Below are 144,179 nucleotides of genomic sequence, written 5' to 3' on the forward strand. Positions count from 1 at the left end.
ATAATTCACTGAAAGAGAGAATTGAGTTCAAGGAAATGAATGACTATGAGTTAAACCAAGAAGTTAGTAAACAAAACCAAAAATTTGAAAAAATAGAAGATAATGTTAAACAACTCATTGGAAAAACAACTGACCTGGAAAATAGATCCAGGAGAAATACTTTAAAAATTATAGGACTACCTGAAAGCCATGATCAAAAAAAGAGCCTAGGCATTATCTTCCACGAAATTATCAAGGAAAACTACCCTGATGTACTAGAATCAGAGGGCAAAATAAATATTGAAAGAATTCACTGATCACCTCAGGAAAAAGACCAGAAGAGAAAAAACTCCTAGGAATATTGTGGCCAAATTTCAGAGTTCCCAGATCAAAGAGAAAATACTGCAGTCAACTAGAAAGAAACAGTTTGAGAATTGTGGAAATACAATCAGGACAACACAGGATCTGGGAGCTTCAACGTTAAGGGATTGAAGGGCTTGGAATGGGATATTTCAGAGGTCAAAGGAACTGGGATTGAAACCAAGAATCACCTACCCAGCAAATCTGAGTATAATACTTCAAGGAAATAAATAGTCATTCAATGACATCATATTTCAATATGATTTCAATCATTCATATTGAGGAAAAGACTAGATTTGTACAGAAAATTTGACTTCCCAAGACAAGAATCAAGAGAAGCATGAAAAGGTAAACAGGAAAGAAAAATCATAAAAGACTCTCTAAAGCTGAACTATTTACATTACTCCATGGAAAGAAAATATTTATAACTCCTGAATCTTTTCTCAGTATTTGGGTAGATGGAGAGATTTTACACACACACACACACACACACACACACACACACACACACACACGCACACACACACATACACACACACGCACACACATATTTAGATAGAGAGTACAGGGTGTATTGAATCAGAAGAGATGATATCCACACAAAAAATAAAATAAAATAAAAATTAAGGGGTGAGGGAGGAAAATACTGGGAAGAAAAAGAGAGAAATGGAAAAGGGCAGGCTATAACTCATAAAAGAGATAAGAAAAATCTTGTTCAACAGAGAAGAAAGGGAGAAGGGGAGAGGGGAAAAATGAAGCTACTCTCTCCACATGTGGCTGAAGGAGGGAATAACACCCTCACTAAATTTGATATGAAAATTTATATCACATCACAGGAAAGTAGGGGAGGAGGTGACAAGTGAGGTGAAGGGAATGATAGAAGGGAGGGCAAATGGGAGAAGGGAGTTACTAGAAATAAACACTTTTGAGAAGGGACAAGGTCAATTGTGGGGAGAAAAATAAAGGGGGATAGAGTAGGACAGAGGGCAATATAATTAGTATTACACAACATGATTATTATGGAAGTCTTTTGCAAAATGACACATTTATTCTGTATTGAATTGCTTGCCTTTTCAGTGGGGTTGGGGAGGGAGTGGGGAGGGAGAGAAGTTGGAATTCAAAGTATTATCAATGAATGTTGAGAATTTTTATTGTATATAATCGGGAAATAAGAAATACAGGGAACAGGGTGTAGAAATTTATCTTGCCCTAAAAGAAAAGAGAGGAGATGGGGATAAGGGAAGGGTGGGGTGTGATAGAAGGGAGGGTACATTGAGGGAAGGAGTAATCCGAATGCAAGGTATTAGGAAGTGGGGAGAGGGGAGTGATGGGGAGAAAAATTGGACATGTTACAAAATGAGGTAAAAGCAATTAGTACTAAAACAATTGACTGAATTAATTACTGAGAATAAATCAATGATATCTTTAGTTTGGGAAAAAGAATTTTACTCTAAATTTCCTAGAGGAAGGTAACCTCAGGTAAAATTTGGCATTAATGGAAAAATTAAGGTTTTAATGGTAAATTTGATTTTATGTTTGCTATTTAATCAGGAACTAGAACACATATAGAAAGGCATGTAAGCTACTTAAGACTTGCCTCAAAAGATGTTCCTTAGCCAAAGTGAAATTAAAATCATATTTGAAACCTGGTTATTGGAACTTTCCATTTTTAAATGCTATGGGACTATTAAGTGACTGTTCTTCTGAGTCTAACTCCAGGTATGGGTAGCAAGAAAGGCGATCTGAGCCTCCACTTCATGATGCTAGTAAACAGGTGAGATGCTGGTATGAACTGCAAAAGGTGATCTCATGGGAAGGATGGGAGAGTGGCTGTTCAGCCTGGGCTGAGGTAGGATTCTCCTGATTCAGTTTCCCCACTGACACCTGGCAGAATTTAAGTCTGACTGAATACAAGTTGACAATCTAATCCTGCCTGGAACTGACATGAAGTTGGGGAGATATTGTATCCCTGCAATGTCCCTATTCTTGGTGGCAATTTCCTATAGTCAAAAGATTTGTAAGCTTAATACCAGATCTATTCAATTATAGATTATTGGTAGGGGAACATCCGAGATTAAGTCTAAATTTAAGCTATTAGGCTTAGGACTTTAGACCAACAAGAATAAGTTAGGGTCCTTTAATTCTTAGTAATACTGTGGAGACAAGGTCAAGAGGTCAATAGCTTATGAAGTTAGCAACATAAATATTATTTGTCTCAGTTGGTTAACGTTTAAAAAAAAGTTCTTTTGTGGTCCATATTGTAAATGGTTTAAAAAGAAGTATCACCTGACTAAAAGTTTGAATTGTTTTATGTCATAAACTGTATTAAAAATGAAAAACTAAAATAAAAAAATTAAAAAAAGAATGCAGATATCACCTGAAACAACCAATTTTTGAACAAGAATTCTATCTGCAATATGCTTAACAAATAGTTATCAACTTTTGCTTAAAGATTTTCAGTGATGAGCGAGTCCCAGCTACAGCCTCATCTTCTCTGAGACACCTTTTCTAACATTAGTGCCTTCCCTCTAGTTACTATGTCTAATTTAACATATGTGTATGTATATGTATGTGTGTGATATTTGTACATGTTTTCATGTTGTCTCACCATTAGAATGTGAGCTCCTTAAGACTCCTTAAGAGCAGACTCTCTTCTCCTTTTTATCAACAGTACTTAGCACAGGGCTTTCAATGTGCCTATAAAAATGTTTCAATAATGCTTTTATGTCCCCTACACACCACACACACACACACACACACACACACACACACACACACACACACACACAGAGTTATTCCCACTATACATAAAATGAGGAATTCTATTTCAACAGTTCTAATTATCAAAAAGTTTTTCCCTATGCCAAGCCTAAATTTATATCTTTGCAACTTCCATCAGTTGCTATTAACACTTCCTTGGTCCATGTAGAATAAATCTGTTCCTTCTCCCACCTTACAACCCTTCAACTACTTGAGTACATCTACAAGCTAAATAAGCAAAATTCCTTTGACCAGTTTTCATGTCACTTGATGTTGATCCCCTTTATCATTCTTCTTGCCCTCCTTGGGATTTCGACTTTTATCAAGATGCTGTCCTGTGAGAGCATAGTTGTGCCAGAACCTTCCTTATCCTGAACATTATGTTCCTCAAATGTAGACAGATTACATTACCTTTCTTGGCTGCTAACTGGAACTTATTGTAACTAAAATTGTCAGATCATTTTCAAATAAATTGATGTCCAGCTATAGTTTACCCCTCTTGTACTTCTGAATTTGATTTTTTAACTCAAATGTAAATTATATTTATTTCTTTTAATTAATATATTGAATTTTTAGATTCTAGTTAGTCAAGATCTTTTGGGATTTTGATACTAAAATGTGTCCCTGTCTGTCTTTCTCTTTCTCTCTCATTCTCTCCTTAACCTGGGAAATTTATATAGAATTAAGTTTAAAATAATGACAATGATACTACCTAATCTAGGGGTGAGGAACCTATAACCTCAAGGCTACAGGTGGTCTTCTAGGTCCTCAAGTGTGGCCTTTTGACTGAATCCAGAATGTTCTGTTGAATTCAAAGGGTGGCACTTGAGGACCTAGAGGACCACATGTGGCCTCAAGGCTACTCATTCCCCACTCCTAACTAATCCATTGAAAGAGGTAAGAAAGGAGGAACATTTTCAAATAAACAAAAACACTATGGGATGTTTTTCTTTTAAATTTTCAATAAATTGTGTTGGTTGTGTTCAGTTACCACCCAAATGAAATTAAAGCCTTTAATATTGTAGAAAAGTTTTAATTTGAATGAGGGAAGATACTTGTATTTTTTCCTCTTTGTTCATTGTACCCCCAGGGTCTAACATAAGATACCACTATGGGATTGAGTCTTAAACAAGAGTAGCTCCCACCACTTCACCCTCTTCCTTCTTTTATTCTCCCTCTGCCTCCTTGTCCTCCTCCTTTTCCTTTTCCTCTTCCTCTTCTAAAGTAACATGGTGCCTGGAACATATAGGTGCTTAAAGAGTGCTAATTGATTGATGAGGGAACTGAGGTTTAGATAAATTAAATGACGTTCCCAGATTCACATAAAGTTAATAAGTATCTGAGGTGAAATTGAACTCAGATCTTTCTGATTGTAAGTCTAGTGCTCTAATCCTCATAACATACTGTTTTTATCTTATGTAAAAACAGCAGAATTACTTTGATTTAATTCCCTGAAAGGAATTAAAGATGAGCCTCAGGATAAAAACAAAGCTGGAGGTAGCAATCATTTAGGATAATATTTAAATGGGAGCTTTAGATATCAGAATAGAGAGGATGGGATCCATTCTCAAGATATGATCAAGGAAGAAATGACACTATTTGGCAAGTACTACTCTCTTGGGGGTGGAAAAGATGAGATGAATAAAAGATAATGCCATGACTGCTTGGTCCATGTCTGCTTTCAATTATACTGATTATGTCTATAGGATCATTCACAGAATTTAAGTACCTAAATCTGTCTAGTTTTCTTCATCGTCAAAGTACATGATCTTTTGCCAGCTCCTGTTTTCCATTTCTGAAGGAATGAAAATACATTTGGCCTTTATTTATACAGGTCACCCAGATGTAGCTCGAGTCTATGAATCATGTAATTGCTAAGCATATGGCAAAGATAGACTGAGAACATGCACAAATCAATGGAGTTATCCTCATATAGAAGAGTAGGGAAGTCAGGAAGGAAAATTTGGAAGTTAGTATTTTATGTTTGGACCTTAAAGACAGCACAGAATTGCTAACAACAACAAGAAATAATCTGAATATGTGAAGTATTTTTAAAGTGATTAAGACCTAAGTAGTACTGCTCTTAATATGTGTTTTTGGGGACTCTAAAAGGGACCATAACATATTTGGAAAATTTCCCAAGAAAAGCCTGTACAATATTAATTAAACAGAGTCGATCAGCTATGGCAGCTCTAAGAGATTAATGCATCCTCACCAAAAAAGAAGGAAGAGGATTGATAGGCATGGTAATTCTTAGAGGATATGATAATAGGGTCACAAACCTGTAGAAATATTTTTGGAAAAAGTACATATCACTTCATGAAGTAATGTTAAAGACTGATAATAGTTAGATGCCATTGGATTTGATAAATAGAACAAGTGGTTCATCTCTTGATAAAGTCTTGAAATGGCTACAATCCAAAATGAAATCAACAGGCCTTCCTTGAGTGACTTTCACATGAACTTAACCAACAATGTGTCAACAAAGAAATATTGAAAAAATGATTTAGGCATGTGCATTTGTTTGTGGAAATAGAGGAGTTTATAGGAACTATTCAGAACCAAGTCATCATCATCAAAAATTATCCTTAAGGAGCTCAGACGTTAGTGATCAGTGTAGATTATGTATGGAAATGATAAGAGTTTTTTTGTAACACATAACTGTAAGCTATAAAAATTTAGCACTTATCAAATGCTTAGCAAAATATGACTTGCTGGCTAGAATTATGCATCAGAAGCTGAAAATGTAGCCAAGACAGCCAAAAGACAAATCCCCTTACTATAAATACAGACCTCAAAATATCCTGGAAAGCTCAATCAATAAACTGAACTTGAAACACTTCATTATCAAGGAATCAATTGCTTTCTACAATTTCCTATGTATAACATTGACACATAAAACTTAATATCCACATTTTTATTAGATGTTGCCATACAAAATTCTCATCATCTCCAAGCTACATGGGAAAAGAAAGTTTTCAAAATATAGAAAACTAGCTAAAGAGAGTAAGATCCTGCTGTTCTTTTTGTATTGGAGTTGTCCTGAGCATGCTTACTGTGAACCAATAGTCCATTATGAGTCACACTCCATTTGAGGTTTCTTTGGCAGAGATGCTGAAGTGGTTTGTCATTTACACCTCCATCTTATTTTACATGTGAGGAAACTGAGGCAAACGGGTAAATGATTTATCCAAGGCCACACAGCTAGTAAATACATGGGGACAGATTTGAACTCAGGGAGATCTTTCTGACTGTAGACCTGTCACATTATCTACTATTTCACCTACCTCTCAGAGGATGAACATAAACCCCAAAATTTTTATTCAGCCACAAAAAGGAGTTATTTAGCCTACTTGTGCCATCATAAATAGAACATTAAGTAAAAAAGAATTAATAACAGCATAAAAAGTCACCCTAGGCCTGTTTCTGTCTGATCTTCATCAAAAAAAAGGAGATGAATACTAGAATAGCAATGATAAAAATAATCATGGTGATAATGGTGACGCTGAAAATAGTAATAACACTCAAACAATTTCATTAATGTGGACCCTTCCTTCCATCTATGAAGATTGTCACTCTTAATAGATGGCCACAGTGGCTAGCCTTCTGCTGATGAGCTTCTCAGAATCTGTCTAAACTGGTTCTTTGATAGAAAATAGAGACCTGGTCAGTTTAAACTCAAAGTCTTTACAGTTTGTTACATCATTTCAGGGCCCATGCTACCCTAGCTTCACCTTTGAAATACAGTGCCCATAACACAAGAATGTTTATTAGGGTAGACCTTGAGTAGAGGAATAGTGACAGCTGCCAGCATTTGTTATCTCCTGTGCTGCGGAACACCTTAAAGACCATATAATCTAGGACTTCTTGGACTTTATCATGTCAAGGACCTCTTTGTCAGTTTGATGAATACTATGGATCCCCTCTCAGAATAATGTTTGTAAAAGCCAAAAAAAAAAAATATATATATATATATATATATATATATGAAAAATTTCAGGTTAGGAACATAGAACTTGGTCAAAATACCTTAGTTTACAGATAGGGAACCTGAGGTTCGGAAAAGTAGCGTGATTAGCCTGAGGACACACGGGTAGCGTAAACAGAACTTTTTGATTCACAAAGAAACTCTCCATATAGGACTGATATGGAAAAAACTAGAAACCTGAATTTTCCTACTTAATGTGACATTGGCCTGAGGCTATAATCCTGTCAACTGCCCTTTCATTATCACTCTGCCCAACTCTCTGTTACCCTTATTAACCCAGGCCAACCCTTCACAATTGGTTACCTCTGGATTGCCTCCAGCTGCTTCCCACCCTTGATTCTATCTAAACTCCATTTTCCTTGTCCAGGCCTTTGACCTCCATTCCTTCTAGCCTACTGGCTACTCTCATCAAGATCCTCCCTAGGTCCCTCTTCTAGTAACCTCAACTACTTGGCCTAGATCCCTCCTACAGTCTTTCTGTATATAAGATCCATGTTGTTTCCATGAAAGTGTTCCGATTCAATCTAGCCTGCTTGCATTATTTATACAAATATTCAAACTCTTTAAGAGTCTGGCCACCATGATGGATCTTTAATAGACCTTGTTTTTCTTTGGCTGAAAGAAAGCTTGGGTCAAATTCATTCAGGCAGGGCCCATGTATCACTATTTTGAGGTCCCAGAAACCATAAACCTCAACATTTTGGTTCCCCATCCCTAAACTTCCACAGAAATATTTTTTTGCATGACTTCACATGTATAATCATATCATATTACTTGCCTTCTCAAGGGGTAGGAAAGGAGCAGAAAGGAGAGAATTTAGAAATTAAGTTAAAAAATGAATATTAAAAACTTTATACATAATTAGGAAATTTTTAATGAAATAAAATATATTTTAAAAATAAGTGCATTTGAAGAAAAAAAAACCCTATGTATATTCATCAGTTGATCTTTTAAACAACTCTTTGTATTGGTGGTACAATTTTTATCACCCATGTTATGGATGAAGAAACTGAATCTTGTCAGGATGGAACAGTAATCTAAGTTTCTTATTCTAAATACTGTGATGCCATGCCACAATTATGTCTCTCTACCTGATCTATTTCTCTAGAAATGCCAATGAATTGTCTATAACTCTTTTATTTAAATAATGAAATTTGAGTCAACAAAACCTATATAAGGTATACAGTAACAACTTGTGCCCAGCTTATCTGGACGAGTTTGTGCCTTCATTGAAGTACCAGTCCTCTTGAAAAACCAACTAAGAAAGCAAGAATAAGATAAAAACACCAAAGTTTTGTTTTCACCAGAGTAACTTATAACTCAAGAATCATATTCTGTTGTAATTAGAAGAGATTTAGAGATCACCTAATAAAAATAAGAAGTTTCAGTGGCTGGCTATTTTTGTTTAGTTGTTTTTCTTTGTTACTAGGAGGACTCAGGTGTTTATGGTTCATAGTTGGTCAGGGATGATAATAAATCCAGAAAGTATTGTAATTTTTTTAAAGAAACCATTGAAACTTATTATTTAAAAAAGTAACAAGCTACAAAGTTCCATACAAATATAATATCTGGTGGGACAAATAATAATTACTTCCAGTAATAATAGGAGGACAGTTTTCTCATGAGTTCAGCCTTTGTCTTCTCAATTTATCACTTCCATTTTTTTCTCTATTATCAGATACAGATGAAACCAGGAAAAGAGCCAAAATTGTTGGATATTTTTTGTAGTTGTTTTATTGTAGTTTTTAATGCATTGTGTAGTCAGAACAAAATTTGGCCAAGCAGATCAACTCTCTGATATTGAACATCTGATTTCTGTGTGGTCTAAAAACTTTCTATTATTCTTAAATATTCATAAATTTTGGTTTTTAAGAAGATGACAAAAAAACTTTTTTGGTACAATACTTTCATGTTGAAAATAAAACCAACTTGAGTGACCTCAAATTCATATTTTCTCTTTCTTCTCACTTAAATGGTATATTATTACTGAACTAAGGGATAAGAATGAGCAGTCCTAGGAAATAAGGCTTTGCTTAATAGCCTCAGATTTTTGTAAGTCTAGTCCTAGATAGATAGATAGATAGATAGATAGATAGATAGATAGATAGATTCCTCTTTTTCTAATTAACAGACAATAAACATGGCTTACTAATATATTACTAAATTATTTTAATGAATGTATTTTAAAGTAATGGTTATGAGCATCTATAAAGGGAAACATGGCCAAAAAAAAAAACAAAAACAAAAACAACAATGTGGCTTTTTCAAGAGGGTAGCAATAGGGAATGGATTGAATTTGGACTTGGAATAAAAGATATTAGAATTAGAAAACAGTTTCAAGCTCTTGCAAGTTGTGTGACCCTAGGCAAGTCATTTATTCTCTCTTGGGGTCAGTTCCCTCATTTCAAATATAGAGAAAATAGCAGCTATCTTACAAAATTGTTTTGAGAAGCAAAAGAAATAATATATAAGAAGTGTTTTGCAAACTTGAAAATGTCAGTAATTATGAAGAATACATATGAGTAGTTTCCTATTTTGTAAGCCAATTAGACTGTTATATCAATGGAATGGAGTGAATTTCATTTAGATTTTAGCAAAGCATTTACAAAGTCACTTGCATATTCTTTTAGAGGAGATGGTAAATGCAAATATTCCACTTAGGTTAAAAAAATAAGTACATAAATTCATAATGGAAAGGGCAAGGCTAGAATGCAATTTTAGTGGAATTTAAGGCCAAGGTGAATAAGTAATGTTGTTTGGCAGCAAAAAAAAAAATAAAAAAAAAAGATAATGAGATCTTAAGCTCCACTGAGAAGCAGAGTGACTGGAACTACAGAAATCCTAATTCCACTGTACTCTGCCCTTTTCAGATAACATCTAGAGTGCTAGTCCAAGCTCTCAGTAAGCTCACAGCTTAGCAAAAATATTGACTAGCTAGAGCAGAGGTGGGGACCCTGTAGCCTCGAGGCTTTTCAAGGCACAGAGTCAGGAATATTCAATGGCAATACTTTTCAGAATCTTTTGCCATTGTGCTTCATACTATCTTACAAGTGAATTTAACCTCAAAACCATTATTTACCTATGACTTCTACATCTCTGACTGGGAAAGAAGTAAGTCTTTTTGAGGCACAGAGTCAGGAATATTCAACAGGTTTGTGAAGAATGTATTACCCTGGGCAAGTTATTTACCCTTTCTAGGTATCAATGTCCTTATCTTTGAAATAAGAGGGTTGGAACTGTTATATAGTCATTCAAGACATGTCTGATTTTTGTTATTCCAAATATTTTAATAAGAGTTCTCGGCTAGGCATTTAAAACACCAGTTTGTGAGGATAAACTCCATTGGAGAGAGAGAATACAGAACGCAGATAGCCACGGAGCTGAGGAATTTTCTTGATTTTGGGCAGGATCTGTGAGTCCACTGTTTTCTGATCAGCCTTGCGCTGCTCTGTAATCTCGTATTTCTCTTTTTCTGTATCAAAAATCTCTCCTTCTTGGTGTCTGGGTTTACGGAGCCTCTTCTTCTTAAAGTAAGCATCAGTAAGATGATTTGGAATTTTTACACCTGAAAGGTTAACCCTGGTAGATGTGGCAATGACAAATTTCTGATGGGTTCTTCTCAGAGGAACACGGTTGATGGTCAGGGGTCCAGTCACCAGTAGCAAGCCACTAGCCAGCTGCTTCAGGAAAACCACTCGCTTGCCCCTGTGGCGGCCAGTGAGCATGATCAGAACAGTGCCTGGGGTGATGCTAGCTCGAAGTCTCCTCACATGCTGGCTGAAGGGCTTTTTGCCATGACTTAGCAGCTTTCTAGGCACATCCTCAGTAGGGTAATACCTAGGCATTTTGCGAATCTTTACCACACGGGTTCCTCCATTCTTATCGCCACCAACTGGCTTTGAGATAGTAGCAGGTACCTTCTCTTTCTTTTTCCTTTCAATTCGGGTTTTTGGTGCAGCATATTTCCGCTTGTACATGCCTCTCCGGGAATACATTGCAGACCTGGAGTACCTACCAATCCCTCGGGCCAAGACTGGGTTGCGACTACAATGCTTTCGAGGCTTTTTCACCACCTTTTCAGCCACATCTTCCTTTTTGCTCTCCTTTTTTTCCTTTTTGCTCTCCTTTTTTTCCTTTTTAACCTTCTTTTCCTTTGGTTCCTTTGGGGGCTTTTTGTTCGCCATCTTGAGAGACGGGAAAGAGGACATGTCTGATTTTTGCTGACCCCATTTGGAGTTTTCTGTGCAAAGACACTGGAATAGCTTATTTCCTTCTCCAGCTCATTTTACAGATAAAGAACTGAGGACAACAGGGATAAGTGAGATGTCTGAGATCACACAGCTAGTAATTAAGTGTCTGAGGCTGGATTTGAGCTCATGAAGATGAGTCTTACTCTAGGCCCAACAATTTATCTGCTTTACCACCTAGCTGCCCAGAGTTAGAACTAGGTAAGCTCTAAGTTCACCTTGATCTCTAATTCTATGATTCTCTTATCCTCATTCAGTTTGTTTAGAATGAAGTGGGCAGAGAGTTTATATGTGGGAGTAGTGTTTGAGAAGTTTGAAAAGGTGAGTGGAAAACAGGCTAAGAGTCATGGGTCAACAGAGGGAGTCCTCTTACACAGCAAGAATAGATTTGGGACATTAAGTTATAACAATAGAGAACCAATAAGATTTTGACCAAGTCTCAGGGTCTTAGGTTTGAAACTGAAAAGGATCCTATAGGTCATTAAGTCCAACTCCTCCAAATTTTACTAGTGAGAAAATTAAACTGAAACATTTTCAGAGAAGGTATGATTTGTCCAAAGTTACACACTTAATAATTAAGAAATCAACATACTTTTCTCAAATTCTTACTTTGTTCAAGATACTATGCCAAGCACTTGGAAAAAAAATAGACTAAGTAAAAAAAAAATTGCCACTCTCAAGCAAGTTATATTCTAATGGAGACAATCCTGAGAAAGATAAATATATGCACATGGAAGATAAATGCTTAGAGAATAAATAGAAAGTAGTCAGTGGCAGAGATGAGATTTTCAAACCAAAGATTCTGAATCTAAGATGTGTATTCTTTCCATATTCACCGTATATGTGGTAGGATTTTTTTGTATTTTCAAATGGAAGAGAGTTAAGGATGAGGAGAGTTATGAACAATTCCAAGAGTAAGAAACACCACATGTAAGTGACTAAAGACAGAAGAGTAAGCTGGGCATTTGAGAAAGAATGTGTATTTGTGCAACTGAAAGTAAAACAATGAGAAGTAAAAGGGGGAAAGGAGAACTAATGAAAGATGTTGGATTTCTAAACTTTTTCAAAATTGATAATTGCGCAATTGAAAGGTTCATTTTCTGGATTTTCAACTTATCATCAACAAAATAATGTTGATGAAGGTTGATGATTTCTATCAGAAACTATATACTCTCTCAAATTTGACATCATGGTCCAGGGGGAAAAAATGTAGAGTAAGGCAGTTGGGGTGTTATGGAGCACTCTATGGCAAAGATTGCTCCAAATGCCTTCTATATCAGCTATATAATAATTCAATGGTTATAGTCCCACAAGCCTAAAAATAGAAAGGGGACACCCATGAAAAGAAAGAAAATAACTTCTGGGATCACAAATTCTAACTATTCACTTGAGGAAAATATTCAGCTTCATTAATAATTAAAGAAATTCAAATCAAGAGAATTTTGAATTGTAAGTTTATACCCATCAGTTTGGCTAAGTCTTCTGTAGTAGTACCAAAACTAATCACAAACTTTCATTCTGTTATTCCATTATGGGGAATATGGGCAGATTTAGGGCTGCAAACAACTTTATTAAAAATCTAATGTGTCCATTTCATTTTCTATGAAAGGAAAATAGACTCAGAAGAGAATTGACTTGCCCAATGTCAACTAATTGAGTCTAAGATCAGTACCATTTTCATTTCCATCGTCTAGCTCTCAGAATATTTGCAAAACAAAACTCTACAAAAACAAACCAAACAAAAGTAGAGATTCAAAATTTCATAATAAATATTTGTTCATGAATCTTTTTTTTATTCTACAGTTACATAAATACCACCTAAGGAAACAAAAAAAAATATCATGTAATTGGGTAACTAGATCTTGGTACAGGTATGAGTATAATAGAATATGTTAGTGTGATTAAAATTGGTAACTATGATCATAAACAGAAATCAGGAAAGACTTATATGAGACAATACAAAAATAAAAAACCCAGAAGATCAGAGTGCATATTGACCATGGCTGTGTAAAGAGAAAATGTGTGTGTGAATGTGCACAAAATTTAGGAGGATAAAGAGGGAGCTACTGATAATTTGTTAAGTCTGCTTTAGTTGCTGAAATTAATGGATTCAAAAGTAAATAGCTGTAAAATGTATTTATTGGTTTTGTGTAATAAAGTTGTTTATAATCAGTCATTTTTAAAAAGAAAGAAGTGAACATTCTTTCCAAATAGTATGTAAAGGACACCCAAGTAGCTTGACTGAAGAATTTAGTTTATAAAACCATAGATCTAGAACTGACAAGGACCTTTGAAGTCATCTACTTGAGCCCAGTCATTTTACAGATCAGAGATCAGCAAAGTTCAGTGACTTGTTCAATGTAATATAAAATGTTGAAAAGCTGGAATTTGAACTCGTATTCTCTGACTTCAAATCAGTAAACTTTCCACTAAATCCTGTTACTTCATTGAGGAACTAATTTCATTTTAACTTACTGATGTTAATTCAAAGTAGAAAGCAAGGCCAGCCTGTGACTTAGCCATATGGTCCCCTTTATCCCTTTTCAAGTATTTACTACAGAATGTGACATCTCTACAAGAAACATCTTTAAAATTCATATTCCTCCCTTATGGAACTGAGAAATCAGCTGTAATCCATAGAGTTTACAGCAAGTGAGCAAACAGAAATTAATGTTTTCAGTTCTACACAACATAGAGAAATGTTGTACAAATAACACTAATATCATGTCTCTCTTGATTTTTTTTTAAATTTACTATTTTATTTTTATCTAGTTATATGTAAAAAACAATTTTTAACATTCATTTTTACAACTTTGAGTTCCACATTCTCTCCCTTCTTCCCTCCACTGTCCCCATTAAGAAAGTAAGCAATTCAGTATAGGTCATACTTGTGTAGTTATGCAAAACATATCCAGAAGTCATGTTGTGAAAGAAAACAGACAAAAAACCTTCAAGAAAAAAAATAAGCAAAAAAATTCTTCAATCTATATTCAAACATCATCAATTCTTTCTCTGGGGATGGATATCATTTTTCATCATAAGTCCTTATATTGTTATATTGCTAAGAATAGTTAAATCATTCATAGCTGATCATATTACAATATTGCTGTTACTTTGTACACAGTATGTTTTTCACTTTGTATCAGCCAGAGCATCCAGCTCATCATTTCTTATAGTGTAATACTATTCCATCATAATGATCACATACCACAATTTGTTCAGCCATTCCACAGTTGATGGACATCCCCTAAATTTCTAATTATTTGTCACCAGAAAAGAGCTGCAATAAATATTTTTGTGCTTCTAGGTCCTTTTCCTTTTTGTTTTTATCTCTTTTGGGATACATATCTAGTAGTGGCATCGCTCAATGGTTATGCATGGTTTTATAGCCCTTCGGTCATAGTTCCAGATTGTTCCACATGATGATTGGATCAGTTCACAACTCCACCAGTAGGGCTTTAATTTCTCTTTTTTCACACATCCACACCAACATTTGTCATCTACCTTTTCTTTTCCATTAACCAATGTAATAGGTATAAGGTAATATGAGGTATGAGGTAATATGAAGATAGCATTTCTTCAATCAATAGTGAGTTAGAGTATTTTTTTCATATGGATATAGATAGCTTTGATTACTTCATATGAGAGCTGATCCTATATTTTGATCATTCATCAATTGGAGAATGGCTCTTATTTTTATAAATTTTATACATTTCTCTGTATGTTTGAGAAATGAGACCTTAATCAGAGAAACTTGCTTCAATTTTTTTCATAATTACCACTGCTAACTGTATTTTCCTCCATTCTATGCCCCAATTTATTCTATTCTGTTTCTCCTTTCACCCTGTCCCACCTCAAAAGTGCTTTGCTTCTGACCATGCCTTCGCCCAATCTGTCCTCCCCCCATCTGCCCTCCTGTCTATCACCATCCTTTCCCTCCTACTTTCCTGTAGGGTGAGATAGACTTCTCTACCCAGTTGAGTGTGTATGTTATTCCCTTTTTGAGCCAATTCTGATGAGAGTAAGGTTCACTCACTCCCCTACTCTCATTTCCTCTCTCATCCCCTCCACTATAAAAGCTTTTTCTTGCCTCTTTTATGTGAGATAATTTACCCCATTCTACCTCTCCCTTTCTTTTTTTCTCAGCATATTCCATTCTCAACCTTAATTTTACTTTGTTAGATATCATCCCTTCATATTCAATTCACACCTATGACCTCTATCTGTATATACTTCTTCTAATTACCCTAATAATTAGAAAGTATCATCTTCCCATGTAGGAATATAGACAACTTAAACTTATTTAGTCCCTTATGATTTCCCTTTCCTGTCAACCTGTTTTATGTTTCTCTTGAGTCTTATATTTGGAAGTCAAATTTTCTTTTAAATTCTGAGCTTTTCATTAAGAATTTTTGAAAGGCCTTTATCTCATTGAATATCCATTTTCCCTCCTGAAACATTACACTCAGTTTCATTGGGCAAGTGATTCTTGGTTGTAATTCTAGCTCCTTTGCTCTCCAGAATATCTTATTCCAAACCCTTGGATGCTTTAATGTAGAAACCACTCAATCTTGTGTTTTTTTGACTGTGGCTTCACAGTATTTGAATTGTTTCTTTCTGGTTACTGATAATATTTTCTCCTTAACCTGGCAACTCTGGAATTTGACTATAATATTCTTGGCAGTTTTCATTGTGGAATCTCTTTCAGGAGGTGATCAATGAATTCTTTCAATTTCTATTTTACCCTCTGGTTCTAGAATATCAGGGCAGTTGTCCTTGATAATTTCTTGAAAGATAATATCTAGGTTCTTTTTTATTATGGTTTTCAGGTAGTCCAAAAATTTTTAAATGATCTCTCCTGGATCTATTTTCCAGGTCAGTTATTTTTCCAATGAGATATTTCATATAGTCTTCTATTTGTTGGTTCTTCTGTTTTAGTCTGTTTCTTGATTTGCCGTATAGTCATTTGCTGCCATTTGCTACATTCTAATTTTTAAGGAATTATTTTCTTCAGTGAGCTTTTGGACCTCCTTTTCCATTTGGCCAATTCTGCTTTATAAGGCATTCTTCTTCTCAATGGTTTTTTGAATCTTTTTTTTTTTTTTTTTTTTTACCATTTGACCTAATTTGTTTTTTAAAATGTTATTTTCCTCAGTATTTTTTGTGTCCCCTTTAGCAAGCAATTGAGTCATTTTTCATGATTTTCTTTCATTACTCTCATTTCTCTTTCCAATTTTTGCTCTAGTTCACTTATTTGATTTTCACAATCCTTTTTGAGGTCTTTCATGGCCTGAGGCCAATTCATATTTTTCTTTTAGACTTTTGGTGTAGGAGCTTTGACTTTGTTGTCTTCTTCTGAATGTGTGTTTTGATCTTCCTTGTCACCATAGTAACTTTCTACAGTCAGTTTTTTTTTTCCCCCATTGCTTGCTCTTTTCCCCAGCCTATTAGTTGACCTTTAACTCTGTTTTTAAAGTATTTTTTTTTTGTGTGTAGCTATTTTCAGAGACACTTCTGGTAACTTGTAAGTTTTCAGTTCTCCCAGGTGGTATGATCTAAGGAGAGGTTTTTACTACTTTCCGGGACTGTGTTCTGATCTGTGAATGACCACAAACATTCTTTTCTTCCTTGGAACTGTGAAGAGGATCCCCCTCTACTATGGCTATAAGCTCTTCTGTACTAGGGGTCCTCCTCACCCTGTGACTTCCACCTAGAACTGTGACCAGAACTCAAGTATGGGCAAAGTAACAGAGTCCTGCCTCAGTGCTAGCAAAAAGGCCTCTATAATCTTCTGTTCTTAACAGTTGTTCCACCCCTTTAGCACCTATGGTCTTATACTCCCAGAAGCAACAGCCACTAATTCAATCTCTCCCAAGACCTGCTCCTGGTTTGCTGGGGCCAGGGTTGTGCTGGTTTGACCTGCACTGGACTGAGCTCCACTCTCACCCAAGTTAGCCATGCCTTTTCTGCTGACCTTCTAAGTTGTCTTTGGTTTCTGTGGTCTGAGAGGTCTGGAAACTTTCACTGTTGTCAGTGATTCAGTCACCCCATAGCTTAGTCTGTGTTTGCTGTGGGCCAGTCTGTGCTGGAGAGGTCTGCACAGAGGACTTCACTCCTCTCTCACTCTGGTGCAACAGACCTTTTCTGCCAACTTCCAAGTTGTCTTGGGCTGGAAATTTGTTTTACCTCGTCTTTTTGTGAGGTCTGCTGCTCTAGAATTTGTCTAGAGTCATTTTTAAAGGTATGTGCAGGGGTTTTTGAAAGAGCTCAAGTGATACCCTGTGTTTCCCTCACATTTTCTTATCTACCACTTTCCATTTTGCTACCTAGGTTCCCCATTACCTCTTTTTCCATTGTCATTTAAAGGCATAGTCAAGCAGTTCCATTTGAACCACAAGAGACTTTTTCAAAGTCTGTTTTTTTTTTAGACCCATATTAAAAAGAAATCATAAATGAAAATTGTGCAAAACAAATAGTTAATTGCTCCAGCTTTTGGGAAAGACAGACAAAATAAATAGAGGATTTTTAAAAATCTGGCCACCCAACCCCAAAACATCTCATAAAATATAAATGACCAAAAATTATGTTCCTTTGGACAGAGTACCCACATGTAAGAGTATGACTCCCCAAGTGGGCAAAAAGATCACGTTTAATAAAGAAAAAAAGAATAAAAAGAAGGAGGAAGAGGAGGAGGAGGAGCAGGAAGAGTGTGGAAAGGGAAAGGAAAAAGGAAGAGGAAGGGAAAATGGAAGAGGATGAGAAGGATGAAAGAAAAAAGAAAAGAAATAGCAGTATTGGCCAACTTGAAATGGCAGGTTGGGTCCCCAGAGGACAGTTACTACTACTCACAGGCTGTCATTCATCTGAAAAGAGCAAGAGTATGAAACCCTGTCCTGAGGACAAAGATAGTATCTATCAGGGACAATAGCTACAGCAGCAGAAGCAGCTGGGTTCCTTTTCCTGGAGCAGTTGGGAGCAATGATGAGAAGAGAATGTGTGTCAGTGTTCAAGATGGCAACTTCCTGTTCATCTCTGGCACCCAGGGAGAAAATAGAGATAGAATTAATGGTGGGCCTTCCCCTTTATTATCTCCAATTTATCCTTTATATATCGTTTGTACATAATTGTCCCCACCATGAGATTTTAAGCTTCTTGAGAGCAGATAGAGAGGTATAACATAGTAGGTGCTTAATAGAAGAGGGAAGGGGAATGTAGTGATGCCTGAAGAGCCAGGAAATAACTAGGGTCATCTAATATTAATTAGAGTCAAAGATCTTTCCTGCCCATTAATAGGTGTCAGCTGAAGCCCATTAAGGGAAGCTTGATTAGGGGAGGCTTGTTTTGTAGGAAAGTCCACACCTTTTGCTAATTAATGAGACCCAGGTCATGAGAGTCATTCTCTCTGACTCTGAAAAATGTATATATACTCTGAGGTGAGGTTTGGCTTTGGGGGCTTACCCTTTCGGAAGAATGTTCCTGTGATATGACCAGATGAGATTCTGGGTAGCCATTAAGTAGCCCCCTACCCCCATCCCAACTTTGAGAATCCAGATGTTGGTGCTTCTGTCTCTGGTAACTATGTATGTATAGTCAGACAGTTGGATCTGTCTATCAATCTGTGATGTATGTATTGGTTATGGTCAGACAGTTAGAAGCCCTGTCTGTTGGTCTTTATTTCTCTACTTATATTTTCTCTCTTGGTATATGTGATTAAAAAAGATTGTTGACCTCTCAAAATTTGCTTTCCTTTTAGAAAAGAAGATCTAAGAACTTGTGCTAGCAGACCATCCTGGATGCTAGCACAGGTTCTTGGATCTGAGTGCTTGCTGTTACAGGCTATCAGGACTATGGATTAAAGACAGAGATATGGTCATCATAACAGTCAGCATCAGCCTTCTATTTTGTAACAAGAAATGCTATTGTGTTTATTGAGAAGAAAACATCCTTCTGGGAAAAGTGAAGAGACTCCACAAAAGGTTATCTCTCCAATCTCCCCTCTCCTTCTAATTGTTTGTCATTTAACAGTTGTCCTTTATTACTTGTTCTATACTGTGCCTTAACGGTTTTAATATTCTGATACTGTTTTAATCTAAACATCTGCAGTTTGTTGAGACATGCACATTTCCTTGGTGTATTCTAGTCGGTGAAAGAATACCATGAGAGAAGAGAGGGGAGAACATTGATTGTTTAACTACATATAAGCAAACTGACTAGAAGTTTCCTTCCTAGTTTAGGGCAAATATACCCATAGGTGACCTTTGATTAGAGGTCTTTCTAATCAGTCTCCCTCTCTTCTAACATGGGAATGAATGAAATATGTTATTTTACTTATAACTGCATGAACTCAAAGAGAAAAAACATCTAGGGTCATTGCCTCTGGTCATAAATGAGTCTATCATCCTTTGGGATTAAGTGTGGCTGAGTAAATCTCCTTCTGAGATGCCAGAGGAAAAAGTAGAAAGAAAACACTGTGTAAGGCCTAAGACAACAAGCTTCTTCCTCTAACCTGAAGGGAGGTGGGGAAAATCAGAGGAAAGTTCAAGTTCAGCTGACATCTACTGAACAGAGATAGGCATGGTCCAACTGAATTTTCTTTCCTTCTTCCTGGTTGGGAGGAGATATAAGGCATGGATTGCCACTCACGCAACTTTAATCTCCGTAGCAAAACTACTTTTCTAGTTTACTGTTAGGCTTCAAGATTGCTCTGTGGGTAGAACTCTGGATGGGTCTAGAGCTCAAACAGCTTCAGATACTGTACTAGATCTGTGATCATAGGCAAATCACTTACCTTATGTCTGTCTCAGTATCCTTAACTGTGAAACAAGGATAATAATAGTGCCTACTTCATAAGGTTTTTGTAAGGATCAAATGAGATAATATTTGTAAAGCAGCATAGCTCTTGATGTATAGCATGTACTTAATATTGTCTCTTTCCTTCTTGCCTGCCTCTTTATCTTTCTAATGATTGGTTAGAACAAATGTCAAAATCAGTACAATCTTCTACAAGAAAAGAAGATGAGAATTGTCCATGCCCAACCATAGGAGCTCCAAACTGACCCATTAAAATACTCTGTAAACCAGCAATATCCCTTCTAGGGCTGTATCCCAAAGAGATCATAAAAATGGGAAAACAAAACCATATGCAGCTCTCTTTTGTGGTAGCCAAGATTTGGAAATTGAAGCGATGGCCATTAATGGGGGAATGACTGATTTAGGTTCAAGTTCAAGTTCAAATTTTGCCATTCAGTAACTTCTTAACCTTGGATAAGTCCCTTTACCTATTAGCCTCAGTATATTCATTTTCAGAATGAAGAGGTCAGCCAAGATGACCTATAAATTGCCCTTTGGCTTGAAGTGTATGAGGCCATAATCTCATGGTTACATAATTTCATCAATTAGGAAAACTCTTGGTATTGGAATTTCTTTTTTCCACTACAAATTGACAATATCTCCAATTTAATGTCAAAGAGTTGACTGGGGCACAAATAGTTGGAGTGATCTGTTTAGTATGTAAAAGGCAGGATTTAGACCTAGGTCTTTATTTGTCTCTTTATGTTATGCCATGTCCCCCATTATTATAATATCACTTTATTAAGTTTTGAAACCAAAATGGATTAGCCTCTGGCCACACTACTACAATAAATTGCATTGCTTGTACTAATGAGTTCAAGAATTTCTTATCCCTTTTGAGATCCTCTTTCTTTGTGGGAAATCAGAATCTAAAATTTCCAAATTCCTCTGAGCTCAATGATTAATAGAGTCAAAAAATTAAAAGTATTCAGAAGGGGCAGATTGAGTCATAACTGCCTTATATAAAGATGAAAATGGAAAGAATATGCTCAAAAAGTAAACAATTAAGCATGTGCCATAACTTTCTCCTGACTTGGAGTACCATTTTTGGTCTTGCTGTATAATAATATGCCAGTTTTGTAAATATCTGCCTGCCTTCAAAAACATATAATAGTTCTTTGTAACTCACCAGACATTCATAAGATTACACATTGAGATCCTTTAACAAAATTAATCAGGAAAATATCATTTCCATGTAATCTGAGATAATAGCACAACTCAGCAGAAACTTCCTCTATAAAACTCCTCAAATGTGAAACTCTCTGCTTCTGAGGCACCATTTTTTTTCTTTACAATGAGTATAAATCTAAATTTACCTACCCAATTTTCGCCCATGGCAGCTTATTTTGTGAGACAAAGTATAACAATTCTTCATGTCCTCAGGTTCATCTCTATATTCTCTTCTCTGGATTGATTCTATCAATTGCTGTAACTGGTTCCCATATGGCATCATCTGGAGTTGTTTCAAACTTCCTGAGTGATGTCTTTTGGACACCTTCCAAGTCACTAAGATCCTTCCTAAAATTTAGCTCACAGAGCTGAATGGACCTTTCCAGATGTGTTGTGACCAGGACAAAATGCAATGGGGCAATCAACTCTATAAATCTGAATACTAATACTTTCATTAATTAAACCTGAATCCGTAATGTTTTTTGGGTTTTTTTTGGTTGTCGCATCATCCCATTGGCTCAAATTGGACTTGTAACTGACTTTCTTTGGTATTTCCCAGTATAGTATAATTAGCAGAGGGGAATAAATGAGAATTCACAGAAAGTGTTAGTGAGACATTCTGGGAGGTCTAGTCATGCTGTTATGAATCATGGGGATATTAATAGTTTATATAATATGTTAAGGAAGAAGACCAAAGAATAAAACACACAGGACTGGAACTATGATGTTAAAGAAAAGAATATCAAGTCCATATTATATACAGAGAAAAGAACGTCAAAAGAAATCATGAAAACAGTTATAATACTCTCTGGAAGTGTTCTATTTATTATGTACATGCCAGTATGATTGAGGTTACCAATCATTTTTAAAAGGAAAGTTTATAGCTACATTTATAATCATTTAATATACTTTTATCTTTGTTTCATTCTCTTTGGCTTTTTGTAACTCTAATTTTTTCCCTTATATTCATTAGCTCTTTCAATTCCAGTACTGATTGATGTAATTTTTTTTTTTAAATCTTACATATTAAAATTATAGAAAAAAGAGAAGGGAGGGGAAAGATGATCTCGTGGAAAAAAGAAACAACTCCATCATACCTTTTTAAAAACACAACTATTTCTATTACTTAATTTACTTGATAATCCCATTTCAAATATATTTTCATTTAACAATTTTTTTAATCCCCTTCCTTCCATGCCTGTTGTTGAATTTTGGTATGAAAGAAAAATTAGTCAATGTAGGAATACAGGACTAGACACGATCTTGTTGGATTAGACCAATTGTTCTCAAAGTGTCTAAATTTCCATCTCTATAATCCTTATCTGTTCCTACAAGTTCTTCCTGATGGAGTAGGCAAAACAGACTAAATCCTTCTTCCATAGAATGGATCTTCAGATACTTGGAGGTAATTCTGGGTCTTCTTGAATGTTCTCTTTTTCTGGCTAAATGTTTCAAATTACTCCATATCCTCTTGGAAAGGCATAGTCCCCAGAAAATTTCTTGATGAGAGAGATTTTCTTTTTGTCTTTAGTGTCCAGCATGTAACACAATGCTTGGTACACAGTGGATGCTGAATGGATAGATGTTCCTTGATCTTACCTCTTTTTTTTTCTTTTTCTTTTCCCTGTTAAGCCTATAATGTACTATTAAATCTATTTTTGTGGTTGTTATTGACAGTTATTTTTCTATAAAATGTAACATTGCTGGATGTCAGTGTGGAGTATAGTGATAACCTTCTGATATTCTGTTCTTTTTGCTTCCCTTCTCCTTGTGGATACCTAAGTTTTTCTTTGCTCCTGCTGGGAATGTATCTTAGGGTATGATCATTTCTCCAGGCTAGGGTTTCTCTAATTTGATAAATAGTCTCCTCTCAACCTTCTTTCTTACTAGAGCTATAATCAGTCACTCCTTATTACAAAGCAATGTGGTTCCTTTATAGCACAAGGGCAATTAAATTGCCTTCAGGTACATTTGAGGATTCAAAAGAACTTATTACCACCAGTCAATCAAATATTATCAATCACTTACAATGTACTAAGTGCTGGAGATACAAACAAAAAACAAGAGCAATTCCTGTCAATGGTTTTGACTCGCAGTTCATTCTTATACAGTGATGTGAGATGGAGAATGGATAGCTACTGAATCTTTAAGGGCTAGAAAAAAGTAAAAGGAACCACTTCTATGAAAACTTCACAAAGAACCAATGATTTACAGTTGGAAGAACCTTCAGAAACCACTTCACTACAATAAATATCTCCAACAAGTGGTCATGCAGCCTTCACTTGAAGACTTCCATTGATGGGAAACTCACGGTCTTTCAAGGTAGTCCATGCCATTTGGGGATGCCATTAGTTAGAATTTTTTTCTTATATCAAGCTACAATCTGTGCCTCTGAAACTCCTACCATAGTTCCTATGTCTGCCTATCTGTTCTGTGAAGGAGAAAATTTCAAATTTCTCTTCTATACAATAGCTTTTCAAATACTTGTTAAATATATTGTCATCCCCAATCGCTAGCCCTTCCTTTTGTATATTTATTTGTATTTTTCAATATTCATTTCTATAAAATTTTGAGTTCCAAATTTCCCCCCATCTCTCCCCTCCCACCCCACCACAAGATGGCATGCATTGTGGTAACTCCTTCCTTGAATTTGCCCTCCCTTTTATCATCCCTCCCTTTTCCCCTTCCCCTTTACTTTCTTGTAGGGAAAGATAGATTGCTATACCCCAGTGCTTGTGTATCTTATTTCCTAGTTGCATGTAAAAACAATTTTTAACATTTGTTTTTAACACATTGAGTTCCAAATTCTCTCCTTTATTCCTTCCCCATACACTTTTATTAAGAATGCAAGCAATTCAATATAGGTTATACATGTGTAGTTATACAAGACACTTCCATAATAGTCATGTTGTGAAAGAATAACTGTGTTTCCTTCCATCCTATTCTCCTTTGACCCTGTCCTTTTGTACAAGTATTTGCTTCTGACTACCTTCCCCCAATCTGCCCCCCTTCTATCATGACCCCCCCTTATTCTCTTCCATCTTACTTTCTTGAGTGTGTATGTTATTCTCTCCTTAAGCCAAATCCAATGAGATTAAGGTTCACTCGTTCCCTCTCACCTCCCCTCTCTTCCCCAACATTGTGAAACTTTTTTCTTGCATCTTTTCTTGCATGAAGTATTTTACTCCATTTTATCTTTTCCTTTCTCCTCCCAATATATTCATGTCTCACTTTTTAATTTTATTGTTTTAGATATCATCCCTTCATATTCAACTCACCCTGTGCCATCTATCTATCTATCTATCTATCTATCTATCTATCTATCTATCTATCTATCTATCTATCTAGCCTTCCTCCAACTACTGTAATACTGAGAAAGGTCTCATGAGTTACAAATATCACTGTTCCATGTAGCAGTGTAAACAGTTCAACTTTCATAAGTTCTTTACGATTTCTCCTTCCTGTTTATCTTTTTGTGCTTCTCTTGATGCTTGTGTTTGAAAGTCAAGTTTTCAGTTCTGGTTTTTTCAGCAAAAATGCTTGGAAGTCCTCTATTTCATTGAATATCAATTTTTTCCCCTGAAGGATTATACTCAGTTTTGCAAGGCAGGTGACTCTTGGGTTTAATCCTAGCTGCTCTGATCTCTGGAATATCATATTTCAAGCTCTTTAATCCCTTAATGTAGAAGCTGCTAGATTTTGTGTTATCCTGATTGTGTTTCTATAATACTCAAATTCCTTTTTGTCTGCTTGCAATATTTTCTCCTTGACCTGGGACCTCTGTAATTTGGAAACAATATTCCTAGGAGTTTTTCTTTTTGGATCTCTTTTTGGGGGTGATTAGTGGATTTTTTTCCATTTCTATTTTACCCTTTGGTTCTAGATTATCAGGGCAGTTTTCCTTAACAATTTCCTTAATAATTTCCTGAAAGATGGTGTCTAGGTTTTGTTTTTTTTTTTTTAATCAGGGTTTTCAGGTAGCCCAATAATTTTAAAATGATTTCTCCTGGATCTGTTTTCCAGGTCAGTTGTTTTTCCAGTGAGATATTTCACATTGTCTTCTACTTTTCCATTCTTTAGATTTTGTTTTGAACTTTTTAAATTTCTGATAAAATCACTAGCTTCTGTTTTCTCCACTTTAATTTTTAAGAAATTATTTTCTTCAGTGAGCTTTTGGACCTTCTTTTCCATTTGGTCCATTCTGCTTTTAAGGCATTCTTCTCCTCATTGGTTTTTTGGACCTCTTTTGCCATTTGGATTAATCTATTTTTAAGGTGTTATTTTCTTCAGTATTTTTTGGGGATCTCCTTTAGCAAGCTGTTGACTTGTTTTTCATGATTTTCTTGCATCACTTTCATTTCTCTTCCCATTTTTCTTCTTCTTCTCTGACTTGATTTTCAAAATCCTTTTTGAGCTTTTCCATGGCCTGCAATAATTCATATTTGTCTTGGAGGCTTTTGATGTAGGAACTTTGACTTAGTTGTCTTTCTCTGTTGTATGTTTTCATCTTCTTTGTCACCAAAGTAAAATTCTATAGTTTTGAGTTTTTAATGCTGTTGGCTCATGTTCTGAGACAAATACTTGACTTTCTAACTTTCTGTCAAGGTAGGACTCTGCTTCCAGTGGGGGTGGGGGTGAGGGGGTGGATGTACTCTCCCAAGCTTCAGGGGTTTTGTATCAGCTGTTTAACCCCCCACCATCTGTGGTCCCAGAATTTCAGAAGCAGCCACCGTCATTTCTATTACTGCTGCCACCTCCACCTCCATCATCCTGGAGCTGGGTCTGACATAGTTTTCCCACTGACTTTCTATACTGTCTTTGGTGTTTGTGGATTGAGAAGTCTAGAAACTGCCACAGCTGCCAGTGATTCAGTTCCATGAGTCTGGTTCCAGCCCCAGCTGTGCTGGAACAGTCCATGATGAATTGCACTCTGCTCCTAACCACATGCTATTTACCTTTATTATCAGCCTTCCAGATTGGCTTGAGCTGGAGATTTGTTTCACTCTGTCATTTTGTGGATTCTGTATCTCTAGAATTTGTTTATAGTTATTTTTTACAGGTATTTGGAGGACTTTGTGGGAAAACTCAGAGAAGTTCCTGCTTATATTTTATTCCACCCTCTTGGCTCTACTCCTCCAGCTCTTGTTCTTCAGGTTAGATATCCCTGCTAATTCAAAAAATTTTTTGTCATTTTTAATCACATTTCTCTTGAGGTGCTCTCTTTTTTTAAAACCAATGTTATCCCCCAAAATATGGTGCCCAGGATTTAACATTATATTCCAGATTGTCCAAACATGACATAGTATAATGAAACTATTACCTCTACAATGCTGAACGTAGTTTATCTTGCATTTGGACCAAGGCTAGCATTAGCTTTTTCAACCGTTAGAACACACTACTGACTTAATTCATTTTACCCATAGCTCATAGGACTTCTTGTTTAAAAAATGTTCTAATGTCCTAATGAAAAAAACATTTGAATGTTCATTAAAAATCAGTCAAAGTACTACACAAGGAATTAAAATCAAACAATAAATCCAACATTCCAGAAGTCTACATTATAATGAGGAAGATAAACAAACAAACTTTGGCCAAGAGAACTGTTTTGATCACAGAAGTCACTGGAATGATGAGTGAAGTACTGAAGCAGCGAGGGATGATTTTAGGGCTGTAGCATGGGGGGATGATCGAAGGAAAGCAACAGCATAGGGTGTGGTGGAGGCTAGAAATAGCCATGTCTCATCAATCAAAAAACTAGGAACTCCAGGTGGAAATCCGTAGTGTTATGCTGAAGCTACAGACTAGCATGCTAGAGCATAGCATAAAGTTTGATATTTTGCATTTCATATTATCAGCATTATAGATCTGAGAGAGGGAAGGGTCATAAAGCATTCTCAATTTCTAAAAGAGGAAACAGATCCTTGCAAGAGGGAAAAGAACATGAATAGGTAAAAAATTCCCATCAGTTCTTAGTGCTTTCTCTTTTGAAGTTAAATGACATCATATTAATATTCAAATGCTTTGAATTTACTCATTTGTGTATATGCTTGGTTCTCAAGTACAATATGAGCTCCTTAAAAGGCAGGAACTATTTTATGTTTGTCTGTAAAACCACCAGAGCCCAGCTCTATAGCTTCTGCAAGAAACCTTTCCTTACCTTTGCAATTTCTGGTGCCTTTCCTTCCAACTTCCTCTGTATCTAACTACTTAGCATATACATTTGCACTTATTAATTTGATATGTATCCTGCATATGTTTACATATGTACTTGATTCTCCTCTATTGGGCTCCCTGGAAGAAAAGATTATTTCATTCTTTATGTTTGTATCCTCAATGCACATACATATACACACACATGCACATACACATGTGAGTATATGTGCATACAGATATTTATGCATGTGCACATATATGTATATGTGTATTGCATATGTATGTGTACACACACACGGGTATGCATATATGTGTGTGCATGTGTGTGTATAAAATATCAGCAAACATATATAGGACATATTTACATAGTTGTTTGTGTGCTACATGCAAGAGTTATCTTTATTTGAATCATTGAAAAGTTTGAGCATGAAGATTTATTCAGAGTTTCTCTGTGGTTTCTATTCAGATGCCTCCTGCCGCACTGCCAGAACTATAAGGGCTCTCGGCTAGTTTTTGCTGATGACTTCAGCAACTAAAGATGATATTATCCTGGTTGACAAGTCAGGTGACATAGCTAGTCAAAACCAGGTTGCATTATTGGCGAAGGTCCAAAAGAGTGTACTCTGATCTCCCTCTACCCCAAAAAATAACTATACTTCATTGTTTTTGGCAAATAAAGCATTTCACTTTGCCAACACAGGGATCCAAAAGGGTAGGAATCAAAAGGGCTTTTCTCTGTCTCATGTAAATGCTCACGTTTTAGTTGTTGGATTTTCCAGAAATACACGATAGAATTGCTTATGAACTCAATGTAAACATTTTAGAGGGAACATGCTCTTAGATAAAATCACAGAGGTCTTACAGTGGAGAATTTACTAATTAGCATTATAAAGAAAACAAGAAAGACAAAGGGAAAGAGTCTGGGTTTTATTTTAAGCATCTGTACCAAGGAGAATAGAGGAGAGTGGGGTGAGGGGCAGGGGAAGAAAGTGTGTGCCAAAGACAGGTTCCAAAGTATGCTGGATAAACATTTTATTTACTTTTTATTTTCTTTTTTTCAGCTTGCTTATATATATTTTTTCCTTGGCTTTAGAGGGACTAGAATTGGATAGAATCCATAGTGCAAGAGGGTAGACAAGAGAATTCCAATGATATAATTCCATTGCCAAAAAGATGTATTTTAAAATACAATCTTTGGCATAATCTAAGCTATATACTATCATTCTTTTAATATGCTGTTAATATAAGTTTCAAAACATTCTTTGTGAGAGAACTTTTAAAAGATTATGTGGCACCCTACATAACATTCAACCATAGGGAATAATCTAAATGTATCATGAGATATTCATGGTTACGTTTCTCTGGAGTCACCATGACAATTATTAGTAACACAAGGAGTCCCTTGAGTACTCTATACCCTGGAGAGTCTATCATAATTGAATACTGCTCATTTATCTGCCTTCTGAAACCCTTCTTTCCCTTAAAGTCTAGCTCAAATGCCCATTTACAAAATGAATCTTCTCCTGATTCCCAGTCTTTCACCTCTATTCAACTATTCAACCTCAACTAACATTTACTCCATTCTAACTGGACTTACAGTGAGTTGCATGTGTGTCTTTTAAGATCCAATGACCTTCTTGTTAGAAGGTAAGCTCGTTGAGGATAGCGATGGCATTTATTCCATCTTTGTATCTCAATCACCTAGCATGAATGAATGTAAATTAAAATGAGAGGGGAAAAGTCCTCCACTCTTAAATTCCAGTCTGAGCTAAAAAATTATCAGATCTAGCAGAGTTCAGGTAAATACTTAATAACTGTCTCTCTGGGGAAAAAAAATGTACCCACAACACACTTTTAAGTTTATTCTGTATCATTAACATTTTCTCCATCACTTTCTGAAGTCTAGCCAATCAATAAAATATTAAATCAAGTCTTAATTTGTAGTATTTCTGAGGTATAAATTCTCAACAGAAAATTTAACAACTGAGTCTAGCTATTATGAGCTGACCAGTGTGCTCTACTTCTAACCCATTAATACAAGTGCAGAGGAACATTATGGTGTCAAGCAAACCTGAATTCAAGTTCTCCCTTTAACTCCCTGTGACATATATTGACTGTGTGCTCTTGGACAAGTCAATTGACCTGTCAGTAATCTGAGTAATTATTTAAGACTACAGATAGCTGAACTAAGTTGGTAGGAGTTTCAATACCAGTGTTCTGGGGTGGAGGAGGATAATACTAAGGCAGCTACAGCACAGAATTGATGCTCTTTGTGTGATGATCACCACCAAACTGGTAACTCCTAAAAAAGAGATTAGTAGAAAATAAAATTAATTTTATCATTAATAATTTAGTAATCATTAATATAACATAATACCCCAGCTTAGAGATTTACCTAACAGACACTTCAATGTAGTGATACACTGATATTAATTTACTTTAGTTAGCAAAGTTAGCTGTGGTTTTCATCAAAATCAGAACAAGGCATTTGGCTTCCTTGGGTATTACCTTTCAATTATTATCCTATGGACACTTCAATTGCCCTAGTCACTGGTGCCTATCCCATCCCTAGCTCCTCATTACCAAAGAAGACTATCTTGTATTGATTTGTATCCGTAAGCTTGGAGTGAGTTATATCCTTTGAGAAATGGTCTCCTGGGGAGGACAATAATGACAGAAGTTCTTCAATCCCAGGCCACTATGGATGGCCAGATCTAAGGAACTAAGGAACATGAATGGATAATGGCTCCGCATCTCCCATCCTTTCAATCTTCCCTCTCTTTTCCATCCCATTCTCCACCCTCCTACTCTAGCAAGGTCAGTGGCAACAGTATCACTCCCAGGAGATTGCAAAATGCTCTTAGGCAATAATAATAATAACCTAGAGAATTCTCATTTTATTCTCCTCTAAAAACTAACTTGCTACCTAAAACATTTTACCACACCAAGTTTAAAAAGTCTGTCTAAGAGATATGATACAATCACATATTTATTATTCACTTTGGAAGAAATTTGTTTTTTAGTGTAAACTCTCCTTGTCTCTGGCTTATTTATGCCTCAGTTCATGCTGAAGAAAATGTCTCTTGTCCCTTTGAGGCTCCTGTTCCCCTTTGTCAATTCATTCCTCACATCTCTTTGCAAGCAAATTTATGGTAAATCAAAATCTAATTTTTATAACAATTTCAAAATAGCATGAGGCAAAAAGAATTAATTAAAGAAATATACTTCCAGATTCTTGCTGCATTGACTGGAATAGAAAAAGGAATTTAAGTCAATGACTTTCTTCCCTCCCCTACCTCTACTCCATCTAGATCAGAGATAGGAATAGGAGGTGAATGGTGGAGAGATAAGAGGAGTGGCTCCTTCTTTCAAGGATGGAAGAGATTTCAGAGGACCTGTAATTATTTTCTAGTGATCTTACCAATATCTCTTTGACATCTGCCTTTATCTATTGTCTATTAATTGGTTGCTAGGAAATTGTGTGGTGAAAAGAAGTGCTGTGGAAAGAATGCCAGATTTGGAGTCAGAAGACCTGAATTCTAATCTGCCTTTTATTATTTGTGTTTTGAGGAAGTCACTCAGTCTATTTGGGCTTCAGTTTCCATGTCTGTAAAATGAAGAGAGAAGAACAGATGACCTCGAGTTCCTTTCTATCTTTAAATCTATGTCTTATGGCATAGAGAAATTTTATGGAGAACAGGAAAATATTCTCTAAATTAATTTAACGTATACACTGATACTTAGTGACTTCGATGTGAAGATGTGCATAGAAGAAAATAGCACAAAAATATTCAAAAATATTTTTATTTTGAGTAGTTTCAGTCATGGGTGAAAATGTGTTGAATGAACTATGGATGGTTTATGATCTGCACAGATGGAGAAAGCACACACAGAGATGAGGTCAGTGATTATGGACTTGAAGTAAATGCCTTAAGTCTTACTTTACTTTGAATCAGTTCTTGAGATAACTGAATCAAAGGCAAAATTGTGAAATGGGTGAATCCCAAGAGGTGGTAATTTACAAAAGCACATCAACTGCACATACACACACACACATACACAAGTACATATGTATATACATATGTATATGTGTATGTATATACATATATGTATATACATATATATGTCTAGCTATATACCTATATACATACATGCCTCTTAAAAACTATACATAAGAGAATTTCACAATTTCTTATTTTTTCATCTTTCTGTACTGAAATATTTGTGTTGATGATTGTTAGATTACATATATATACACACATACACATATACATATATGTATATGCATGTGTGTCCATATATATGTCTAAAAAAATTTCCCAATTACATTTTCACCTACTTTCTGAGGCATTCAGAGTATCATAGGTCTCAGGCTGTCCACAGAGAGCATGTTTCACATCTCTGTCCTAGTGGATAGGGCACTGGACTTAGAGTCAGAAAGATGTGGGTTCTAATAGTGCCTTAAACTTTTATAAGCTTTATGATGCTAAGGCAATCCACTGTCTTTCTGAAATTCAGTTTCTTTTTTCTGTAAAATGAGAATATTAATATCTGTAGCATAAGGTTACAAAAAAGATTAAAAAGACACAAAACATAGAAAAGTCTTATAAATGTTAAATTATAACATAAATGTCAGTGTCATTATTATTAACATTACCTTTTTTCTATCAATGAGAAGGACCAAAAACTTTGGAAGAAGTTACCACTTTAAGAATACATGCATGAGTTAGTAAAATTAAATAGGAAAAATTCCATTATTCAAGAAAAAAAAACAGTAAACAAAAATTCCCATTATCTTGAAAATGACATTTCACTCCACTAGTAAACTTGTAGAATTTTACCAATCATAAAAATTAAGGTAGACCAATACGTTGAGGATTATAAGGAAACTGAGCCATCTGGAAAAAGGGATCAAGTTTTTAGAAATAAATCGTTTTGCTCAAAAACACTAGAAGTATGATTATAGGACTGTTTCCAGCTACAGAGTGGAGGTCAAGGTGTCAAAAAAAAAAGATTAAATAACATTGAAAAAACATTCATATTTCATATTAACGGTTACCCCCATAACCCATTTACTATCCTACAAGCATGTTCTTCCATTTCTGAAGAGTACAGATCAAATCTATTTGCTTCTATACATATTTAATACATATAGACCACTATTTTGGTTGCTAAAATGCCAAAGCATCACAAAAAACACGGTCCCTGCCAACTTGTGGATTGCTCATTATCAGAGGGAATAGAAATAGTTAACATCAATTCAATTTAACATATTTATTAAATGTCTTCTCTGTCTAATATGCTCTGTTGGGTACTTTGGATACAAAGAAAAAAAATGAGTCATTGTCCTCAGATAGCTTAAGTTTGTGGAGGAGAAGGTTTACATGTTGGACTGAAGATTTTTGGAAATTAGAGGGTATTTTCATCAGTTGTTGCCCACTGAAGACAAATGATCAAACAAATTAAAGCAGATTTGGAAAGTATGTCACTGGGGATTTTTTGTTTCTTTTTTTAAATTTATTAATTTTTAGTTTTCAACATTCAATTCCATAAGATTTTGAGTTGCAAATTTTCTCTCCATCTCTCCCCTCCATGCACCCCAATACAGTATGCATTCTGATTATCCCTTCCCCCAATCTGCCCTCCCTTCTATCACCCACTCCCCTTCACTTATCCCCTTCTCTTTTATTTTCCTACAGAGCAAAATAGATTTCTATACCCCATTGCCTACATATCTTATTTCCCAGTTGCATGTAAAAGCAATTTCTAACATTTGTTTTTAAAACTTAGAGTTCCACATTCTCTCCCTCCCTCTCACCCCACCCACCCTTATTGAGAAGGCAAGCAATGTGATATAGGTAATACATGTGTAGTCATGAAAAGCACTTCAATAGCAGTCATGTTGTGAAAGGCTATATTTCCCTCCATCCTATCCTATTTGCTCTCTTCTCTCTATTGACCCTGTCCCTCCTCAAAAGTTTTTGCTTCTGATTACTCCCTACCCCAATCTGCCCTCTCTTCTATCATCTACCACCTCTCTTGTCCCCTCCCCACCTACTTTTCTGTAGGATAAGATAGATTTTCATACACAATTGAGTGTGTATGTTATTCCCTCCATAGGCCAATTCCAATAAGACTAAAGTTTACTCATTCCCTCTTACTCCCCCCCTCTTCCACTCCATTGCAGAAGCTTTTTCTTATTTCTTTTATATGAGATAATTTACCCCATTCCACCTCTCCCTTTTTCCTACTCCAAGTACATTCCTCTCTCACCCCTTACTTTTATTTTTAGATAATATCCCTTCATATTCAACTCACCGTGTGTGTGTGTGTGTGTGTGTATGTGTGTGTGAGTGGGTGTGTCTCATGGGTTACCAAAATCCTCTTTCCATGTAGGAATGAAAACAGTTCAACTTTAACACAATCATAAGTCCCTTATGATTTCTCTTTCCTGTTTATCTTTTCATGCTTCTCATGACTCTTGTGTTGGAAAGTCACATTTTCTATTCAGCTCTTGTTTTTTCATCAAGAATACTTGAAAGTCCTCTATTTTATTGAACAATCATTCCCCTCCCCCTACTCCCTTGAAGAATTATACTCAGTTTTGTTGGGTAGGTGATTCTTGGTTTTAATCCTAGCTCATTTGACCTCTGGAATATCATATTCCAAGCCCTCTGAATCCTTAATGTAGAAGCTACTAGGTCTTGTGCTATCCTGACTGTGTTTCCACAATACTTGAACTATTTCTTTCTGACTGCTTGCAATATTTTCTCCTTGACCTGGGAGCCCTGGAATTTGACTACAATATTCCTAGGAGTTTTCCTTTTGTGATTAGTGGATGTTTTCAATATCTATTTTGCCCTTTTGTTCTAGAATATCAGGGCAGTCTTCCTTGATAATCTCTTGAAACATGATATCTGGGTTCTCTCTCTTTTTTGTTTTTTATCATGGCTTTCAGGTGGCCCAATAATTTTAAAATTACCTCTCCTGGATCTATTTTTTAAGTCAGTTGTTTTTTCCAATGAGATATTTCACATTGTCTTCTCTTTTTTTTCATTATTTTGTATTTATTTTGTAACTTCTTGATTTCTCCTAAAGTCAATAGCTTCCTTTTGCTCCATTCTAATTTTTAAGGAATTATTTTCTTCAGTGAGCTTTTAGACCTCCTTTTCCATTTGTCCAGTTCTGCTTTTTAAAGTGTACTTCTCCTCGGTGACATTTTTGGACCTCTTTTGCCATTTAATTTTGTCAATTTTTTCAGGTGTTATTTTCTTCAACACTTTTTTTTTTTTTGAGGCAGGAATCTCCTTTAACAAGCTGCTGAATCATCTTCATGTTTTTTATTGCATCACTCTCATTTCTCTTTCCAATATTTTCTCTATTTCTCTTGATTTTCAAAATCCTTTTTGAATTCTTCCCTGGCCTGAGACCAATTCATATTTTTCTTGGAGGCTTTGTATGTATAATCTTTGACTTTGTTGTCTTCTAGTTATATGTTTTGATCTTCCTTGTCATCAAAATAAGTTTCTATGATCTGAGTTTCTCACCCCCACCCCCTGCTGTTTGCTCAGTTTCCCCAGTCAATTACTTGACTTTTTAACTCTTTGTTAAAGTAAGACTCTGCTTCCAGTGTAGAAGGTGTACTGTCCCAAGTTCCAGGGGTTTTGTGCAGGTGTTTTCAAATATATTTCTAAGGAACTGTAAATTTTCAGTTCTTCCAAGATTGTATGATGAAAGATGTTTACTGCTCTCCTGGTCTGTGCTGTGGTCTATGAGTTACCACAAGCACTCTTATTTCTTGGAACTGTGAGGAGGAGTCTCTCTCTACAGCTGCCACAAGCTCCACCACTTCAATGTTCCTTCTTGCCACAAAACCGTCACCCAAGATTGTGACCCAGATCTAGACACAGGCAAAGCAAGAGAATTCTGCCTTAGTGCCAGCAAAGAGATGCAGTCCCCCTCTGGTCAGCCTATCAATCCCCCATTGTCTGTGCCCTGAGAGCTCCAGAAAGAGCTGCTGCTGCTCCCACCACTGCTCTGCAGCCCTGGGCTGGGGCCAGACTATGCTGTCCCTTCTCACCCAGCTCCAACAGACTTTTCCTACTGACTTTCTAAATTTTCTTTGGCATTTATGGGTTGAGAAGTCTGGAAATCAAAACAGCTGCCAGTGATTCAGTCCCCTGAGACCTGCTCCAGGTTTGCTAGGGCCCAGTCTGTACCATTGGAACCTATGCCAGACTACATTCCTTTATCTGAGTGAAGAAACAAACTTTTCCTTTCAACTTTCTAGGTTGTCTTGGGCTAAAAATTTCTTTCGTTCTGTCATTTTGTGGGTTTTGCTGCTCTAGAATTTGTTTAGAGTTATTTTACAGCTATTTAAAGGGGTTTAGGGGAGAGTTCAAGCAAGTCCATACTTTTTACTCTGCCATCTTGGTTCTGCCCCCCAAGTGTAGTGTATCACTGTTTGGGAAGATACCATGCAAGAATTAGATCTGAATTCCTTGTTCATTTCCTGAAATACAGGAATGGCAGAATACTGACTAGGGATGGAGTGCACATAATAAGAGCTGGTAAGAATGAATTTGAACATCTGTTCAAAGGCTAAAAAAGGAAGGAGAAAGGAGAAAATTGCTAATGTATATTCACCAAGCTAGATAATATAAAGAGAAACTACAGTGTAGGAAGAAAAAAAGATAACGACTCACACAAATACACAGGGACAAAAATCCAAGAAAGAAATCTATACAAAAACCCATCTTAGATATTTAAACATAAAAACAGAGAATAGAAAATAAGCAAGAGGACCTAGAAATGTCAGTGAAAGGAGACAAATTTGGCTTCACAGATCACATAAAGACTTGATATAATTAAATTCATGAAGGGAATATTATTCTACAAAAGTATAACACATTTAAAAAATAGTTTAAAAAAACATGGCTGGAGGATTTTTTTGAAAGTACACACTCATTTGAGGAAATCCACTGGTCAGAGAGGAAAAGGTATGATAAAGAATATTTATTTAATCAAAATAAATGGAGGCAGAAACAGAAATTATATTGTTTTCAGAGGAGACTAGGTAAAAGGGCATGATATTTTAGTGTTGAGGAATACCCAGTATCAAAACATCTACTGAAGTTTTGCCCAAAGCAGATTTTCTAATAATTTCTTGACTTGCCTTAATGTTAATTTCACCTTTCAGAATGTGAAGGACTCAAAAAAAGGGAAAATCTATTGTGGATAAGAGTCTTACCAATATTAATCTCATCAATAAAAAAGTGTTGCCATGTTTCAAATGGTAGAAACCCTGGAAATTTAGAATTTTTGTCAGATAAGAACAGAAAAGATAGTAATAATATGATGGGCCCCAATTTTTCAAGGAGAAGATTTAAAATGTTTCGAAGGAAAGGATAGGTAGCATCCATGAATTAAAATTTGACAGGTGATGTTAGTCCAAAAGGTATAGGAAAAGAAATACTCAGGAATTAAATTCTCTAGAAGCAAAGAGAAACAATTCAATGGGTGACAAAACTGAGGAACTGTCAAAAAAAAAAGACATAATTATACATGGAACTAAAAATGGATAACAAGAAAGATTAATGACAAACCAACTAAAAATTTCAAATTATGTGCACAAAAATTTAAAGCAAGGGCAAATGATAAGGGGATGAATACAAAAGTATGGCATGATATTATTGTAAAGGGTATAAAATTGTAAAGGGTATAATTTTAAAGGGTATAAAAAGATGTACAGTTTGTGACAAATTAGCTCAAGATGCGGGGAATAAATAATTTTTAAAAGGACTTTTAAACTGCAAAGGGAAACAAAGAGAAACAAATGGGACAGTGATCACTGATGACGATGGGACAGTAGATCTGCTCAGCTTTTTGTTTGTGTTATTCCCACTAAAGAGAGACCTTTGAACTGGAAATACAGAAAGAAAATGACTAATATTTGTGTTCTGGTTAAGAAGAACATTGATAAACTGGAGAAAATCCCTAAAAGAGCAGCTTTGTGGTCACAGAAAATAAGGATCAGTTGAAGGAATTGAGAGTAGGCTTGGAGAAAAGAAAACTTCCTGGGAATATGCTATTGGCCTTAAGCCTGTTGTGAGGAAGGATAATTAAAATTGCTCTTGTTAGCCTCACGGGACAGAGATAGGAAAATAAGTGAAAGTTACAAAGGGATCATTTTAGATTTATCCTAAAGAAAGAACTGACTAGTAATTAAAGCTATCCAAAAGTGAAATGGACTTCTTCATGAGGTGGTAGGTCTTCAAGGTTAGGCTGATTGGGTATATTGCAAGGAGGTTTCTTTTGGGGTTTGAGTCATGTGACCACTAATTGAAATTCTTTGATTCTGTATTTGATATAGATATTTAAGTAATTTGAAGAAGGAGAGAGCACTGATACTTTAGGGTGATTTACAGAGTTTATGTTTTAAAAATAATATTTTGTTTTTTTCCCAATTACATGTTAAAACAATTTGTTTTTAGCATTTTGCAAAGTTTTGAATTTCAAATTCTATCTTTCCTTCTGTTTCTTCCTTCCCCTTCTCCCCATTCCCTGAGATAGTAAGCAATCTGATATACATTACACATATACAACCATGTAATACATTTTCATATTAGTCATTTGTTCATGAAGACTCAAACAAAAAAAGAATAATACCAAGATAAAGTCAAAATGAGTATATGATTTGCACATAAGCGGTTATATCATAAACAAATTAGGAGAGCATGGAATAGTTTACCTGTTAGATCTATGGATAAGGGAAGACTTTAGGACTATACAAAATATAAACAGCAATACAAAATATAAAAATAGATACTTTTGGTTATATAAAACTAAAACTTCTTGCAAAAATAAAAAAAAAGTATCCCCAATTGATAAATAACCAAAGGATATGAACAGGCAATTTTCAGAGGAAGAAATTAAAGACATTTATAAGCATATGAAAAAATGCTCTAAATCACTTTTGATTAGAGAGATGCTAATAGAAACAACTCTGAGGTACCACATCACACCTATCAGAATGGCAAACGTGATAGAATAGGAAGATGATAAATATGTTGGAGAGGATGTGGGAGAGTTGGAACACTAATACATTGTTGGTGGAGCTGTGAACTGATTCAACAATTCTGAAGAGCAATTTGGAACTATGTTCAAAGGGCTGCAAAAATATGCATATCCTTTGACCCAGCAATATTGTATCCCCAAGAGATCATAAAAATGGGAAAGGGTCCCACATGTACAAAAATACTTATAGCAACACTCTTTGTGGTGGCTAAAAACTGGAAATCAAGGGGATGCCCATCCATTGGGGGATGGCTCTATAATTATGGTATATGAATGTAATGGAGTACTATTGTGCCATAAGAAATGATGAACAAGAAGACTTCAGAGAGGCCTGGAAGGACCCATGTGAACTGATGCTGAGTGAAAGGAGCAGAACTAGGAGAACTTTGTGCACAGCAACAACCACAGTGTGTGAGAGATCTTTCTGGTAGACTTGGAAATTCATTGCAATGCAAGGACTTGAAAAAAAATTCCCAATGGTCTTCTAAGGCAAAATACCTTCCACATCCAGAGAAAGAACTATGGAATTCAACAGCAGAATGTAGCAGACCATTTTTTGTGTGTGTGTATTATGTTTTGATTTGTTATATGATTTCTCCCATTCAATTTAATTCTTCTACACAGCATGACTATAGTGAAAATGTATTTAATAAGAATGTTTGAGTAGAACCTATATAAAATTGTATGCCATCTTTGGGAGAGAGGGAAAAATAATAATCTAAATTACATGGTAGTGATTGTAGAATGCTGAAAATAATAAAATTAATTAATAAAAAATGTTAAAAGCTAGCCAAAAGTAGAAGGAAAGCAGAAAACTGGGTGAAAAAAATTTGCAATAAGTATCTCAGATAAATGACTCATTTCTCAGACACATAGAAAACCGAGTCAAATTTATATGAATACAAGTCATTACCCAATTAATAAATTGAGTATTAAGATATGAACAACTAGTTTTCAGACAAAGAAATAAAAGCTACCTATAATCATGGGGGGGGGGGGGGAAGCTCAAAATCGCTACCAACTAGAAAAATCAAATTAAAACAGCTCTGAGGTACCAACTCACATCTAGCAGATGATTTATATGACAAAAAAGGAAACTGATAAATGTTGGGGGTATGTGGGAAAATTGGATCACTAATGCATTATTGGTGTAATTGTGAACTGATCCAGCCATTCTGGAGAGTAATTTGGAACTATACACAAAGGACTATAAAACTATGCACACCCTTTGATGCAGCAATACTATACTATAGCAAAGAATAAAAAAAAAAATATATACCAAAAGAAAAAAAAAATATATATGTAATCTCTTTGGTATATACATATCAAAGAGTTAAATAAAAGGAGGGGGGACCAATTTGTAAATACGTGTGTGTATGTATGTGTGTGTATGTCTGTGTATACACACATCTATCTATATATCTGTATCTGTCTATATCTATCTATCTATATCTGTATATATTAGAGTAGCTCTTTTTGTGGTGGTTAAGAATTCAAAACTGAGGAAATGCCCATCAACTGGGGAAATGGATGAACAATCTGTGATTTATGATCATGATGGAATGCTGTGGTGCTATAAGAAATGACAAGCAGGATGATTTCAGAAAAATCTGTGAAGATTTAAGTGAACTGATTCAAAGTGAAATGAGCAAAATCAGGAAAAGGTTGCACATAGTAACAGCAATGTTGTATGATCAAGAGCTGTGAATGACTTAGCAATTCTAAGCACTCCAATGACACAAGACAACCCCAAAGGACTCATGATGAAACATGCTATCTGCTTCCATAGAAAGAACTGATATTGTCTGAATACAGACTGAGGCATGCTATCTTTCCTTCCTTCTTTATCTTCCTTCCTTCCTTCCTTCCTTCCTTCCTTCCTTCCTTCCTTCCTTCCTTCCTTCCTTCCTTCCTCCCTTCCTTCCTTCCTTCCTTCCTTCCTTCCTTCCTTCCTTCCTTCCTTCCTTCCTTCCTTCCTTCCTTCCTTCCTTCCTTTGCCTCTGAGTATTAAAGGAATCAAAGATTCAGTGAGGGAGAGGTGAATTAGGAGAACATGTCAGGCTTTAAGGGCAGCTGTAGTAAGACTTAGAGTTGGGTGATGAGATGTTTATTTCAAATAATAGCATTTTTTTTCTAATTTAGCAGAAATATAGAGTTCATAAATGGGGATTACTATAAATTGTCTAGAAAGGCAGGTGGGAGCTAGGTTGAGGTTTTTCTATTTTATTATTGAAACTGAAAGAAGCCACTTAAGATTTGTGAGCAAAATATGATTAGATATGTGTGTTATGAAGATTATTTTAAAAGTTGCTAAGAGAATATATTAATGAAAGGAAAAAGTGGAAGTTGGAAACCAATAAGGAGGTTGCTGCAAACATCCAGGTAACATGAAGGCTGAAGAATAAGAAAAGGATCATTCTTGGGTTGAGAACATGTATTACTCATGTAAGTTACATGTAAAACTTGTAAGTTTAGTATATCTTGAATGTAAATAAAGAATTTAGAGAATGGAGATGAGGAAAGTGAATCTTGTTTTAGACTTGTTGACTTTGAAATGTTGACAAGACATTCATGGAGATTATGAGCAAAATGTTGGCAATGTGGGGATATATGGAAGGAGAAATAATAGCATGGGATACATAGATTTGGGAATCATCTGCATAAAGATAGCAAATTCACTTGTGGGATCAAATTGAGAACCTAAAAACAGATTAGAGAGAGAGAGAAGAAAGCCCAGGAGAGGGTAATGAGAAGCATAGTGAGACAGCTAGGAGAAAAGCAAGGAGAGAACAGTGTGAGAGTATACAAAGAAGAATAGTATATACCATGTGTTGCAGAGTGGTCAAGTGAAATGAGGTAAAATGTAAAAATGTTTTTAAAAGAGTAAAATGGAGGCATTAGTGACATTTCATATAAAAAGATGGCAGGTGTTCAAAGTAACATTTGAAGGATAGGTAGGAATGAAACTGTTGGTGTAGAGAACAGAAATGATAAGTGGAGAGAAAGTGTAAATGAAAGTCTAGAGGCAGTAAAAAATGGGTCTCTTGAAGAAAATATTTACTAGTGCAATATGGTTGAGAGTAATATAAGACAAGACTGAAAAGATAGAGCATTGGCAGATTGTGAATGCCTTTGAATATGAGAGAAAAATGTCTGAGCTTTCCTCTGAGGACAATAGGGTCTCATTAAAGGTTTTGAGTAGAGGAGTGGTAAGCTAGACTTATGGATAGAACAAATCAGTATGAGGTAATTTTGGGAAGGATGTAGAGAAGGTGAAGAAACTGAGTGAAAAGATTTCAAGTGGCAAGCCAAGATGGTAGAACAAAAGCAGGGGTTCACTTGAGCTCTCCCAAATTTCCCTCCAAGCAACTTTAAAATAATGCCTTAAAACAAATTCTGGAGAGGCAGAACCACCAAGGGAGAGAATGAAACAATTTTCCAGAAAAGACAGTTTAGAAGGTCTACAGGGAAGGTCTATCTCACTGGGCTGAGAGTGGAGCACAGTCCTGGGCAGGTGGCACACTGATTAGCCAGTAGCATGTTGGACCCTGGAAAACCAGCGCAGGCCTGGGATTGATTGAATTAGTGGGTGTAACTTCTAGAACTCTGAACTCACAGAAGGTAGGAAAGTGGGACAATGGGTAAGAAGGAGATTGCTGGGGACGCAGGTTGCAAGAATCTATTGTATTACCCATATGAGAATTTAGTAGGCAGGTTCCTTCAAGTTCTAGGGCAAGGAGGAATACTAGCATACTAGAGGTTAGAACCATAAGGAAGTGAAGAATCTGTTTACAGTCCTGGGGTGTAAAAGAGTGCTTGTGGTTTCTCACAGAGTAAAGTACAGGCCACATAGCAGTGACCAGATATCTCCTTGGATAACGCCATTTTCAAAGAATTGAAAACTTACAGGTCTCCAGTATTAGCTATGAAAAGAAAAGCAGCACCAAAAAAAATCAAAACGTGAAGCTTTGGACAATGTTCCCTCAACCCTAGGAGCACAGTCCAACATTAATATAAAGTCAAGAAATTGTCTAGGAAAATGAACAAACAACAACAACAGCAACAAAAGTAACAAAATAACCTGACCATAGACAGTTAAAATGGTAATGAAAGTTCAGAACACAAACTCAAAAGAAGACAACAGTGTCAAAAAAAAACTGCATCCAAAACCTCAAAACAAATTGTGAATTATTCTCCAACTCAGAAGAACCCCTGAAAGAGCTCAAAAAGGATTTTAAAAATCAAATAAGAGAGGTTCAAGAAAGATTTGGGAAAGAAATGAGAGTAACAAAGATAATCAGAAGAAAAAGAGTCGATAACTTGGCAATAAAAAAAACACCAAAAAATGGAAAAAAAATATGCACAAAAATTCATGAAGAAAACAACTCCTTATAAAGTAAAATTGGCCAAATGGAAAAGAAAGTACAAAAGCTCACTGAAGAAAGTCATTTTCTAAATCAGGAAACAATAAAACCAAATGAAATAAATGAAAAAAAAAAGGAGAAAATATCAAATATCTCATTGAAAAACAACTGACCTGAAAAATAGACATAGGAGAGATAATTTAGATAATTTAATAATTATTGAACTACCTGACAGCCATGATAGAAGAAAAAGAGTCAAGACATCACATCTCAAGGAATTATTAAGGAAAGCTGTCCTGATATACTACAAAGAGGGTAAAAATAGAAATTAAAAAAATTCACCAATCATCTCCCAAAAGTGATCTGCAAATGAAAAATCCCAGGAATATTATAGTCGAAGTTCAGAGCTCTCAAGTGAAGGAGAAAATATTGCAAACAGCAGAAAGAAACAATTCAAAAATCATCTAGCCATGGATGGATAACACAGGATTTAAAAGTTTCTACACAAAATGTTCGGAGAAGTCAAAGAGAAAGGATTGCAACCAAGAATAACCTGTACAGTAAAATATAGTAAAGTCCTTTGGGGGAAAACATGGATATTTCAGGACTTTCAAATATCCCTGATGTAAAGACCAGAGCTGAACAAAAAGTTTGATTTTCAAGCATAACCATTCTGCAGAGCTGTAAAGCTTTGTATAACTTTTGATCCAGAAATAATGTTACTTGGTCTGTATCTCAAAAGATAAAACAAAAAGAAAAGAGACCCATAAGTACAAAAATATTTATAGTTTTGTGGTAGCAAAAAGATGGAAATTGAAGGAATGCTTATCTACTGGGTAACAGCTAAACAAGTTGTGATATATAATTATAATGAATTTCTATTGTGCTACAAGAAATGATGAGCAGAATGCTTTCAGAAAACCCTGGAAAGACTTACAGGAGCTGATGCAAAGTGAAGTAAGAGAAGATTGTACACAACATGTTGTTTTTCCTTCATTTTTGAAAAGTACCAATTAATAATACCACCAAATGATGTCTTGACTTGTGCCTGAATTAGATTCAAGTTGCACAAAGTCATTAGCCTCCTTCTCTCAGTGATCCAAGTCCAGTGTCAAGGCAAAAGTCAGAAGGACTAATGAAGGCCCAAGATACATTAGATGAGTTCGGCATCTTTGATGTGTGATCAAGTTCTAGGTGCTCCACGATGCCTGCTTAGTCACCATCATGGACATCAATTATTTTCATCAACCCATTCTACTGGAAAGAAGTCTTCATACGCTCAGGGTAGACATACCCCTTACTCCCTGATGGGTTTTAGGCCTGTCAGTTACCCTTAACCTGACTTAGTTATCTGCCAAAATAGCTTAACTGATGTGTGGGTGCTGTGCATACTACAGTTTCTTGGAGCCATAGGTAAGAGTTGTTTCCAGTTGGGCACCAAAAAGGGCTTTGCATGCAGTGGATAGAGCACTGGGCCTTAACTTACTAAAACATCTTTCTGAGTTCAAAATTGGCCTCAGACACTTACTGGCTGTGTCATCATAGGCAAGTCACTTAATACTGTTTTCCTCAGTTTCCTCATACACAGCAACAGTAGTCTTGTATGATGATCAACTATGAATGACCTAGCTCTTCTCAGCAGTGCAATGATACAAGACAAGAGGGGAATATGATAAAAAATGCTCTTCACCTCTAGAGAAAAAGCTGATGGAGTGCCATGCAGATTGAAGGACACTATTTTTTTTTTTACTTTCTTTAGTTTTTTCATGTTTTTTATCTGTTTTCTTTCACAACAGGACTACTATGGAAATATGCACATACATAATATCAAATTGCTTGCTGTCTCAATGAAGGGGGAGGAGAGGGAAGGAGGGTAAAAATTTAGAACTCAAAGTTTTAAAAAAATGTTAAAAATTGCTTTTATGTGTAATTAGGAAAATAAAATATTATAAAAGGAAGATTTTTTAGGACATTATTGCAATAATTCTGATAAATACTACCTAAAGTGGTGACCTTGTTTTGAAATATTGTTTTATAAGTGACTGTTGATGCTTCATCTAGATTTTCATCCTGGATTTGAAGTCAGGAAAACCTACGTTTGACTTTTTCTTCATCCACTTAGTAGTTTATGAGATATTAGGTAAATCATTTAACCTTTTTCTCAGTATCTGCATCTATAACAGGGGAATACTAGTATTATCTTCCTCCCAAGATTGTGGTGAGAGTAAAATGATATAATACACATAAGACAATTCACAAACCTTAAAATTCTCTATAATGTTAGGTGTTACTATTGATGATGGTGATGAGAATAGTAGTTAATTTCTTGGTGAAAGGGGAAAATCTAAAATAAAATGTGCATTTATTTCCATAATTCTTAAGCAACTGCAGAGTTAAAAGACCTAGATTAAGCCAGTAATACCTTTTAGTGACTAAACTAAATGCTTCTTCAAATTTAAATGTTGTAAAATTCTTTGTTGTAATAAATACTTTCTACACTCTCTCCCTCTCCCTCTCTCTCTCTCTCTCTCTCTCTCTCTCTCTCTCTCTCTCTCTCTCTCTCTCTCTCTCACACACACACACACACACACGAATTTCTTTCCTGGAGACAGGAACCAAAGTCGTCAATCAAGTGATATTTATTCAATGAAGACCTACTATGTGCCCAGTATTTTACAAATGATGAAATTATTTCACTTCTCTGAGTCTCATCTGTAAAATGGAGATAATAATATTCAAACTAACAACCTTCCAGAGTTGTGAGGAAGGCATTTTGTATAATGCACACTACCACAGAAGAGTGAGACATTATGATAATTATCATTATTACGGCTATTACAGCAGTCTGTATAGAATGGCATTGCAGATCTGTCTGGAGAAAGGGAAGTAAACCAGATGAACCATGAAGGTCAATGCAGCTTGAGGCAAATAAAAGTAATTCCTAAGAAATGAGGAGTATTATGAGGAAAACCACTCACAGCAGAATAGTCAAGGTTTCTTTGAAACCAGCAAGCTGCATGAGTTGTTAGAAACCATTACAGCAGAGTCATGTTATTCTTTAGGTACTTAGACATATTAGCAGCAAAAATGTCATTGATTTACAGGATAGGACGTGGTAAGCCAGTAAACAAGAAGATATCACAGGACTCCGGTCATTTTTACATCACCCGAAAGTCAGTAGTCACCTTTGACACCTTCTACTTCTCCTGTGAATTCTCCTAACAATAAAAGTAAGGTGGTTGCAGATAATTGGCTGACTTTGGCACTATCACAAAGGAAATTAATTTCCTTCAGACTCATTCACTTCTGGACTTTGGGAATCTATCAAACGATACTGATTACTGAGCACCTACTATGTCAAGGTATTATACTGTCAAAGATACACCGTGAAAAGAGATCTGAATTTAGGACTCAGAAGCCCTAAATTCAAATCTCTCCTCAGACAGTTACTAACTAGGTGGCAAGAGCAAATTACAGCCCTTCAACATCCATTTCATCATCTGTCAAATAGTGTAAATAGTATTTACATTACCTATCACTTAGGGTTGCTGGGCAAAAAAGTATTTTGTAAACCTTCAAAAATTACATAATTATGTCATCACCAAAAACATCATCGTTCTTCACAAAGGAAGCATAATTTTTTTTTATTCAAAAGAACTCAAAATCTCCTTGAGAATATGAGGAATAAACCCTTAAAAAAAATCAACAAGAAAGCTAGGGTAACACAATTTAAATATCACAAGGAATGGAGTTAGAACTGACTTCTAGGCCTGACTATGATGCTCATGAACTGTGGGACCTTGATCAAGCCATATCTTCACCCATGGTCTCTGTTTTCTTAGTCCAGTAAAAGGAGGGGTTTGTACCCTGGATAAGTCCTCCTCTCAGGCCTCATCATTCTAGGGTAATGTCTGTGATTTCTTTGAAAGAATTTGCCTGTGTGATGCAAGCTGTAACTAACTCTACCACAATGGAAAGGTTTTGACAGTCATGGAATTAGACTGTCTTTAATGAGGGGATGAAGTGAAAAAAAAATAGGCCAAAGCACTTGGTGAACCTTAAAGTGATACGTGTTACTTATTACTAAAATTATTGTTATTAGCTAACACATTATATCATAATTAATAAGTATAGCTGACACACATAATAGTTAACATACACCATATCATTGTTGTTTAGTTTAGCTAGCTACAAAGAGGCGCAGTTCCAATAGGTTGGCCAATAGGTGATTAGTTCTTTAGTCATAAAAACTCATGAGACAGAAAAGAAAAAAATTTAAAGGTCCTCAATCTTGGCATGTTATACACACACATACCACATACATATATATATATATAACATATATACATATTTATATTTCTATACCTAAATATATGTATATATTTCAGTGATAGTGTCAGTGTCACAGGGAGAGAGAAAGAGAACTTGCACTTGTCCTGGGGAAGCAGACTCCCCAGTTGCCAGGATTATTTTCAAGGCCTCTTTTGCATTTTAGAATCTGCCAGAGCTCGAACTTCTCTTGCACTCCATTTGTGAATCCCAGTTTCTTCCATACCATAATGGAGCAGCAGTGAAGGACGTGAGGAGTAGTAATTCAGTATGGTATTCTAATTAATCACAAATAACCTAATAAGTGACAACATAAAATAGTTGGAAAAGAACTGACCTCAAAGAGAGGAAGAATTTAGTTCAGATTGTGCCTCTGATACATACTGGCTATGTGAACACTAAGAATTTAGTGCTTGGGTCAAACTTCTAGGTCTACAAGTGGAAAAGAATGAGAAAATCATCATTGGTAGGATACTTATAACATTTTCATATATCATAAGTAAAGAATTTAACCTTTATTAGATCCTTATAAATAGTCTTTTACAATCTTTTTACATTTCTTCTAGATCTTTTCCACTAAATTTTACATTGAGTTCTGGTCTTTTTGTTTCAAATACTTGAATGTCTTTCAGTTTATCAAATGTCCACTTTTTTTTCATTCAACATTATACTCAACTAGAAAGTTTCCTCACATGGTAGTTCTCTCTATCAATGCAGTCTCAAATCAAGACTCTATCCCACCTATGATAAGCAGATTGCTGATTTTAATATAGTTTAACACTTCAAGAACACATGATTTTGTAAGCTTCAGTACTCGCTCCACTGGTAAAGAATAGGACCATTTCCATGTCTTATTTTAAGATTCTTTTAAAAGTTTCTGTGCCCTTTCCTACTTCCCCAAAAAGCCACCACTTTGTGGCCATTCTTCTAATAATGAGAAAACAACAACTTTGACCACTATAATCTACACCATCAACCTCCTCATTCTACTCCTTAGGACCTAAGTTCAAATCCTGTCTCATACATTTACTAGATGCATGACTCTGGGCAAAACATTTAACTTGTATTTGCTTTCATTCACTTGTCTATAAAATAGGAATGAGAATAATACCATCTACCTCTCAGGGTTTTTGTGAGCATAAAATGAGACAATAATTATAGAGTATTTTGCAGATCATAAAGCACTATATAGATTCTTGTCGTCATCGTAAACCTGTTCCTCCTCCTCCTCTTTATGGTCATCCTCAGCCGTCCAAAACTTCTATTCTACAGCTTTCTCAAATCTCTTTTAGGGAAAGTCTCCACAAACTTCACTGGATAATGTCTATTTTCACTTAGGACTCTTGAATAACTGCAAAACATGGGAATTCTGTAGAAGCATATCCATTCAAAGATCAAGAAATATAGTTTAGGATGAAGTACAAGGGTGTTTGGGCAGCTGGGAGTAATTAATATTAAAACACAAGACCAATGTAATAGATCAGATGTAAGCAATTGGAATGTCTTTCAGTGGGAAGTCTGGGTGTCATGGGGAAAAGTGGATGTATTATCTGAAGGCATAAGAAATGAGGAATGCATGGAGAAATGTTTTTGGAGTGAAAGGAGGAATCAGCACCTGGTGATAAGATACAGTGTAACCTGAAGTCTAGGCTACACTGTATTTTCACTTTTCTAAGATCCCCACAGCTTCCCTTAACCTTATTCCCCCTCTTCCTTAATATCCTCCTCTAACCCAACCACAAACTTTCTCAATGTATTGCAAATGCTTTTATGACTAACAAACCTCACCAAGGTATTCTTTCCATATAGCAGTTTAACAGTTGCTTATTAGGTCAGGGGTAATATAACTTATAATTGTTTAGAAGCCTCCCATTTCTGTAGGGAGGACAAATCAGACCCTGCCAATAACCCAACATGCAAATAGAGATCACCTTTTTTTTTTTTTTTCTTTTAGCAAGCTACAATATAAAGTTCTGTGTCACTGGAAATTACACGTGGCAAATATTCTCAGCACAATATATTGTTGCTGCAATCAATCTGCTGCCTGATGTATGGAAACAGATCTGATTCGTTGTATTTACTTCTACTTTAGAGTTGTAATTGTTTGGCTTCCTTATTCTTGGCATTTGTGGTGTTAGGGATGTATATTATTTCATGCACATGTCCAAATGTTTCTAAATGTTCGGTCTGATGTTGTTTTGAAGGCTGGAAAAGGACAAAGGGAAAAGGAATGGGCCTGAGATAAATATCTACACAGATGTTACTCTTTTCTGAACAAACGTTCATAAACCACTGCTAACTACTGAAAAACAGATTTGAAAAATCTTGAGATACCAACACGATAATTTAAAGAAACAACGAATAGTTGTCTTTTCAAGTATAAGAGAGGCAATATGATATTTGATAATTACCAACTGCAAAAAAGGAAAAAGAAAGCAAACTGAAGTAGCTAGGTGGTACAATGAATAGAAACCCAAATCTTGGGTCAAAAATATTAGAGTTCAAATCCTGTCTTAGATACTTCCTAGCTGTGTGTGATGCTGAGCAAGTCACTCAATCTCCGATAAGCTCAGTTATCTCGCCTATTAAAATGGCGATAATAATAATAGTACCTACCTCCCAGGGTTGTTGTGAGGAACCTGTTAGATCATATTTCTACAGTGCTTTGTAAACCTTAACATGTATATAAGTGCTATTATTGCTATTAAAAATTTTAAATTAAAGTGAAGATCTATTTTGCCCTATAGGTTTTCATACTGTAGCATGAAATTAAACCTCCTCCAATGATTATATACACATATACACACATATGCACACACATATATTCATAAATTTACAAAATACATGTTTGTGAATCTAAAAAGGCAATCAAGAGCTTTTTCTTGCAGAAAACTATATGCACATGTGTTCATACATATATATACACGTAAAACAAATCTATAAATAATTGTATGTGTGTGCACATGTATATATGTATCTAAACATATACATATGTAATTATTGGAACATAACATTTTATGAGAAAGCATAGAAACATATTGGGCCTTTGCCCTATATTGAGCCATTACACTCACTTTTAAATTATATTCTCACATATATTTAGATATTTTCCATATATATATGTATGTGTGTTTACATATATATATATATTTAATTTTACCTCTGTTTATGTAGCCTTCCAAAGATCTGAGATTTCATTGTTTTCCAGACTGATACAAATGTCAAATTTCATAGACAGGTTACTGAGGACAATCATTTTGTGGCCAATACTCCAGACAGAGAATAGAACCTCTGAACTTCACTGTGCTGGTCCTCAGACAAGCATGCTGTTAGCTTCCCTGTAACAGTCCTTTCTAAAATGATAGGACAGGTCAGAGTCTAAGCTCCTGTGACTCTTTGCTCTTTGAGATGTCAAGACAATGGAAGAAGCCTTCAGTGGAGGAAAAAATGTGTAAAAATGTGTGTGTGTATAATGTTTTTATTTATGTTCATCCTATCTCATTCCAATGAAATGAAGCTATAAATGATGTTGCCTCTGTAACACAAACAAAACAATATCATGTCTTTTATCTATATGTATATTTTTAAAGGTAAGATTCAAAGGGAATTGAAAGTGGAACAAAATCTATGATTATCTAGCATTCAAAATTCCATGTAAACTCAAATGAAAACATTGTCCTTCCCTACTCTGCCTTGACTTATTAATAGTTTAAATCTCTGGTCTCCAGTGTTTTTGATTTTGTACCTAATCAGTAAAAAAATTGAGTACACACCTCCAAAATATGTGTATTTACTCATTTTTGAAGGAAATGCAAAGAATTTTATATTAGTATGTAATATACGTTATAAAATATAAACAAGGTTAGTAAAAAGGATGAGATATGAAATATTTTATTTATAAATATTTATTAATTATATGAATTTTTTTGCTCATGAAAATAATGTGATTAAAGACATTTTATTAATCTTGAAAATAACTCTATGTATTTCCTTAGGAATAGGTTCCACTTGTAAATATCAGTCACTAGTCATAAAATCTGTGATGTTTCATAAGTTTTCTAATCTTCTAGACCCTTATGGACCTTGGGGGTCCAAGATAGCATTCTGCCAGGGCACAGTATCACAAACAGTGTATTTTATCTCCTTTTTAGGAATATATTTCTATTTTAAAGAAATAGAAATTCTGGATAGTAAAGTGACCTACCCATATATAGTACCACAGCCAATTAAGTTTCAGAGTCATGATTTAAACTCAGCTCTTTTGATTCTAAGCCTTTTGGTCTTTCAAATACACTAAGTCAGGTATTGATAAGCCCTGAACAAAATCCCATCATCATGTACATGGAAGATCATTAAAAATACAAGGAAATATCTAAAAAAAAATCCCAATAGTGAATTGTGATCCAAATAAATCATAAAGATACTTGTAGATGCTTTTGACTGGAAAGAGTAGCAAAGGCATAGTTCATTGCTTCTCTTTAGCAAAATTCTCAAGAGTTAGTTGACTAGGCAAGAAGCATAGGAGTTCCTTTAGTTCCTAATTCTAGTGCATTTTTATTTGCCATAAAATCTTATTTTATAGTACTTTTCATGTCTTTGCTGCTTATTAACTGTGTGATATTATCAAATTTAATTTCTTGGGCCTCAGGTTTGTTATCTGCATAAAATATGGTTTAGACTAGATGATCTTTGAGGTCCCTTCCAATTCTAGATCTAAGTTTCTAGATTTTAGTACTCCCTCAGATAGCATAATAATAACAGCACATGTATTATTATCACAATTTTATAGATGAGTAAACAGCCATCAACTATGAAAAGATCAACACATAATCACATAGCTAGCAAGTGTCAGAGACAGAATTTGAAAACAGATTGTGTCATGCTCAGTTTAATGCTTTTCCCATTTAATTATTTATTGGGTTAATATATCTGATTTAAAGTACCTCATTTGTTGAATATTCCAATTCTTCTTCTGCCAGTTTCTCTCCCCACTTCTCTATCCTTTTAAGAGCAAGAGGAACAAAGGGTAAAAGGAAAGCTTTTAAATGAATTCCTGCAAGGTCTTGAGACAGGCCCTGGTTCTTCTGCCAATGGAACTATATCCTTCCTAGTGACAAATAGAAAAAATTCTGTAGTGGAGATATATTATTATGTCAGGGATGGAGCCTGTGGGGCTGTAGGGTTTAACTGAGTGGTTCAATAACATGTGGAGAAAGCCGGGAGCTATGCCAGGGTGAGCTAAGGTTTTGACCTTAAAATCACCAGTGGAAAGTACTGAAAATTATTGACAAAATAATTGAAACAGAAATTCTTTATCTAATAAGCAATATACAAAGGAGAGGGAGATGAAAAGTGCCTGCAAGTTAGCTCTTTCCTTAACTTTTAAATGGTATAGATGACAGAAACTGTACATATTCAATTCACACTGCTTTCAGTCATATGAGTGGGGTGATCATTATAATTATAAAGAACTGTACTTATAAGGTAATGTCTTTTTAAGGTACTGCCCTTTCATACAGAACAGTTTCTTGTGGAGTTAATTTCAGTCTGCTCTGCTAAAAGTCTCTTTTGGTTTAGACCTGGTCTCTAAATCTTACCCAGCCTAGAAACAAAGAGATCACTTATGGCTCAATCTCAATATTCTTCAGGACAGCAACTATGCTATATTTAGCATATTAACACTGCTATGTTTTTCCAAGAAGGGTCAGTTCATTTTTCCTTAGGCAGTCTGGTGGCCCTCTAATCCCAGAGGCTCACCAATCAACTTTAGCTTTACTTCAGCTCAGAACTCCTGAACTCGATCAATACACAAACCCAAGTTTCTTTTAGTAGTTGGGATTATAGCCATGTGACCTTACATCCAGACCTTTTTTTCTCAGAGTACAAAGAGAAACAGTTCTGCTTTGTCTCAGCATTCTGAGACAGTTGTTGCTTTTTTAATGTGTATAGTAAAGAGATGTGGACATCAGACCTGTTATATTTATGTGGTACTTATGGGACAAATATATTTCATCTGATTATAGCCATAAGATAAAACTTGGTTACCAATCATAAGCTAAGGTGAAGAAAGAATCCAGTGTGTGAATCCAGAAAGATAAAAGAAGAGACAGGGAGGAAATGACAGGTTTCGGAACAGTATCAGCAAAGTTTGCATCTTGAAGTGTTGGATTTCACACTTATTGTTAAAGTAAAAAGTCAAACTTAGCAGAGTAAAAGTTTATAAGCCAGAATGAAAGAAATCACCTAGCAGATAAATTAATTTGACTGAGGTGTTGAGCCCGTTTCATCAAGATCAGCATGGAGCGGCTGCTCAGACATTTGTTTAACATAGAAACTATTATCTAGGAACTTGTATGGACAATTACTGAGACAAAACAAGGATACCAAAGTTCCAGGGTTGTGAGCTGCCCTAAACAAATATATTTTCCTCATTCACAAACCTTATTAAACTTCCTTGTGTGCTCACTCTCTGCCACAAGTAGTGACTGAGTATATTGGTGGGAGAGCATGACCAAGATTTATGTGTGGATTGTGATGTATTTGTAGGCAGAAAATGACAAAAATGGGATGTGAACCCAGATCCTCTGATTCCAAATCCATCTCTCTTTTGGTTGCATGATATTGAGGAATGTATGGTGATCTTAATAACATCAGTAACAGACATTGTAAGAAATTATTGTAGAAGATACCTTTGCCAAAAATTGTTACCCTCAAACTAGCTACCATTTCCATATGGTATTCTTAGTCATAGATGGTGAGGACAGCAAATGCTACCTTGTACCTAGCCACTTGTGAAGAGGACTTTCAAATTAATTTGACTCCTAGAAATTTTTAGTATTTTAGGATTTTTTTAGTGGAAACTCATGATTATATAATGCCAGAAAACGTTCATCTGCTTTGATGCTCCTTAGCTCCATTCTGATGGATCCTGAATGGTATATTCTCTCAAATTAGTCCATCTTTGGGAGGCTGCACTCTGGTACACAGGATCATAAATTTAGAGCCCAAAGGGACCGTAGCAACTTGCCTAAGTGACTTTTCATACAGGTATTGAAAAGGCAAGATATTAACGCAGGTCCTTTGACTCCAAAGTATTTTCACTCTATCACAAAGATTCTCCTGCCTTGATGTTAATATTAGAGCAACACCATACTTCCTAACTGTAGTCTGAAAAGGCATGGGTATGTTTAAAATTGCCTGAAATTTTTCATGGAGTAAATGTTACTTCAGTTAGGAGGACTTTATTGGTAAACACTTTTTTTGTATGTGTTATATATGTAGAAGTTAGGTTAGAGTTTTCTACTTTAACTTTCATTATATATAGGGATGCAGTCTCACTAGCTATAGCTTTGTCTCTAGAACTTATTAAATGTTAAATTTAGATCATCCAGGATGTGTTATAGAAGGGCTTCACTATGAAGAAACTCCATGTACCAGATAGTCATGTAGAAATTCATCTAAGAAAGCCCTGTAATTACCATGATGGAAAAAATGGAACATCTGTGCAACATAATGTTAATAGCCTAAGTTGTTTGATCTCAGTAGTTAGCACACCATCGTCGCGAAATAAAGGCTCCTTCAGCGTTAGAATAATAAAATTTAATTCCCAGAAAATAACCAATGTTCCTTATGAAAGGCGAGCTTGCAATAATATCATGACTTTATGAATGTTAGTAGAAGTGGGAGGAATATCAGATTTTTTTTAAGGATACTTGGAGGGCAAAAGAAGTCAACATGATACAATTGCAAAAAATAGTAACATGCTTTGAGGATGCTTTAATTTAGTTATTCTATGAAGAATAAGGAAAATTATAGGTCCTATTTTATTCTTTTCTAGTCAGACCACATGTATAGAATAATTCACTCTATTCTAATCAATACATTTTATGGAGAGAGGTTGTATGCAGACATGTATTTAGAAGACAATAATGAAGATAGAAAGTGAGGGTACTACAGACCATAACATACAAGGTTCAGTTGGAGGAATTTAATTTAAGTAGTCTGGAAAAGAGAATATTGTTCAGAGATATGATGGCTGTCTTTAAGCATGGGAGGATATCTTCTTTGGAAGAGAGATTATATTTATTCCAATTAATCTCAGAGGACAGAATTAGGAACAATGGATGAAATCATCAAAAAGAAAGATTTCAGCAAAATATGAGAAAATGTATTAATAATTAAATGCAATCCAAAAGGAGATGAGGATGCCCTGACATTAGGATATGAGTAGTTGTTTTGAGGGCTGGTATCCCAGTTTTGGAGCTGAAGCCCAAGTCTTTTGAATCCTGGCCTAGTTTCATTTCATAAACCGTGACTTGATGAGCGATTCACCAATTGATAGGCATTTCCCTCCATATGCAATTCTCTAACCCCAGAAAAAAAGCTGCTATAAATATTTTTGTTCATATAGATCACCTCCCTTTCTGTTTTTTGTTTTTTTTTTTTTTTTTTTTTTTTATTTCTTTTAGGAAACAGACCTAATAGTGGTACTGATAGGTCAAAAGGTACACATACTTTTACAGCCCTTTGGGCATAGTTCCAAATTGTTCTACAGAATGATTGAATCACTTCAAGACTCCACTGGCAGTGCATTAATTACTCTTTTTTCCCATACTCCCTCCAATATTTGTCATTTACCTTTTCTATCCCATTAGCTAATCGAATAAGTATGAGGAAGTACCTCAGATCAGATTTGTCAAATCAATAGTTAGTGGGGTTTTTTTCATATGGCTATAGATAGTTTTAATTATTTCATCTAAAAACTGATCATATCTTTTGATCATTTATCAGTTGGGGAGTGGGCTTTACTTCATAAATTTGACTCAGCTCTCTATATGTTTGAGAAATGAGGTCTTAGAGAAAAATTCAAAAATTTTACTATTGCGAAGTGTGTTTCCCTCCATTTTATTCCCTCCCATTGTTTATTCTACTCTCTCTCCTTTCACCCTGTTCCTCCTCAAAAGTGTTTTGCTTCTGACAGCCCCTTCCTCCATCTGCTCTCCTTTCTATCATCCCCACTTTCTCTTACCCCCTCCCCCTCCTCCTTTCCTGTAAGGTAAGATAGATTTCTATACAGAATTGAGTGTGTGTGTTATTTCCTCTTTGAGTTAATTCTGATAAGAATAAGGTTCACTGACTGCCCTCAACTGTCTTCTCTCCCCTTCACTGTAAAAACTTTGTCTTGCTTTTTTATGTGAGATAATTTAGCCCATTCTACTTCTCCCTTTCTCTTTCTCCCATACATTCCTCTGTCATCCCTTAATTTTATTTTTTATATCATCCCTTCATATTTAGCTTGCACCTGTGTCCTCTGTCTATATATCTATATCCCTATATAAGTATCTGTGTATGGATATCTATATAGGGATATAGATATATAGCTATCTATAGATATAGATATATTCCTTCTAACTACCCTAATAAAGAGAAAGGTCTTATAAGTTATAAATATCATTTTCCTATGTAGAAATGTAAACAGTTTAAACTTATTAAGTCCCTTATAATTTCCTTTTCCTTTTTACCATTTTATTCTTCTCTTGAGTGTTGTATTTGAAAGTCATATTTTCTATTCAGCTTTGGTCTTTTTTTAAAAATGCTTGAAAGTTCTCTATCTCACTGAAAACTTATTTTTGCTCCCTGAAGAATTACACTCAGTTTTACTCAGTAGGTAACTTTTGGTTATAATCCTAGCTCCTTTGCCCTCCAGAATATCATATTCCAAGTTCTCCAATCCTGCTAAATCTAGTGTTATCCTAACCGTGGATCCACCATACTTGAATTATTTCTTTCTACCTGCTTGCAATATTTTCTCCTTGCTCTGGGAACTCTGGAATTTGGTCATAATATTCCTGGCAAGTTTTCATTTTGAGATTTCTTTCAAGGGGTTATGGGTGGAGTCTATCAATGCCTATTTTGCCCTCTGGTGCTAGAATATCAGGGCAGTTTTCCTTGATAATTTCTTGAAAGATGGTGTCTAGGCTCTTTTTTTTTTTTTACCATGGTTTTCAGATAGTCCCATCATTTTTAAATAATTTAAAATAAATCCTGGATTTATTTTCCATGTTAGTTGTTTTTCCAATGAGATATTTCTCATTATCCTCCATTTTTTTTCATTGTTTTGGCTTTGTTTTATTTTTCGTGATTTCTCATAAAGTTCTTAGCTTCTAATTCTAATTTTTGAGTGATTATTATCTTCAGTGAGCTTTTATCCCTCCTTTTCCAGTGGGCCAATTCTGCTTTTTAATGCATTCTTCTCTTTGTTGGCTTTTTTGAACTTATTTCTCCTACTAATTTTTTCCTCTACCTCTTCTTCGTGATTTTTCAAAATCCTTTTTGAGGTCTTCTGTGCCCTGAAACCAATACATATTTTTCTAGGATGCTTTGGGTGTAGCAACTTCAATTTTATTGTCTTCTTCTGAGTATGTATCCTAATCTTCGTTATCATCATAGTGACTTTTTATAGTCAGAGTTTTGTTGTTATTGTTGTTGTTTGCTCATTTTTCCTGTCTATTTATTGACTTTTAACTCTTTGTTAAAGTAGGACTCAGTTTCCAGGGTAGAGGCACACTGTGCTAGCTTTCATAGAGTTTGTGTAGCTCTTTTCCTAGATGCTTCTAGAGACATATATGTTTTAAATTCTTCCATGGTGGCATAATCTAAGGAGAGGTATTTATTACTCTCCTGGACTGTGCTGTGGTCTATGAGTGACTACAAGTACTCTTTCTGCTCTGGAACTGTGAGGAGAGGTCCCCTTCACTGCTGCTATGAGATCTGCCATGTTAGTGTTCCTCCTCACCCTGGGCTGCCACCCAGGATTATGAGCAGGACCCATATCTGGGCAAAACAATAGAGTCCTGCCTCAGTACTAGCAAAAAGACCCCATAATCTCCTTCTGACTAGTTAGTTGCTTTATCCCCTCATTTTCTGTGGGCTGAGTTCTTGGGAAGCCACTGCTGCTGTTTCTCTGTTGCCACTGCTGATTTAGTGGCTCCCAAGGCCTGCTACTGATTTGTTTAGGCTGGGTTGCTCTGGCATGGCCTGCATGGGCCTGTGTACGTCTCTCACCCTGATGCAACAGACCTTTCCGGACATCCTTCCAAGTAGTCTTGGACTGGAAATTTGTTTTGCTCCATCTCTTTATGTGTTTTGTTGCTTTGAAATTTGTTTTGAGTCATTTTTTAAAGTTATGTTGAGATGTTTGGGGAGAGTTCAGGTGAGACCCTACCTTTACTTTTCCATTTTTACTCTTCCTCCTCAATTGACATTTCTACCATTGATAGTGATAGAAACTCAACAAAGAGTCATGAACAAGAACTATTAGCCAATTTAGCTTAGGACATATGAGGCCCGAGAGGGCCAGTTCATAAATCCAAGACATAGCAGGGCTCATACCTGCTAATTTGCCAAGTTTCAAGTCCAAGGGTCTAGTACCATGATGCCTTTCCAGGTTACAAAATAAGAAATTGGGGATATATGGAAAAATAAAAGGCACCACATTATAGGGGGCCCTAAAGTACTGGCCAATAATTCTTATTTTATAGTACAGTGAACGAGTAGTCATTATTTTTTTTAGAAAAATATTAAAGAAAAATTGAAGATCTTTTACTTCAGAACTAAACCAGCTCTGCTTTTAATCACCATAGCACACAAACTACAGTAATCCAAAAAGAAAAGAGCTAATCCTTCTCTTCAACCCAGCAGACAGTGCTCCTGAGCATAAATAATAACTATTTCCTCACTCTGCAGACGGTGACTCAAGCTGGGTACAAGAGCCTTTCTTAATCTCCCATAGCAATCTACTATGTTTCAATTAGCTTTTTCATCAAATTGTTATATGGCAAAAAGCTTATTGTACTTTCTAAGTTCATTTGATTCTTTTCCAAAATAAGGTCCTTGCTACAGAAATTATCATAGAAAAAAATTATGTCTGAGAAAAAGTGAACTCATGTTCCCTTTTGCTTAGATGTTTTGACTTTAATAACTCTTGTCTTCCCCTTGGGTATGTAGAGAGAACCTTCTCCTGGGAAAAACTGAGTCACATGAAGCATCCCAGAAATCCTGTACGCAATGTCATACCATCACCAATATTAACTGTGACAACTGTTGAAAAAGAAGATGACCCCATAGTCCAGGGGCAGGAAACTCTCATGTGGATTTTAAATTTACAAATTGTAAATTTCTATGCTGAGGGGTGTTTCATTTTCAGTGACCACCTGTATAAATAACTGACTTTCTTTACATGTAGAAAACACATAAGAATTAGGGTTAATGAGAATTGGTAGAGTAAAATTATTAACCTACAAGCTATGAGAAAGCAATTTATTGTGGAAGAAAATAACTCTCAAAGTTAGTATGATTTGGGGTGATGATGCCTAAACGTGTTAGTTACAATATCTCCTCCAACCTCATTTCCCTGAACTAATTTAGAAACATGAATTTGTAAGATACACTTATTTTGAAAAAAATTTGAAGGGAAAGAGAATGAAGAAAAGATTAGCCAGAGAATTAGATAGAGAATATTTGCCTGGTTTTAGTGGATCAGAAGATAGAATTATACTTACAATTACACTTGAGGAAAAAATTTTCAAAAACACTGTAATTTAAAACTTTATATTAAATTTTATAACCATATGGATTATTTGAATATTTGTGTACACACACACACACACACACACACACACACACATACACACACACAGGTACTCAGCATAATGAATACAGTGCTGGACCTGGAATTAGGAGAATTCATCTTCATGAACTCAAATTTGACCTCAGACAGGTATTAGCTGTGTGACCCTGAGCAAAACATTTAATCTTGTTTGTCTCCATTTCCTCATTTGTAAAAGGAACTAGAGAAGGAAATGGCAAACCACTCCAGCATCTTTGCAAGAAAAGCCCAAATGAGGTCATAAAGAGTCAAGCACAATTGAAAAACAACCAAATAAATATATCTAGGTACATATATATACATTTACATATATACATATGCACATTTATACATATATTTTCTGGTTAATTGATAATTTGACATTCTTTCAAGAAAGATCAGGTCTTTACATATTTAGAAAATGAAAAATTTCAAGTTCTCATAAGATAAAAAAGCAATTTTGAATGAAAATACTAAAAGGAAAAAAGTTGAGAATTTTTGGTTTTAGAGGATGAATTATAGAATTGGCAAGTCAGGAGATGTTTTACATTTTAACTCAAATGATAACATCTTGAAAAGTAAGCAAAAAGTTAAGCAAATGATGAAACTTTGTTCTACCTCTCAGACATTCAGTCAACAAATATTTAAATATATGCGTGCCAAAAATATTATTTTCTGGATAACAGGACAAGCACTCACATGGTGGTCAGAAGAAGTGATACAAGGGCACTCTCAAGATTTCTCTTAAGAACTTTGGAATTGATTGTGTGACACGAGAGACACTGGCACAGCACTTCTCAGCATGGTGTGCCCTCATCAGGGAGGTGCTATGTTCTAAGAGCAAAGCAGAATTGAAATAGCTCAAAAGAAATGGGAGATGCACAAATTTAGAGTATCTACCCCAAATGTACACATTGTTTATTTGTACCTAAACTGTGGTAGAACATTCTGAGCTCATCATATTGGTCTGATTAGCCACATTTGGACACACTGTAATTTGACTCTAGTGTAGTGATGTCATTTTGGTCCTTTTGGAGACTGAAGGATAACAACTAACCAACAAAGTGCTTACCATGTGCCAGGCACTGTGCTAAATGCTTTGGATATAAATAAGAAAAAGAAGGATGATCCTTGGTCTCCAGGAGCTTACAGTCTAATGGTGAAGAAAAGCAACACACAAAGGGAAACAAAAGAGAGGAGAGAAAGGGGGGGAAAAACCAGTATCTAATTTTTTAGACACAAGGGGGTCCAGTTTAAGGAGTATAGCCAATGGAACATGAAGAGTTGGTTGTCCTTTGATCTTTCTTTAAATGGAAGCTTTTGGACAAGCAAAGAACTGCAGGATTACAGATACAGAATGTATCTGTCAGACATTATATCTATGTATTTTGCCATGCTTAAATGTATTTTATCATTACAAGAGAGTATTCAATATTTTGTGGAGATTGGGGAAAGAGAATGACATATTTTGGGAAATGACTAGATCTAAAGATCCAAAAAAACCTCATACTATCTAATCAATAACCTTTTGTTGAATTGATTTGAAACTAATTTAAAAGTTAAGAAATTTATTCCATGTATCAACTCAAATCCTAATAAGATAATGTACTTTAGGAAAGCACAATCCCTCAGATTTTAAAGATGTCAGAACTGACAACCAAAAAAAGGTTACCCAAAATAACTATAGGAAATCAAGGATTTGAAATCAGGTCCTCTAATTCAAATCCAAAACTCATTCTCCTACATAACATACTCCAGTGATATTTTTAGATACATAAGTCATTTATTCTATTATAAAACTTTCTAAAACATCTCATCTTGGAAAGAAATTAAGATATAATTTTGAAAAGGTTCAATATTCATGAAAATATTTGTAACAGCACTTTTTTTTGTAGTAGTTAAGAACTGGAAATAAAGTAAATATTCATTAACTAAAGAATAGCTAATCAAATATTCATATGTGATTGAAAATGGAAAACTAAAAGAGGATGAAAATGAAGAAGGCAGAGAAGAAAGAGAAGACTTACATGAACTGACTCAAGGTGAAGAAAACAATGAAGGAACAATAATTTACACAATGACTACAAATATAAGTAGTTAAAAGAGTAACAAGAACATAGATGAGATGAAATGTACCCTCTCTCTTTTTTTTACAAAGACTGAATAAACTATCAGATTTGGTTCAAATTTTGGTTAATTTTGCTGACTGATGTTTTTCTTTTCTCAAAAAAATCAAGGAATGGCTTTCTTGGTATGAGAAGGAAAAGAATACTTTCAGAAATGAATATTTTTATAAAAACAAAAGGATGGCAATTTTTTTTCCAATTTATATTGGCAGATATTCTTTTTATCCCAGTTAAGAACAGTAATTTCTTGTAACAATGGGTTGATTAATTAATAACAGACTGAACATAATCTCCTAAAGTATATCTAGGGAGAAGAGATGAAGAATAAATTAGAGAGGCCAGTATATTTCTTACCTGTATTTATTCAGTTTGCAACAATGTATACCAGGCTTTTTATCAGTTTGTAGTGATAACATCAGACCTCATCTATACTACAAGGAAGAGAGTGCCACAAAATATATTTTCTTGTGCAAGTCTTGGGGGAATAACAGTAAGGAGTTGGAAAAAATGGCTTTCCATAATACCTAGAAAACATCACTGTTGATTTATGTACTTATTTCTTAATCAAAAATTGTAAATGAACCAAAATCAATGGAAATGGATCATTGTGGAAGAAAACTTTGTAACACATTGTTATTAATTACTAGCATGCAAGAATTGATGTAAAAGATAAAAATCACAAAAGACATATATGTCTAGAAAATGAAGAGTCAGTCATATGTTAAGAGATAACACACTCTTGCTCCTGCCTTCTTTTTTAGGCTTATTTCCTATTATTGCCCTTTACAAACTCCCTATTCTAAAGGAACTCTTTAAAACTATAACCAATATACAATATTTCACCTTATCATTCCATCCATTTACTTAAGTGGTCTCTAATGTGTGGAATGCACTCACTCCTTGTTTCTACCTTTTATAAGCCCTTAGGTTGATTCAAAGCACAGCTCAGGTACCATTTTCTCCAGGAGGCATTTCTCTGTCTCCTTCTGGTTTCCAGAACTCTTTACATCTAGAAATTATTTTGCTTTACTTTCAATATATTTTGTAACCATTTGGTTGATTGTGTGTCATATCATATAAGTGGAATGTTTGTTCTCTAGGTTCAAGGATTTTTTGTTTTGCACATTTTGTCTTTTCTTTGTGACCCTAATACGATGTATGTAACAGGTACTTATAAATTTTAGCTAAATTAAATGAAACAGGAGAAACATATGGAATGTTCAGGTGTCTCACTATGGAATGCTAGAAGCAAAAAAAAAAATATCTGAAGTGTTCTGGACATACATTTTATAGAAGATGCATGGAAATACAAGGAAAAGGATCACACAGAGTAAGTAGGCTTAGTTTGGCTGTAATCTATAATATTATGTTTGTATTCTATGTGTGTGTTCATCCTTCATTGCTGAAAAAGACCAGGCCATCAGAGAAATAATGACATGACTTGCACTTGACTTTGTTTTGAGTGAGGGAGGGCTATGCAGCTCACCAGCCTCACTTCTCCTCCAGAGCCATCTGAATCCAGTGACCAGATATTCATCAGGATGACTGGAGATGACCCAGGATGAGGCAATTGGGGTTAAGTGACTTGCCCAAGGTCACACAGCTAGTGAGTGTCAAGTGTCTGAGGTGAGATTTGACCTCAGGTCCTCTTAATTCCTGTCCTGGTGCTCTATCCCCTGCACCACCTAGCTGCCCCTTGTATTCTATAATCATAAAGTATAAATACCAAAATTAATAGAATAACTGCTATTTATATGAGTTTAAAACTTACAAAGCATTTTACGTGTCATCTGGTTTGAGTTACAATCATGTGAAATAAACACTGTAGTTGCTCTTTTACAGAAGATATTGAGAATAAGAGAGGTTAAGTTACTCATCCATAGTCACACAGCTGGCTAGTTATGGAATCAAGATTTCAATGTGAGTGTCCCTAATTCCCAATCAAGCAATCTATCCGTTGTGTCATCTTGTCTCAGGAGGCCAAAGAAATGTGAGAAACATTGTACTGAGCAGTAGCATCATTGTAAGCAAGTTGTGTAGAAACAAAGTAATTATCCTCCTGTAGAGGTTTAATTCTCTTTCAGAAGTATGTTGGAGATATGGGCAGTTAGGTGGTACAGTGGATAGAGTACCACGCCTGAAATTAGGAAGATCTGAGTACAAATCCAGCATCAGACATTTGCTAGCTATGTGACTCTGAAAATCATATAATACTTTTTACCTCAGTTTCCTTCTCTATAAAATGAGTTAGAGAAGGAAATGACAAACTACTCCACTTTCCTTGCCAAGAAAACCCCAAATGGGCATCACAAAAAATCAAACACTATTTAAATGAATGAACCATAGCAACCACAAAGTTATTGACCCAAAAAAAGGTCAGCTTTAAAAGTCCAGTTCGGATGAGGCATGATTAAGTAGAAGTTTGAAAAATACTGGGAGTTCTTCATCTGAAAATGGACCTCAAGATCAACTTGTCATCAGTGTGATTCAGTGGTCCAGAAATGCTAACGTGATCTTATTGTATTAAAAGAGGCTAGGAATAAGAAGGTGAGAGCTATCCTCTTGCTTTCCATGGTCAAATAGCATCTGGAATACGATGATCCATTCCTGGGTACCTCTTTTTTAGAAGCATATTGGTAAACTAAAGGAAATTTCATCAGGCTGTTGAAGGACTTGAGTTCATTTAACAACAGAAGAAACTAGAAGTGTTTAAAATGGGGCATAAAAATTCACAGGGAATATGACATCTTTCTCTAAATAAGTGGAAGGTTACCATGCAAGTCAAGCTCTAATGATGTCATCAGTGCTCTTGGAGAAATGATGAGCAACACCAAGAATAACAATGTGTAAGAAGGACCAATGTTGTTCAGTTTGGACCCAAAGGACTGGACTGAAGCAGTGAAGAAATTATAGAAATGCAAATTTAAGCTTTGATATCTAGGGAAAAACAAAAATAAACACCACAATAAAACTCTTAACAAAACAAAAAAGAGGTTGCACTGAGGTATGATGAGTTCCTTGTCTTTGGAGGACTCCAGGCAAATGCTAGATTTGCACACATTGACTGTATTATAGCAGGGATTCATATGGTAAAGACTAGATGATACAGAGGTCCCTTGAAAATCTCAAATTCTGAGATTTGCTGTTCTGTGATCAATGGCTGCCAAAATAAAAATCAAATATGGCTTACCATTACGGCATTGGTATTTACCCAAAGGGAAAATATTTTAATTAATTGTCTCATCCTCTAATAGATCACATTTGTAGGACCCTTTTTAGTCTACAAAATTCTTTCATTGCAACAATCTTGTAAAGACTATCAAATGAGTATGATTATCCTCATTTTACTAATGAGGAAAAAAGAGATTCAGAGTGTAAAGGATCTTGTGTAATCTCACAGCCAACAAGTAGAAGATTCAAGACTAGATCACAAATGTGTTTGAATACAGTTGTTTTCCTTACTTTTGAACAATAACAGCAGAAATATGCAAGGAGATGATCTAAGTAAAGAAATATGGAGCCATATTCCTTTCTGAGCCTTGTCTGAGACAAAACATCATCTGTTGAATAAAGAGTAGCATACTCTGGATTCTATGAACCTGTACCAAAAATGTGCTTTATGAGCACAAAACATGATAGAAGAGATTTAAAACAAGAAACTTAGATAGGCCTATAACTGAATTTGGTATTTATAATTTCCTCCAAAACTATCCAATACTTCAAGCTAGGCATAAAATAATACATTTTTCTAATATTTTCAAGGAAAATTTCCTTTCATTTGCGGGTTCATTGTATTTTCCAAGATAATTTGACAATATGTCTCTATTTCCTCATGCCAGAACAGAGAATGCCTTGAATCAAAATTGCTCTGTTCAGACATTTTGCACTGAATTTCTATTACTTTTATGTTAACTTCCTCCTTGTAGTTTCCTAGTCTTGTCTTTACTGTTTACATTTTTAATGGAGTCTGTGTAATGACAGTCTCACAGCATCTTAGAAAGGAAGACTGGACTAGTAATCAGAAGTTCTAGCCTGGGTTCTAGGCCAAGAACTACCACTTACTGGCATAGCAGTTTAGAGCCAGGTAGACTTGGAACCAGGAAAACCTAGACTTAATTTCTGCCTGTTATATTGACTAGGTATGATCCTGGACCAGTTAATTCATCTCTCCAAGTCTTAGTTTTCCCATCTTCAAAATGGGAAAAGTAACACCTACCCCACAGGGTTCTTGTGAAGACCAAATCAAGAGAGAGCATGTATAAGGCTTTGCAAGCTTTGAAACACCTTATAAATATGAATTGTAATTATCATATGACCTTGAACAAATAATTTCATATCTTTGAACAAAGTTCCCTCTTTGCTGTAATGTTTAATTTTCCATGAATTTAAGATGCTCAAAGTTTCAATAGCTACCATTCTAAAGAAACAGAGGAGACTCTACTTGGGAAATATATAAGCAACATCAACAACATAATGTTATAAAGAATGGATGGTTACCTGTCCCATGGATCTGAGATGCCAAAAAACCAAGAAATGCCATAAAACCTGTTTTCCTTCAAATGTACTCCCTGCTTAAAACATATGGTCCTACTATTTGAGATATTTAAAGCAAAAGGATTCAATACAGACTACCAATACTGAAGTACCAACTGTGGTAAGACACTCTATGATTAGAGCCACAGTAACCATAGTAGTGTGTCTGATTTAAATTAAATAAAATGGAGAAATTTTCTTCCAATTAAAAATAATATGTATATATATATATATGTACATATGCAAACACACACATGTATGTATATGTATATTCATCCTGTTTGTTTGAAGGTAGTTAAAAGCTACTTAATTGGAAAACACTCTTCATTCTACTCTTAGAAATGAGATTTAAAATGCAGAATCCTAAAAGAGGGAACCATAGTGATATACTTATATTGTGCATCCAAGAAAAGTGAAGAAACAGGAAAAAGAGTTGGGATTTTCCTGGTACAAAGAACTCATATCCATAGTTGTGTTAAGATCATCATGATTACTTTGGCATATATTAGACAGTTAATCTACTATATTAAGTCTACTTAATTTGGCAATATGTCCCTGGGAATCTAAGTAATGAGAAGAAGGATAGGATATATGCATAGTCAGGTCAATCAAAAATCATTTATTAAGCACTTATCATGGGCCAGGCACTGTTCTAAGTGCTGGGGATGCAAAAAAACAAAACAAAACAAAACAAAACCCAAAAGATAGGAAACACATACAAACACACACACACATACACACACACACACACACACACATAATTATTCTCATTAGATTAGTGTTTCTTTAATCTTTCTACATCATATAACCCATTAAAGGTTTAATGAAACCTAGAGATCCATTCTCTCAATTATGTCTGTTGCCTACATTAACAATCAAAGAAAATGTTAAATTTTATTTAGAGATCAGTGAAAATCAAGTTGTCCTTTTTTCCCATATAGGTTCATGAATTCTCTGATATCTATCCTTGAATCTCTTGGGGATCTACAGACCCCAGAATTCCTGTAATAGATTGTGCTGCTGAATGAGGTATTGATGAGGATTAGTTAGGCATTATGCAATCGGAAGGGGAAAATCATTAATGAAGTTATTCTATAACCATTCCCCAGAGTTAGGTAGATATTGCAGCTGAAATTTTTATTACAAAATTTTCATGAGCATTGCTGGATCATCTGCAGAATTTTGGCAGTAAAGATAGAATCTTACTAAACTTACAATCACTTTATAGATCTGTAGAACAAAGTGATAGGGAAGCATCTGGAAATGATGGTCAATTCTTTGTAATTTGGTAATTGAGCAGATGACTTAGAATTTCTCTGCTTTATGAGTCATGCAACTTTCATTCATTTGAAATGATACATATTCTTGCTTTGGAAGATGTTTCATTTCCTGCTTGCTTTTTTGTTTCAAATATATGGCAATATCTATATTTATATGTGGGTGTGTGTGTATATATATATGTATATATATATTTGTGTATACACACACATACATATCAAATATGAATTGGATTATAATCCATATATAAACATGTATGTATCTATGTGAATATATGTACATATGTACATGTATTATATATATGTATATATAGAGAGAGAGCAAGAGAGACATAGATATATAATATAGATGTTCACTAAATAATATATGCAGATTACATCAAGGCTCATGGCAAGAACTTTTTTTTTGGAGTAAAAGAAAATGAAAACTGTAAATTTTAGAAAGTCTACTTTTATACATGACTATTTTTGTGCAATAAGCTTACCATTCACCAAAATCATTCTCTGATACCTCATTATTGTTGGAGGTAGTGCTCTTGAGAATTATGCTAGTGATATATGTCTGACAGGTCCTACAAAACTGGAAACCTTGTGAGTACAGATTTATCAATAAAGAGTATATCAACATACCATGGACTGCCCTTCTTTAATTTGGAGATACTTATTTCTAGAGATGGTTAGCTACCAGGTTCTGCTAATTTTTAGTCAAGCCATTAATTATTATTTATTAAAATTGTTTATATTATCTAAAATTAAAATTACCAATTAAAATGAAAAAAAAATTGTAATGAGAATTGGTGGAGGGAAAACCCATATGTATGAAGTCACCAATCTTTGAAATTTTGATATAAAAATAACAATACTTAAAATATATGTAACTATTATTCATTACTTTATGCTTTACAAATATCACTATATTAACCAAAAATGCAAGTATTTCAATTTTTTTTAACATTACCATTACGTAGATGAAGAAAGTGAGACCTTCTGGGCCTTAAATGGCTTGCCTTAGATCACAGAGGTGCTAGTTGATGACAAGAAAAGATATTAAACGGTATATATGGTCAAAAATGTTGGCTGAGAATGGATTGAATCCTTATATCCAAATTATTAAAAAAAAACCTTATGAGACAGAGATGATAATTATTGATTGTTTTATTTTTAATAGTATTTTATTTTTTCCCAATTATATATCAAAGCAATTTTTAGCATTAATTTTTACAAGATTTTGAGTTGCAAATTTTTCTCCCTCTCTCTCTTCCTTCCCCTCTTCCAAAAATGGTAGGAAATTTGGTACAGGTTATGCATGTGCTATCATGTAAAATATATTTCCATATTAGTTACAATTATGAAGGAAGAAATAGATCAAAGGGAAAAACACACAAAAGAATAAAGTAAATGAAAATAATATTCTTTTGATCCATATTCCGAGTCCATCTATTCTTTATCTAGGTGTGGATAGCATTCCCTTCCTAAGTCATTTGTACTACTTGTATCATTTTTTGCTGAGAAAAGCTGAATCATTTATAGTTGATCATTACACAGTGTTGCTGATACTGTGTAGAATGCTTTCCTGGTTCTATGCATTTCACTTTACATCAGTTCCTCTAAGTTTTGCAAGTTTTCTTCTGAAAGCTGCCAGTTCATCATTTTGATTTGCACAATAGTATTCCATTATATTCATATACTAGAGCTTATGCAGCCATTCCCCAATTGATGGGCATCCCTTCAGTTTCCAACATTTTGCCACAATGAAAATGGCTGCTATATATATTTTATGATCTCTTTGGGAAACAGACGTAGTAGCAGTATAGCTGGATCAAAGAGTATGTACAGTTGGATAGCTCTTGGGGCATGGCACCGAATTGTTCTCCATTGGAGACTGGATTAGTTCACAACTCCGCCAATAGTGCATTAGTATATCAATTTTCACATATCCTCTCTAAAATTTATCATTTTCCTTTTTTATCAAATTAGCCAATTTTATAGGTGTGAAGTGGTACTTCAGAGTTGTTTTTATTGGCATTCTTCTAACTAAAAGTGATTTAGAGCATTTTTTTCGTATTGTAGTGCCAGTACAATATTCACAGTGCATACCTCAGCCATGAATATTCCTGTGAATTCTGAATCACGAAATACCACAGACACTCCACATGGAAGGCAGAACCAAAACATTTATTTAAATACTAGAAAGCTAAATCCATCTCAGTAACAAAAATCTATATACAATAACAATGCAGAGGACACCATCCTCAAGCCTTCCTGTGCTAGACTTTCCACAAACCAGTTCCATTGAACAACTCACAAGTAGACTCTCTTAAACAAAATCACAGTCTCTTTCTCTCACACTAGCCAGCTGCTTGCTCACCTGCATCCATCCTAGCTCTGACTGTTCTCAAGACTAAGTTCATCTCAGCTCTACTCTAGCTCCTCCTCTTCCTGTTCCATTCATTCAGCAAACTCATCCCACCCCAGGCTACATGTGATGGAGACTCATGTAACTCAGGCTTCCATATGACCCAGGAAAGTTACATAGGCCTATTAATAAGTAAGAAATATTTTCCATTTAAATTGTTATTACATATTTGCTTACAAATATCTTTGATTTCTTTATCTGAACACTGTCTGTTCATATCTTTTGGCCATGTATCAATTGGCTTGCATTCTTGTACATTTGACTCAGTTCTATGTATATTTGAGAAATAAGGCTTTTATCAGAGACACTTGCTATAAAGATTGTTTTCCAGCTTTCTGCTTTCCTTCTAATGTTGATTGTATTGGTTTTGTTTGTGCAAAAGTTTTTAAATTTAATATAATAAAAATTATCTATTTTACATTCCATAATGCTCTTATCTTTTGTTTGGTCATGTATCCGTAACTCACTTAATTTCTCCTTTGAGAATTTTGATGCCATACTACTTGGTACATATATGTTTAGTATTGACATTATTACTTCATTGAGTATGGTACCTTTTAGCAAGATGCAGTTTCCTTCTCTTTTAATTCGGTCTATTTTAGCTTTGCTTTGAGGTCAAGATTGCTCTCCTTACTTTGTTTTTTTTTTTTTTTTACTTCAGCTGAAGCATAATAAGTTCTGTCCCAGTCCCTTACCTTTACTCTGTGTGTGTCTCTTTGCTTCAAGTGTATTTCTTGTAAACAACATTTTGTAGGATTCTGATTTTTGGTCTACTCTGCTATCTCCTTCTGTTTTATGGGAAAGTTCATCTCATTCCTTTTCACAGCTATGATTACTGTGTGTTTTCCTCTGTCCTATTTTCCCCTGCTTATACCTTTCTCTCTTTTCACCCTCTCCTTCCTTGACAGTGTTAGGTTTCTGTCTACCATCTCCCCCAATCTGTCTTCTTCTCTGTCAGTCCCTCCCATTTCCTTAATCACCTCCCCTCTTAATTTCCTGTCAGGTAAGATGGATTTCTATATTCAACTGATTGTGTATGTTATTTTATTTGTGATCCAATACTGATGAGAGCAGAGTTCAGGTGATGCCCATAACCCCAACTCCCGATTTTCCCCTTCATTGTAACAGTGTTTTTGTTTGCCTCCTGTTGTGAATAATTTACTCCATTCTACCTCTCCCTTTCTTCCACAGCTAGCATACTCCTCTTTATCATGTGTTAATTTTTAGGTATCCTTTGTTTATTTCTATTCCATCTAGCTCTACTATTAGTGGTACAATTTTTAAGAATTACAAGTATCATCTTTCCATACAGGGGTGCAAACATTTCAGCTCCATTCAATTCCTTTTGTTTTCTTTTTCCCTTTCTAGGCTTCTCTTGGGTCTTGATTTTGGAAATCAATTTTTTATTCAATTATTGTCTTTTATGAAAGTTTGAAATCCTTCCATTTCATTGAATGACCATTTTTTCCCTTGAAGTGTTAGGCTTAATTTCAATGGACAGATGATTCTTGTTTACAGTCCTAGCTTCTTGTCTTTCAGAATATCATTTTCCATAACTTCTAATCCTTTAATTTTGTAGGTGCTAAGTCCCATGTAATCCTGATTGTGATTCTCTGATATTTGAATGGTTTCTTTCTGGTCATTTGTATTTTTTCGTTGACCTGATAGTTCTGAAATTTGGCTATAATGTTCCTTGGAGTTTTTATTTTTGGGATCTCTTGCCAGAGGTGTTGGTGGATTCTTTCATTGTCCTTTTTTCCCTCTGGTTCCAGGATATCAGTGCAGTTTTCCTTGATAATTTCTTGAAAGATGCTTTATTTAGATAACATTTTCTTAAGCACATATTGAGCACCACATACTGTTCAGTTTACTGGGAGAAATACAAATTTAAATGGGAAGCAATCACTGCCTCCATTAAGTTTGTAGTTTATAAGCAGACTTAAACATAAACACAGATGATTGCAATATATTATATTAAATGACACATTCAAAGATTCAAGGTAGAAAGCTGGGAGGAACTTGAGAGTTTATCTAGTCTAATCCCCCTAATTTATAGTTGAGTTAACTAAGGTCCAGAAAAGTTAAATGACTTTTCCAAAGTAATGCCTAAGCAAAATATATTAAAATGTTTCATGGTAGTAAGCATTACTTGGACCTGAGGTTTTCATGTTATGTGGGCTGACATTCAAGGAATATAGATCATGTCAAAAAAGAATTAAAAAAGAAGAAAATACAGGATGTGTATGTGAGTCAGAGAAAAGTCCTGCTTTTCTGAAGTATGGCATATGAAGAAGGAAGTAATATGAGATTAGTCTAGAAAAACAAGGTGATGCCAGGTTTGGCATGGACTTTGAATGCTAGGCAAAGGAATTGAACTTTGATCAACAGAAAAGAAAGTGTAACTAAATGTTCTTGAGCAAAGAAATGACATGTAAGAAAGATAATGTAGAGTTGTTTTTGTTTATAAAATAAATTCTAGCAATACAGAAAGAAAATGTCATCATATACCTAAAGAGAAATTATTCAATAAATGTGTAGCTTGTGCATTCAACTACCAGAATCAAATATTCAAAATGATAGGTGAAGCAATGAGCAACTGGGGTTGTCATAATTGTGTTACTAATTTATTCTGAAAATATCTTATTCCATGTTTTAGTTTCTCTGTCTGTATAATGAAGATAGGCACACTTGTTATCTTTCAAAGTGATGACAATATTTAACAGTAAAAGTTTTAAAATATATTCTAAATGTTCTGAAGCAACATATGGTGTCCATGTTTGTTAAAAAAAAAAGACTCAAAAAGTTGTTTTCTTTCTATTGAATCTCAGGCAAAATAATGCTTTTGGAAGACAGAGTGTGATTAAAAATATTATCAAATGTCAAAGTTTGTAATGGTAATACTTGGAAAGAAGCCTCACAGTAATCAAAGGACAACCAAGGTAAAGTCAGTCCTTTCATATCTCATAGGGAAAGAAAATCTCTAAGTCATTTGACAGCAAATTATTATTTTTTCTTTGAGATATTCAGTACAAATAAAAATGATTACACTGAGGCAAATTCAGTCATACTTGATTTACATTAATGTGTTCCTAACAAGCAGTGTGTAAACAATATTTTAAAAAGTAAAATCATGTGTTAAATGTAATACTGAAAAATCTATATCCTTGAAATGAATTAACCAAGGGGGCAGAGCCAAGATGGTGCAGTAAAAGGACAGACGTGCTCTAGCTCTACCTCCATAGCCTATGAAATACCTGTAAAAAATGACTCTAAACAAATTCTAGAGCAGCAGAAGCCACAAAATGACAGAGTAAAAGAGATTTCCAGTCAAAGACAGTCTGAAAGGCCAACAGGAAAGGTCTATTGCACTGGGCTCAAGCAGAGCCCAGCCCAGCCTTGGCCACACTACACAGCACAGACAGGACTGGAATATGCTTCAGGGAGCAAAATCTTGGGTGGCAGCTGTGGTTCCTAGATTTCTCAATCCACAAATGCCAAAGACAGTTTCTGAGGTCAGTAAGAAAGCTCTTTAACCTGGGAGAAAGGGATCAGGGTCTGGCCCTAACCCCAGACCCAAGACGGTAGCAGGCAGAGTGACAGCAGCATCCATTTATGGAGCCCTCCTCCTAAAGATCCTGGGGGAATTGAGGTGCTGACATGAATCTCAATTCTGAGTGGTGGTCCTGGGGTGAGGAGTAGCACTAACATGGTGGAGCTGGTGGAGGCTCTGGAGAGGGAATCCTACTCAAAGATCCTGAGCAGAAAAAGCTTGTGGTTGCTCCCATATCAGAGTGCAGGCCAGGAGAGGAGTGAACTCCTTTTCCTTTATTGTGTCTCTTTGGAGAAACTGGGAACTTACAGGTCCCTAGAGTATACCTTCCACTTGACAAAGGGCTCAAAAGTCAAATGACAAAATCTTCCAAAAAGGGGAAAAAATAAGACTGTAGAGGGTTATTTTCTTGGCTAAAAGGTATTTTCTTGCATCCTTTCAGATAAGGAAGAACAAAGCATCCCATCAGAAGACATAAAAGTCAAGGCTTCCACATCTACAATTTCCAAAATAAATATACAATGCTCTCAGGCCATGGAAGAGCTCAAAAAGGATTTTGAAAATCAAATAAGAAAGGTGAAGGAAAAATGGGGAAGAGAAATGAGAGCAACACAAGAAAATCATGAAAAGTGAGTCAACAGCTTGCTAAAGGTGATCCCCAAAAATGCTGAAGAAAATAACACCTTTAAAAATGTGCTAACCCAAATGGCAAAAGAGGTCCAAAAAGCCAATGAGGAGAAATATATCTTAAAAAGCAGGATTAGCCTAATGGAAAAAGAGGTTTAAAAACTCACTGAAGAAGATAGTTCTTTAAAAATTAAAATGGAGCAGATGGAAGCTAAGGACTTTACAAACAAAACCAAAAGAATGAAAAAAGTTGAAGACAATGTGAAATATCTCATTGGAAGAACAACTGACCTTGAAAATAGATGCAGATCATGGGACTACCTAAGAGTAATGTTGAAACAAAAGAACCTAGATATCATCTTTCATGAACTTATCAAAGAAAATTGCTGATATTCTAGAATCAGAGGGTAAAATAAATACTGAAAGAAACCACTGATCACCTCCTGAAAGATATCTGAAAAGAAAAACTGCTAGGAATATTGTAGCCAAATTCCAGAGTCCCCAAGTCAAGGAGAAAATATTGCAAACAGCCAGAAAGAAACAATTCAAACATTGTGGAAATACAATCAGGATAACACAAGATCCAGCAACTTCTACATCAAGAGATTGAAGGGCTTGGAATATGATATTCCAGAAGTCAAAGGAGCTAGGATTAAAACCAAGAATCACTTACCCAGCAAAACTGAGTATAAACATTCAGAGAAAAAAAAAAAAAGGTCATTCAATGAAATACAGAACTTTCAAGCATTCTTGATGAAAAGACCAGACTGGAAAAAGAAAATGTGACTTTCAAACACAAGAATCAAAAGAAGTATGAAAAGGAAAACAGGAAGGAGAAATCATAAGAGATTTACTAAAGTTGAACTGTTTACATTTCCACATGGAAAAATAATATTTGCAACTCGAGACTTTTCTCAATATTTGGGTAGTTAGAGGGATTATATACATATAGACAGAGGACACAGGGTGAGTTGAATAGGAAGGGATGATATCTAAAAAAGCAAAATTAAGGGGTGAGAGAAGAATACATTGGGAGAAGGAAGAGAAATGGAATGGAGCAAATTATCTCTCATAAAAGAGGCAAGAAAAAGCTTTTTCAATGGAGGGGAAAAGGGAGAAGGTGAGAGGGGAAAAGTACAACTTACTCTCATCAGATTTGGGTTAAGGAGAGAATAACATGCACACTCAATGTGGTATGAAAATCTATCCTACACTACAGGAAAATCAGTTCCTTGTTGTCCTTCGTCTTTGAAGAAGACCAGAATGATATCACCATTGTAAAGTGAAATTTCAGTGTGTCTGACTGTGGCTGATCAAACCAATACAAGCTCAGAATGCTCTACCACAGGTTGGACACAGATAGTCGGTATGAATATATGAGGTGGATATCCCAAATTTGCGCATCCTGTATTTACTTTGTGCTGTCTCAATTCTGCTTTGCTCAAAGAGCACAGCACCCTTTCTGATGTGGGCACATCATGCTGAGTGGTCCTGTGCCAGTGTCTCCCATGTTGCATAGTCAAATCCAAAGTTCCTGAGAGAGACCTTGAGAGTGTCCTTGTATCGTTTCTTCTGGCCACTATGTGATCACCTGCCCCATGCAAGTTCTCCATAAAATAGTCTTTTTGGCAAGTGTACATTTTGCATTCAAACAACATGGCCAGCCCATCGAAGTTGCACTCTCTGAAGCATAGTTTGAATACTTGGCAGTTCAGCTCAAGCAAGGACTTCAGTGTCTGGTACCTTATCATACCAGGTGATCCTCAGAATCTTCCTAAGACAGTTCAAGTGGAAGTGATTCAGTTTTCTGGCATGGTACTGGTAGAATGTCCATGTTTCACAAGCACATAACAATGAGGTCAGCACAATGGCTCTGTAGACCTTCTGTCTGGTAGTCAGTCTAGTACCTCTTCTCTCCCAAACCTTCCTTCAGAGCCTCCCAAACACTGAGCTAGCTCTGGCAATGCATGCATCAACCTCATTGTCAATGTGTACATCCCTGGAAAGTACACTAGCAAGGTAAGTGAACTTATCCACAGCATTCAAAACTTCTCCATTTTTTGTAACTGATGGTTCCACATATGGATGATGTGGTAGTAAAGTTGATATGCCTGCCAAAAGGAGTGAATGACAGGCTCATGACAGTGTGATTGCCTTCACAGGAAAACACCTTGCCACTATCATCAGTGCCTATGCTCCCACCATGACAAACCCTGATGAAGTCAAAGAAAAATTTTATGAAGACCTAGAGACCCTTATTGTCAATGTGCCAAAAGAGGACAAGCTTATAATACTGGGTGGCTACAGGAAAGTAGCAGAGAAGGGGTGTGGGGGTGATAGAAGGAAGGGTAAATAGGAAGAGGGAGTAATTAGAAGTAAACACTTTTGGGGAGGGACAAGGTGAAAAGAGAGAATAGAATGAATGGGGGGTAGGATAGGATGGAGGGAAATATAGTTAGCTTTTCATGACTTAACTATTATGGAAGTCTTTGGCTTAACTACACAGGTATGGCTTATATTGAATTGCCTACCTTCTCAGGGGGGATGGGTGGGGAAGGAGGGTGGGAGAGAAGTTGGAGCTCAAAGTTTTAGGAATGAATGTTGAGAACTGTTTTTCCATGCAACTGGAAATTAGAAATGCAGGTAATGAGGTATAGAAATCTATCTTTCCCTATAAGAAAAGAGAGAGAATGGTGATAAGGGAAGGGAGGGTTTTGATAGAAAGGAGAGCAGATTGGGGAAAGGAATAATCAGAATGCATGGTATCTTGGGGTGGGGAGAGGCAAGAGATAGGCAGAAATTTTGGAACTCAAAATCTTGTGGAAATGAATGTTGAAAACTAAAAATTAATAAATGAATTTAAAAAAAGAAATCAATTAGCCTTTTCTTTTAGTTCAAATACCTTTTCCTCACTTACCAGTTTTATATGTACTTTAAATGAATAAACCTAATGATCAATGTATTCCATACACCTTCTACATGCATTTAGATATATAATATTGATAGAGAGCTATGTATTATAGATGTACATATAAATGTACCTTAGATGTATCCTATATGCATATTTACAATATATATGATATATAGAATATATGCTTATGTATGATCTGATAAAGATTTGATACATATGTGTATATATGTATGTGTGTACATGTGATATATGTGTGTGTGTCATGTGTGTATACATACACTAGGTGGCACAGTGGATAGAGTGCCAGTCCTGTAGTCAGAAAATATATTCCACAGTTCAAATCTGGCCTCAAATACTTACTAGCTGTGTGATTCTGGGCATGTCACTTAACCCTGTTTGCCTCAGTTCCTCATCTGTGAAATGACTTGGAAAAAGAAATGACAAACTACCTTAAATATCTTTGCCTAGAAAACCCCAAATGTCATGATGAAGAGTTGGACACAGCTGGAATGACTGAACATCAACTTTCTCTCTCTCTCTCTCTCTCTCTCTCTCCATACATATGTGTGTGTTGTGTTTATGTATGCATGTATATATACATTACACATAAGTACCTGTGTACATATGTATACATATACACATCTATGTACATATACATACACAATATCAATTTCTCATAAATCCAGTCTATTGAGTGTTCTTTGAAGTTCTTCCATTTGCCAGAGATACTTGCTATGAACAGCTTAAATCTAAAAGAGGGAGATGATGTGCACAAAATATTCATACTTTAAAATTTAATATTTTCAGTCTAAACTGTTGGATTTTCATAATACAGATTTTTGTCATGTTCAAGTACATTGTAACAGTAAGCATCCCAACATATACAGGGATGCCTGCTATCACAGGTTCTTTGATCTGCATTCACAAAAGGAAAGCAACTTCCAAGGGGTTAACAATCACTTTAATCAAGCACATGTATCATTTCTTTAACCAAGTACATATGTCATTCCATTAGTTCAGGGAGTCAGCATCCAAACGTCAAAGAAAATACAGAGAAATTAAAGATCAACAGACATGGCTTCCTCTGTGTGAATTCAATGGACAGTTGGACCCCTACTGCCTGACTATAGTTACCAGAGATGGAAGCACAACATCTGGGTTCTCAAAGCCGGGAGGCTCCTTAGCAAGCTTCCCAGAGTCCTCATCTGACCAAACAAACCCTTTCAGTCAGTAAACCCCAAATTAATCAACATACATGACTTCTTCTGTCTGACCATAATTCAACAGACAGGTACAGCTTTCTGACCAGTTACCAGAGAGGTAAGCACAACATCTGGGTTCCCAAAGCCAGGAGGCTCCTTAGCAAGCTTCCCAGAGTCCTCATCTCACATGCAGATCTTATTACAAAAACTAAGCCCCAAAGTAATCAACAGACACGGCTTCCTGTGTCTGACTATAATTCAACAAATAGGTACAGCTATCTGACCATTGCTATCAGAGAGGGAAGTACTACATCTGGCTTCTCAAAGCTGGGGTTTCCTTAGTGAATTCCCAGAGTACTGGTTTGAGACTCAAACTTTCTTACCCAAAACAAAACCTAAGAGTATTTATACCTTTTTTAGAACCAGAGGGTATCACAACCCTTTGACCCAGTGCCTCAATAGAAAAAACAAAAGATACTTGGGACCCTCTGCAAAAATACTCCCTTAATCAAGCTACCCCAATAGACAGGCCCATCAATGGGTGGAAAAGATATTTAATCGCATTAAAATAATTAGCAATACAAACTGTTTCTAGTTGAAAAAATTCCTGTTTCTGTACTTTACTCCTTGTAAAGACTCTTGATTGATAAAGGCGAGATTCAATCAGAGGCACTTGATTATACTAAAACTAAAACAGCAAAAGATTCTATTTTGACTGTCATTACATACATGCATCAAACCCTTCCAGACTAATAAAGTAAAATCAATTAGAGATGTTAGATATATGTACAGCGTATATGTTGTATTCTATATATAACAACCTCAAAACCAAGAAAGGCGGTAGATGTTGGCTTTCTTCCTTTCCTACCTGTTTCCATCAGGAAGGCATGTTAATTGGAACTGCACAAATCATCCTTTCTCCACTGAAAGGAACAAAAGGCAATTTTTTTTTAATTGAGAGAGTTCTTGTTCATGAAGTTATTGTTTCTTCTTATTTCTTACCTTCCTAGTCTTTCTCTTTTATCTCAATATTACAAGGTATAATATTTATAACAACTCATAACTCACAAGAGGTTTAATGTTAAATCTTCTGGGCTAAGGTTGACTCCTCAAAAAAGAGAAGAGATACAAAGACAGCCTTCGATTTCCCACGTTATGGTTCACTTTTTATATTGGTAACTGAAAATTTGTCGAAGAATTTCATTATTTTATTTTAGTGAGTATTGAATTCTATTTTTCACTACATGATTACTTCCTTCTAAAGGATGCTGGAAAGTTAAGGCTAAAGCCCATCTATAAGGGCTCAGATACTAGAGGCAGGCTCAAATTTCTAATGGGAATAGGTGTATGTATGAATGATGGTTTGAATGAAGACACATGGTCTGGAGCTAATTATTACATGAAATAATTGCTTGATCGTATAAAGGAGTCTCCATCTTTAAAAGCTATGAAAACAAAAAAAATTTTATCTTGTCATATTCCAAGGATATGTTGTAGATCTTAATGCACTTATAACATTATTTTATATTGATTATGCGTATACAACCAAGTAGGCATACAGTGTTAGACTGTGAGTCAGGAAATCCTGGGTTCCAATCCTTCCTTTGGTAGTTGCTAGGTGTTTGACCCTAGCCAAGTCACTTAACATCTTTTGGTCTCATTTTCCTCATTTTTTTAAAATAGGGATAATGTGTTGCTGTTCAGTTATTTTTCAGTTGTATCTGATTCTCCAAAACTCTGTTTGAGGTTTTCTTGGCAAAGATGCCAATGTGTTTGCCATTTCCTTGTCTAACTCATTTTACAGATGAGAAAAAAGGCAAACAGGATTAAGTAGCTTGCTCAGGTTCACAAAGCTGATAAGTGTCTGAGGTCACATTTGAACTCAGGAAGATGAATATTCTTGACTCTAGGCCCTGCACTGTATCAACTGTACCACCTAACTTCCCAGTTGGGATAATAATAGTACTTAGTTCATAGAGTTGTTGTATATTTTCTTATTTGGTTTCTACAACATTGCCATGAAGTAGGTACTATTATTTTAGTATGTGTATAAATATAGTAATCTTCCATTTTCAGAATTTCCTATATCTTAACAAGGAATACCTTTAAGAAAATAAAATATATCAAAGCCAACTGCCTTTTTTTCAATGCCTTCTGTGATCTCAAGCATTTTAGAAGCAAAGTAGTAACTCATGAGTAAATTCCATCTCCTCTACCTCAGTTAGATATCAATATTATCAGAATTAATTTGAACACTGAATAATTTGGCACTTGAACTATGATGAAATATGTCAATAGAATGTTGATGCTAGGAAGGAGAACTAACTACCTGTCCAATCCCCTCATTTTATGCTTGAAGAAGGTGAGTTCCAGAGTGAGATCATGACCAACTTTTTTAGTAGAAATACCTATGTCCTTAGGGAGGAAACACAACATATTGTCTAGATAGGAAACTGGCCTAGTTAGGAAAAACTAGGCCAGCAGTGGGGAACCTGTGACCTTGAGGTCACATGTAGCCTTTTAGGTCCATGGGTGAAGCCTTTTGACTGAGTTTTATGGAACAAATCCTTTCATTAAAGTGATTTGTTCTGTGAAGTTTGGATTCAGTCAAAGGGGGCTACATATGGCCTTGAGGCTGCACATTCTTCACCCATGACCTAGGTTCAAATCTCACCTTTGACACATTAGCTGTGTTGCACTGGGCAAGTAACTTAACTTCTCAGTTCTTTTCAGAACAATCTAAGTTCCAAGGAAGTTCCAAGGAAGGTAATAGCAATAGTATGGGGTTTTTACTTAACATGAGATTTGTCATTCCAAATTAAACCACAGATTCAATCTCTATCCCTATTAAAGTTTTTTGTCATTGAAATGATGTGCTGAATGAAAGTCTTTTGTAGTGATATATTCCACAGGAGGATATGTCGAAATTTTATTCAAAAGCTTTGGGGATCATGATATTTGTGAGTTTAAACCAAACTTCACCCCAGTTTGTTTCACACAAGGAAGTTAAATTAGGTCAATAATGATAATTGTTCAAAGTCACACATGCAGTAAATGGCAGAAGCAGAATTTGAGTCCAACACCTCTGATTTTAAATCAGTTACTCCTTCCACAATAACATGAAAACGTTTTCCCAGGAAGAAGTCTTGGATGATGCCAATAAGTAATTCATGTCAGGCAAAAGTCTTTCCAGAGACCAAATTATGGAAAGGAAAACAACATCCCATAACAATCACATATGACCTTAGGTCTAAGTGTTGACTTTCAAATAATATTAGCATTGTAATCATGGAAAAAGGTGGGAAATTTTCCCTAAATTAGGACTTGGTTTAATCTATTCTGGTATATGCCATATCCTAAATTTAAAAAAAAACTTTTCATTAAATATATTTTACATGGGTTTGCACTGAGATATCTATTTATACACAATGTCAATGACATTTTTAATAAATGAAAATTTGATGGAAATTAGTTTAAATCTATTAATTAGATACAAAAAAGTACACTTCACAAGTATATGATTAGACAATCACAATTAGACACAAATTATTCTTTAAAAAAAAGCCATATCTATATGTTTTAGAGGACTACAAACTTAATATGAGCCAGTTTATAAATCAGGAGTTGAAAAAACTAATTTAATCTTTGGCTGCATTGAAAGGACTCACTTTCAGAAATAAGTTGTAGGTTCTCTTCCCTTAGAAGTCTTCATGCAGAGACCAGCAACTACTTGTCAGATATATTATAATGTAGATCCATTTGTTTTTTCAGATTTGCTCAGATATCCACTGATATCTCTTCCAACTCTAAGATTCTGTGATTCTCCCTTATGTTAAGTCTTCCATGTGAAATTTTTCCTTACAAGAAAAGATATATGTGAACTTCATTTGTTGTAATTCATATCTGAATCTGTTTGATAATCCTCATGTGATTATAATCCTATGAAACACAAGAAACTATAGTCCTGCACTTAATCTCTTCATCTCGGTTTAAATAGCTGGACAAAAACTTATCCCATCATTACTACCTCTCTGGATAGCACTTTGCAGTCTATCATTCTTTTGATGGTAACCACACATGGTCTTCTCTATTACCTGTAAAGGTGACTTATCTGCCTTCATGACCTTTAGCAACCCTCCTGCCATCTTTTTTATTCCCCATGGAATACCACAGAAAGAATATGCATAGCATTCTCTCCATCACACACTCAGTGACTGAAAACTTCTGTTATTGACATCATCTAAATTCTGATGCAAAGATCATTTCAGGCAGTGCTATTGTCCCAGCTTCTCTTCTCTAGGCAACAAATTCCAGGGCTTTCTATTCAATAGCCCCAATTGTAATCTTGATTTATGTTTTAACTCCCTCAATTATTTTTGTCTTTTAACTTCTCCCACTGCAATCTGGGTGTAACTCTTGGTAGTATCCAGTGAAGAGTCAAAGGAAATTGGAATATTTCCTTGACCTTCATGCCTTACAATGACTATCACTGCCACCATGTTTCTATAGTACTTGTACTTTATCGGTAAGAAAGATAGTATTGCATAGTAGGAAAGGCACTAGATCTGAACTTGTCTCTCATGTTTATTATCAATGTGACAGTGGGCAAGTCAAGTGTCCTCTCTGTACCTCAGTTTCCTCAATGATAAGAAAATCATACTAGTATTTATCTCACAGGATTGTTGCAGAACTATGCAATATATAAATTTTAGCAATTACTCACTCTTTTAAAGTATGCCTTTTGATGTTTATCCTAAACATGTATCAACTATGTGTATATGTTCATCCTTCATTCCCGAAGAAGACCATGCCATCAGATAAATAATGACATGACTTGCACTTGGCTTTGTTTTCAGTAAGGGAGGGCTGTGCAGGTCACCAGCCTCACTTCTCCTCTAGAGCCATCTAAATCCAGTGACCAGATATTTATCAGGATAACTGCAGATGACCCAGGATGGGGCAGTTGGGGTTAAGTGACTTGCCCAAGGTCACACAGCCAGTGAGTGTCAAGTGTCTGAGGTGAGATTTGAACTCAGGTGCTCTTGACTCCTGCACTGGTGCTCTATCCACTGTACCACCTAGCTGCCCCATTGGTAAAACACTTTTTACCTCAGTTTGGGCTTAAAAAAAACCCAACACTATCATTAAAACCACCATAAAATGCAATGAGAATTGTTGCTCGGTCCTAGAAAATTCCCAAAGCAAATTCAAGTTTGCTATGTTACAACCTCTTTAAATTATAATAGTTAATATTTATATCCTTTAAGTGATGTAAAGCAGTTCACATACTATTTCATTTTATCCACAACACAATCCTGTGAGGTAAGTGCTATTATTATCTTCGATTTACAGATGAGAAAATTGAGTCTGTGTGACCCAGGGTAAGTAACTTGACCTCTCTGAGTCTCAGTTTTCTTACCTTCCTGAGATAAGATTCAAAATTAAAATCTCATGCTGTCCACTATACTACAATATTTTAGATGTGATTCCATATACAATAAAGGCAAATTCATATTGGTGTCAAATATATAAATGGGTTTAATTTCACTTAGCTACAACTAGTTAACCTAGTTAATCAGATCTTTTCAGATATAAAGGACAGACTCTGCTTCCCATACTTTAAGTACAGGTCATCTCTTAGCACCCTCTGCTAGAATCAGGTAGATGTTGCTTTAATCTTAAGGAATGTCTGAGATCTCTTTTTCCTTATGTCTGAAACTTTTTAGAGGTTTCCTTTTAAAGTAAAGTGATTGGGTTTGGTATTTATATAGAGACTGATTATACCCACAAGATCACACTGTAGAATATAGAGTTATCACTGTGGATCAGTGTTCAAAATAATCCAAGATTAGACAGAGGCAGAACAACCACCAAGGGATAGAAGATAGACTTATAGTTAGTTAATGAGCATTTATTAAGCACCTACTATGGACCATCCACCATACTAATCACTAAAAATGTAAACCAAGGCAAAAAAAAAAGTCCCACCTCTCAAGAAGCTCACAATATCATGGTGGAAAACATGTAAACAACTAAGATTTGTTTAATACATAGGATAATTTTGGGAAAATCTCAGAAGGAAGATTTAAGGAGGATTGGTAAAAGCTTCCTATAGAAGATGGGATTTTAGCTGAGTCTTGAAGAAAGTCAGAGAAAGTAAGAAGTGGAAAGGAGAAGCAAGCGTGTTCTAGGCAGGGGAGACAAGGGAAAATATTTGGAATTGGAAAATGGAGTATCTTGTGGGAAGAAAACAAAGAGGCCAGTGAAATGGATCGAAGAGTATATAGATGAATGTGGGTGGAAAGCGTAAATTCTAAGACTGGAAATGTAGGAAAAAGCCAAGTTATGAAGGCTTTTAAAGTCAAGTAGAAGATGTAATTTGATCCTTGAGGTAGTAGGGAAGCACTGGAGCTTATTGAGTGGGGAGGGGAGTAACATGGTAAAATTCATGCTTTAGGATGAACTGGAGTGGGGAAAAACTTGAGGAAACCAATAATTTACAAATAGAATGTATTATTTAATTGAAAATATTTCCATCTTTTGTATTGCTTTTCTATGTGACATTCAATGAAATGACTACGTAAAGAAATGTCAGCTCAGAGCCTAGAAACAGAAATCAAGATGGATTTGTAACTGCAACATTCCCAAAAGGGAAAATGACAAGACTTGATCTGAAGCTTGTATTTTAGTAATTTATTTGACATATTGTAAAATCACAGAATTTTAGAGCTGAACCTTAGAGTATATCTAACTCAGCATCCTAATTTTATAGATAAAGAAACCAATGCCCTAAAGGAGTAAGCAGTATCACAGAATTCTAACCCAATGATCTTCCCAAAACACTACAATGATTTCCAAGATTGTGCATCACAAATATTGATAACAGATATATAAGAAAGGTAAACAAACATAGAAATCTAGGAAAGGACAGTAATAGAATAAATTTCCACAAGGGGAAAAAGAAAAAAAGATAGAAATAAAAACACATTTATAGGATTAAAAACATTACCAACAAAGTAACAGCAGAGGTACTGTTAATAAAATTATTTCTGAAAGTACTCAAGGAGGAAAAATAAGAATCAAATTTAAGTAGAACTGATGATAGAGGAACAGACCTCAATCATCATGAACTGAACTGCACAGCATTTCAACTACAGGCAATTCATTAATTTGTAAATCTAAGCTACAGAATTCTAACTAAATTTCACAGAATAGGGGAGAGAGGAAGAAGAAGGTAGTTGTGAATGCGTGATATACTGTAATAAAGTAAATGGTAAATGATGAAGAGAAAATAATTGGTCTAGTATCTCAGGAAGAAAAAAGTCTATAGAAGGTGAGGCAGCAAAGGGAGTGGTTGAAACAAGGTAAAATAAAGGGAGAACTCTCAATTCTGTGGTGGGAGATACTCTTACTGGAAGCAGGGACTTTATGACAAATATAATCTTCATGGATTTGGTGCTTAGAGAATATTACCTCTGAGAAAGTGCCTTTATGAAGAGCATCTTGCCTCAAGAGATAGGGACTCTTGGAGACCTCTGAACTTGAGCAGAAAGGCATGGGCCCAGAGAGATTTCATGGAGGATGAGGGAATATTTATTATAATTCACTTAGAAACTGCACAATCAGGGACAAGCAAAGTCCTACCTTGGGTGCAACATTTCTACCTTCTCTTGTAGAAATTGATATTTCTAGGAGTGAAGCACAATAATAACAAAAAGACAGGACAGGAGACAAATTCTACAAGACAAATTCTACAAATAACAGAAACTATTTAGGGCACTATTTAGTGCCCTAGAAGTTGTAATTCCGTGAGGAATTCAGAGACTAGAGAAGGAAGAAAACAATCTTGAAAAGAAAAAATATACAAACTAGACAAAAACCATAAAGAAAAAATTAAGAAAACAAGGAAAGTTTTTTAGAAACAAAGGAACAAAAACCTAACAAACAAAACAAGTTTGAAGTGGAGAAGGGGAGGAAGATTTTGCCTACTTAACTGAGAGAAAAAAAACCAGGGGGCCAGAACCAACATAAGATTTTTTAAAAGAACAAAAAAAAAAAAGAATTAATAAGCAGGAAAGGGTAATAAATGGGGATGGAGGAGATTGAGAGTGAGGAAAGGGAAATATACTCAGTGGGAAGAGAGTTGCCTTAAAGTGACCAACCTAAAGCAGATGAAGTTTCAAAATACTGCCTTTACAGAAGAAGGAAAAAAAGAATTTGAATTTAATCAAAGATAATGAAATCTCTCCAACAGGAAGTAAGGTAGTTAAATTCAATATATTTCTCAGACATTGATTCAATTATAAGTCCAGACCTCTAATTTATGTTTGAATGTTGTCTGTAGAGGACTCCTGAAAACCATTCAGGAAAATTTAATTTTGAGGAACAAAAGAAATAATTTGACATCTGACACATTTCTTAAGGATAATACAGGATCTAGAGATCAACTCATATTACTATTTGACTGGAATCATTCTCAATTGATGGTATTTGTTTCATTCAAAAAGAGAGGAATCTTTAAATGAAGAGGAAAGACAGTTACATTCAATACTGTTTTTCTAAAACATTGATTTCAGAGAGAGTGGTAAATTCCAGGTCATGCTTTATTGCTGCCTACAGCTAGATTCTTGAAATCACTTTATTAAAATATAATAATATGAACTTTCAGAACCTAAAAGAACAGCCAATAAAAAAGTATATTGTTTGAGTACAAGATATGATACAAATTCCATCTAGTTTATTCTCAAACATTTTGAAATTTTCTCAATTACTAGGGTAAATCTAATTCCATTGTAGTTAATTCTTTCAATTAGGAAACAAGACACTTAAAAATCCACTAGACTTTAATAAGGACACTAATAAAGCAACCAGTGAATGGTATAACAGCAAGGACCCCAACATACACAAGAGGGCCTGCTGTACAAGTTCTTAGATCTGCTTTTCTAAGAGGAAAGCAACTTTTGAGGGGTCAACAATCTACTTTAATCAAGTACATACACACACACACACACACACACACACACACACACAACAGATAGGGCTTCCAACTGTCTAACCATAAGCAATACATACATAATTACCAGAGAAAGAAGTACCAACATCTGACTTTTCAAAGCTGGGGAACACTTTGCCAACTTCCCAGAGTCTCATCTGGCCAAACACTTCCAATGAGTAAGCACCAAAGTAAAACCTCACTTCAGAGTATTAATACATTTTTCAGAGTCAGAGGCCTACTATTAACCTTAAATTGCCATTACAAGTGGTTACCAGTCATGTCAGACTCATAACTATAGAGAAACTATAGTCCCTATAGAGAAACTCAGTGAAAAAACAGTGCCTTATTAAAGATCCAAGTCATGGAACTGGAAATCTAGTATCCTCCTGAAATAAAATTAATTGGAATTCACCTAATGCATTTAATTTGAGTTAAAATTATTCTCAATTCTCAATCAATAAGATCTATCTCAATGTAAATAACAGAACATTTCAATTTAGAAGCAATATACTTAAATTCAATTGAACGCCAAGAGAACTTTGATCCAATAGCCAATGGAAAGCTTCAGTTCATGGCAAATTACTACTGACAGAAAGAAGTCTAAAACTCTTCAGAACAGACAATAATAACAATAACAAACAATAAACAATAATAAATAACAACAATAAACAATAATCTGTAGCAATCTGATCACGACTTGTAACTGCAGGAATAAAACGCATGGTCTACCAAGAACAAACAAACAAACAAATAAAACCTTCATTGTCATAAAGCTCATGAACTTTTCTTTAAAATAAATGACTCAACCTTCACTAAAGCCTACTATTTTAGTATTGGGTTTGAAATTAATTTTTCATTAAAAAAGCCTCTCTTATTTTTTTTAAAGCATCAGTGAATAGCAAATTAGTAGGAGAGATGTTGCTAGAAGCATATTGGCTTTGAATTCTGTCTAGGTTGCTTGCAACTCAAAGCACAATATAGACTTTTCTGCCCACCATGGTAACAAAAGTGAGTTTGAGTTGACCTAAAGTTCCTGAGAAAGAAGTAAGAAGCTGAAACACGTTGATGTGCAAGGATTGTTCTTCCCAGTTTCTGGTCCTTCCAGATGCAAGGATTTGCTGGTGGTATCCTCAGGCTATATGGTTATAGAGGTATAAAGACATGACTGAAGTATGCATCCTGTCATGTCAGGTCTGCCTTATGCCTCATTGTAATATTGAATATGTTATGTCCCAAGGAGTGTGTGTGTATGTAAGTGTATGTATTTGTGTGTGTAAGAGGAGGGGAAAATATCATAAGGGTCTTTATTCCTGGACTGATGGCCAGTAAGAAGCTAAAAATTTAATATCAGGCTCAAATGAAATAATGTGTACAAAGGACTTTAAAAATCTTAAAGTACTATATAATGCTTATTTCCTTCTTCATTTGCACATCATGACACAAAGGTGATCTTGAATATTCAAAGGCTGTACCCAGAGAACATCAATTCTACTGTGCTCTATCGAAATGAAAAGGTTTCAAGTATGGACCCAGTGACACCTTACATACCTATCATGAAAGAACCAATTTAGTTAATTTCAGAGAAGCTCAATATCAGTTTGGTCTCCAAGTGATAATTTTTTTTATCCTATATTTTCCGGAAAATCAAGTAATTCATACAGAGATAAACTGGCACTTGTGACTGTAGAGAGTCCACCCATATAGAAGAAATCATGGAATTTAAGAAAATTGATGAATTATATTGAATGGAGTGGTACTGTACTTGAATAAAATGTTTGCTTGAGTAAGTGGATCCCCTATTTACTGAGTAAATTAACTCCCAAATCTAAAAAGATCTGTAAATTTCTGTTTGGTGGAAGTCATGTTACCACTCTTAAAGAAACATGAAAATCTTTGAAAACTGCCTTTTTGGTATCCAACGGCAGCCACATGTCCATGTAACCTAAAATTTCTGCAGCACTAACTTGATTAAAAAGGAGGAGCAGGAGCAAAACAACTTTAAACAAAAATCACTGGATGCAGGAAGTCCCGACTCATTAGAACTCTATTTAGAACTGTCTGATTGAGCTGACAGAGCTGAGAATTTGAGCTTGGGAAGCAAGAGGAGCCAAAGTTAGACACAACAGATGTTCTAGTCTACTCTCCATTCATGGGAAACTACACTTAGTGTGATTGTCTCTCATAATAACTATGAGATCACTGTAGAACTCGTTGAGGAAAAATCCAATAAAATAGAAGAGTAAAATACAGGGAGGAAAACTGCTTATGCAGTAGTTAGGTTTCAAATTTTTGTAGAATTTTATAAAAGGAAAGTCACTATCATCATTATACAAACTGAGGGCTGGAATACCAACAATATGCAACTGACATTTTAAGCCTGAAGATTTGTAAATTAAGCCTTTGTTTTTATGTGCTTTATTTGTGAAAGTTTTTGGAAGACTATTGTTTATCATGTAAAAGGTTGAAAGGGTAAAAATAAAGTTTACACAAACCAATTTTACAACAAGGCAAATGGACATATTTAAAGAGGCAATAGTATCAGGGAAGAGACCTGGGATTCATGTCAGACCATCTTGAATGACTCGTTTTTCACTGTGATCAAATTCATTACTCAAATAAGAATATTTTTAATTCAGATGATGTATGTCAGAACAAAAATGCTACTGGCAGGAAATACTTGTTCAATATCAAGATTTCCAAATGTACATATAGTGTTGATGCACAAATATTTTATTTCTTTAGTGCAAATTGGAAATAGAATATTCCTGACACTTCACCCACACCTGTTCAGCTGCAGAAATTTATTTTTTACCATGTTGGCCCTTGTAAAAAATTTATGTGTAGTGGTCAGTAATGGTGCATATTTTGGCTGCCTTCTTTTTGTCCTAGAAGAAAAGCTTCTTATCCTTTTTATATATTCTGTATCTTGGATGTAAAACCCTGAGTTAGTGCAAAGAGTATGAACAGAAACTTGCAAGGCTCAGTGAAACAGATGAATTCACACTAGAGACAAACTCCAGCTGACATTCTTTCTAGGAAGAAGGATAATATAATGGTGGACTACAGAACTTATGTTCTAATGCTAACTCTGTCATTAATAATGTGCTTGATCTAATGAGAGGTAGGATTTCTTTGCATCTCAGTTACTTCTATCAAGAAAATAGGTTGCTAAAACCAAGAATCACCTACCCAGCAAAACTGAGCATAATGCTTCAGGGGAAAAATTGGTCTTTCAATGAAATAGAGGACTTTCAAGCATTCTTGATGAAAAGACCAGAGCTGAAAAGAAAATTTGACTTTCAAACACAAGAATGAAGAGAAGCATGAAAAGGTAAACAGCAAAGAGAAGTCATAAGGGACTTACTAAAGTTGAACTGTTTACATTCCTACATGGAAAGACAATATTTGTAACTCTTGAAACTTTTCAGTATCTGGGTACTGGGTGGGATTGCACACACACATAGAGACAGAGTGCACAGAGTGAATTGAAGAGAATGGGATCATATCTTTAAAAAATGAAATCAAGCAGTGAGAGAAAAATATATTGGGAGGAGAAAGGGAGAAATGGAATGGGGCAAATTATCTCTCATAAAAGAGGCAAGCAAAAGACTTATCAGTGGAGGGGTAAAGAGGGGAGGTGAGAGAAAAACATGAAGTTTACTCATCACATTCAACTAAAGGAAGGAATAAAATACACACTCATTTCGGTATGAAAACCTATCTTACAATACAGGAAAGTGGGGGATAAGGGGATAAGCAGGGTGGAGGGGATGATGGAAGGGAGGGCATGGGGAGGAGGGAACAATTTGAGGTCAACACTCATGGGGAGGGACAGGATCAAAAGAGAATAGAAGTAATGGGGGGCAGGATAGGATGGAGGGAAATATAGTTAGTCCTATACAACACAACTATTATGGAGGCCATTTGCAAAACTACACAGATTTGGTCTATACTGAATTGCTTGCCTTCCAAAGGGAAGGGGTGGGGAGGGAGGGAGGAAAAGAAGTTGGAACTCAAAGTTTTAAGAACAACTGTCGAGTACTGTTCTTGCCACTAGGAAATAAGAAATACAGGTAAAGGGGTATAGAAATTTATTTGGCCCTACAGGACAAAAGAGAAGATGGAGACAAGGGCAGAGAGGGATGATAGAAGAGAGAGAAGATTGGTGATAGGGGCAATTAGAATGCTCAGTGTTTTGGGGTGGGGAGAGGGGACAAAAGGGGAGAAAATTTGGAACCCAAAATTTTGTTAAATGAATGTTAAAAGTTAAATCAATCAATTAATTAATTAATTTTAAAAAAGAAAAAGAAAATAGGTTGGAAAAGTTCATCTTTAATGTTAGCTCTTCATACTGTAACATTCTATGATTGTATCTCTTTTTGCCCCTGAGCCTCATTTTCACAAAATCACAGTATTTGAGAATGGAAAGGGATTTAACAGTCATTTGGTTCAATCAGTAGATAAAAGGATCTACACTATAGCACCAGACAAGCAATCTTTCAACTTCTGCCTAAAGAAATACGAAGAGGAGAAACAGAATATTCCAGATGACATTTGACAAGGGCAGACCATAATGGGATTTTGACCTCCTTAATCCTGGAGAAATATTCCCTCCTTTTCTGTAGCAAAATATTTCCTTAATTTATTTTCCTGCCTCATTTCACCACTGACTCATATTTAATTGAAAGCCCACTAAAACTTCAGTAGCTTCTCAAGAACAACTATTGTCTAATCATGCCTGGATCATTTTATTTTTGCAAAGATAATATTTTAAAATCCAGATATATGACTTCTCAATCATCCCTATTGTATTAAGTCCATCCTAATGTTCTAGACCAGGGGTTCTCAAAGTGTGATCCAAGGATTTCTAATGCCCCAAGATCCTTCAGTATTTTCATACTAACACTAAGATATTTTAATTTCAAATGAATGACAGATAGATATAACCCATGTAAATAAGCTCCTTGGGGCCCTCAACAATTGTTAAGAGTGTGGAGACACAAAAGAGGGAGAGAGAGAATTATTGCTATACAGTAGAGATCATTTTGGATCCTGCCTCTGCTATCTTCTGTGTTATCTTCCCCCACCCCTATTCATTTCAGATGCACACTTGAAGATCTTTACCTTTTTATAAGTTATTGAAGGAAAAAAAGTTAAATAGATAGAAAACAAACAAACAGATCCTCCAGGTATTCCCTTGGAGATCTCTTGCCATATTAACACTGAACCATTAATAATTACTTTTAAGTATTGCCATTCAATTAATTATGAATCCATACAGAGGCACCTAGGTAATGCCATGGATAGAGCTCTGGGTAGTGAGTCAGGAAAATCTGAGTTCAAATTTGACCTCAGATGTTTTCAAACTGTTAGCCCTTTGTAACTACATCTTTTACATAATAATGTATGAGTTTTTGTTTCTTTTCAAAAGCTTTGCTAAAACCTTGGTAACTATATTCACATCACCCTTCATGTACTTCAGGTTAGCCTGGCCTGACCTGTTTTTGTTGAAGCGATAGATTGGCTCTATCTAGTCATTCTTTTCTAGATGTTCAGCAACCACCTCTTAATGACCCATTCCAGAGTTTTCCAAGGAATTAAAGTAAATCTCATTGACCTAAAATTTTCAGACCGAATTATCATTTTTGTTTCACTTAGGACAATTCCCCTAACCAAATCTTTTGCTCTCTCTCCTGTTTTCTATGATCTTTCAAACATCATTCACAGTGGTTCAGCAATCACATTAGCTAGTTTTATCTTTTCAAGATACTTTCACTTCCTTCATCTATAAAATGAAGAGATTGCAGAAGATGATTTTTAGGGACTCTCTGAAGATCTATTGCTCTATTAATCTATCACTTTCTCTGAGTCTCAGTTTCTTCAGTTGCAGAATGGGAATAACAATACTTATACAGCCTACCAATCTCAGGAGGCTGTTATGAAGTCAGTGCTTTAAAAAGAAAAAAATTGCAAAATTTATTACTGTAATATTCCCTTTGAGCTCTAAAATAGTTTTGGGTTTTTTAATAGCTTTGGGGGGACTTGGGGGTTGTTTATTATGACTAATCCCAATCATATGTTAAAGATAAGTGGGAATACTTTGAGAGCTTGAGATTGACAAAGCAAACATCTCCATACTAGAAGGTTTGTTAAATTTAACCTGTAAACATATGCATATATGTGTTTGTATGTGTATAGGTGTGATTTTGAGAAGGTGGTTACAAAGAGGTGCCATGGTTCATGACCTAGAATGTATTCATTTGTAGCAATCATTGACCACCATCCTAGTTAATTACTAGTCCCTTTTTTACAAATCAACTATTTCCTTTACAAATGTTTAATTTGTATCAGAAAACATGCGAGGATAGAAGGGCTAGTAGTAGAAGTAACCGAGATAGCTGACATTTATGTAGCACTGTAAAATTTACAAAGTATCTTAAATGTGTTGTCTCATTTGCTCTTCGGGAACATGGTAATACCTTGCTACCTGAAATAAGATCATCATACCCAGAAACTGATTTTATTTTTAAAATATTCCCATATGTGAACATATTAAGACTATTTTTTAACAGGGAAATTTACTCTTAAGGAGAGAGAGAAAAAATGGAAGTATTTTTGTTACTAGGACAATATAAGTATTTGGAAAACTGTATTTACACAATCCAAAGCAAAATGTGAAGTTAAAAAAAGTCACTTTAAAAATTTATCTTTCCCAATAGTATTGTAGGACTGATTCATATTTGAAAATATGTTAAAAACAAGGCTTTAAAGTGTTAGTGGCCAGAGGGGAAATAAAATTTTTTCCATTGATGTATTTGGAGAAGTCACCAGGAAAATAACATAGGTAGCATTCAAAGTGAATGCCCAATCAAATTTTATGACACCTTTTTTTCTTTGAAATAAGTTTGATGGCTATCTTTTGTTTTCATATCACAGTGATTTCCAGATTTGCCCTCCCACCAAGTGAAAAGTAACAAAGGAAAACAACTAAGTAAAACCAAACACATATAGTAACCACAACTAAAGTATGTACAGAATTTTACTCCCATGGTCCACTGGCTCTCTGCTAAGAGGAAGGAGCTTGCTCTTTTTTTCCAAGACTAATGTAACTACATCCTGAAGGGGAAAAACCAAAGGTAATCACTGTGACTAACTTCTTTCCAAAATAAACAGCCACAATCTGTTGTTAAGTAGAGAAAAAGGGGTTCTGAGACTTGGAGAAAGTAAATTTTATGAGTAAAAATCCCATATGCTCATCCTAGGAAAGCAAAGAAAAGCAAAAAGAAAGCTGATTTTTGTTATTACAACATGTAAGCCTTCCTTTGTCCCTGAAGGATTATATTTGCATGTCTCTACCGTAAAGGGGATAACCAAAGAGGTCTGCATGAACATTTGGTGATTATTAGACTTTAGAAACTGAATGATAGGTTTTGGCCCCAATCCTGTTTGACATGACAGATGGAACTCAGATACATACATGCCCCTTGCTTGTATTGCTTTATGACTGTTTTTTTAAACTTCATAAAATTTATGGATTGTTTTTTAAAGAAAGAAAGTACATTATGATTGTATTCACATACACATGGAGAGAAAAGCTGCTCAGTATTAACAAGGAAAACTTGATTGGAAAAAAGACAATTGAGGATCAGTGGTACTTCTTTCAATGAATAGGAAATGTCCTGGGTCTTGGCTTCTGTGGGATAGCGCTAGACCTCAGTGACATTGTGTCAGCTGGAAAAGATACCTTTGTTCCTACAAATTCTTTACGGTTGCCAGGGAAAATGCCCAGAATTACCCTGACCTTCTGCAAGACAACCATCATGGCAGCAATTAATGGTAGTTGGCTTCTAATCTACATAGCACAACTGTAGACACTAGCTGGGATTAGAATTCAACTTTTCAAATTTAGCCAGAGGAGAGACAGCAGTAGCCTCTGGCCCAGAAATGAGTGTATTTCACTGCCAAAACAGCCAATGTTTATTATAAAACCACGTAGAAAGCTGTTGGCCTTATGACAATTTGAACATTATGATGTAAAATTAACTTAATAAACAATAATTCAAACTAATCTGACCCTTGTCAAGAAGGGGTCACTGTTAGAACAGTTACACTGTTAAAGTAACCAATGTGTTATGGTACCTATATCTAATAGTCCTTTTATTTTTTTAATCCTACACACTTCTATGGGTAAAGAATACATGTTTCAGTGTTTTCCCTAGCAAATAGTCACGGTTTCTTGTCATCTTTCTTTGTAATGAATTCTTTAGAAATTTTCAATTTAATAAACATTAGAGAATTTCACATTTTGCATAAAGCATTTAACTTGGCAATGAGAATACAAAGATCTCTGCCTTCAAGGAGCTTCTGTTGGGTCTAGGGGCTGGAGGGCAGTATATACAAAGATAAGTAAATACAAAGTACGTATAAAATAATACCAAGTAATTTCATGAAGGGCAGAGTGGGAACAGTCTTGGGTTTAGGAAAGACTTCATGAAGAAGCTGACATCTGAACTGTGTCTTGAAGGAAGTCAAAGTTCCCATGAAGGGAATGGAGGAATTTCAAGCAAGAATTCCCTATCTAGGGAACATCTAACATGCCAGTTTGACTATAATAAAGGGCACATGTTGAAATAATTTAAATAGTAATAATAATAGCTAACATTTAGTACTTACTATTCAGCAGGCATGGTGCTAAGTGCTTTACAATGATTAAATTACTGGATCCCCACAATAACCCTGGAAGGTAGGTGAGGCAAACAGAGGTTAAGTGACTTGCCCAGGCACACACTAGTATGTGTCTCCTACCAAATTTGAACTCAGATCTAACTCCATATCCCATTTTTCATCCACTGTACCAGTTATCTGCCAAGACAATCTCTAAAGTAATTTTTAGCTCTAAATTCTGTTAAATAGTAGAGTAGAATCAGAACTTCTGAGTATAAACTTCCTGATCTTTGAGAAGAATTCCTGTCTTCCCTTGGCATGTCAGTGATTCTTCATGGATTGTCACAAAGAGATTTAAGATAACACCATTCATATGAGAAAGGTGAATCACTCATTTTTTTTTATGTCTAAGGTCGAATAGACAATAAAATGTATGGCTTTTATAGTCTATTCAATCTTCTTATTTTTACTCCATTAGATGGCATAAAACAAATATATGGTCTAATTGCTGGAGGTCTGCCCAGAAGAACTTCTTGCCCAAATCCATCCAAATCTATATTTAAAATATTGATTATTAGGAAGAATTACATGACATCCCTCAGAAGTCTTTTTAATTTGGCTTGTGCATCCTCCTGGGAAATCCTGAAGTCTAATTTTAACTTTTTGAGAGTGAGAATAACAAGTAAACCAAGATCCACAAAGCAGGTGTTGATGTGACTTTTAGAAACCAAATGGTAAACTAGGTTTACCTCTAGTTTGATTAAATGAAGCAATTCTTTTGTTTGATATCATTTCCTTATCACTGGAGAATTTTACAATGACACAGAATTTTAACTGAAAGTGTTTTCTCCCTTCTCAAATTTTCCTTTTGTACTTTCTCAGGAACTTCCCGTTGTCCATATCATTTTCTAAATTATATGTTCTTCATCTGTATATATGCCATGGTCCTTCCTACCCCCAAACCTGCATTATAATTCAACCACTCGATTGAATGAAAAAAAATGCAACATAGCACAGACCCAAGTACTGATGCCTGAGGCATGTGACATTCCATTCAAAATCCAATCCTTGGATTTACATTTGGACTTACCCCACTAAAAGACTAAGTGTTGTCCATAATGAGCACAAGGAAATTTTCCATCAAGAAATCTCCATAATGGATAAGTTATTTCCAAAATAGTAGGATATGAGCATGCTTGTTGCCTACTCTTGCATGCCAAGCAGTGATATTACATAATAAAAATATACAAGAAATCATCAGGAACTGATATTAAGTGAATTAAGTAACAATAATTGTGTTTAGTGAAAATAATTTTTGAAAATTATAAACTGATTCTTGTGAAAACAGTAAAGCAATTCTTTAATTCATTAATAATAACAATAATAGAAATCACATATGTATATAATGCTTTAAGGTCTACAAAATGCTTTACAAATATCTCCTTTGATCCTCACAACAACCATAAGAGTTAGATGCTATTTTTTACTCCTATTTTACAGATGAGAAAACTGAAGCAAGCAAAGGTTAAGTGACTTGTTCAGGGTCACACAGCTGGTAAGTGTCTGAGACCAGAACTTCCTTACTCCAGATCTGCTTCTTTGTACACTATACCATCTACTTGTCTCATAGAAATATTAGACTTTTCCTTTTGTGACTACAGGAGAATTTTTTTTTTTTGATTGGTGGTACTGTCCAGGGTCATCATCCTGAATTTGCTGAAATAATTATTAAATCATCTTTCAGTTTTTTGTTCTTTTTCATGGTAAGGAATGTTACTTTATTTAATCTATGCTGTCAATCTTATCATCAGAATCCAAATGAAACATAATAAATTAGATTTTTTAGCATTAAGCACAGTGCTTTAGACAGAATAGAAGTCTTTAGGTGAATGAATGTATTATTCACTGAATACAGAAAAGCAAACAAAAATTTCTGGCAATTCATTTCTGTTGCCGTATGAAATACACACACACAATCAATCTCAATCAACCATTTTTCTTTGAAGAAAGATATGTTAGTCTTAGAGTGTTTGCAAAGCCACTATACTGATGTATTAGAGGCAAAGGTGAATATATTAGACAAAATGTTTTAATTTAAAGTAATTAGTCTAATAGGGAATATACAACATGTACATTTATAACTGTAAAGCAAAGTTTTAGGTTACAAGACAGATATAAATGAAGTTCTCTGAGAGTTAGAAGCGGGAGAGATAATGATTTATGACTAAAATGATCAAGAAGGCTTCAATGGAGAAAGTATTATCTGAACTGAGTGATGAAAGAGCTTGATTTCTCAAGTAGAAGAAATCCTGACTTTTTTTCAAGATCTAATTCAAAAGTGGATTTAATGTACATTTCTTGTTTAGTATACAGATCAATTGCAAATGTATTTGTATCCCAAACTTCATAAACAAGGGATAGAAATATGGTTGTAATGTAGTAAATCTAGTTATAATAATTTATAGAGTAGGTATAGGAGCTGAATGATAGCACTGAAATGAGTGGATAGGTCAAATTTATGGAAGACCTTGAATGCTAAACTTTATTGGATATTTGGTAAGGTATTTGGAGCCATTTAACATTTTTGATCAATGGAATGACATGATCCAAACTTTAGTCTAGTTGTATCTATTTAGGTGATTATGTGTAGTAAGAATGAATGGATATTAGGATAGAATAGACTAGGAAAATAGTATCATCAGGGAAATCAGGTGGAAATAAGCTATAATATAAAGGAAAGAGATAATAAGCACCTCAACTACAGCTATAACAAGGGAAGAAAACATATGGTGGTGACATTAATCTCACCCTTTTCTTCCAGTATATAGAGCACTGCAACTGGTGTCAGGAAGACTGGACTTCAAATCTAGCACCACACGCTTACTATATGTGTGCTTGGGCAAGTCACTTAGCCTCTATCTATATCAGTTTTCTTATCTGTAAAATGGGAATAATAGTAACATCTGCCTTCCAAACTTGTTGAGAGAATCAAATGGGATAATATTTGTAAAGTGCTTTGCAAACCTTTAAGTGTCATATAAATGCCAGCTATTATAAGTAGTAGCCTTCCCTCAACAACATTTAAATACATTTCTAAACACATTTTATCTAAGATTATACCTTTTATGATGTACAAGTTCCTTTGGCTACTTAATCCCTCTTGGGGAGGCCCTTGATTTGTCCCATATCTGTACCTTTTTCCCTGTTCTTTTACTCAAAGAAGGTTACTAGGTCTGTCAGTCTATCTTGTCTGTCTGTTTGTTTTGACTTATATTAGATGTTTTTTCTAACATTTTAATTAGTGACTTGGATAAAGTATGACTTTATTATCAAACTTGCAGATGACAGAGATGTGGAAAATATAACTAACACTAGATGACTGAATCAGTTATTTGTCCCAGAAGATCTCAACAGGTCAGAATACTTGATTTAATCCAATAAGAATAAAAATTAATAAATATACATATTCATCCCTAATTATAGCCTCACAATTAACTTACGGGAATAAAATTGGGGTGGTATGATTAAACAAACAGTAGTTTCTCTGAAAAAGGCTTTGGGGAGTTAAGCGGGCTGCAAGCTCCAAACAATTCAACAGCATATAGTCAAAAAAGCCAATGGAATCTTATACTGCATTTAAAGAGATCAACTTCCAGGAAAATGATAGTACTGCGCTACTCTAACCAGGTCGGAACACATCTGGCATCTAGAGTGCTATGTTCAATACTAGATGTCATATTTTGGGAAGGACATTTTAAATTAGAGAGTGTCCTCAGTAGGGTATCCTTTATAATGATGGATCTCATATTTATGCTATATGAAAGGAAATTGAAAGAACTAGGGGTGTATAATCTGAAGAAGAGAAAGCTCCAGGAAGTTATGATAGCTGTCTTCAAGTATTTGAATGAGTTTCATGTGAAAGGATTGGAATTTGGCCCCAGAGGGTGTTCTAGGAACAATGGGTAGAAGTTGCAAAGAGACAAATTTAACTTGATGCCAGGAAATATTTCCTAACAATTAAAGCCATTTGAAAGTGGAATATACTTCTTTGGAAGGTAGTAGGTACTTTCTTAGTGGATGTGTTCAAGAAAAGTCTGAATTTGGGGGAGTATGTTATAAAAGGGATTATTATTTAGGCAGAGATTAGACTTGGTCTTGGGGCCCAGAGTACACTTTCCTATTCAGAAAGAATTTAGAATGAATATCATCATCTGACTGTTTCCCTCCTCCTACCCTAAAATGTTTTATCCTGGTTCATGAAGAGTCATCCAGAACAGATAATTAACTAGCTGACAAGTTGGGCATCAGGGATTGATGAATGAGACTTAGTTTAGCATAAATGGAGGCCAGTGCTCTTTCCACAACATTATCTGTTTACTCTCCAAATCCACAGGGTAAACACTTAGAATATTTGTCGGTGAAGACCTGGTATAGGAATCAAAATGAAAAAAAGAATCAATACATAATCTTTTTTTTTTTCTCTGAGAAAAGTTTTTAGAGAAACTAATCATGATTTAATGATATAATAATACACTTTTAGAAGACATTAAAGTGTAGTCTTGTAAAAAGTTTAATCATACATTCTTGTAAGTTTAAATGACTAAGATAAAAGGACTCAGATAACATCAAAGGAAAATGTACCTTGAAATGTGAGGAATAAAGGAAACTTTTACAAGTTAATTCCAAATTATGGGAAAGATGGAAAGAACACAGATTTTAATTATATGACCAAAAGTTAGTTAACTCTCAAAGATATTATAGATAAGAGAAGTATCACAGTGGGGTTAAACTTAAAAAGAAATGAAAAGAAATCTGTCTCACTACCCTATAACCACTCGGTTGCCATGAACTGTCATTATAACCTTCATAACATCTCTCTCCTCTGACACTGCATCTGTACTAGTGCAGACCATCATCATCTCACATCTGGTCCCCTGAAATAGCCTGCCCTCTGGTCTTCCTGCCTTAAGTCTTTCCTTTCTTCAGGCCATTCTCCACCTACCTGTCAAAATGATCTTCCTAAATCCCAAGACTTACCATATCACTCCCTTATTAAATAAACTTTCAGTGGCCTATTATTGCTTCTAGGATAAAATATAAAATCCTCTGTTTGGTTTGTAAAGCCTTCTGTATTCTTCTGTATTTATACCTTTCCAGTCTTCTTATATCTGACAACTACCTTCTACCCAATGAACCAGTAAAACTGGTTTCATGTTCCTTGAAATACATAGCCCATCTCCTGACTCAGGGCCTTTTCACTTGCTGTTCCTCATGCCTGTGATTGTCTCCTTCCTCATCACTACCTTCTAGCTTTTCAGGTTTCTTTCAATTCTAAGCTAAAGTCCACTCTAATGCAAGAACTATTTTCCTATTCCCCTTAAGGCTAATGCCTTCTTTCCATTCATTATGTCCTGTGTTTGTACATACGTGTCTACATATTAGGTCTTGGAAATCAGGAGCTATCTTTTACTTTTTTATGTAATCTCAGTGCTTAACAGTGTCTAGCACATAGTAGGTACTCACTAAACTCTAATTGACTTACTGATGGAAAGACAAGTTTTGCAGATGGTTTTGCTGTACAAGAAGAAATTTTAAACTCTAATTTGATAAAGTTACATCCTAGTGGATGAAGATGGAGCTGAATTTATTGATCAGACAGACAGAGCCAGCTTAATGAGCTTTTCAGTTCTCTGGCTTAAAGGAAACTTTGCTTTTGTGATCTTATAATCCTACAGAACCTGCTTTGTTGAATAAGTTCTTCCTCTCAGCTTGTTTACCATTATTTTCTCATTAATTCATGAAGAATATGCAAAAGAAACAACCCAGTGATTTGAGATTTCTGAGTGTTTTGGTTCTGCATAAGTGAATGTCTACTGTAGGCCCATGTAGTTGAGGTAAATAAATAAGGCAAGTGATTCAAGGATTTTTAAAAATTCACTTAACTATTATAAATATATGGGTACACTGGTCTTAGAGTCAAAAGATATCACTGAATTTTGGCAAAGCCTCCATATTTACATGATTGTGATGATATTATGTAACTTTTCTAAGCCTCAATTTACCATTTTTGTAAAATAGTAATTGTTGTAGGGCTAAAGAAAAAGTACATATAATGATTTTGTGTTCTCTCTACACATTTAAGCTATCATCATCATCACAGCTATAAGGAACAGCTTGGGATTGTTAAAATTATTGTACAGTTTCCCAATTGCAATCCAGTCTGCTTGCTTTCTTTAAGTCCATATCAAAATAATGTTATTTCTTTAATTACTGTCTAAATTATATATATAGTGATAAGCAAACTCATTGCCCTGATCATTCAACTATATGACATAATCTGGGTGACAGAAATTAACCAGCCATCTAAATTTCCTTTGGTCAGTTGATTAGCCAGTCTCACCATAGTGCACATAGATTTCATTGGGGAGATAGGATAATATTTAATGGCTTGATGCAATCAGCTCAATATCATTTGTACTGAAGGAGTCTCTCTGGTACAAAGCCCAAATTCAAGAATTAATGCCACCGAGATGAGTAAAGCAAAGAGACTCTTGGCTAATAAAAAACTATAAATCTAGACATGACCAGAAATCTAACCCAGGAGAAAATAGTGCCATAACTACTGTAAGAAGTAACTCAAAATAAAACATGGATTTTCCACAAGGAATGTACGAATATTCAGAAGAAATTAAGCAAGCAGTAAAAATGATGCAACATCTCTGGAGAAAATAATTGAAAAGGGAAGAAATAGATTAGAAAGCAAAGTGGTAAACTTTACTCAAGTCACAAATTGCATGCAAAGTAGAATAGACCACCCAAAAATCAAAAGTCCATGAAACAAAGTTATAACAACATGGATTTGAAAAAAAATGGAAGAAAATATGTGATTTAACATTTTTTTCTCATGAGCAGAGAAACAGTTCAGGAGGAAATTAAAAAATAGTTCTAAGAGGAAAGGGGAAAAAATATTCCTTCAGAATCTCCAGAACAAATATTCTCTTTCACAACAAATATTCTTTTTCTCTATTCTCAAACTAATGAAGCATATACAAAGAAAATAGATAAAAGTATATAATATACATGTAAATATAATAAATGTATAAATATGAATAAATATATAAAAAGAAAGTGTATAAAGAAAAGTTTTAACATGATGTTTTGAAAGTATTGCCTTCTTCAACTGGGGAATGGCTGAATGAATTGTGATGTATGAATGTAATGGAATACTATTGTGCTATACAGAAAGACTTCAGAGAGGCCTGGGAAGAGTTATATGAACTGATGCTGAGTGAAAGGAGCAGAACCAAGAGAACTTGTACACAGCAACAACCACAGTGTGCCAGGAATTTTTCTGGTAGACTTAGTAAGTACTTCATTGCAATACAAGGACTTAAAAAATTCCCAGTTGACTCTTGGGGTAAAATGACTTCCACATCCAGAGAAAGAATTATGGAATTTGATCACAGAATGAAGCAGGCCATTTTCTTTTGTATTATGTTTTGTTTTGTTTTGTTTTAAGATTTCTCCTATTCATTTTAATTCTTCTATGCAACATGACTAAGGTGCATTTAACAGGCATACATGTGTAGAACCTATATAAAATTGTATGCCATCTCAGGGAGGGAGTGGGCAAGGAGGGGGGAAACAGGAGGAGGGTGGTAAAAAAAAAAATCTAAGATATATGGAAGTGATTGTAGAACACTGAAAACAAATAAAATAATTTAATTTAAAAAATATTGCCTTCTAATTCATATAGCAAAAATCTCTTTAACATACCAATAAGTAGTCATTCAAACTTGTTAGGAAATCTCTGATGAGAGGGAACTTCCTCCCAAGACATTCCATTCCATTTTAGGATAGCTCTACTTGTTAAGAAATTTTCCTTGTATCAAGTCTAAATTGACTGTTTCTAGTTCAAATTCTAGGGACAACTAATTAAATATTATGTATGCTTTAATTAACTAATCCCATCAATTATTTAATTATTTATTTGCTGTTTACCAGACTATATCATTACCCAAACTGTCTGGATTAATTGGAGTTTACTGTGTAGCTTTTAAGAAGTAATAGCAAGTAAAAGCAAGCCTCATATGAACATCTCTATCATGAGTCAATCAATGAGCTTTTATTTAGCCCTTTTAGGGCTGATCATCCACATCTGGTGTCCACTTTTACCCAGTTTTCACCTGTGGCTCCAAGAAGCCATAACTTGCAGAAGCCATACCCTAGTAAACCGTATTGGCAGATAGACTAAACCAGTTTGAAGACAAACCAACAAACCTCTTGGTGAGTTAGAGTGGTGTCTACTCCAAGAAGACTCCTTGCTGGAATGGGCTGATGAGAACAATTTGTTCCAGTGGCCAGGAAGGCAGCTGAAGCAGGAACTTTTAGAATTTGGTGAGGCATTGGAGATGCCAAGGTCATTCATTGCATCCTGGGTCATCAACAGGCATCTTGACTTTTGTCCTGCCACTTTGTCCAATGACGCAGGAACAGTGAGGCTGACAGCTTTGTGCAATTCTGCCTCAAATACTATTCAGTTGTAAGTTATCACCCATGATATCATTGGTCTCCTTCAAAAATGAAAGATGATTGCAAAATATTAGACTACAGCAACTGCAAAGGACTGTATATCAGTTGAAATATCTAACTTGTACCATCTTCCCCTTTTTTTCCTTTGTGGATGTATTGGTGTCAAGTCCAGTCCCTTATTTCCTACTTGGAGTGTCTAATATTGTAGGGAATAAAAATAATAGATTACATTTTGGAGGAGGGCTCCACTTGGGAGGGTAAGTATGTATCTGAATACTTCACGACCAATTCACTATGAGATATGTATGAGACAACCTGTCCATTGTGATATGACACATTACTTTGTATCATTTGTTCAAAATGTCTTCATTTTTTGTAAGTGAAAAATAAACAAGAAATTACAGGCCTAAAAAGAAATGAAAGAGGAGCATCAAGGATCCCTATAGGCTGCCCATTAGGAGGTAGGTCAAGTGACTTCTCAGGTTGCTTCCAGTTCTAAATCTACGATGATACAATTTTCTTGACTTCAAGTTTAACCACCAGTCTTCTATGCTCTGATACTTTCCCAAAACCTCATAAATGAGATAACATAGCTGAAATACTTGAAATTCAGAGCAATAGCAGTATTACTAGCATGCTTAGTCCAGTCTAATGCTATCTCTTAAGACATCCAAACTGCACTGGCCATTCACCAGGTTCTTTAATTATTATGGCGATGCTACAGTGATCATGAAACACAAGAATTCCTTCTTAGAATCACAGGATTTCAAAATGGGAAAGGATCTTTCTAAGAGGACATCTGGTCCAACCTGTAACTGAACAGAAATTCATTCTACAAGACACTCAGCAAATAGCCATTCTGTCTTGCTCAATGACCTCATATGGTAATGAACTCTGACTCTCAAGAAGTGGCCCATTCCAGATGGAATTAAGATGAACTTGAATGAATAAGAACAAATTCAGGAAAACCCACAAACACTGGTGTAAGGTTACTTCTAATAATAAAGATAGATGATTTTTAAAAAAATAGTTTTTGAGAGAGTAATGACCTTCAAACCTGACCCTGATTTTAATCAAATTGTTTTGTGCAGGAAAATTCCATTGTAGGCATTGCTTCCAAATACAGCATGTAGAACATGGATAAGTTAAAAGGTCTTAGAATAAAAACTTAACTTTTTCCAATTATTAATTCTAAACAATAGTATTCTTTCATTTAAGTCACAAGGAGAAAAATTGAGAATAACGTGAATGATCAGAAGCTAACCCAAAATTTGGAAAGGTTGGGGAAAACAGAAAAGTATCTGAGACAGCCAGGTAACACTGCTAAGTACTGAGATCTCTTAGCTTATTGAAAGGAAAATTAATGATATAATTTTGAAATATGATGTTGAGTCATTGATAGAAATCTGGTCTTTAAGCCATAAATACTGGTTGCATGAATCTGTGAAAGTTATCTAACAGCTCAATATAGTAAGTAACTCTCTAAAACTATGTTTCAAAGAAGCTGCTGGCATTCAATTATATTGACCTAGAGTCTGAAAACTCCAACTTTTTATTGTACTTCTCAAACTAGATGTTAGAACACATGTTAAATTCAACATATCCAAAACTGAACTTAGCATCTTTTTCTCTAAAACCATCTTCTCTATCCAGTTCCCCTATTACCGTTGAGAATATCGCTATGCTTGGAGTAATTGTCATCTCTCAACATTTCTGTAACCCCTCCCCATATCTAGTCCTTTTTTCAAGTTCCGTCAATTGTATCTTTATAATACCTCTCACTTACTCTCTCTTCTCTCATCTAATGCTGCCATCACTCTGGTACTGGTACTCATCTGTGAGGGGCGCTCTGGACCTGGGCCCCCCTGAGAGGATAGGAGACGCCCAAGGGTCTGGACCTGCTGACGTGGCTTTGCCACGGTGGCACTGCTGACGCGGCATCGCCACCTCAGCACGGAGGCGGCTCTGTGCTGGGCTGGGCTCCGCCCTCAGGGAGGAACTGGGGAGGGGCTTACCTGGAATAGGAGGGCGAGTTCTGGGGGATATAAGGCACAACACGGAAGGGGACGGGGGACTTCTGGCTGACTATCATGTAATAAATGTGCTCTTATCCACCTCCGGAGTTCTGCCTGGTAATTTCTCCCCCCGACCCCCAAGGGGGGAGCCAGAGACGTCTGAAGACCCCTGGGCAGGGTAAGTTGATGCGGTGATCAGGGTTCCGCCCCTGACACTCATCACCTAATACTTGGACTATTACAATAGTCCACTGTTAGTCAGCCTGCCTCAAGTGTCTCCCCACTATAGTACATTCTCAACCTTGCTCTCAAAATGATCTTCCTATAGAATAGGTCTGACCATGTCACCTCTTCCCCTATTCAATAAACTGCAGTAGTTCCTTGTCACCACCAGGGTCAAATTTTAAATATTCAGTTTGGATTTTAAAGCTACCCATGCTTCATATTTGTAGTCTTTTGACACCTCACTCCTCTCCGTATATGTTGTGAGTCAATCACAGTCTTCTTGTTGTTCCTTGTACAACACATTTTGTCTCCAGACTGGGCATTTTCACCAGCTGTTCCCCACACCTGGAATGCTCCTACTCCTTTATCCTTTTAAAAGATACTCTTTCCTTTTTTGAAATATATTTTATTTATTTTGTTTAAAATTCCCCAATTACATGCAAACTTTTTTTTAAATTTTGAATTTCCATTTCTTCCCCCTTCTCCTGTTCCTGAGGGGGTGAGTGACTTGATATTAGTTATACTCATGAAGTCATACAAAACATATTTCCATGTTAGCCATGTTCCAAAAGAAAACATAGTAGAAAATAAAGCAATAAAAATAAAGTTAAAAAAATATATTTTAATTTGTATTGAGCTAATCAGTTCTGTCTCTGGAGGTAGATAGTATTTTTCATCTTCAGTCATTTGGAATTGTCTTGGATCATTGTTGTGATCAGAGTAGCTAATTCTTTCCCAGCTGATCATCCTTACCATATTGCTATTACTGTGTACTGTGCTATCTTGGATCTGTTCATTTCACTTTCTATGAGATCATAGAAGACTTCCTAGGCTTTTTCTGAAACCATCCTACTCATCATTTCTTATAGCACAATAGAATTCCATCATAATCGTATACCACAACTTGTTCAGCCATTACCTATTTGATGGGCATCCCTTTAATTTCCAATTCTTTAAGGAAGGCTTTCCTGATTTCCCTTAATTCTACTGCCTTCCTTATGTTGATAATTTCCAATGCATCTTCTAGTTCTCCTCTTTATCTTTTGTTTGTATGTAAGTTTTATATGTTGTTTCTCCAAAACGATTGAGCCTCTTTAAAGTTATGATTGCTTTTTGCTTTTTCTGTATCCCCATTGCTTAGTACAATATTTGATACATAGTAGCAATGTATTACATGTTTGTTGACTGGATTGATATAGAGAGTTTCCTCATCTACAGGTTTTAAATACCAGTGAAATAACATGCCCCATCCCCAATTCTGGAATAAGTAAAAAAGAATTCACCCTATTTTTGTACTAAAATTCTTTAAACTTGTTTTGGCTGGGAGATCTAATCTAATTGAATAAATATATTCAGAATCCTTGATGACATTTATCAAACACCACTGCTGGCATTAATGAGCTATAGACCATTTCATAAGTGCATATGTAAGGTTTGTTTTTCATCTGTTTCATGGGTCACAGACATGTAGTATCCCCAAGATTCATTTTGTTGTGGTCAGCTTTCTGGGATGAGCCACATGTATCATCTCGAGTACAAAGAGTCCATTTTCTTAATGTCAGTTTTGTTTAATGCATGGATTTTTTTTCAAATGAGAGATGCTTTGATGAAACTCTTGGTCAATGTTATACCCATGTATCCAAAAACTAGTTTCTATTTCTTCACCAGTCTTCTTTTTCATTAGGGGATTGCAAAAACTAACTTTTAGAAAACTTTCCAAATTAGCTCGTGAGTACCACTAGTCCTTGAAAATGCAAAACTTCATTTCCATTCTGTTTTCTACATGCATAGGAATTATGAATTCAAAGCATAAATAAAACAAATGCGTGAAAAACTTTGAAATTTCTTTTTGCTAAGGAAGAAGCATCGTAAGTACACATTTCCTGTAGGTGGTCTTACTAGAGGAGGTGGCGCATTCATCAAATATTTTACCAAAGTTTGTTGCTTTTTTGCTGATGTGATCCATTATCAGACGTTATGGGTATGCAAGTAACTGCATCTACAAGCCTAAGAATATGTCTTTCATATGCTCATGACTAAAGAAGATCAAAATGAGATTATTCACTCAATATGTGGGTTGCAATATGCTTGCAATCTAACAAAGTTTTCTGCAACCCATGTGTTGGCCTTTCCACAGAATAGAGAAAGATGTACCTATTATGCCAAGGTATTGACAGATCAGTGCTAGCTGAGTGAGTGTTGATGCTGCACTTGTGAATCCTTTCCAGTGCCATGAAATAATTACATAGAGGGCTAGAAAAATGGCTGAGCTAGTTTGCCTATTATTATTTTATGCCTGGAGAAAGCCTATATCAAAATACATCATCTGAATTCTAGATCATTCAGGAAATTCACTTTAAGGACAATGTATGGTCATGAAGGACATGTTTTGATGAAGGAATGAAATAAGATGGTGATGCAATTTTTTTACTGTAACAACACACACACACACACACAGACACACAGACACACAGACACAGACACAGACACACACACACACACACACACACACACACACACACACACACACACACACACACCGTGATTTTATATCTATGGGGATTCCCTTCACCAGTATGTACATAATGCAATCTCTTTCACAGTAGAGAAAATTTTAGGTTTCATGGATCAAAAACATTATTCCTTAGTAGTCAAGCTTCTATTCCTTCAAACTTCTTTTTTTTTATTAATTAATTTATTTGACTTTTAACATTCATTTTAACAAAATTTTGGGTTCCAAATTTTCTCCCCTTTTGTCCCTTCCCCCCCAAACACCAAGCATTCTAATTGCCCCTATCACCAATCTGCTCTCTCTTCTATCATCCCTCTCTGCCCTTGTCTCCATCTTCCCTTTTGTCCTGTAGGGCCACATAACTTTCTTTACCCCTTTACCTGTATTTCTTATTTCCTAGTGGCAAGAATATTACTTGACAGTTGTTCCTAACACTTTGAGTTCCAACTTCTTTACCTCCCTCCCTCCCCACCCCTTCCCTTTGGAGGGCAAGCAATTCAATATAGGTCAAATCTATGCAGTTTTGCAAATGACTTCCATAATAGTTGTGTTGTATAAGACTAACTATATTTCCCTGCCCCCCATTACTTCTGTTGTCTTTTGATCCTGTCCCTCCCCATGAGTGTCGACCTCAAATTGCACTCTCCTCCCCATGCCCTCCCTTCCATCATCCCCCCCACCCCACTTATCCCCTTCTCCCTTACTTTCCTGTAGTGTAAGATAGATTTCCATAGCAAATTGAGTACGCATATTATTCTCTCCTTATCCTCTATTTCATTGAATGACCATTTTTTACCCTGAAGTATTACACTCAGTTGTGTTGGGTAGGTGATTTTTGGTTTTAATTCTAGCTCCTTTGACTTCTGGAATATCGTATTCCAAGGCCTTTGATCCCTTAATGTAGAAGCTGCTAGGTCTTGTGTTCTCCTTATTGTATTTCCACAATACTCGAATTGCTTCTTTCTGGCTGCTTGCAATATATTCTCCTTGACCAGGGAACTCTGGAATTTGGTTATAATATTCCTAGGAGTTTTTCTTTTCAGATCTCTTTCAGGAAGTGATCAGTGGATTTTTTCAATATTTATTTTACCCTCTAGTTCTAGAATATCAGGGCTGTTTTCCTTGATAATTTCATGAAAAATGATGTCTAGGCTCTTTTTTTATTGATCATGACTTTCAGGTAGCCCCATAATTTTAAAAAATTGTCTCTACTGGTTCTATTTTCCTGGTCAGTTGTTTTTCCAGTGAGATATTTCACATTGTCTTCTATTTTTTTATTCTTTTGGTTTTGTTTTGTAATTTCGTGGTTTCTCATAAAGTCATTAGCTTCCATCTGCTCCATTCTAATTTTTAAAGAACTGTTTTCTTCAGTGGGATTTTGAATCTCTTTTTCTATTTGTTAATTCTGCTTTTTAAGGCATTCTTTTCCTCTTTAGCTTTTTAAGCCTCTTTTGCCATTTGAGTTAGTCTATTTTTAAAGGTGTTATTTTCTTCAGCATTTTTTTGGGTTTCCTTTAGCAAGCTGTTGACTCTCTTTTCATGATTTTCTTGCATCACTCTCATTTCTCTTCCCAATTTTTTCTCCACTTCTCTCACTTGATTTTCAAAATCCTTTTTAAGCTCTTCCATGGGCTAAGACCATTGCATATTTATTTTGGAGGATTTGGATGCAAAAGCCTTGACTTTTAGGTTTTCCTCTGATGGTATGCATTGTTCTTCTTCATCTGAAAGAATGGAAGAAAATACCTGTTCACCAAGAATGTAACCTTCTATAGTCTTATTTTTTTTCTCTTTTTTGGGCATTTTCCCAGCCAGTTACTTGACTTTTGAGTCCTTTGTCAAGAGAAGGGTATACTCCAGTTCTCAGTTTCTCCAAGTTGGCACAACCAATGGAGAGGAGTTTACTCCTCTCCTGGCCTGCACTCTAGTCTTGTAGGTACCATAAGCTTTTCTGCCCAGGATCCAGAAGTAGAATTCCCTCTCCAGAGACTCCACCAGTTCCACCAGGCCAGCTCTCCTCCTTACCCCAGGATCACCACTCAGGGCTGTGATCCAGATCAGCAACTCAATTCTCCCAGGGTCTTTAGGCAGAGGGCTCCAAAAATGGATGTTGCTGTTGCCACTGCCTGGGGCCAGGGATAGGGGTGGACCCTGCTCCCTTCTCACCCAGGTGAAAGAACTTTCTCACTGACCTTTGAAGCTGTCTCTGGCCTTTGTGGGTTGACCCATATGGGAACTGCAGCTGCTGTCAGTGGTGCCCTGAAACCTGCTCCAGTCCTGTCTGTGCAGTATGGCCAAGGCTGGGCTGCTTTTCGCTGTGAGCCTAGTGCAATAGACCTTTCCTGTCCACCTTCCAGGCTACCTTGGGCTGGAAATCTCTTTTACACTGTCATTTTGTGACTTCTGCTGTTCTAGCATTTGTTTAGACTCATTTTTTACAGGTATTTTATGGGCTATGGAGGAAGAGCTCCTACAGGTTATCCTTCTACTCCACCATCTTTGCTCTGTCCCCTGGAAATATGTTTTACATGACTGAACATGTATAACCTATACCAGATTTGCTTAGCATCTCAGGGAGGGATGGAGGAGGAGAGAAAAGAAGGGAGAGAATTTGGATCTCAAAATTAAAAATAATGTTCAAATTATTCTTATATGTAACTGGGGAAAATAAAATATTTTTAAAAATAAAAAAGAAATATTATTCCTCCTACTGCCAATAAAAACAAAGACCATCAGATATAACAGGTTTACCTATAAACGTGTCAGTTAAATATTGAGAAAAACCTTTTGATATTTTCTATGTTATCCTATGTGACAGAAGTTTCATTCATCATGATGTACAATAAAACAGTAAGATATTTTTGTGTTCAATATGTTAAGATAATTCCAATATTAGAAAATAATATAGCCATCAGAGTGTGCTACTGGGTACTTGCCTTATCCTGCACAAAAACAAGGAAAGGTGTTAACATTCCCACACTCACACTGATGGTTAAACACTCTATTCAGCCTCACAGGGTACTTGAAGAAGCAACTTCTCTAGGATTCTCAGAGAGTTGTCTTCCTTTATCCCCTACTTCCATCCTTTTGTATATAAAAGCATTCATATTTTAATATAGAAATATAATCTGTGTGGTCTATTTAATTAGATGATTAGTTCAATCCCCACCCACAAGGGAAAAAAAAAAGCCCTCCTCCTTTTGTCTCTGTTTCACTGGACTCTAAGGAATTGAAAACAAAAAAGAAATGAAGTTGATTAAGCATCATGGTGAAATCATGTGTAGTTCTTTACTCACAGAGAGGAAAATATAGCAAAGTGCATTTTTAAAACTATTACACAATTTACATGACTACAATTCTCCCCAAATCCAGTTAATCCAACAACAGTCTAAAGGTATGCCCCAAACTTAATGGCTGTTTGGACAAGCACCTAGTTGAGATCTCCTATTAGTTTGTGAAAAAGAGTCCCCTGGAAACCTTAGCTTACTTACTCCTTATGTCATGAAGAGGCCAATGTAACATCCAGATCATCCACCATCATTCTCCCTTGCCCTCATTTTAAAACTATATCTCTGCACAGAAATATTAGAGAAGTTAAATGAGTTGCCAAAAGTCACACATATAGTAAATACTTAGGCCAGAATTTAAATATAGGTGTTTCTGACTTCAGGTTCAAACATTTATCCACTATTATTCTATCTTGCCTACCACTATAGTGTGTTTGTGTGTATACATACATATACTTTAAATGATGCCTTATAGTCTGCAGTAACTGAATTTGATTCCAGCTTATTTCCCTATAATGGGGCCATTTCAAGCTCACTAATGTAATGATGAATTATACTGGCTCTAGCTAGCTAACTAGAGACATGGATATATACAAAGAGGGTGAATATGCATTGCATGCCAACAGTTGCCTTTTCTATTTCTACTCAACCTCATGGGAACTTCGGGGTCAGTTTTGACCACAGGTGACTCAGAACTTGTGCTTTGAGATGACATAAAGAACCATTATTGATTAAGCAGTGCACATTATAAGCTGTATATTGACTATGGAAGCCAGTAACTCAGAGAAAACTTTATCGAGATAGATAGCACCTGAAACAGGATCTCTTACCTGAGCTATATGAAGTGACAAATGATGTATTCTGTCTCTAGATTCTGTGTAAAGGTTTTGGCTACACTCTTTTTTCCTTAATCTACCAACATCCCCCATTGGATCATTATTCAAATAAGTGTACTTGTACCTGAGCTCCTGCCTGTCTTTCTTGCTTTGTGTTTCTTTTACTGAGTATGTAGTTAAAAAGTTCTGAAGACTGACCAGAACTATTGTATATAGAGACTAAACCCACACTGGTGTTAATAATTTTGAAATCATTGAGGGATCAATTTTGAACATACCCAGGAATGTGACCACTTGGTGACTGGGAAAAGATCTCATTTAAAACACCAACAGATTAATTTTTATAAAAGACCTGAAAATTATTTAATGTTTCCAATTCAATAAACATTTATTAAGCGTGTTTTATATACATGGCACTGTGCTTGGTGATAGGGGCTCAAAATGCAAAGAAAATTTATATCTCCATCCTTAGAGTTAGTTACACAGACAACAGAAAAGTACAGCTCAAAGGGGAATACACCAGTATGCAAAGTTTTATGTCCTGAAAAATATCTATAGTAACCTCACTGCTGTGTGTAGGGAAGCACTGTTTGCATGTACATATATCAGGGATATAACTATCAAGGACCGAAGGTGGGTACATGCACTATTGTTACTCAGAAGTGGTCCAATATTATTTCAAATTACTTTAAACATGACAGTTTGAAAGAACCTAGAAAAAAGATCTCATTCCACTAATATTTTGGAAAAGAATCCCATCTAAACCATGTTCAGCTTCTGGTGATCATCTTGTATTTGTTTGAACATCTTCAATGCAGGAAAATCTAATCTAATCATTAGGAGATATTTCCGCATCTCTTGCCAAAATTGTCTCTTTGTAGCTTTGACCCAATGCTCCTAATTTTGTACATGTAAACACATAGAATAATCCTTCTTCCACATAATAATTCTTTTTTGTTGTTGTTTTTTGTTTTGATTTTGGTTTTTTTGTATTTAAATTTATTTATTTAAGTTTTCAATATTCATTTCCACAAAATTTTGGGTTCCAAATTTTCTCCCCATTTCTCCCCTCCCCCCACCCCAAAATGCCAAGCACTCTAATTACCCCTATCACCAATCTGTCCTCCTTTCTAACTTCCCTCACTTCCCTTATCCTCATTTTCTCTTTTGTCCTGTAGGGCAAGATAAATTTCTATACCCCATTACCTGTATTTCTTATTTCCTAGTTGCAAGAACAATACTCAACAGTTGTTCCTAAAACTTTGAGTTCCAACTTCTCTTCATCCCTCCCTCCCCACCCATACTCTTTGGGAAGGCAAGTAATTCAATACAGGCCATATCTGTGTTGTTTTGCAAATGACTTCTATAATAGTTGTGTTGTGTAAGACTAGCTATATTTCTCTCCATCCTATCCTGCCCCCTGTTCCTTCTATTCTCTCTTTTGATGCTATTCCTCCCCGAGAGTGTTGACTTCTAATTGCTCCCTCCTCCAACTGCTCTCCCTTCCATCATCCCCCCCACCCTCTTTATCCCCTTCTCCCCCATTTTCATATATTGTAAGACAGGTTTTCATACCAAAATGTGTGTGCACTTTACTCCTTCCTTTAGTCAAATGTGATGAGAGTAAGCTTCATGTTTTTTCTCTCACCTCCCCCCTTTTTCCCTCCAGTGAAAAGTCTTTTACTTGCCTCTTTTATGAGAGATAATTTGCCCCATTCCATTTCTCCCTTTCTCCTCCCAATATATTTCTCTCTCACCACTTAATTTCATTATTTTAAGATATGATCCTATCCTATTCAATTCACCTTGTGCTCTCTGTCTCTCTATGTGTGTGTGTGTGTGTGAGTGTGTGTGTGTGTGTGTGTGTGTGTGTAATCCCACCAACTACCCAGACACTGAAAAAAGTTTCAAGAGTTACAAATATTTTCTTTCCATGTAGGAATATAAATAGTTCAATTTTAGTAAGTCCCTTATGATTGCTCTTTGCTGTTTACCTTTTCATGCTTCTCTTGATTCTTGTGTTTGAAAGTCAAATTTTCTTTTCAGCTCTGGTCTTTTCATCAAGAATGCTTGAAAGTCCTCAATTTCATTGAAAGACCAATTTTTCCCCTGAAGTATTATACTTAGGTCTGCTGAGTAGGTGATTCTTGGTTTTAGTCCTAGGTCCTTTGACTTATGGAATACCATATTCCACACCGTTCTATCCCTTAATGTAGAAGCTGCTAGATCTTGTGCTATCCTGATTGTATTTCCACAATACTTGAATTGTTTCTTTTTAGCTGCTTGCAATATTTTCTCCTTGACCTGGGAACTCTGGAATTTGGCCACAATGTTCCTAGGAGTTTCTCTTTTTGGACCTCTTTCAGGCGGTGTTCTGTGGATTCCTTGAATATTTATTTTGCCCTCTGGTTCTAGAATCTCAGGGCAGTTTTCCTTGATAATTTTGTGAAAGATGATTGATGTCTAGGCTCTTTTTCTCATCATGGCTTTCAGGTAGGCCCATAATTTTTAAATTGTCTCTCCTGGATCTATTTTCCAGGTCAGTTGTTTTTCCAATGAGATATTTCACATTATCTTCCATTTTTTTCATTCTTTTGTTTTTGTTTTGTGATTTCTTTGTTTCTCATAAAGTCGTTGGCCTCCATCTGTTCCATTCTAATTTTGAAAGAACTATTTTCTTCAGTGAGCTTTTGGACCTCCTTTTCCATTTGGCTAATTCTGCTTTTGAAAGCATTCTTCTCCTCATTGGCTTTTTGAACCTCTTTTGCCAATTGAGTTAGCCTATTTTTCAAGGTGTTATTTTCTTCAGCATTTTTTTGGGTCTCCTTAAGCAGGATGCTGAACTGCTGTTCATGCCTTGACTGCATGTCTCTCATTTCTCTTTCCAGCTTTTCTTCCACCTCTCTAACTTGATTTTCAAAATCCTTTTTGAGCTCTTCCATGGCCTGAGCCCATTGAGTGGGCTGGGATATAGAAGCCTTGACTTCTGTGTTTTTGCCTGATGGTAAGCATTGTTCTTCCTCATCAGAAAGGAAGGGAGGAAATTCCTGTTCACCAAGAAAGTAACCTTCTATAGTCTTATTTCCTTCCCCTTTTCTGGGCATTTTCCCAGCCAGTGACTTGACTTCTGAGTTTCCTCTCCACACCCACCTCACCTCCAGATCCACCCAGCCAGAACTTGGGGTCTGAGATTCAAATGCTGCTTCCCAGCCTCAGGGCTTTTGGTGGGGGCAGGGCTGCTATTCAGTGTGAGATTAAGTTCAGGTGCTGAGGTTGGGGCAGGACCGCCTCTCAGGCTCAGTTCCCTCAGGGGGTTTATGCAGAGACCTTCAACAATGGATCCAGGCTCCTGCCTGCTTGGGGAGCCCTTGTCTGCTCCCACCTCCACTGCTGCCTCCTGAGGGGGCCTGAGTTATGGGGGCACCCCACTCCCCTCTCAACCCACCAAAGAGACCCTCTCACCGACCCCTGTCACCTGTGGGTGAAGGGACCCACGCGGCCGCTGGAGATCCCGTCCCTGTAGCCTGCTCGGATCTGCTCCTTTCAGTGCCATGGCTGCGGCAGGGCTGGGCTTGGCTCCCAGTCCACGGCACAAAGGACTTTTTGTGAGAGGTTTGCAGGTCTCTCTGGAACAGAAATCTCCTTCGCTCCACTGTTCTGTGGCCTCTGGTGCTGCAGAATTCACAGTGAGTTGCTATTTACAGATGTTCTATGGGTTGTGGGTTTGGAGCTATGTGTATGTGCGTCTTTGTGCTCTGCCATCTTGGCTCCACCCCTCCTTCAAACTTCTTTCTGCACTATATTGAAAGGTACCTTTGGTGACACGAGCAGCCTTCTCATCCTGCAATATTCCTTCATCCTTTCAATATTGATGTCTGAAGATTGTTCTACCCTTTTAGCCTCTTCCTCTGATTGGTCATTTCCTCTTGATATCTTCATTTTAAAGAATGGCATTCAAGTTAACCATGCTCATTCCTTCATCCCTCTCTAGACAATCTCCTCCCCCACCCCCTGCCTTTTAGGTGATACACTTTTAAGAAAACATTTCCCAACACACAACACTTCCCTTTTCTCCAACAGTCCCTCAATAATATTTCCTTTCACTGGTTTGCTGTTTTCTTTTCCTTTCCTTCTACTTAGATCCCCTAGTTTAGCATAGTGCCTGATTCAAAGTAAGCACTTAATAAATGCCTAGTGACTTGATGATGCTGATGAACTTTTTGAAGCTTAACTTATCTGGACCTCAGACAACAGATACATGATCCATTATCAGATACATACTTAAAGACATTACCAGATACGTAGTAGCTGAGAACAGATATCACTCTCCATTGGAATATACTTTGAAAACATTGTCACCTTCATGCCAAAGTGAGACATAAAAAGATGTATCTTTGCATTAATCACTCAGAAAATATAAGAATAGTGTTGCTTGGAAGACCAAGGAAATGTGGATCAAAAAATGGTCATTTAAAAATATGTTTTATTTATTTTGTTAAATATTTGCCAGTTACATATAAAAATATTTATCTTTTAAGAAAATTTTGAGTACCAGAATATCTCCCTATATTCCACAATCCCCTTCCTTGTGAAAAGAAAAAATTCTATTGATTATATATATCAATGTGAAGTGGTTCAAAACATATTTCCATATTAGCCATATTGCAAAAGAAAATACAAACAAAATAGAACGATAAAAATAAAGTTTAAAAAGTATGCTTCAATGTGCTTTCAGAATTCATCAGTTTTCTCTTTGGAGGTAGATAGCATTTTTTCATTATGGGTCCTGTGGAAATTTCTTGGACCCTTGTCTTGATCAGAGTAGTCTAGTCATTCACAGTTGATTACCATACAATATTTTTCTTACTATGTGCAATAGTCCACTGGTTTGGCTCACTTCACTTTGCATCATTTCATGTAGGTCTTCCCAGTTTTGTTTTGTTTTCTGAAACATCTTGCTCATCATTTCTTATAATAAAATAGTGTTACATCATAATCATATACCATAGCTAGTTCAGCCATTCCTCAAATGGTGGACATTCACATGATTTCCAATTCTTTGCCACCGTAGATAGAACTGCTATAAACATTTTTGTAGAAATAGATCATTTGTTTTTCTCTGATCTTTTTGTGATGCAGACCTACTAATGGAACTGCTGGGTGAAAGGTCATGCATAGTTTTATAGCCTTTAGACATAGTTTCAAATTTTTCTCCAGAATGGTTTGAAACTCCACCAACAGTGCATTACTCTCCTAATTTTTCCATATCTCATCCAATATTTGTTATTTTCCTTTTATGTCATTTTAGCCAGCAAGATAGGTAGAGGGCGTATCTCTAACAGTTTTAATTTGCACTTTTTCTGATCAGTAGGGGTTTAGAGAATTTTTTCACGCAACTATTAATGGTTTTAATTTCTTCCTTTGAAAACTGACTCTTCATCTCCTTTGAACATATATCAAGTGGGAAATGGTTCTGATTTTTATAAATGTGACTCAGTTTCCTATATATTTGAAAATGAGACCTTTATCAGAGAAAATTTTCTTGTAAATTTTTCCCAACTTTCCTGTTTTTCTTCTAATTTGGCAATATTAGTATTTTGTTTTTGTTTTTGTTGGTTTCTATTTTTTTTTTTTTTGCAAAACTTAATTTCATACTGCCAGAATCATTTATTGAACTTCCACCAATACTCTCGATCTCTTGTTTGATCATCAACTCTTCCCTTATCCATAAACCTGACAGATACATTTTTTCCATGCCCCCATAATTCATTTATTATATCACACTTTATGTCTAAATCATGTACCCATTTTGATATTATTTTGGTATACAGTGTGAGATGTTGGTGTATCCCAAGTTTCTGCTTAAATTTTTTTCAGTTTTCCTCAATTTTCATCTCATAACTAGGTCTTGTCCCAAAACTTTCAATATTTGGGTTTATGAAACACTAGATTGCAATGAACATTTACTACTGCATATTGTGTGCCTAATCTATTCCACTGATCCACAGTACTATTTATTAGCAAATACCAGATTATTTTGATGACTATCATTTTGTGATAAACTTTTTAAAATCTGAACTTCTAAGCAGCTTTTCTCCATTTTAACAAAAAATGGATTTCCTTGATATTCTTGACCTTTTGTCCTTCCAGATGAATTTTCTTATTTTTTCTAGCTTTTAGAAATAATTCTTTGATAATTTTATTGGCATAAAATGGAATAAGTAAATTAACATAGGTAGAACTGTCATTTTATTATATTGGCTCAGACTACCCATGAACAATAACTATTTTCCATTTGTTTAAATTTGATATGATCTATATGAAAAGTGCTTTGTAATTCTAGCCATATTGTTCCTGCCATTGTCTTGGTAGGTAGATTTCCAAGTGTTGTTGTTGTTTTTTTTTAATAGGGAACTATTTTGAATGGAATTTCTCTTTCTATCTCTTCCTGCTGTGCTTTGTTGGTAACATATTGAAATGTGATAATTTTTGTGAGTTTATTTTATATACTGAAACTTTGCTGAAGTTTTTTAATTGTTTTAACTAATTTTTAGTTGATTTTGAAGGTTCTTTAAGGATACTATCATATCATATGCAAAAAGTGAGGTTTTGTTTCCTCATTGCCTATTTTCATTCTTGCAATTTATTTTTCTTCTCTTATTGTTATACCTATAATTTCTAGTACAATACTGAAGAATAGTTGTGACAGTAGACATTTCGCTTAACCTCTGATCTTATTGGGAAGTTTATTCCCATTACAAATAATGCTTGCTCCTGGTTTTAAATAGATACTACTTATCATCTTTAGAATGCTCCATTGATTCCTATTTTTTTTAATATAAATAGGGTAGTATTTTTTGAAAGGTTTTTCTTGATCTATTTAGAAAATTACATGATTTTGTTGGTTTTGTTATTGATATGGTCAATTATGCTAATAGTCTTTCTAATATTAAATCATCACTGCATCCGCAGTATAAATTCCATTTGGTCATAGTGTATAATCTTTGTGATGTATTTCTATAATATAATAGCAAGCATTTTATTTAAAACTTTTTCATTGATGTTCATTAATAAAACTGATGTATAGGTTTCTTTCTCTGTTTTTGCTCTCCAGGTTTAGGTATTAAAACTGTATTTTTGTCACTAAATAGTTTGGTAGGATTCTATCATTTTTTTCCAAATAGTTTACATGGTATTGGGATTCATTATTCCTTAAATATTTGATGGAATTCACTTGTAAATACATCTAGTCCTGGGGAGTTTTTCTTAGACAGTTCACTGGTGGCTTTTTCAATTTCTTTTGCTAAGGTAAGGTTATTTAAATATTTGATTTCCCTTTCTGTTAATCAATACAGTTTATTTTTAAAAAATATTTATTCATTTTACTTAGACTGTTAGTTGTACTGCCATATATTTGGGTAAAATAGCTTTCCCAAATTGCTTTAATTTCATCTTCATTGTTGGTACATTGTTGGTACCCTTTCCATTTTTGATAATGGTAATTCAGCTTTCATCTGTTTTGTTTTGAAATCAAATTAACTAATGTAAGTTTCATTTTCATAAAACCAGTTCCTAGTATTTATTAGTTCAATCACTTTCTTATTTTCAATTTTATTAATCTCTCCCTTGTTTTTCTGGATTATCACTTTTTTCTTTAATTGGGGACTTTAAAATTGATCTTTTCTTAGGTTTTTAGTTGCATGCTCTTGGTCTGCTTTTTTTCTCTTTTATTGATCTATGCACTTAGACATATAAAATTTCTCTTAAATACTATTTTAGCTGCATTCTTCAAACTTTGGAATGTTATTTCATTGTTTTCATCTTTAAAGAAGCTTTTGATTGTTTCTTTAGGATTAGATTATTAAGTTTCCAATTAATTTTTAATCTATGCTTCCATAGCTTTTTATTAAATGTAATTTTTATTGCATTATAATCTTTAAAAGGTGTATTTAGTATCTTTTTTTTTTCTGAATCTGATTTGAGGTTTTTATTCCCTAATACTTGGACAATTTTTGTGAAGGTGCCATGTACATCTGAGAAAAAATATATACTCCTTTGTATTTCCATTCAGTTTTTCTCCAGAAATCTATGATATCTATTTTTTCTAAGATTCTATTCTTCAAGAATGATCATTTATAAAGATAGTGATCATTATCCTGGTTTCCTGAAAACCCAAGAGTTTGTCATTTTAATACATTGCTAAAAGGCATCTTCAACCTTTTGATTTTTTTGTGTTTTCCAGATGGACAAAGGCACTCTAAGAACATGAGCAAACATCTGTTGTCATCATGTGACCCTCCAGGGAAAGATTACTTAGCCAACAAGTGTTACCAGTAAGACAAGACCATTCTAAGACCATCTACTTCTGCTGCCACTACTATCCTTTGCATATTTTCCATTCAGTCCAAAAATGTGATAGTTTTCTCCTTCCTACCTATGCATTCCAGAAATGTGGTGTTCAACATTCACATAGAAAAATATTTTTAGAAAGTTAAAAAAATCTCATTGAGAAATTCCCTTGCTATAAACCTGAAACACCCAAAGACAAGCTCAAATCAATAACATCCAACCCTGAAATTATACACTCTTTACTTGTTGGTTTATTTTTTTTTCCTTTTCCTTAAACTAACATTGTTCAGGGAACATCCAAACAACTGTGTGTAACACATTATCTTTCACTTTGTTTCTTTTTAACCAGTTCAATAACTTAAACACTTGCTAGGTAAAGTCATTTTTATTGAATATGAAATTATTTTAAGAATAAAAACTCATGCTTCCTCTTCCTTTAAGCCATCATACGTAATCATTTAAAATTTCAGAAAAGCTACCAAGTATTTGAAAGATGTCCCCTTGAAGAAACAATGTGCTCCCTTCTGTTGGCATAATGGTGGAATTGGCAGGTGTGCCCAGGCTAAGCAATAGAGTTGGAAACAGGGTATTTGGCTGAAAAAGAGTGCTGAATTCTTGCTGCATATGCTTGCAAATGCAGAGAGTAATGCAGAACTGAAGGGTTTGGATATGAATTCTCTTGTCATTTAACATATCCAGGTTAACAAGGCTCCCAAGACGTGATGGCGTACTTATAGGGCTCATGTTCAAATCAACCCATACATGAGTTCTCCTTTTCATATTGACATGATACTTAGTGAAAAGGAACAGATTGTTCCTAAGTCAGAAGAGGATGTTGCTCAAAAAAAATATCCCAGAAGAAATTGAAGAAATAAGAGCTTATGGTATGGGAATAAAAATAACATTAAAGTGCAAATAAAAGTGAAATGAAAACATTTGTTTCAGTTTAAAAAAAAGAATAAAAAGCTATTTGAAGCATTGAAATCACTGCCATATCCATTTTTCATGTTATTGTAAGGATGAGAAAACATGGATTAGTTACCTTTGGTACCAATCAATCACTAAGCATTGATTATGTCCATATTTTGAATCAAGCATAGACTAATTATTGAATATATACAGAAGAAGTACCACTGCAGGGAATGAAACCAGGGTGATGAAGGACCTTGAGATCTTGTCATGTGAGAGCTGGTTGAAGGAGCTAGGTATGTTTAGCATGGAGAAAGTCTTAAAAATAATATGATAGCTTTCTTCTAGCGCTGAAAGTGCTATGATGTGGGAGAGAGATTAGGCTGCTTTGTCCTCAGAGGGGCCAGTTGGCAGAAACTGCAAAGAAACAAAGTTAGGATTGATTTCAGGAAAAGAGAAGCAATGTTGCATAGTGGATAGAGGGCTGGCCTTCAACTCAGGAAGGTAGAGTTTTAAGCACTACCTTTGATGTATATATACTGCTTCTATGACCTTGGAAAATCAGAGTCTCTCCATTCTAGGCAATTCTCCAAGACTATAAATAGCAAAGAAAGTATAAACTTGCATGGTAGAGGGAATTTCTGCATCTAGGAGTCCCCTATACCAATGAAATCACAGATCTAATCCCTCTGATTCTCCTTTCAGGAAAAAACAAAACAAATAAAACATGAAGTCCTAACAATTAGAGTTATCTATAAGTAGAATAGGCTGTCTTGTGAAGCTGTGGGATCCCCCTCAGTGGAGGTCTTAAAGCCCATGCAAGATGACAATTCATTAGGCAATTTGTGGTATTCTTTTTTCAGGTATGGGAGCATCTAGGTGGTGCAGTGGATAGAGCACCAGTGCAGGAATCAGGAGGACCTGAGTTAAAATCTCACCTCAGACACTTGACACTCACTAACTGTGTGACCTTGGGCAAGTCACTTAACCCCAATTGCCTCATCCTGGGTCATCTCCAGTCATCCTGATGAATATCTGGTCACTGAATTCAGATGGCTCTGGAGGAGAAGTGAGGATGGTGACCTGCACAGCCCTCCCTCCCTCCAAACAAAGTTAAGTGCAAGTCATGTCATCATTTCTCTGACAGCATGGTCTTCTTTGGTAACAAAGGACGAACACACACACTTTTCAGGTATGAGTTTGACTAAATATCTGAGGTCCCTTTCAACCTTCTAATTTCATGATTCCAAGGTGTTCATAGTGATAAAATGGATCCCCTGAAATATCAAGATATATTCATAGTCTAATAGACTTAAAGCTAAAAAGAACCTAGAAGCCATCAAATATAGCTCCTTCTCCTATTTTACTTACAAGGAACTGGGCCTTAGAGAGTCTGACTGATTGGTTTATGATTATAAAATGGATGAGTAACTGAGTCAGAAATTGATCCCAGCTCTTCTGGGTTCCAATTCCAGGGCCTATATCCACCACAACATGCTACCTCTCACTTATTGGACCAATCCTTACATCAAAAAACAAAAAAAGAGAGAACAAATTACATGTCCATTGACTGAGCAGAGGCTAAAATATTGTGTCATAGTAATGTACTTGACTATTACTGTGCTAAAACAAATAATGAATATGTTGACTACACAGAAGTATGGGAAAATAATATGAAATAATGCAAATTGGAGCAAACATATCTTGGAAATCAATATACATAAAAATTGCATTAACATTAAAAGAGCAGCAAACACAAAAATAATCAAAATTTAATGTTGTGAAATTATAATGATTATGTACATCCCCAAAAGAAAGATCTAAGAAGTCCCTTCTTGTTTCTTTTCAAAAGTGTGTGTGTGTGGAAAGTAGTGAGGATTGTGAAAGGTGGGGTTAGATGTACAGTGCTATACATAATACTAGACTTTTTCAATATATTGGTGAAGCCATTCTGTGGCTTATTCACTGCCCCTTCTGACACTTTTTCAATTCTTTGTTATAAGAGGTGACTTCCTTAGAAGAAAAAGAGAGAGGTATATGTTGGTAAAATATAGATGACATGAAAGTATTTTTTAAATATACAAAGCAAAGAAAGAAACTGAGAAGCTCACTGGTGAATTTAAAACAGTGTATAGGTCAAAAAAGATAAGTTAAGTATCACAGAGGTAGGCAGAGGGATTCTACTCTCCTTTCATTTATTGCCCTCAGTTCCATGTCAAGTCAATGGCTAGTATTTATTTTTACAAGATTTTGAATTCCAAATTTTCCCCTCTCCCTTCCTTCTCCTGTTGCTAAATGGTAGTCAACTTGATATAGGTTATATGTGTGCTATCATGTTAAACATATTTCCATATTAGCCACATTTGTGAAAAAAGAAACAGATTAAAAGGAAAAAAATGAAACAGAATAAGGTGAAAAAAATGTGTTTTGATCTACATTCAGAGTCCATGAGTTCTTTATATGAATGTGGATAGCATTTCACTTTCTAAGTCCTTTGTAATTGTCTTGGATTACTGTGTTGCTACGAAGAGTCAAGTAATTCATAACTGATCATCACATAATGTTGCCTGACACCATGTATAGTATTTTCATGGTTCTGCTCATTTCACTTTGCAACACTTCATACAAGTCTTTCAATGTTATTTTTTTCTTCTGAAATTCACCTATTTATTTCTTATTAAGCAATGGTATTTCATTATATTCATATACCACAGTTTGTTCAGCCATTACCCCTCAATTCCCAATATTTTGCTGCCACAAAGAAGGCTGCTATAAATATATTTTCACAGATAGGTTATTTTCCCTTTTTTATGAACTCTTTGGGATATAGACCTAGTAAAAGTGTTGCTTGGCCAAAGGGTATGCATAGGTTGGTTGCTCTTTGGGCATGGTTTCAAATTGTTCTCTAGAATGGTTGGATCAGTTCACAACTCCACCAACAGTGTATTAGTGTCACAATTTTCCCACATCCTCTGCAACATTTAGCATTTTCCTTTTTTGTCATACTAACAAATCTGATAGGTATGAGGTGCTACCTCAGGGCTGTTATAATTTGCATTTCTATAATCAAAAATATTTAGAGTACTTTTTCATATGCTTATCGATAGTTTTGATTTCTTCATCTGAAAACTACCTATTCACATCCTTTGACTATTTATCAATTGGGGAATGACTTATATTCCTTTAAATTGGACTCAGTTTTCCATATAATTAAGAAATGAGGGTTTTATCAGAGACCCTTGATGTAAACATTTGCTTTAAAGATTGTTTCTCAGATTTCTGCTTTCCTTCTAACCTTGGTTGTATTGGTTTTCTTTTTGCAAAGCTTTTTTTTTTTAATAATGCAATCAAAATTATCTATTTTATATTTTCCTATGCTTCTCTGCCTCTTGTTTGGTCATGAACCTGTAATTCACTTAACATTTAATTCAAGAATTTGGATGCTATACCTCTTGGTGCACATATATTTAGTATTGATATTACTTCATTATCATTTTAACAAGATGTAGTTTCCTTCCTTATCTTTTTAAATTTGGCCTATTTTTGCTTTTGTTTTATCCGAGATTAAGATTGCTACTGCTTGAAGATGGTGATGTAGAAGCAAGGACCTGCTTGAACTCTCCCTGAAACCCCTCAAAATACCTGTAAAAAAAATGACTCTAAACAAATTCTAGAGAAGCAGAAGTCACAAAGTGACAGAGAAAAAACAGACAATCTGAAAGGCTGACAGGAAGGGTCTATAGCACTGGGCTCAAAGTAGAGTGCAGCCTTGTGTTGGCTATGCCATCATAGACATGACTTGAACAGGTCTCAGGTGGCTGAATTACTGGCAGCTTTAACAGTCTATAGACTTCTCAACCCACAAACACCAAAGACAGCTTAAAAGGTCAGTGGGAAAGCTTTCTTACCTGGGTGAGAGAGGAACTTGGTCTGGCCCTAGCACTAACCATAGCCCCAGGCAGCAGCCACCACTGTGGTAGCAGCAGCTGCTTCTGAAGCTCTCAGCCTACAGACAATTGGGGAATCAAGTGACTGATCTGGTTGCAGTCCTGGGTAGCAATCCAGGTGCAAGGAGGAGTGTTGGCATGGTGGAGCTGGTAGTGACTGGGGAGAGGGAATCCTACTCGCAGATCCATGGCAGAAAACAATGCTTGTGGTTCCTTACAGACCAGAGAACAGGCCAGGAGAGGATGAACTGAGAAATTACAGGTCACTAGAGATTGCTCTGAAAACAGCTGTGTAAAACCCCTAGAACTTGAGGCAGTACACCCCCCCCCCACTTAACAAAGAACTCAAAAATCAAGCAATTGACTGAGAAAATGACCAAATAGGAAAAATATAAGACTATGGAAGGTTACTTTCTTGGTGAAAAGGTATGTTCTTATGTCTTTGGAGATGAAGATCAAGGCACACAACTGAAACGAGACAGAAAGATGAAGGCTCCTGAATCCAAAGCTCCCAATAAAAATGTGAAATGATCTCAGTCCATGGAAGAGCTTAAAACAGATTTTCAAAATCAAAAGAGAGGAAAAATTAGGAAGAGAAATGAGAGTGATGTAAAAAAAATTATGAAAAATAAATCAACAGCTTGATAAAAGAGACTTCAAAAAATACTGAAGAAAATAAAACTTTTAAAAAGACTGACCCAAATGGCAAAAGAAGTCCAAAAAGCCAATGAGGAGAAGAATGCCTTAAAAAGTAGAATTGGCAAGATAGGAAAACTGGTTCAAAAGTTCACTGAAAAAATAATTCTTTCAAAATTAGAATAGAGCAAATGGAAGCTAATGACCCTAAGGAAAAAAGAAATTATAAAATAAAAAGAATGAAAAAATAGAAGATAATGTGAAACATCTCATTGGAAAAACAACTGACCTGGAAAATTGATCCAAGAGAGATAATTTTAAAATTATTGGACTACATGAAAGCTATGATCAAAAAAAGAGCCTAGACATCACCTTTCAAGAAATTATCAAGGAAAACTTCCCTGATATTCTAGAACCAAAGGGTAAAATAGAAATGAAAAGAATCCACCAATCACTTCCTGAAACAGATCCCAAAAGGAAAACTCCTAGGAATATTGTAGCCAAATTTCAGAGGTTCCAAGTCAAGGAGAAAATATTACCAGTAGCCAAAAAGAAGCAATTCAAGTGTTGTGGAAACACAATCAGGATAATACAGGATTTTCAGCTTTTGCACTAAGATATGAGATGGCTTGGAATATGATATTCTAGAAGTCAAAGGAGCTGGGATTACAATCAAGAATCACCTACCCAGCAAAACTGAGTATTATAACTCAAGGAAAAGTGGAATTTCAAAGAAATAGAGAACTTCCAAGCATTCTTATTGAAAAGATCAGAGCTGAATAGAAAATCTACATTTCAAATAAAAGAATCAAGAGAAATGTGAAAAGATAAACAGGAAAGAGAAGCCATAAGTGATTAATTAAAGTTGACTTGTTTACATTCCTACATGGAAGATGATACTTGTAATTCATGAGACCTTTCTCAGTATTAGGGTAGTTAGAGGGAATATGTGTGTGTGTGTGTGTGTGTGTGTGTGTATTATATATGTGTATGCATATATGTATGTATGCATATGTATATATATGTGTGTGTGTGTGTGTGTGTATGTATTTATAGCCTTAATCTCTTTGGATTTGGTTTAAGGAAGGAATAACACACACTCAATTGTATGTGGAAATCTATCTTACCCTGCAGGAAAGCAGGAGGAGAAGGGGATAAGAGAGGGAGGATAATAGAAAGGATGGTAGATTGGAGAAGGGGGTAATCAGAAGAAAGCACCATTGTGAGGGGATAGGTCAAGGGAAAGAATGGAATAAATGGAGTGCAGGACAAGATAGAAGCAAAAATTCACAACATGAATGTGTTTTTCATGGATACACATGTACGACCTATACAGAATTATTTGCTTCTCAATGAGGGTGGGTAGGGAGGGAGGAAGAGAGAGAATATGGAATTCAAATCTTGAAAAATAAATGTTAAAATTATTTTTGCATACAACTGGGAAATAAGATGTATAGTCAGTGGCATATAGAAATCTATCTTGCTCTATAGGAAAATAGAGAGGATGGAGATGTGAGGAAGGGGGTGACAGAAGGGAAGACAGATTGGGGAAAGCAGTTACTGGAGTTCACGCAGTCCTTGGGTGGGAGAGGGGAGAGATGGGGAGAAAAATTTGGAATTCAAAAGCTTGTGGAAGTGAATGTTGAAAACTGAAAAAAAATTATATAATAGAAAAAATAAAATCAGAAAGCAAAAATATAAATTGTTACTGCTTTTTATAAAACCAGCTGGAGTCAAATAGTTTCTGCTCCAGCCCTTTACCTTTACTTTGTGTTGGTCTCTCTACTTTAAGTGTTTCTTGTAAACGACACATTGTAAAATTATAGTTTTGCTTCTACTCTGCTATCTGCTTACATTTTATGAGAGAGTGCATCCCATTCACATTCATAGTTATGATTATTAATTATGTATTTCCCTCCATCCTATTTTTCCTCCTGTTTGTCTTTTCTGTCTTTCACCTCTTCAATAGCGTTTTGCTTCTGTCTACTGCCTCCCCTCTACCCTCTCTTTTGTCAGTTCCCCTCCCTTTACTTAATTTTCTCCCCTCCTACTTTCATCTGGGGCAAGATAGATTTCTACATTCAATTTATTGTGTATATGATTCCCTTTTTAAAGACAGTACTGAAGAGAGTAAAGTTCAAGAGATACCTATCACCTACCACTTTTCCCTCCACTCCAATAGGTTTTCTATCCATCCTTATGTGAAATAATTCATCCCACTCTACTTTCTACCTTCCTTCTACATTAGCATACTTGTCTTTCTAATCCTTTAATTATTTTTATGTCACTCCTTTAGATTCACCTTATACCTATGCCCTCTGCCTGTGTATATTCCTTCTAGCTGTATTATTAGTGGTACAATTTTTAAGAATTACCTGTCATCTTCCCATGTAGGTATGTAACAGTTCAGATTCATTGAATCCCTTTTATTTCTTTTCCTTTCCTCCTTCTCTTGGGTCTTGATATTGGGGTCAAATTTTTTTGTTTAGTTTTGGTCTTCTCATGAAAGCTTGAAATCCTTCTATTACATTAAATGATTATTTTTCCCCTTGAAGTATTATACTTAATTTCACTGGGCAGATGACTTGGTTGTAGTCCTAGCTCCTTTGTCTTCCAAAATATCATGTTCCATGACTTCCAGTCTTTTAATGTTGGAGCTGCTAAGTCCTGTGTGATCCTGATTGTGGCTTTCCAGTATTTGAAGTGTTTCTTTCTGGCCACTTGCAGTAGCTTTTCCTTGATCTGATAGTTCTGAAGTTTGGCTGTAATGTCCCTTGGAGTTTTTATTTTGGCAAGTCTTTCCTGAGTTGATTGGTGGATTCTTTCAATGCCTATTTTGTCTTGTGGTTCCATGATATCAGGACAGTTTTACTTGATAATTTCTTGAAAGATGGTGCCCAGGTTCTCCTTTTGATTATGACTTTCAGGTAGTCCAGTGATTTTGACATTGTCTCCCTTGGATCAGTTTTCTAGATCAGTTATTTTTCCAATGAGATATTTTACATTTTCTTCTATTTTTTCATTCTTTTGAATTTGCTTTATTGATTCTTGATGCCTCATAGAGTCATTAGCTTCAACTTGTCCAATTCTAACTTTTAAGGAGCTTTCTTCCCTCAGATTTGGTATTTCCTTTTACATTTGGCCACTTCTACCTTTCAACTAATTGTTTTCTCTTCTCAAGAAGATGGCATTTTTTACATAGTTCTCTTGCATCTCTCTTGTTTCTTTTCCCAATTTTTCTTCTACCTCTCTTATGTGACTTTTAAGGTCCTTTTTGAGCTCTTTCATGAATTCTTTCTGGGACTGAGACCACTTCTCATTTTTCTTTGGGGTTTTGCCCATAGGTGTTTTGACATTGTGTCCTCTTCTGAGTTTGTGTCTTGATCTTCCCTGTCACCATAATAATTTTCATGCTCAGATAGTCTTTTTGCTATTTATTTTTTGCTCACCTTTCTTTGACTTTTCTCTTTTCTTTTAAATTTGAGCTCTACTCCTATGGTGGAAGGAGCATTGTGTCAGGCTTTAGACCCTGGCTGTTCACCTGGTGCTGCATTGATGTTTCCCTAAGACTCAAAGAGGAGGCTCATGTCTGGTGCTGTGCTGAGAGGGTGGTGTGGGTGGTGGCTGGCACTCCTGGAAGCTACAAAGATCTGGCAGCTTACCTAGTGCAGAGCCAACATCCTAGTGGTGGTGTCTGATATGTGCTGACACCAGTGGTGTGTTTCTGCATTTCCCCCGGGCTACACTGAAGCATCTGGAGGCCTGGCTGCTGGAAGCTGCCTGTTTCCCTGGGGCTATGCTGAAGAATATGGCAATTCTGGGAACTGGAGTCTGCCTGAGCTCTTGGCTATGCTGGAGTATGTGGAGAGTCCTGGTGGCAGGGTTTGCCTTCTCTACTGCACTAAGGTTCAGGATCTCCCTCTAATTTGCTGAAGTGGAGCTTGATGCTGCCTTGCTGGGATGCTTCTGTGCTGGATTGCATTCCCCTTTTACCTGAGACAGACCTTTCTTACTGATCTTTCAATTTTGCTGTATTTGGGATTTGTTTAGTGGCACTATTTTATGGTTGTTTGGAGGTGAATATGGGAGAGTTATAATGATTTACTGCTTACTCAGTCATCTTGGTTTCAGGAAGTCCTCTCAATTGCTATTAATGTTTCTACCCCATTCTTACTCTGCTTCCTCATTTCTGAGATTACCTCCCAAATTCAGGCACCAAATTGGATAATTAACTTCTCTGAAGAATAACTTCATAATAGCTGACTTTTATATACAGTGCTTTAATGATTAGATATGTTATTTTGTTTGATCCTTACAATAATGTTATGAGATAGTTGTTGGTATTATCTCTGTTTTACAGATGAGAAAAATGTGACACAGAAAAGTTAAGGAATTTGCCCAGGGTCACACAACTAAGAATCTGAAGCAGAATTGAAGCTTGGGTCTTCTTGACTTTCCTAAATGGATCTAAATGCCAGAGATATTCCAGAAACTACGAAAATGATAGTAGGGGTTAGGTTATTTGCTAGACAGACAATGTGTCTGTTAAGCCAGTGTGTGGTAGAAGAAATCACACTAGTCTTAGGACCTGATTCTGCCACTTGATTGCTAAGTGAACCTGGGAAAGTTGTTTCCTCTTTCCTCTTCTGTAAAAATCAGAGTATTCAATTAATTCAGAGATTCTAAACCTTTTTTGTGTCATAGACATCTTTGCAAGTCTGATGAAACCTACAAGAGTTTTCTTAGAATGCTTTTGTTTATAAAATAAAACACAGATTACTGAAGAAATTAATTATATTGACATAGTTATCATTTTTTAAAATTAAGTTCTCAGACCCCAGGGTAAGAATCCCTGAACTAAATGATCTCTAAGGTCTCTGTTTTTAGTTAACATTCCCCTTTAAAGAGTCTCTCCCTATGAATTCCCTTGCACCCAAGGAAAATGACAACTATCGCAGTAGGCTACTGACTATTTATACCTTCAAATTCTGACCTATGTTACTTTTATAAATATATATATGTAATATATATATTATAATAAATATATTATAAATAAATATAAATCTATAGCATTTGGTGCCACTTTATAGCTAGAGCCTTTGACTACCTCTCCAGTATTCAACTTGCACTGCAGAAGGCAAAGAATGTTTGTAATTTGCTGAATATGTTTATAAGCCTTCTAATGAAAATGGAGCTATTACAGGATTATTTTTTAACCTGGTTATCTACGGAAATCAACTTTTTAGTCTACCTCACGCAGACAAAGATTAGTTCTTTCCTCCTTTCTCCCCTGCACCCTTTCTCCCAATAGAATGATCCTTGGAAATATTTGTGTGGGGCTTTTAAAAATTAGCAGAAGCTGTAGACTGGGGAGGAATATGATTAACAGAAGCCCTTATACACCACATAAAGTGGGCTTATTGACACTGTAGAGCTTATTCAACTTAGGTTTGATAAAGGTAAGAAGAGGCAGTGTGGTGTGCTAAAAAAACTACAGGATTTAAAGTTTGAAGCACATTCAAAACCTGATTGCAATTTGCTACCTATATAATGTTGAGTATATCATTTTGTCTTTACAAGCCTCAGTTTCTCCATGTGTAAAATAATAGCATTTATCTAAATGGTGCCTGAAATCACTTCCAGATCTATGACCCTAGAAGTCATATGAAGTTATTACAAACCGTTTCTTTTCCTGACATGCTTGATATTTCAATTTCAGTTCTCTACTGAAAAATGTCATCCTTACCCATACTAATAAGGAAACAATTTTGATAATGACAGCTAGAGTTTGACGCTACATATACTGCAGGGTATATCATGTCCTTGAAGAGTTAGCTTCTTATCAGGCAGGGTCACATAACTGACTCTCTCCAGAAGTGTTGAGACAGGAGAAATAAGTTTGATTTATTATTCCATTTCCCCTAAAATGCACTTTCCTTACTAATCAGACTGGTCTGTCCACTGTCCCTCAAACTGTTCATTTTTGTTCTCACTTCTGAGAATTAGGCATTCATTCATTTGGTTATATAATAAAAATTTCTGTGCAAAATTTAAGAATTGATACCAGACTTCATAGAGTTTATAATCTAATTAGGGGATAGATTATGAACATAGATCAGCACAGTATAATATTGTATGCCATGTATGCTATGTATGCTAAATGTATACTATGTATCTTTAAATAATATTATTTAAAGATACCACACACATACACACACACACACACGCACACACACACACACACACACACACACACACACACACACACACACACACACACACACACACACACACTCCTTTCCTCCATACTTAAAATGCTGTCTCCTTTTCATCCTATCTATCCAAATCCTATTTTCTTCCTTTATAGGGCAGTTCAAGAAGTTATTTCCTTACAAAATTTCCAGAATTCCTCCAGCCTGCATTACACTTTCTCCTTTCAACTCCTAATGACATTCTGGCCTAGGCCACATTAGCCAGAATTCAATTATTCTGTATCCTGCCTTATATTGTTTGCTGTTGCTTCATATGTGATTCATCTCTACAGCTAGTGTGCTACCCTCCCACAGGGCAAGGATCATAATACAGGGAAGGCAACTATTGTGTATAGTGGAAAGAAGTAGAGCAGGACTCCAAGGACCTAGTTCAACTCTTGTTTCTATCTCCAGATTGTATGACTTAGAAAAAGTTGCTTCACTTCTTTAGACCAATGTTACCTCTTTCATCAGCCCAGCAACAAGCTTTTATTAAGCAATTACTATGTGCCAGCCCTGGGGCAGTGAATAGAGCACTGGGCCTGGAGGCAGAAAGAACCAAGTTCAAATCTGGCCTCAAACACTAACTATGTGATGCTGAGCAAGTCACTTAATCTCTGTTTCCCTGATCCACCAGAGAAAGAAATGGCAGGATGGTCCACAGGCTATGCATGAAAAGTCAGAAATGAGTGAACAACAGCAGCTACCACAATGTGCCAAGCTGAGTGCTAAACTCGGTATCCAAAGGAAGGTAAAAACATGGTTCCTGAGCTAAAGGAGCTCAAATTTTAAGAGGCAATATGCAACAATTTCTCTCTCTCTCTCTCTCTCTCTCTCTCTCTCTCTCTCTCTGTGTGTGTGTGTGTGTGTGTGTGTGATATTATATATGGAAGGTAATTTCAGAGGGAAAGCATGAACAATGGTGAAGTCTCCAGCAAGAGTAAGGCTTTAGTTTGAGTCTTGAATGTAGATGGGAAAGCCAGCAGCCAGAGATGTGAAATAAAGAATTTGGAAGAGAGGATAAAATTCAATTTAATTTTCAACAAAAATATTAAGTACTCACTATACATAAGGCTCTAGGGATAAAAAGGGAAAAAAACAAAAAACAAGTCCTATGAACTGAAGTCCTTTGTAATTCTAAAATCCTATGTTCAGATATATTTCTTTTGCACTTAGTAAGTGCACAGTAAATACTTATTGAATAGTCAGTGAGGATGGAGGAATCTGTGAGTAAACATGGTAGCTGATTTTTTTTATAGACATTTTCTTCCCATTCTTGCAGTCCTAATTCAGGGGAAGAAGTATTAAAGAAATGGAGCCTTTGTGTATACACACACATACACACACACTCTCACAGAGCTAAAGGGATTCTAAAACCTTTAACCTTGTTTGGCATATAATCAAAATAGCATCGGCATGGTCAAATTGTTGTCAAATGACAGGAACACTAGGAAATTAGAGATGCAAGAAATTTATATTTTTTATAATTCAGTTGTCAAATTGAACAATCTCAAAATCCAAGTCCTCAGAAAGTCAGCCTCATTAATATGGGAGTTTTCCTCATGGAATTACTTAGAGACATATGCTTGTTGATCTAAGGTTACAAACAGGTGATACATTAATCTCTATAAAGACAGAGAAATATACCTTTTTGCTGGAATAGTTTTTGAGGAAAAAAAACCACATTTAATGTTTAATTAAGAGACTCAAGCGTAGACTCAAGCATTTCTGAGTTTTAGGGGTGAGAGTTGGGTTGTGCTCTGATAAGGTCTTCACTGACCCATCTTAACTGAAGGAGCTGTCATATAGCTCACATTACAGACCAACCATTCCAAGCACGTATATGAAGGTTTCTGGGCATTTGCTGCCCAGATGTTTGGCTCGTTTTGTATTTGTAAGAAAACCAGCTAAAGGCCTCCCTGAGGGGAAACGTCCACACTTGTTATGTAGAAACAACAAATAGTGCTCCTTGTAACCTCATCATGAGCAAGTATTTATGGAGACTATGCTCTGGAGAGGGACAGAGCTGTGTGAAACGTCACAATTCACCCTGATCTTATAGTTGGGCAACCAAATGCGAACAAAAACATTAAGCAATCCAGTTTGTCATGTCAAGCTCACATTGAAAGCCACACGTCTTTATTTTTCATTCCATTACTCATAATTTATGAAAAACATTACAGCTTTGGTCTGGAACATTTCTTGGCAATTGACTTTCTTTGCTGTGATACCTTTCACAAACACTTCTGCCAAACTTACCTATTTATATTTGAGAGAAATATTTGCTCACAAAACAATGCACCATAGATAGAAACATATTGTAATTTTTTTGTTATTTCCAACTATAATTTTAAAGATCAAGTAGTGTGATATGTTAGAAAGAGTCCTATTCTAGATGTCAAGAGATATGGCTTGAAGTCTAGTCCCAGTTCTAACACTAATATTCTCTGTGACCCACACAAGTCCCTTGACCTTCCTGGGGTTCTTTTTACCTTTCTGTAAATAAAGAAGAGGTTAGACTAACTTCAGAAAGTATTTATTACTAAGTACTTCCTATGTGCAGGGGACTATACCAGGTACTGGTGACATAAAGGCAAAAACCAATCTCTGTCTTCAAAGACCTTCCATTCCATTGAAACATAGGTACACAAATAAGATTATCATCAAAGGATCTTTAGGTGAGTTGTAAAGTCCCTTCCTACTGCTTATTTCTGTCATATTATGTGGCTATAAATTTACCTTTCCAAATTTCGTTTTATTCACAAATCTTCTCCACATATTATCTCTGTATATCTCCGTATTGAATCCCTGAGGGGATCTATGATCTCTTCAGTGCAGGTATACCCTCCAAAGAATTTTAGCCCTCTTATTCCTTCTGTTACTGTAAGACTTTTATCCATGACTTTCTGAGAGTTTGCCACTCATGATCTACCCAATGTGCTATGGATAGGAGGAAGTTTTGAATAGGATAATATTTGTTAAGTAGGAACGGATCTTATTGCATGTAGTGGGTTACTTACTGAATACCAAGAGGATTTGGTCCTCATTGTCGTCTTAACTAAACAAGTAATAAGAAACTTCCAAGGCTTACCCTATATTCCAAACCTAAAAGTCACATTATTATTTTCAACTATTGGTATAGGATTAAATTCTAGATTTTTAAACACAAAATTGAAAATGCCCTTACCCTTTTGAAACCTATCTTCATCAACTTCCCTTCATTCCCTCATTAACCTGCAAACAGACTTGATCTATGATCACCATCTCCTTACAATCCAGATTTCTCTTCCTTCCCTCCTTATACTGTGATATTCTCATTACTTGATTTTCTCTTTTCCTATAAGAACATTTCTTCTAGTGCTGTTATCAACAAAAAGTGTCAAATATTAAAAGGGAAATTTGAGGGGGAAATATCTGTGTATATGTGAGTTCATGTGTGAGTAATCAATATAACCATGGGTAAAGAGAGGTACAAACAATGAGAAATTAAACTTTATAGAAGCTAAGAGGTTCTCCAACTGAGTTTAAGAGTTGTCTTTTTATGCCAAGTCCTCAGAACAGGGTCTGACACAGTCAGCAATTAATAAATGCCCGCCAATTGATTGATTCATGGAGTAGATGTCTGTGAAGAAAATGTTTACATTAAATCCACTTATTTACTAGAATCATGCATTTTATTTTGGGAGTCATTACTATTAATAGAAATAATTCTTACACATATGATCATAGATTAACCCCTGGATATAACTTCAGAGGTGGTGTAGTCCAATGTCTTCATTTTACTGATGAGGAAATTGAAGTCCAGGTTGGTTAAATGATTTCCCCAATGTCACTCAAGTACTTAGTGGTAAAGCACAAATTAGAACCCATGACTTCTATCTCCAAATCCAAGACTCTTTCCACCACACCATATTGCCTTCCAAAGAAATTTTCTGAGTTGTACCCCAATCTTTGTTGAGTCTATTTTTTAGTCAACTAGCTATTCAGATAGCAGACTGATAAAGGAGGAAGAGAGTAGAATTCCAGAGAAGTGGGAGGTAATCCTGGCCCTGCTACAATCAATCAATATGACCTTAGATAAGTCCTCTTAGGATCTCAGTTTCCTTTTCTATAAAAGGAAGCAGTTGGAAAAGATGATGCTTAAAATCCCTTCCTGTTCTAACATCCTATGAGTCTATAATTATTGTAAGACCTGACTCATGCTGAGAAAAAAAAATGAGCTTAAACTAATTTTTTTCCTAATCTGGGGCAATATGAATTATATTTGAATCCTAACTTTTGCCTGAAACAGCTTTAAAATTGAGCAAAGCTCATTAAAATACTAAAAATGGATCTACCTCCTGTTATCTTATTTCTTTTAAATTTAATCATTTAAAATAAGGGGTCAGTCTATTCTGGTCATGGACTTCAAATCAGTGATCTCTGTATCTCTCTTCTTAACTTGACTTAAATCAAAGACAGTGGAAAGCCACAGGAAATAAGAACACTGATTGTTTTCCAAATCATACAGAGGAAACGATTACAACTGAGCTAATCTAACTGCTGTCTGTTTGGCTGCCCAGAATTCTGAGAAGGAATTTCTCTGAATTACTCAGAGTAATGGGGAAGTTCTGAGTCTACCTTATTCACTTATTTATTGATTTACAGGGGGGAAGAAAAACCTCTCACAAAAATTCAAAGTCCTTACAAGGGATAAAAATATATCTAAATTAGAGTGCAGTAACCATTTATTACCAGGAGAGGAAGTACAGCTAAGTCACTAAGTCGGGAATACCTATTTTCAAGTCTAACCTCTGACACACACTGGGTGTACAACCCCTGCACATGTCACAACTATGCAGGGTCCCAGGCAACTTTCTGAAATTCTTAGCTGCATAATTATTTCTCATCTGCTTTGGAAGTTAATTTTGCTCATTAGAAATTCCTGAAACCAGTGAAATTGTATGTGTGTTTTCATGTGTATGTGTATCTTTCTTCTCAGAAAAGAAAGATAAATGATAAATGACAGAGAGATAGATGTTAGATAGAAAGACAGTTGATAGATAGATAAAATATAACTTATCTTCTTCCCTGTGATTCCCTTCCCTGTCACCTTGTGATCCATCTAAATTTGTACCATGATAAGGAAAGTAATGGTGAGATAATTCTTTCCTTTCTTGGGATGTTTGAGAAATGATGGCGTAACCCATCATGATGGAAAAATTAGAAATGTGGGAGACTCATGGAAGAAAAAGATGAGTTGTTCTTTTTCCAGTCTCAGCTTCAGATGATGCTGAAGCAGTGACATGACTGGAGAAATGATGCAGAAAGTGCAAGGGTTGATCTGTATCATAAATTTACAGTTGGAAAGGATCTTGACAATAATCAAATATTTGTATCTTATTTTCTTAGATCATCATTACTTTCTGGATTGTAGCATTTTATATTTAGAGCTAGATGGGACCTCAAAAATTTTATTACTTCAACTCTCTCATTTTACAGATAAGGTAAATGATTGGAAAGGTTGAGAGAACAGACCACTATAACCCAGATTATAAGAACCAAATTCATTTGGGAGAGAGGAGAAGAAGAAGAAGAAGAAGAAGAAGAAGAAGAAGAAGAAGAACAACAACAACAACAACAACAACAACAACAACAACAACAACAACAACAACAAGAACAACAAGAACAAGAACAAGAAGAACAAGAAGAAGAACAAGAACAAGAAGAACAAGAGCAAGAAGAACAAGAACAAGAAGAACAAGAGCAAGAAGAACAAGAACAAGAAGAACAAGAACAAGGAGAACAAGAAGAAGAACAAGAAGAATAAGAACAAGAACAAAGAGAACAAGAACAAGAACAAGAAGGAGGAGGAAGAGGAGGAGGAGAAGAAAAAGGAAGGAAGGACGGAAGGAAGGAGGGAGGGAGGAATACGTGGGTTCAAATCTCAACTCCGACACTTACTAGCTGCATAAATAAAAGTAAGTTGCTTAATCACTCTAAACTTGTTTCCTCATATGCAAAATAGGATGATAATAATATGCCTAGTTTTCCAGCAATTGTTTAATACTTTTATCATCCATCAATTTATCTAAATTCATGAACTTACTTAGATATATACCTTGTTTTACCACATGTTTTATACATATTTTGCCCTATAAGTAACACAGTAATTCCTCTTTATTTTTATTGGTCTTATATTTATTTTTTTCCTATTTCATTGATTTCATGTAAGGATACCATTTTTTCCCTGAGGATTTTATGGTCAGAAATATCTTAAATCTTTGTGAACAATCACTTTGACCAAGTCTGACCAATTTTTTTGGTCAGTTTGACCAATCTCTTCATTTTACAGATGATGCAACTGAGACCCAGAGTTTCTGTTTTCCAATATTTCATAGGTGTAACACTAACTACCATGATCCTTCCAACCTGAAGGCCAAGCATGCTCTATTTTTCCATTTTCTCAGACTTCTCTGGTATTCTTAAGAGGATTTGGGGTCATTTGGGCTCTCTACAATGGCTCCAGTTTTACCAATGTAGTTCCCACAATTATATAAGTGGCTGTTTGTATCCCAATTCCACTTAAATGTTAACTTTGGATTAGATTTTACAAAGAAATATTTATTTCAAAAGGGTATTAATCACAGATATGAGAACTTACTCCTCAGTACATGAGCCTTAATTCTTCTCCCCTCCTTGTACCACCTCAGTCTTTGAGTACAGGCTCATACCTTAGCCTGGTTCATACAGAGTATAGTTACAAGTGACAAATCCACAACCCTCCTCAGGTTCAAGTTCCAAGACACCCTGGAAAATTGAGGTTTCCATGGTGGTCTGGCAGGCTGTAACATCCTACCTGGAATCTTGGTTTCAAAATCACCATGGCTCTAACTACTGGTCATCACCTGAAACAGAACAAACCAAACAGAATAAGATAAACATCCCTTAGGCCTATTTCTGGTAGCTGGCATAAAGGAGTGAGCAAGGGAAATAAGTCCTTCCTTTTTATTGATTCAGTTCATGGCATGGGCACCGTGAATGAACAGTGATCTTCACTTTCTGGAAGTAACAGGAAAGAGTGCAGTCAGAAAGAGAGATTGTCTGTCTCTCTGGTTTTTAAAGAAATAGCCTTTCTGTTTCCACATAATCAAAGTATGTTACACTTGCCTACATGGATAAGGAGCACAGGATCTGGGGATACTCACAACCATGTTACATAGGCAGAAAATAGTGAAGAAAACTGTTATGTTGTTCATTTATATCATGATTTAGGAGAATCTAATTGTTTCTTTTCAGATTTTATCTTGTCACTCTACAAAGATAGTCCTTATTGGTACTCTGCCCCTAGGGCCAATGTTATGAATACTAATTTTCCTCAAAAGAATTATGATTTGAGAAGAAACAGGACAGGAGCTCCTAATTTCAAATCCATCAGTGATTTTATCCTTACAATATCAGTGCCTTAGAATCCTGACCTATTTTTTATTTTCAAGAGTCCACAATTAAAATATCCTTAGGATAGACAAGGATATCTAAAATCTTTATCTTAAATTCATTCTAAAACATTTATTAAATACCTAGTATGTAAAAGATGTTGAACATATAAAGATAAAAATATTCCATTTCTTCAAGAAGCTTACAGTCTATTGGGTGTGTATAAGATTTGAACAAATAAGTAATTGCAAGACAATTTGAAGAGGGGAAGAATTCTAACATGTCTTGAGTCATTAGTAATTAATTTGGCAAGGAGCATTAGGAGTAGGACATAGAATTGGCTTCAAGAAGGGACAGAGCAAAGAGGAAGGAAGGATAGAAAGGAAAAGAGAGAGAAAAAGAGAAAGAGAGAGAGAGAGAGAGAGAGAGAGAGAGAGAGAGAGAGAGAGAGAGAGAGAGAGAGAGAGAGAGAGAGAGAGAGAGAGAATTTGGGACTACTTGACAATTTTACTTTGAATTGGACCTCTCTGTGCTCATATAACTTGCCTACTCTCTTCATTTTTATTTTGTTGATAAATCAGGTACTTCTCTGCACCATATTCCAAATGTGGACCAACATAATTTGCTTGGTCATTTAAAGTATTATGAAGTTCTATCATTTCCATTGTTAAAGTTTAAACCACAATAAGATGGGGAGGGGGGCATTGGGCATTGGCTGCAGTCGTCAGTTTACAGTGCTGTAAGGATAAAATGACATAATACATGCAAAGCATTTTGCAAATCTTAAAGCTTTATATAGGCCAATAATTATTGCTACTGTGATTGTTGTTATGTTTCCTCATGATAAAATTGCAGCATGGTTGTGTCTTAGAGGAAACCTGGCACAATGGACAGAGCACTAGACTTAGAATCAGAAAAACCTAGGATTAGATCCTACTCAAGACACTTACAGCAATGATATCCTGGGCAAATTTGAAGCCTTTCTCAGCCTCAATTTCCCCATCTGTCAAAAGGGGATAATAAGAGTACCTACCTCACATGGTAATTATGAGGATTAAATTAAATCAAATATATTGTATTTTGAAAACTACTTAAACGGAAGTCATAATCTTCATTTCCTATTCCATTAAAATCTTGGACTCTATCACTGGGACTCCTAGGTCTGCTAGATGAGCTTACATCATACTTCACAGAGGCCATCCGGGTACTTTACTCACCTCTTTTTCCCTTCTATATACCCTTTAAGCATTTTCTTCCCTCAAGAGAATCCAAACTCCTTGGAGACAAAGACTGTTTTACCTGCTTGTCTTTATATCCTAAATTCTCAGTACCATCCCTAGCACATAGAAAGTTCTTAATAAAAGATTTCTATCTATCTATTTATCTATCTATCTATCTATCTATCTATCTATCTATCTATCATTAAAGCTGAAAGTATATTTGGAGAGTTAACATTTTCATTTTACAATTGAGGGAACTAAGACATGGAGAAAAGAATTTCCCAAGGTCACATCAGGAATTAGCAACAGGAACCCATATTTTGTTTTCATAATGCTACTATATCTACCCTATTGCACCTTGGTCCAACCACAACCAACCTTCACATAGTAATACATAGGGCAAATGTGTTTAGGAGAAAGTCCAAAAATGCTTTCTGGATCCTTTCCAAGTTAGGACTGTTCCTTCATAGATGTGTGTGTGTGTGTGTGTGTGTGTGTGTGTGTGCGTGCGCGTGCGTGTATGATATTCATTCCCACTTTTTTCTGCTCACCTTCCCAGGCTCAGCAGGAAATAGCATAAAGCAATAGAAGGGATGCTGTATTGGAAAATAAGACAAAATAGTTTTCTCATAGTCCTCAAAGAACTATATGACCTTGCGTGAGTCACTTAACTTTCTGGACCTCATTTTTTTTATTTGGAATTTGAGGAATTGAGTTAGATAATCCATAGGGATTCTTTCCTCTCTCATAGCCTATTCTCAGAATTCTGTTTGTTTCCTTACTTATTTGTCTTTTGTTTGTTTATAGAACTCTCTATTTATATATGCATTTGTATTCTACTTTTGGTATCTCATTACCTGGAAGTGGTTGATATGTGCAAATTTGAAGATTTTCCTTTATTTGTTTTTATTTGTATTTTATTTATTTATTTATTTTTATTTATTTGTTTACCATTCGAATTGTTTGTTGCTATGAGATTTTCTATTTCAGTGTTTAGAAGTTGCTTTGCTTCTCCTATCAATCAATGAGGTTTTAATAGGAGGTAGATTTCTGCAACACTGAGTTTTACTTTTATAAATAAAGGTGGAAAATACAAGTATACAGTAAGAGAAACATAAGACTAGAATGCTTCCTTGGATGGAAAAGGAATATAGGAAAGGAATAACAAATTTTATCAAGGTCCTATGGTGACTTGAAATGTTGCTCTTTGGGAACAGGTCATCATTCCTATGGAATGATTGGAACTTAATTGAAAATAAGTCAGTCCCTTTTCCATGGTTGAAAAAATGGGATTTAAAGTATTCTGATATGGTTTTGACTCCTTTTTATGGCTACCATAGCCATCGTTCTTACAATCACTGTACAATTTGTAGTCATACCTTCGATCACCACCATGGTTAGTTACTGTTATCTCCCCTGATTCATTGGCTACTGTGTCTAATGTAAATATGAAGATGAGTTTTGTCCCTGGGAAGACATGCTAGGTGCTGGTCTTATAGGAGTTCATTTGCTGGTCTGATAATGACTAAGAAAGTTTGGTGTGGCTCTCCTCCTGTTGATGACATGATATGCTTTAGGATTTCAATAAGCTTTTGCAAAGATCTGTATCTTTGAAGTTATTCTTTTCATAATAACTTGCAATCATACTCTGAATCCAACTAGACTGTCTTCTTTGCTATTAATTTATATTGTTCAGAAAAATAGAGAGTTAGATGGGAAGGCTTTGTTACTCTACTGAATTTCCTGATTTTACCTTTCCCTTTCTTTCATGTAAAACACAATCCAATCTTTGGGGTTAATATTGCTTATTTTTATCATTTT

At 35.5% G+C, this 144,179-nt stretch overlaps 1 protein-coding gene and 1 long non-coding RNA gene across 2 annotated transcripts; both read right to left on the reverse strand.

Moving 5' to 3' along the window:
* Positions 1–10,353: 10,353 nt before the first annotated feature.
* Positions 10,354–11,288, reverse strand: LOC140520412 (large ribosomal subunit protein eL6-like). The gene has a single exon (XM_072634330.1). The coding sequence runs from the start codon at positions 11,269–11,271 to the stop codon at positions 10,399–10,401; it is 873 nt and encodes a 290-aa protein (XP_072490431.1). The 5' UTR covers positions 11,272–11,288; the 3' UTR covers positions 10,354–10,398.
* A 17,091-nt stretch (positions 11,289–28,379) lies between these two features.
* Positions 28,380–106,690, reverse strand: LOC140527660 (uncharacterized). Its single transcript, XR_011974889.1, has 3 exons — positions 106,542–106,690; positions 104,504–104,796; positions 28,380–29,809 (listed from the first exon to the last, which is right to left on the reverse strand). It is a non-coding gene; the product is annotated as an uncharacterized lncRNA (long non-coding RNA).
* Positions 106,691–144,179: the final 37,489 nt, after the last annotated feature.

The sequence above is a fragment of the Notamacropus eugenii genome, chromosome 1, assembly GCF_028372415.1.
Source record: "Notamacropus eugenii isolate mMacEug1 chromosome 1, mMacEug1.pri_v2, whole genome shotgun sequence".
Classification (NCBI taxonomy): Eukaryota; Metazoa; Chordata; class Mammalia; order Diprotodontia; family Macropodidae; genus Notamacropus; species Notamacropus eugenii.

Coding starts and splice junctions, on each gene's coding strand:
- LOC140520412 (XM_072634330.1), bottom strand. CDS start 11,271: ATGGCGAACAAAAAGCCCCCAAAGGAACCAAAGGAAAAGAAGGTTAAA.